At 38.1% G+C, this 144,179-nt stretch overlaps 1 protein-coding gene across 1 annotated transcript; it reads right to left on the bottom strand.

Annotated features, from left to right (window-relative positions):
- Positions 1–22,929: 22,929 nt before the first annotated feature.
- Positions 22,930–115,132, bottom strand: IL15 (interleukin 15). The gene is made up of 7 exons (XM_082390032.1): positions 114,873–115,132; positions 82,992–83,113; positions 43,343–43,440; positions 41,933–42,017; positions 36,387–36,431; positions 33,283–33,420; positions 22,930–23,348 (listed from the first exon to the last, which is right to left on the bottom strand). Exons 2-7 carry the CDS (start codon positions 83,055–83,057, stop codon positions 23,238–23,240), a joined length of 543 nt encoding a protein of 180 aa, XP_082246158.1. The 5' UTR covers positions 83,058–83,113; positions 114,873–115,132; the 3' UTR covers positions 22,930–23,237.
- Positions 115,133–144,179: the final 29,047 nt, after the last annotated feature.

The following is a 144,179-nucleotide window of genomic DNA, read 5'->3' as shown; positions in this document are numbered from 1 at the left end:
GTTGCACATTTCAAGCTGTTTGCTGAGTCTGGAAGCTTTGTGATTCAGATTAATCCCATGGTGACTGCCTCCACCCCCATTGTTTTCTTTATTAGGAAGCAAAGATTCCCATATGTTTCCATGTAAGACAGAATGACTCAGGCATTTTATGTTTAATGCACCCTTGGATAGCTGCTTTAGATTTTATATGCTGGTGCAAGAGCACAGCAATCGACTGTGACACCGTCTGTTGATGAAATATAGAGAATGGCCTGGGAGACAGAGAGTTTTATGTTCTGGTTGAAAATATGCAGAATATCTGAATCTGTTCAGTGCTATTTTTTGCCAATATCTCTCAAATGGACTCTTGCTTCCAACATTAAATCTAACCAAATGGTAGCTGTGATGAGATTGCCTTGACCAGCGTAGAGGTCAGATGCAAGATGCTTATTCCCAATACTCCTCAGCAACCAGCAACATATTTACAAGAACTCATGGTTGGCACAGAAAGGAAGAACTCTGTGAAAGGACTTCCAGTTCTCAAAATGAGGTCTGCCAACATTGCCTACTGCAATATTCTTATCCTTATGGCCTATGCCTTCAAGATCTGTAGGGAGACTTTGACATATGTAGCTTGTACAGGCCTCCTGATGGCAACCCAGGGAGTTGCAGTGAGACAAATGCATTTCCATACATGAATTTTTAAAAATGTGCTTCATTAGTGAGTTTTAGCATGGTTCACTAGACCAAAAGGTTTCATTCTTGTCAAAAACTTGAGAGTTCATTCTCCATTCATATCTTTAAAAATCCATGGTCACCAAGTCCTATAGACTCTACCCTCTAAATATAATATTTCTTACTTTGTTCTCTTCTTTGTGTAATTTCTTAATGAAGTCTCAATAGCTCTGCCCATTTATGGTAATGGATTCATAACTAATCACCTGCATAACTAATCACCTGCCCTCTTCCCCTTACCCATTACTTATAAAACCACTATCCAAACTGGTGTCAAAGTAAAAAATTGCACTGGAGAAAATTTAATAAGCAAGGAAGGCTTTATTCAAGAATATTGCAATAGGGGCGAGAGACTGAACTCAACTCCACTGAAACAAAAGCCTGGTGAGTTTTGAAGAGCTAGGGTGGGAGGAATTGTAGGACACCCTGCCTGCCGTTCAGAACTTGCTAATTGGCCTTACCCAATGGAAAAGTTAAGTTTCTCCTATCTTCATTACAGGAGGTAGTTTTGGAACAAGTAGCCCATGGAAGTTAGGTTCCTACCCTCCCTCAGAGGCTGCAAGATAGAGGAGCTATCTTCCTTGATGATTACATTCCAAACGGGTGGCTCCCAGGTCCTTGAGAAAGGCATTCCTTCCTTGGGTTGTAAAACTGGAAAGAGGCTTTTAGGAAGATTTACAGACATTTCAAAGAAACAGAGAAAGAATTTGCAATTACAAGTTTTCTAAAATAAATGCTCTAAAAAAAGGAAGTCAGGGCCCTAAAGACCAGAAGAAATCTGTCTAAAGTTTAGTCAAGCGAAAGGGAATATTAAGGCCTTCTTGGCCACTGGCAGCAGATGAATCTTTCTAAAACACAAATATGGACATATTAGTTCCCTGCTTAAGAATCTTTGATTTCTGTTCTCATGTAGGATAAAACTGAAACTCTGAACTTGTCCTATAAGAACTACTTCTCGGGCTTCCCTGGTGGCGCAGTGGTTGAGAATCTGCCTGCCAATGCAGGGGACACGGGTTCGAGCCCTGGTCTGGGAAGATCCCACATGCCGCGGAGCAACCAAGCCCGTGAGCCACAACTACTGAGCCTGCGCGTCTGGAGCCTGTGCGCCGCAACAAGAGAGGCCGCGATAGTGAGAGGCCCGCGCACCGCGATGAAGAATGGCCCCCACTTGCCGCAACTGGAGAGAGCCCTCGCGCAGAAACGAAGACCCAACACAGCCATAAATCAATCAATAAATAAATTAAATATTAAAAAAAAAAAAAAAAAAAAGAACTACTTCTCATCATCTGATACCCTAACTACTGTTCTGGGCCTCTGTGCTTCAGACATATAGGAGAATCTGCAAATCTCTAAATATAGCATATCCGTCTTGACTCTGTGCTTTCATGCCATCATACATGCTGTTCTTTCTATTGGAGACACTTTCCACTTCCTTGTTTTCCTACCAAAGTTCTTTACTCCTTCCAGGATGGCATAGCAAATTTTCTGTAACTCTGGCATGGACTTATAAGATGGCATTATCATGGGCTGCTTCTCAGTCTCTTGAGAGCTGGAGTAGGAATAGGTGGAAGTTGTGTATTTTTCATATTATATCCTTATCACCCATTTTAGTGCCAATTACCTTGAAACTACTTCTTTAATATGTTTCAGCTAAAGATTCAGTTCTTAGAAATAACACCAGGACCTACAAATGGAGCTCCTACATGTTCTCAGTGGTATCAAATTACCATCTTTTGAGAATAAATTTTTTTTTATTGAAGTATAGTTGATTTACAATGTTGTGTTAGTTTCAGGTGTACAGTAAAGTGATATATATATTCTTTTTCAAATTCTTTTCACTTATAGGTTATTACAAAATTACTATCTTTTAAGGATAGAATTTTTAAAAATAATAATCAAGTATAATTTGGAACTATATTTGAATAAAGAATATGATTAAGCCAAGCTTTAAAATCTGTAATAAGTATTTTTCATGTATTTTTACAATTAGTCCTTAAGGTTTTAATCAAAAAGTATATCATTTAAATGAGGACCTACATCCAAGGACTTACAAGGACAACTCTGAACTACATAAATGAGATTGATTTGTTGGTTAGCAAATTTGTCTCAGCACTATATTGATATTTGCAAAGCAGCTCTGGGTAGGACTATGTCCTCTGTGAGTCTTAGTAAATATATGTTGCCTAAATATTTTAGAATAACCCATTGTTTAAGGCATCATAGCAAAATAGAAATTGTCCCCTGGCTTGGAAAGTTTAACATATTTGAAACACTATAAAATCATGCTCTGTGTGATAATGAATCCATTAGTCAGGGTTCTTGTAATGCTCAGACACTTCCCTACTGTACAGCTGCTTTACACTTGCTAGTGAATGATCTTCTCGCATTAAGTATGCTTAGTTTAATTTAAAATTGGGTTCATATCTGTGAACATGAATTATTTAAATCCCTAAAATCTTTGGGGCAGGGGGAATAAGTTTTATTTATTTATTTATTTAAATGAGGTTGAACAACTATTTATTTTTCCTGCTTAAATAACCATTTATTTTGAGTGCTATCAGGCTGTGATCTACTTTGATAATGGCATAAAGCCTGATCCAAAATTAAATGCTAATATGAGACTGCTGATATTATGCTTTATTTCTCATGAAGAAAGGTGCCAGCCTTATGATTGAATTTCTTATTTTATGTCTCTCTGGATCCAAGCACCACACACCTTCTATACATTTAATATAAATGATGCTGCATTTTGGTCATATTATAGAAATCTTATGGATTTTTTTTTTAAGTGACTAATCAGTTGACCTTATTTTTTTTTTTAACATCTTTATTGGAGTATAATTGCTTTAATGTGGTGTGTTATTTTCTGCTGTATAACAAAGTGAATCAGCTATACATATACATATATACCCATATCTCCTCCTTCTTGTGTCTCCCTCCCAACCTCCATATCCCACCCCTCTAGGTGGTCACAAAGCACCGAGCTAATCTCCCTGTGCTATGTGGCTGCTTCCCACTAGCTATCTATTTTACATTTGGTAGTGTATATGTCCATGCCACTTTCTCACTTCATCCCAGCTTACCCTTCCCCCTCTCTGTGTCCTCAAAGGCCATTCTCTACATCTGTGCCTTTATTCCTGTCCTGCCCCTAGGTTCTTCAGAACCTTTTTTTTTTTTTTTTTTTTTTTAAGATTCCATATATATGTGTTAGCATATGGTATTTCTTTTTCACTTTCTGACTTACTTCACTCTGTATGACAGACTCTAGGTCCATCCACCTCACTACAAATAACTCAATTTCATTTCTTTTTATGGCTGAGTAATATTCCATTGTATATATGTGCCACATCTTCTTTATCCATTCATCTGTTGATGGACACTTAGGTTGCTTCCATGTCCTGGCTATTGTAAATAGAGCTGCAATGCACATTACGGCACATGACTCTTTTTGAATTATGGTTTTCTCAGGGTATATGCCCAGTAGTGGGATTGCTAGGTTGTATGGTAGTTCTATTTTTAGTTTCTTAAGGAACCACCATACTGTTCTCCGTAGTGGCTGTATCAGTTTACATTCCCACCAAGAGTGAAAGAGGGTTCCCTTTTCTCCACACCCACTCCAGCATTTATTGTTCGTAGAATTTTTTTTTAAATATTTATTTATTTATTTATTTTTGGCTGTGTTGGGTCTTCGTTTCTGTGTGAGGGCTTTCTCTAGTTGTGGCAAGCGGGGGCTGCTTTTCATCGCGGTGCGCGGGCCTCTCACTATCGCGGCCTCTCTTATTGTGGAGCACAGGCTCCAGACGCGCAGGCTCAGTAGTTGTGGCTCACGGGCCCAGTTGCTCCGCGGCATGTGGGATCTTCCCAGACCAGGGTTCGAACCCGTGTCCCCTGCATTGGCAGGCAGATTCTCAACCACTGCGCCACCAGGGAAGCCCCCAATGCACCCTCTTGAGGCCTACACCTGGGGCTTCTATACCTGGTCCTCGGTACACTGATTGCAAATATTCATTCCCTTGAGCACAGTTTATGTTTGTTGTTGAAGATAAAGCAAAGATGACTAAGAAATGAAATGAATCCTTAGGGACAAGTCGGCTCTGCTGAGAAAAATCATGGCCTCCTGGGAAAGCAAGTTCCTTCAAACAGGGAAATTCTAAAGCCCAATCAGATGCCTTGGTGAGTTATGATCTCATTGCGGTGATAAAGGGTTATATTTTGTCTTATCTTTTCTGGCATAGAACTCAGAAGACCTGTGAGGAGAAAGGGTTCTTATGCTTTGCAAACCTACTCAGTCTTGCTGAGTAGAAGGGAAAAATTGTAAATGGTCATTGTAGAAGGGAAAAATCCTTTCTACAATGACCATATCACCCATCAAAAAGCCATTCAACTGAAAAGCAGGAAATAGCATCATTGTGACCATTTAAATGAAGTCTGTGGCTGCTGTTAGCTTTCTGTTTCCAAGGTGAGCCGCTTTGGTGATCCCCACACTCTTAACCTGTGAAACACTGAAAAATCAGGCCCACGTGACCAGCAAAGACAATAACCACTTAAAAGAGAACTGCCTTGTGTCTGCAGTTTGAATTGAGTGCCTCTTTTATAGAAAGTGTGATATTTTTCTTATTATGCTGTGGTGTGGATAACAGGTCTGTGGTTTTCACTCTTTTTTTTTTTAATTAATTAATTTATTTATTTTTGGCTGTGTTGGGTCTTCGTTTCTGCATGAGGGCTTTCTCTAGTTGTGGCGAGTGGGGGTCACTCTTCATCGTGGTGCGCGGACCTCTCACTATCGCGGCCTCTCTTGTTGCAGAGCACAAGCTCCAGACACGCAGGCTCACTAGTTGTGGCTCATGGGCCTAGTTGCTCTGTGACATGTGGGATCTTCCCAGACCAGGGCTCGAACCCGTGTCCCCTGCATTGGCAGGCAGATTCTCAACCACTGCGCCACCAAGGAAGCCCTCACTCTTTGATAAACTCTGGGACACCAAGAGCTTACATTATATTGAAGAGTGGATTTCTTTTCCGATGAGATGTTTAAAGCAATGCTATTAATAATGCTGTGTATAACAGCTGCCTCTATTTATTCATAAATACAGCACAAACATCTTACTTGTCAAAAGGAGGGGATTTTCTTTTACTATAAAAAGATAATTAATTCAGGCTGAATAAACTTAATGGCACATTTGCCATCTGGGCAAAGCAAACAAAACACCAAAATAGAATTGTATGAAGAAAAAATAATCAAAATATGGTATAAAAATACCTGCTTAAACTCTGTTTTGATTTCCTTAACAACAAATAATTTTCCACCCCAAGTATTATGCTCATGATTCTTTGAAAGGAAATCTAAAGACAATAGGGCATAGAAAAATACACAGCTGAATGTGGACAACATTTTCAGCTGATTTCTTTGTTTCTTTTTGGTTTCTTACATACCAGAAACATAAGCAAATAGGTTCTGCCTCTCTTCATCTATACCCATGACGGATGGAAATGCTTATCAAAAAAAAATAATATAGATAAAAGTGCTTTGTGAACGTTTAAGAACCATGAAAGTGTAAGAGGACCATTATTACTTGCATCAACCTCTATGTGCCCTTAAGAGAGCAGAATCCATTGACACACTGTGGGGGGCTTTGACTTTATTAAATCAACTCAGGAAACTGAACCTGGCTGATGACCATGATCTTTAAAACCCTTGAAAAGATGGTACTTGTCACTGCACTGATGTTCTTGTCTCAACTTTAGGCTCTTAGTTGTCACTAAGATTCAGAAATGTTGTTTCTTTCTTATCATCTCCTTAAAAAAAAGTCAGCTTTTGTCTCTTCTAAGCCATTGTATAGCCTGATCCCATGGGTCCCTTATTACGTTAGTGAAATTTTGCTTTTGAAGCTTTCTCTCTCTCCACCTGGTCATGCCTATCTTGCCTCTTTCCACTTCCCGTTTTAACTGTGCCCTGTCGCACTATCATTATATCCTGGTGCTTTCCTCTACCCCATTTTTCTTAATGAGAATGAATGGCCTCCCTTTTATCAAATAGTTCTCATTAAAGAGTGATTTAGAAAGTCCTTCCCGCTGTTCACATTTGGACTACAGGTCAGTTCTGACTGTCCTCAGATCCCAATTCTGGACATATATGTTATTCCTCATGACGTTGGCCTCTCAAGTCATAGGTACTGCAAACAGGTTTCTTGTTTTTGACAGTGAACAAATAATTACTTGCTAAAGTTTATTTCTATTAGGAGTTGCAAGGAATTCATTAAATGACTGCAATCATGAGGCCCACATAAGATGATGTTATTAGAAATAATTTTATTATGCTGGCATTTAGTGGTAAGGAGATGTTGACTCCAACTCTTGTCTCAACAGCAAAAGCAATGCCACCTATATTTTTTTACACATGTCAGAATAAGAGTCCCTTTTTTTTGGAGTATAAAGAAAAATCTTTATCAGAGCCTATGAGACCAGTTGATACTTACCTTAGCAACTTCTTTCAAGGCTTTCTCCAACTTTAGACACTCTGGCTTTCCTTCTGTTCTTTGAATTTGCCATCATCCTTCCTGACTGAAGGTTTGTCAGGCTATCTCTCTGATTGACTCTTTATAATTTATAGCAGAGCTCAGATATCACTGTCTCACAGAAGCTCTCTGACATCTTAAATGCATCTGTTCTTCTCTTCAAGTGCTTGCCTGGTACCCTTCATAGAACTGAAAATACCTGAATAAGCACTCGAGTGATTAATTTGATAATATGACTTTCCTGCTGGAATGTAAACCCCATGAGGGCTGAGATTATGGCTATCTTATTCACAGCCGTAACTACAGCACCTAGCATAATGTTCACACACAGTAGGTTTTCAACAAATGGGGTTACAATATGATTGATGGAGGGAATTCCCTAATGATAATGATGATGAGGACAAGCCAGCTGGAGGGTGACCCTGGATTCTCTGATGATAACATTCTGGGAATGTTGACACAGTTTGTAAAACCTAAAGGTATAATTTTCAATTCTGCTTCTGTGTAACAATTTCCTCTTTAATTCTTCTAATAGTTAACTTACTTTGAAATCCAGGATTAAAGAAATAAAATATAGGTCAAAATCAGGACTCCTTATTAATGATTCATTAACTTCTCTTCTATGTTGCATCAGGTAGATTATACAATTAGGGGACTTTTCAATAAAGCTAAAGTTTACCTTGCATAATAAATTATTCAGTGAAGATGAACTTTAGTCATCAGACACATTCAGAAGCATTGAACCAAATCTCTATGGAAATGGGATTTCTTCTGGGCAAAATATTTATACATGATGTGCATATGTTAATCATGACTCACATATGAATGCAGAGAGCTTACACTAAGCCTGATATAACACAGATGAAAGAGAAAAAAATGCATTCTCAGTATTTGTGTGGGTGGGAGCAGGAGCGGGATCAATCACATTCCTTGATTTTTATATCATATGTCACTTTGAACTTAGGGAACATTGACTTCGATGGATAGAAACAGTAACACATCAAAACATATAAGGCCCCTCTCACAACAACAGCAACAGCAGCAAAATAAAATAATCTCATTGATTCTCTGTTCTAAGATAAAGAATGAGAGTCTATAAAACTAGGCTTGTGATTGGGTTTTAAAATCTCTGGGCTCACAAATTATGTATTGGTTCTCTTCGTATTTCCATGTCGTCTGCCTTCTTGTCCTTTTTGCTTATTGCAAGGGAGAGTGTACAAATAATAGTCTCTCATACAACTTCTTTATCAGAAATTAAGGAAAGGTAAGAATATAATTCATCAATATGACTTTGGACTGTAAACCTGATTTTTATTAGGCTTGCTTTTACTATTTGAGGTCCTAGGTCTATGAATTAGTGCTTTCTTTATTATATGTAATATAAGACAAATACCTTCAACATTTAGGGCAGGTGAGACATAAACACAGCATCCCAGTCTAGGCAAATAACACTGAGCTGGTTAATTAAGGAGAACAGTTCAAGATGGGAAAATTTTGAAACACAAATGAAAGACTAATTTGTTAAGAATACAAGCATAAAAAATAAAATTTAGATTGTTTTATGTGATTACTTTTTTTCTTAAGTTAGCTAAGAATGTTTTAAGAAGTTGCACATCTATGCCTTGAGTTTCTTAAGATCAACTGAAGTTATCCATATTAGGTAACTAATGTGGGAGGAATTCTAATTTTGAGCATTGGAAAACACCAAATTTTAAGCCCACTCTGTGCTTATATAACCAGAATAGATTACCGATCACTATAAATGGTTCTTGGTAGTGTGATAATATTGGTTATGTAATGTGATAATTATGGTTATTGATAATGTGACAATATTGGTTATATAGTGTGATAATTATGGTTCTTGGTAATGTGACAGCCATTATGGTTTTCCTTCCTCCATCCCAACAAGCACTACTTGGAGGCTAACTGTTGTCTAAGGACTGGATTGGAAACTTCCAGTTAAAAATGGTGCATTTTTCATTAGTGTATAGGAATGCAAGAGATTTCTGTGCATTAATTTTGTATCCTGCTACTTCACCAAATTCATTGCTTAGCTCTAATAGTTTTTTGGTAGCACCTTTAGGATTCTCTATGTATAGTATCATGCCATCTGCAAACAGTGACAGCTTTACTTCTTTTCCAATTTGGATTCCTTTTATTTTTTTTTCTGCTCTGTCTGCTGTGGCTAAAACTTCCAAAACTATGTTGAATAATAGCAGTGAGAGTAGACAACCTTGTCTTGTTCTTGATCTTAGAGGAAATGGTTTCAGTTTTTCACCATTGAGAACGATGTTGGCTGTGGGTTTGTCATATATGGCCTTTGTTATGTTGAGGTAAGTTCCCTCTGTGAATACTTTCTGGAGAGTTTTTATCATAAATGGGTGTTGAATTTTGTTGAAAGATTTTTGTGCATCTATTGAGATGATCATATGGTTTTTCTTCAATTTGTTAATATGGTTTATCACATTGTTTGATTTGCATATATTGAAGAATCCTTGCATTCCTGGGATAAACCCCACTTGATCATGGTGTATGATCCTTTGAATGTGCTGTTGGATTCTGTTTGCTAGTATTTTGTTGAGGATTTTTGCATCTATGTTCATCAGTGATATTAGCCTGTAGTTTTCTTTCTTTGTGACATCTTTTTCTATTCTCCATCAGTAGAAAAGCGAGGGAAAAAGATAAAATAAAAGCTTTAAAAAATTTTTTTTATTGAGAGTAGCCTCCCCCTCCCATCCAGGCAAGGGAGCTGAGATATAGCTCCACCCACTGTGGAGAGTATCTTCTGATCCCACCTGACCAGAAGAGCTGGAGACAACTCCTGGAAGTTGTGCAACCCAGTGGCACTTGAGCCAAGAGGCAGGTGGGCAGAGCTGACTTTGCAGAACAAAGCCAGTGGCCCTGCTCTGTCAGGAAACTTGGGGTGTTGGTTGGCTTGAGTTAAGACAACAAATGAAGAGCTTTACTAGCTTTAGAGCTGCTTCTCCCACTGCGTCCTGGCAAGGAATCTAATTCATGGCCTTTCAGCCTGTCCTACCAGGTAACCTAACCAGAGCATATAGGAAGGTGCAGAGCCCATTCAGTAGCCTATGTAGTGTCACTTGAACAGACAGCACAGCCATTGGCTTCCCCGATCTGCAGAGCAAAGCTAGTGGCCTCACCTGACTAGGTAATTCAGTGCACATTTTGGCCTGACTTGGGTCCCTAAACAATGAGCTATACATGCCCTGAGTCCCATCCTGCTTCCCTACTAGGGCAGTGAAGCTAATTCATAGCCCCATCAACTATTGAAAATTGTACCCATTCCTGATCATTTAGTAAGACTGACCAGAGAATTCAGGCAACTGCAGAGTCCATCCTATAGCCTCACCTGGCTAGGAAACCAGTGAGTAGTCCTATCCAACTGTTCTCAGCCAGTGGCACTTCCCATCAAGCCCCATCCTCAAAGCTCAGTTGCCTTGCCCCAAAATAGACCATAATAACAGGTCCCACCTGCTTAAGGACATTACCAGCAGACACACCCAGAAACCCAAACTGAGATGACTGGTGAAGCACTGTCTCTGTCAAAGCAACCTGTACAATCTGGAAAAGGAGCCAGATTACTCAAATGCACAGATACTAAATTAAGGAACCAAAGACCATGAAAAACAGGTAAACATGACACCTTCAAAGGAAACTACTGAAGCTCCAATAAACCCTAAAGAAATGAAGATCTATGAACTATCAGACAAAGAATTCAGAATCATTTTCTTAAGGAAGTTTAGAGACAGGCAAATAAATGAAAGTAGGAAAACAGTGCAGGAACAAAACATTTCTCGTTTAGACAAGGAAATAGTAGTGTTGGGTGGGGGGATGGGAGGGAAGTCCAAGAGGGAGGGGATATATGTATACATATACTGATTCACTTCATCGTACAGCAGAAACTAACACAACATTGTAAAGCAATTATACTCCAATAAAAAAATAATACAAACCAAAATCCTAAATTGAAAAATACAAAAACTAAACTGTGGGTTCAATATTATGTAACAACCTAAAGGGAAAAAGAATTTGAAAAGAATAGATACATGTATAAGTATAACTAAATCAATGAATTCAGTAAAGTTGAAGGGTACAAAATTAACAAATGAAAAGCACTGTTGTGCTTTAAGAAATTCTTGAGTCTCAGAAGTAAAATAATTAATAGTTGAGAGAAATAAGACTATAATATTTGGTTTGGTTGAAACAGAAAAGCACATTGGTCAACCATTCACTGGAATTCAAAGAAGATGGATAAAAATCAATTTTGCCTGTTGTCTACATTGCTGTTTCATTCTCCAGTTGCCAACACAGCATAAATTGGTACCAGAATTAGAATTTTGATATATCATTAACTATAACAATAAGTATGAAAGAGCTTGATGAACCCTAGCATAAGAAAAAATTCAGAGGGAGCTTCAAGAAGGCAGAGGAGTAAGACGTGGAGATCACCTTCCTCTCCACAAATACATCAGAAATACATCTACATGTGGAACAACTCCTACAGAACACCTGCTGAATGCTGGCAGAAGACCTCAGACTTCCCAAAAGGCAAGAAACTCCCCACGTACCTGGGTAGGGCAAAAGAAAAAAGAAAAAACAGAGACAAAAAAATAGGGACGGGACCAGCACCAGTGGGAGGGAGATGTGAAGGAGGAAAGGTTTCCACACACTAGGAAGGCCCATCATAGGCAGAGACTGTGGGTGGCGGAGGAGGGAAGCTTTGGAGCCATGGAGGAGAGTGCAGCAACAGGGGTGCAGAGGGCAAAGCGGAGAGATTCCTGCACAGAGGATCACTGCCGACCAGCACTCACCAGCCCAAGAGGCTTGTCTGCTCACCCGCTGGGGCAGGTGCGGGCTGGGAGCTGAGGTTCCGGCTTCAGAGGTCAAATCCCATGGAGAGGACTGGGGTTGGCTGTGTGAACACAGCCTGAAGGGGGCTAGTGCACCACAGCTGGCTGGGAGGGAGTCCCAGAAAAAGTCTGGAGCTGCCGAAGAGACACCAGATTTTTTCTTCCCTCTCTGTTTCCTGGTGTGCCAGGAGAGGGGATTAAGAGTGCCGCTTAAAGTAGCTACAGAGATGGGCGCAAGCCGTGGCTATCAGTGCAGACCACAGAGATGGGCATGAGATTCTAAGGCTGCTGCTGCCGCCACCAAGAAACCTGTGTGTGAGTACAGGTCACTCTCCACACCGCCCCTCCCGGGAGCCTGTGCAGCCCGCCACTGCCAAGGTCCCATGATCCAGGGACAACTTCCCCAGGAGAACACACGGCACACCTCAGGCTGTTGCAGTGTCATGCTGGCCTCTGCTGATGCAGGCTCACCCTGCATTCTGTACCACTACTTCCCCCCCGGCTTGAGGGAGCCAGAGCCCCCGAATCAGCTGCTCCTTTAACCCCGACCCGTCTGAGTGAAGAACAGACGCCCTCAGGCAACTTACACAGAGAGGCGGGGCCAAATCCAAAGCTGAATCCCAGGAACTGTGCGAACAAAGAAGAGAAAGGGAAATCTCTCCATGCAGCCTCAGGAGCAGCGGATTAAATCTCTACAGTCAACTTGATGTACCTGCATCTGTGGAATACTTGAAGAGACAACGAATCATCCCAAATTGAGGAGGTGGACTTTGGGAGCAACGATATATATATATTTTCCCCCTTTTTCTCTTTTTGTGACTGTGTATGTGTATGCTTCTGTGTGTGATTTTGTCTGTATAGATTTGCTTTAACGTTTGTCCAAGTGTTCTATCTGTCTGCTTTTTTTTTTCTTTTCTTTTCTTTTTTTTTAGTATAGTTTTTAGTGCTTGTTATCATTGGTGGATTTGTTTTCTTGGTTCGGTTGCTCTCTACTTCCTTTCATTCATTCTTTCATTTTTTTAATTTACCTTTCAAATTTTTTTAAAATAATTATTTTCTATTTTAATAACTTTTTAATTTAATTTAATTTTATTTTATTTTAACTTCTTCTTTCTTTCTTTTTTTTCCTTTTATTCTGAGCCGAGTGTATGACAGGCTTTTGGTGTTCCAGCCAGGTGTCAGGGCTGTGCCTCTGAGGTGGGAGAGCCAAGTTCAAGACACAGGTCCACAAGAGACCTCCCAGCTCCACGTAATATCACACAGTGAAAATCTCCCAGAGATCTCCATCTCAACGCCAAGACCCAGCTCCACTCAATGAACAGCAAGCTACAGTGCTGGACACCCTATACCAAACAACTAGCAAGACAGGAACACAACCCCACCCATTAGCAGAGAGGCTGCCTAAAATCATAATAAGGCCACAGACACCCCAAAACACACCACCAGACGTGGACCTGCCCACCAGAAAGACAACATCCAGCCTCATCCACCAGAACACAGGCACTAGCCCCCTCCACCAGGAAGCCTACACAACCCACTGAATCAACCTTAGCCACTGGGGACAGACACCAAAAACAATGGGAACTACGAACCTGCAGCCTGCGAAAAGGAGACCACAAACACAGTAAGTTAAGCAAAATGAGAAGACAGAGAAACACACAACAGATGAAGGAGCAAGATAAAAACCCACCAGATCAAACAAATGAAGAGGAAAGAAGCAGTCTACCTGAAAAAGAATTCAGAGTAATGATAGTAAAGATGATCCATAATCTTGGAAATAGAATGGAGAAAATACAAGAAACTTTTAACAAGGACCTAGAAGAACTAAAGAGCAAGCAAACAGTGATGAACAACACAATAAATGAAATTAAAAATTCTCTAGAAGGGATCCATAGCAGAATAACTGAGGCAGAAGAACGGATAAGTGACCTGGAAGATAAAATAGTGGAAATAACTACTGCAGAGCAGAATAAAGAAAAAGGAATGAAAAGAATTGAGGACAGTCTCAGAGACTGCTGGGACAACATTAAACACACCAACGTTCGAATTATAGGGGTCCCAGAAGAAGAAGAGAAAGAGAAAGGGACTGAGAAAATATTTGAAGAGATTATAGTTGAAAATTTCGCTAATATGGGAAAGGAAATAATTAATCAAGTCCAGGAAGCACAGAGAGTCCCATACAGGATAAATCCAAGGAGAAACACGCCAAGACACATGTTAATCAAACTATCAAAAATTAAATACAAAGAAAAAACATTAAAAGCAGCAAGGGAAAAACAACAAATAACACACAAGGGAATCCCCATAAGGTTAACAGCTGAACGTTCAGCAGAAACTCTCCAAGCCAGAAGGGAGTGGCAGGACATATTTAAAGTGATGAAGGAGAAAAACTTACAACCAAGATTACTCTACCCAGCAAGGATCTCATTCAGATTTGAGGGAGAAATTAAAACTTTTACAGACAAGCAAAAGCTGAGAGAGTTCAGCACCACCAAACCAGCTTTACAACAAATGCTAAAGGAACTTCTCTATGCAGGAAACACAAGAGAAGGAAAAGACCTACAATAACAAACCCAAAACAATTAAGAAAATGGTAATAGGAACATACATATCGATAATTACCTTAAATGTATATGGATTAAATGCTCCAACCAAAAGATAGAGATTGGCTGAATGGATAAAAAAACAAGATCCATATATATGTTGTCTACAAGAGACCCACTTCAGACCTAGGGTCACATACAGACTGAAAGTGAGGGGATGGAAAAACATATTTCATGCAAATGGAAATCGAAAGAAAGCTGGAGTAGCAATTCTCATTTCAGACAAAATAGACTTTAAAACAAAGACTATTACAAGAGACAAAAAAGGACACTACATAATGATCAAGGGATCAATCCAAGAAGAAGATATAACAATTGTAAATATTTATGCACCCAACACAGGAGCACCTCAATACATAAGGCAAATGCTAACAGCCACAATAGGGGAGGCTAAACAATACACTACTTAATAACCAAGAGATCACTGAAGAAATTAAAGAGAAAATCAAAAAATACCTAGAAACAAATGACAATGAAAACACAAATACCCAATACCTATGGGAAGCAGCAAAACCAGTTCTAAGAGGGAAGTTTATAGCAATACAATCCTACCTTAAGAAACAACAAACATCTCAAATAAACAACATAACCTTACACTTAAGCAACTAGAGAAAGAAGAACAAAAAAACCCAAAGTTATCAGACGGAAAGAAATCATAAAGATCAGATCAGAAATAAATGAAAAAGAAATGAAGAAAACAATAGCAAAGATCAATAAAACTAAAAGCTGGTTCTTTGAGAAGATAAACAAAATTGACATACCATTAGCCAGACTCATCAAGAAAAAAAGCGAGAAGACTCAAATCAATAGAATTAGAAATGAAAAAGGAGAAGCATCAACTGACATGGCAGAAATACAAAGGATCATGAGTGATTACTACAAGCAACTATATGCCAGTAAACTGGACAACCTGGAAGAAATGGACAAATTCATAGAAAAGCACAACCTTCCCAGACTGAACCAGGAAGAAATAGAAAATATAAACAGACCAATCACAAGCACTGAAATTGAAACCATGATTAAAAATGTTCCAAAAAACAAAAGCCCTGGACCAGATGGCTTCACAAGTGAATTCTATCAAACATTTAGAGGAGAGCTAACACCTATACTTCTCAAACTCTTCGAAATATAGCAGAGGGAGGAACACTCCCAAACACATTCTATGAGGCCACCATCGCCCTGATACCAAAACCAGACAAAGATGTCACAAAGAAAGAAAACTACAGGCCAATATCACTGATGAACATAGATGCAAAAATCCTCACCAAGATACCAGCAAACAGAATCCAACAGCACATTAAAAGGATCATATGCCATGATCAATTGGGGTTTATCCAAGGAATGCAAGGATTCTTCAACACATGCAAATCAATCAATGTGATACACCATATTAACAAATTGAAGGAGAAAAACCATATGATCATCTCAATAGATGCAGAAAAAGCTTTTGACAAAATTCAACACCCATTTCTGATAAAAACCCTCCAGAAAGTAGGCATAGAGGGAACTTTCCTCAACATAATAAAGGCAATATAAGACAAACCCACAGCCAACATCGTCCTCAATGGTGAAAAAGGAAATCATTTCCACTAAGATCAGGAACAAGACAAGAGTGCCCACTCTCACCACTATTATTCAACATAGCTTTGGAAGTTTTAGCCACAGCAATCAGAGAAGAAAAGGAAATAAAGGAAACCAAATGGGAAAAGGAGAAGTAAAGCTGTCACTCTTTGCAGATGACATGATATTATACATAGAGAATCCTAAGGATTCTACCAGAAAACTACTAGAGTTAATCAATGAATTTGGTGAAGTAGCAGGATAAAAAATTAATGCACAGAAATCTCTTGCATTCTTATACACTAATGATGAAAAATCTGAAAGTGAAATTAAGAAAACACTCCCATTTACCATTGCAAAAGAATAAAATATCTAGGAATAAACCTACCTAAGGAGACAAAAGACCTGTATGCAGAAAATTATAAGACACTGATGAAAGAAATTAAAGATTATACCAACAGATGGAGAGATATACCATGTTCTTGGATTGGAAGAATCAACATTGTGAAAATGACTATACTACGCAAAGCAATCTACAGATTCAATGCAATCCCTATCAAACTACCACTGGCATTTTTCACAGAAATAGAACAAAAAATTTCACAATTTGTATGGAAACACAAAAGACCCTGAATAGCCAAAGCAATCTTGAGAAAGAAAAATGGAGCTGGAGGAATCAGGCTCCCTGACTTCAGACTATAGTACAAAGCTACTTTAATCAAAACAGTATGGTGCTGGCACAAAAACAGAAATATAGAACAATGGAACAGGATAGAAAGCCCAGAGATAAACCCACGCACCTATGGTCAGCTTATCTTTGATAAAGGAGGCACGAATATACAGTGGAGACAAGACAACCTCTTCAATAAGTGGTGCTGGGAAAACTGGACAGCTACATGTAAAAGAATGAAATTAGAACACTCTGTAACACCATACACACAAAAAAACACAAAATGGATTAAAGACCTAAATGTAAGGCCAGACACTATGAAACTCTTAGAGGAAAACATAGGCAGAACACTCTATGACATAAATCACAGCAGGATCCTTTTTGACCCACCTCCTAGAGATATGGAAATAAAAACAAAAATAAACAAATGGGACCTAATGAAACTTAAAAGCTTTTGCACAGCAAAGGAAACCATAAACAAGGTGAAAAGACAACCCTCAGAATGGGAGAAAATATTTACAAATGAAGCAACTGACAAAGGATTAATCTCCAAAATTTACAAGCAGCTCATGCAGCTCAATATCAAAAAAACAAACAATCCAATCCAAAAATGGGCAGAAGATGTGAACAGACGTTTCTTCAAGAAGATATACAGATTGCCAACAAACACATGAAAGAATGCTCAACATCATTAATCATTAGAGAAATTCAAATCAAAACTACAATGAGCTATCATCTCACACCTGTCAGAATGGCCATCATCAAAAAATCTAGAAACAATAAATGCTGGGGAGGGTGTGGAGTAAAGGGAACCCTCTTGCACTGTTGGTGGCAATGTAAATTGATACAGCTACTTTGGAGAACAGTATGGAGGTTCCTTAAAAAAGTAAAAATAGAACCACTATACAATGCAGTAATCCCACTACTGTCCATATACCCTGAGAAAAACAAAATTCAAAGAGAGTCATGCACCACAATGTTCATTGCAGCTCTATTTACAATAGCCAGGACATGGAAGCAACCTAAGTGTTCATCAACAGATGAATGGATAAAGAAGATGTGGCACATATATACAATGGAATGTTACTCAGCCATAAAAAGAAACGAAATTGAGTTATTTGTAGTGAGGTGGATGGACCTAGAGTTTGTCATACAGAGTGAAGTAAGTCAGAGAGAGTAAAACAAATACCATATGCTAACACATATATATGGAATCTGAAAAACAAACCAAAAAATTGTCCTGTAGAACCTAGGGGAAGACAGGAATAAAGACGCAGACCTACTAGAGAATGAACTTGAGGGTATGGAGAGGGGAAAGTGTAAGCTGGCACAAAGTGAGAGAGTGGCATGGACATATATACACTACCAAATGTAAAATAGATAGCTAGTGGGAAGCAGCCACATAGCACAGGGAGATCAGGTTGGTGCTTTGTGACCACCTAAAGGGGTGGGATAAGGAGGACGGGAAGGAGGGAGATGCAAGAGGGAAGAGATATGGGGATATATGTACATGTATAACTGATTCATTTTATTATAAAGCAGAAACTAACACACCATTGTATACCAATTATACTCCAATAAAGATGGTAAAAAAAAAAAAGAAAAAATTGAAATAAATAGTCATCTCATATGTGTCATTTCTTGCAGGAGCTTAATATAATTTAATAAATCATATAATAAATTTCTACAAAAGACACAAGCTCACCCTTCCTTATTTTCAATGGAAAATTTCGAAGAGAAAACATTAGTTTAATATCATAAAAATGTGTTTTCACATATTTTTGGTACCATTTCTTGTCATGTTCACATCTAAATTCTACTTAGTTTTAATTTTAGGATAGTAGTTTATATATGAATTGAAACTTTTTTCTTTTTCTGTATGTAGAGAATTCTTTTTAAACTGTTTGGGAAATATAACCAATCCAGTTTATTAAGCTGAACAGCATACATTGAACTTTTAATATATCAATAAAGAATAGACTTAATAAATCAGTAGCATTTCTATACACTAAATTTCTGAAAAAGAAATAAGGAAATCAATCTCATTTACAATAGCAGCAAAAACAGTAAAACACTTAGGAATAAATACAGCTAAAGAGGTTAAAGTACTCTATAAACTATTAGACATTGATGAAAGAAATTGAAGAAAAAACAAATAATGGAAAATTATCCCATATTCATGGATTGGAAGAATAAATATTGTTAAAATGTCAATGCTACAAAAAGCCATCTATAGATTCAATACAATCCCTATCAAGATTTCAATGGCCTTTTTTACAGACGTAGAAAAAGCACTCCAGAAATTTATATGGAACCACAAAACACCCCAAACAGCCAAAGAAATCCAGAGAAAGAAGAACAAATAAGAAGGCAAGCTAAACTATAAAGCTATAGTAACCAAAATAGTATAGTACTGGCATAAAAACAGACAATAAACCAAAGAAACAGAATTGAGAGCCCAGAAATAAGACCAAGCATATATAGCCAACTAATATTTGACAAGGGAGTTGAGAATACTTAATGGAGAAAATAAGTTCTTTTCAATAAATTGTGCTGGGATAGCTGGATATTCACATGTAAAAGAATGAAACTGGACCCATATCTTAACACCACCCACAAAAATTAAATAAAATGAATTAAGGACTTAAATGTAATTTCTGAAATCATGAAACTTCTAGAAGGAAACATAGGAATAAAAATCCTTTACATAGGTCTTGATAATGATTTTTTGGACATGACATCTAATGCACAAGCAACAAAAATCAAAAATAAATAAGTGGGACTACATCTAACTAAAAAGCATCTGCACAGCAAAAGAAACCACCAGCAAACTGAGAAGGCAATCTATAGAATGGGAAAAAATATTTGCAAACTATATATCTGAAACAGGGTGGATATCCAAAATAAACAAAGAACTCACACAACTCAATTAAAAAAAAATTTAATAAATGGGCAAAGGACCTGATAAACATTTCTCCAAAGAAGATGTACAAAACCAACAGATACATGGAAAGATGCTCAACATCACTAACCATCAGGGATACGCAAATCAAAACCATGAGAAGTTATCCCACACCTATTAGAACGACTAGTGTCAAAAAGACAACAAATATCAAGTGTTGGTGAGGATATGGAGAAAAGGGGACCCTGTGCACAGATGGTGGGATTGTAAAATGGTGCAGCCACTATGGAGAACAGTATGGAAGTTCCTCAAAAAATTAAAAATAGAACTACCATATATATGATCCAGCAATTCTGCTTCTGGGAATATATACAAAGGAAACAAAAACACTAACTTGAAAATATATCTGTACCCCTAGGTTCACAGAAGCATTATTTACAACAGCCAAGATATGGAAACAACCTAAGTGTTCATCTATGGATTAATGGATAAAGAAGTTGAGGCATATATATGTATGTGTATACACACACACACACACACACACACACACACACACACACACGTATCCCGTGGAATATTATTTAGCCATAAAAAATGAGGACATTTCACCATTTGTGACCACATGGATGGAACCTAAAAGCATTATGCTAAGTGAAATAAGTCAGAGAAAGACAAATACTGTATGATCTCACTTTTATGTGAAATCTTAAAAAGAAACAACAACTCATTTTAAAAAAAGAGACGAAGATGGTCAAAAGGTACAAACTTCTAGTGACGAGATAAATAAGTGCTAGGGATGTAATGCACAACATGATGACTCTAGCTAACACTGCCCTATGATTTATAGGAAAGTTGTTGAGAGAGTAAATTCCTTTTTGAAAAAAATAAATTTATTTACTTATTTTTGGCTGCGTTGGGTCTTCATTGCTGCGTGCGGGCTTTCTCTAGTTGTGGAGAGCGGGGGCGACTTTGTTACAGTGTGCAGGCTTCTCGTGGTGGCTTCTGTTGTTGAAGAGCACAGGCTCTAGGCACGTGGGCGCGGTAGTTGTGGCATGCAGGCTCAGTATTTGTGGCTGATGGGCTCTAGAGCGCAGGCTCAGTAGTCGTGGTGCATGGGCTTAGATGCTCCGCGGCACGTGGGATTTTCCTGGACCAGGGCTCGAGCTCGTGTCCCCTGCATTGGCAGGTGGATTCTTAACCACTGTACCACCAGGGAAGTCCCAGAGAGTAAATTCTTTAAGTTCTCATCTTAAGGAGAATTTTTTTTTCCTGTTTTCTTTTTTCTTTCTTTTCTTTTTATTGTATCTATATGAGATGATGTTAGCCAAGCCTATTTTGTTAATCATTTCACAATATATGTAAATCAAACCTCATGCTCTACATCTTAAACGTATACAGTGATATATGCCAATTATTTCTCAATACTGTAAAAGACAAAAAACAAACAAAAAAGCTTCCTGGTGATTTTGATGCCATTGGTCACACTTTAAAAATACTGACCTAAGTAATATATTTATGAAAGTAGCCAACAATTGCAATTGCCTTTTTAATAGTCATATCAAACTGTCAACTTACACTGAGTTACTAGTGCATAAAAACCCTAAAATATTTTTTTGCTGAATCCAGCTGCATCTTCCTTATTCTTTACTCTTGCAGTTCATTATTGTGGCCAAGTACAGAACTCTTTGTATATCCTTGTTAATTTTCATCTTGTTACACTGGCACTTCCTTCTAGTCTGAGGGAATTGTAAATTTTCATTCTGTTACATAATTTACATATTCCATAAATTTGATAAGCACACTTTCTATCTTTATCCAAGTCACAGACCAAAATGTTGTACCACAAGAACCAAAATAAAAGAGTAGAAGCATGCTCATGACTGTGTTTTACAAATGCCATCATTCCATCTAGACTATTTTTATCTCAGAGAAATAAACTGTCATGTTTTAGACATTATTATTTGCATCTAGAAAGATTAAACTAAAAACAGAATTCCTGTAATGTATTTGGGTTTAATGCACATAGTAAAATTTTCTTGACATATTACAATAACTTGACTTCTAATTGAATAATTATCAAAAAATCTGTATTTTAATTTTTAAAATTTCTGCTTAGTACCTTCTGATACCATAAACAAAACAATTGCATTGTCAAAAAAAATCCATTTCAGATGAAATTTTAAAATGGTACAATCCCAATGGCTGCCAAATACTATTTGTCTGGACTGAGAACAGAAAACAAACTGAGAGCTAACACAGGACTCTTTGGAAGTGAAATGGAATACAGATTTCTCTAAAACTATCTTGAAAGAAAATTTTAAGCATACATTGACTAAAAGAATGAGATACATGAGCCTGGATGGGGCACTGGACTACAAAAGAATGTTTCAATAGAGAAATGGTTTGCACTGTGAAATGGAAAGAAATCCAATTCTTAGGAGATCAATTCCTGCCATTTAGTCTCTCAGTAAAGACTGCCAGAAGTGAACTGGGGGAAAGAAATTTGTGATGAAATGAGAATATTTCATTTCAGTCAGTTCCATTTGAAAAGAGTTTGAAAATTTTAGACAGCATACTAAAAAATAATAGAAACAATTATTTTATGCCAGATCATGTTGACTTTAACTCATCAGCACTTTTTTTATTATACAAACATGGCAAATACAATGTGGAAAAATAAAATACCTGTACTTGGGGAAGCATGAAATATAAACACCAGTGCAATCATCAGTTTTTGATACACAGTTCCACCTATCAGTGAAGGTTTATTATTGCCATCCCCACCTGAGATGGACTGATGCACATTCCATGGCAGGTACTTGCAAATTCTCTCTCTCATAACAAGTGCTTTATATATCAATAACGGAATTACTGGTTTCACACCTAGTTCCTCCTTTCTCATTGGTAGTCAATTCTCCCTCCAAGTGCTACACCTAAAGGAGAAGTAAAGGAAGGCTGGTAGTCAATTCCCACATTGGTTGGGGCATCCTCTTTACCTACAGCAGTGGTACCCAGCCCCAGTGGCTGTTAAATAATTTGACTATCACCCTTGAACCAAACACCCTCTATTTTCATATGACATAAAATATCACTGCAATTTCAAAAGATAAAATATGTACACAATTTTATTCAACATTTTACATTATGCTACAAATATGTACAATCTCAATAATAAATTAAAAATAAATGAATAAAATAAGTCCTCCGTTCATAGACACCATGGTACTCAATGCCATTGTTCGGCCTTCATTTCTGTGAGTTCATCTGATCAAAGATCCCGATCATCCTCTTGCCAGAAGAATTTATTTTGGCAGCACATTTGAAATGCTGAGTGTTTCGTTGTTGCCTCTAAGCAGCGGGGAGCTGTTTGTTAATAATAGAAATGCTGAAAAGGATCAGCTGCAATCAAGAAGGGTTGATGAACATTTGCACAATATGTACAAAACTCTTCAAAAATTCTTTAATACTTTTTTCCTCCAGCTCCTCACATTCTTTGCATCCCGATTCAGTTTTATACTGCAAATAAAAAGAAAGGATTAGATTGGAAAGTCTAAAATATGCCTTTCCTGCGAGTATCATATCATTTGACCCATATGGTGAAGTCTCAAGACATAAATTCGTTGGCAGATTAGGAATTATCATATTAGGAAGAACTATGGGAGATTTGATAAGGGCTGATTTTTCCTAGAGTGAATTAAGGACAATGAAAAAAAAATTGAAAAAAAAAAATCTATTGAACCATGAACTTCTGCTTAGAGTCCTTCAGTAGTTTCTGGTCATCTACCCCAGCAGGAAGTCCATGCTTCCCTGCCTGGCATTCAGGCCCTCCTTGAGCGGTTCCTTACCTATTTCTTTCACGTTTTCCACAGCTCAAAGATATGCCCTAGGAACACTGGGCTCATGCCTTTAGCTCCCATATATACATCAGGCTGTTAGGTGCCTTGCTGTCTTTGCTTTTCTCTCTGCCTGTTCCACACTTCTATTTTAGCTACCACCACTCACACTTAAGATCACTCAGGCGCTGTTTCCATTAGGAAGGCTTTTCTGAACCTCTGAGCTCCTGGGGCTGCACTAAATGTCCCCTTCTCTACATTCTCAGAACCCCTTGTTTAGACTCTCTCTCATATCACATCATGTATTATATTGATATTATGGAGCTTTATGCTTTGCATACCGCTATTCTCTAGGCTTTTTCAGGACAGGCAAGGCTATGTATTTTTGCTCCCATAGCATTTAGCATAGGGCCTGGCACATAATAGTCACCCAATTATTATTGGTTGAATTCAACTATTTTGAAGAATACCACAAATTATAGTAATTTAAACAGTTTCAGAGAGACCTTCAAGATGGCGGAAAAATAAGACGTGGAGATCACCTTCCTCTCCACAAATACATCAGAAATACATCTACATGTGGAACAGCTCCTACAGAACACCTACTGAAAGCTGGCAGAACACCTCAGACTTCCCAAAAGGCAAGAAACTCCCCACGTACCTGGGTAGGGCAAAAGAAAAAAGAAAAAACAGAGACAAAAGAATAGGGATGGGACCTGCACCTCTGGGAAGGAGCTGTAAAGGAGGAAAAGTTTCCAAACACTAGGAAGTCCCTTCACTGGTGGAAATGGGGGGGTGACGGGGGGAAGCATCGGAGCCACAGAGGAGAGCACAGCAAAAGGGGTGCAGAGGGCAAAGCGGAGAGATTCCCGCACAAAGGATCAGTGCCAACCAGCACTCACCAGCCCGAGAGGCTTGTCTGCTCTCCCGCCAGGGCAGGTGGGGGCTGGGAGCTGAGGCTCGGGCTTTGGAGGTCAGACCCCAGGGAGAGGACTGGGGTTGGCTGCGTGAACACAGCCTGAAGGGGGCTAGTGCGCCACAGCTAGCAGGGAGGGAGTCTGGGAAAAAGTCTGGAACTGCCTGAGAGGCAAGGGACCATTGTTTCAAGGTGCGCAAGAAGATGGGATTCAGAGCACTGCCTAAATGAGCTCCAGAGATGGGTGCGAGCCGGGGCTATCAGCGTGGACACCAGAGACGGGCATGAGACATTAAGGCTGCTGCTGCAGCCACCAAGAAGCCTGTGTGCATGCACAGGTCACTCTCCACACCTCCCCTGCCGGGAGCTTGTGCAGCCCACCACTGCCAGGGTCCTGTGATCCAGGGACAACTTCCCCGGGAGAACACACGGCATGCCACAGGCTGGTGCAATGTCACGCTGGCCTCTGCCGCCGCAGGCTCGCCCCGCATCCATACCCCTCCCTCCCCCCGGCCTGAGTGAGCCAGAGCCCCCTAATCAGCTGCTCCTTTAACCTCGTCCTGTCTGAGCAAAGAACAGACGCCCTCAGGCGACCTACACACAGACGCAGGTCCAAATCCAAAGCTGAACCCCAGGAGCTGTGCGAACAAAGAAGAGAAAGGGAAATTTCTCCCAGCAGCCTCAGAAGCAGCAGATTAAGTCTTCACAATCACCCTGATGTATGCTGCATCTCTGGAATACCTGAATAGACAACGAATCATCCCAAAATTGAGGCGGTGGACGTTGGGAGCAACTGTAGACTTGAGGTTTGCTTTCTGCATCTAATTTGTTTCTGGTTTTACATTTATCTTAGTTTAGTATTTAGAGTTTATTATCATTGGTAGATTTCTTTATTGATTTGGTTGCTCTCTTCCTTTTTTTTTAATAGATATATATTTTTTCGTTTTTCTCTTTTTGTGAGTGTGTATGTGTATGTTTCTTTGTGTGATTTTGTCTGTATACTTTTGCTTTTACCATTTGTCTTAGGGTTCTGTCTCTGGTTTTTTTGGTTTTTGGTTTATTTTAGTATAATTTTTAGTGCTTGTTATCATTGGTGGGTTTGTTTTTTGGTTTGGTACCTCCTTTCTTTCTTTTTTAAATTACTTTTCAATTTTTTATTTTTAATAATTTATTTTATTTTTTATTTTAATAACTTTATATTTTATTTTATTTATTTTTCTTTCTTTCTTTTTTTCTCCCTCTTCTTCTGAGACATGTGGCTGACAGGGTCTTCGTGCTCCAGCCAGTGATCAGGCCTGTGCCTCTGAGGTGGGAGGGCCAAGTTCAGGACACTGGTCCACCAAAGACCTCCCAACTCCATGTAATATCAAACAGCAAAAGCTCTCCAAGAGATCTCCATCTCAACAGTAAGACCCAGCTCCACTCAATGACCAGCAAGCTACAGTGCTGGACACCCTGTGCCAAACAAGTAGCAAGACAGGAACAGAACCCCACCCATTAGCAGAGAGGCTGCCTAAAATAATAATAAGGTCACAAACACCCCAAAACACACCACCAGGTGCTGTCCTGCCCACCAGAAAGACAAGATACAGCCTCATCCACCAGAACACAGGTAGCAGTCCCCTCCACCAGGAAGCCTACAAAACCCACTGAATCAACCTTATGCACTGGGGGCAGACACCAAAAACCACGGGAACTACAAACCTGGAGGCTGCAAAAAGGAGACCACAAACACAGTAAGTTAAGCAAAATGAGAAGACAGAGAAACACATAACAGATGAAGGAGCAAGATAAACACCCACCAGACCAAACAAATAAAGCGGAAAGAAGCAGTCTACCTGAAAAAGAATTCAGAGTAATGATAGTAAAGATGATTCAAAATCTTGGAAATAGAATGGAGAAAATACAAGAAACGTTTAACAAGGACCTAGAAGAACTAAAGAGCAAACAATGATGAACAACACAATAAATGAAATTAAAAATTCTCTGGAAGGAATCAATAGCAGAATAACTGAGGCAGAAGAACAGCTAAGTGACCTGGAAGATAAAATAGTGGAAACAACTATCGCAGAGCAGAATAAAGAAAAAAGAATGAAACGAACTGAGGACAGTCTCAGAGACCTCTGGGACAACATTAAACGCACCAACATTCGAATTATAGGGGTCCCAGAAGAAGAAGAGAAAAATAAAGGGACTGAGAAAATATTTGAAGAGATTGTAGCTGAAAACTACCCTAATATGGGAAAGGAAATAGTTAATCAAGTCCAAGAAGCACAGAGAGTCCCATACAGGATAAATCCAAGGAGAAACACGTCAAGACACATATTAATCAAACTATCAAGAGTTAAATACAAAGAAAAAATATGAAAAGCAGCAAGGGAAAAACAGCAAATAACATACAAGGGAATCCCAATAAGGTTAACAGCTGATCTTTCAGCAGAAACTCTGCAAGCCAGAAGGGAATAGCAGGACATATTTAAAGTGATGAAAGGGAAAAATTTACAACCAAGATTAATCTACGCAGCAAGGATCTCATTCAGATTCGATGGAGAAATTAAAACCTTTACAGACAAGCAAAAGCTAAGAGAATTCAGCACCACCAACCAGCTTTACAACAAATGCTAAAGGAACTTCTCTAGGCAGGAAACACAAGAGGAGGAAAAGACCTACAATAACAAACCCAAAACAATTAAGAAAATGGTAATAGGAACATACATATCGATAACTACCTTAAATGTAAATGGATTAAATGCTCCAACCAAAAGACACAGACTGGCTGAATGAATACAAAAGCAAGACCCGTATATAGGCTGTCTACAAGAGACCCACTTCAGACCTAGGGACACATACAGACTGAAAGTGAGAGAATGGAAAAAGACATTCCATGCAAATGGAAATCAAAAGAAAGAGGGAGTAGCAATTCTCATATCAGACAAAATGGACTTTAAAATAAAGACTATGAAAAGAGACAAAGAAGGACACTACATAATGATCAAGGGATCAATCCAAGAAGAAGATATAACAATTGTAAATATTTATGCACCCAACACAGGAGCACCTCAATACATAAGGCAAATGCTAACAGCCATAAAAGGGGAAATTGATAGTAACACAATCATAGTAGGAGGCCTTAACACCCCACTTTCACCAATGGACAGATCATCCAAAATGAAAATAAATAAGGAAACACAAGCTTTAAATGATACATTAAACAAGATGGACTTAATTGATATTTATAGGACGTTCCATCCAAAACAACAGAATACACTTTCTTCTCAAGTGCTCATCGAACATTCTCCAGGATAGATCATATCTTGGGTCATAAATCAAGCCTTGGTAAATTTAAGAAAATGGAAATTGTATCAAGTATGTTTTCCAAACACAATGCTGTGAGTCTTGATTTCAATTACAGGAAAAAATCTGTAAAACATACAAACAAATGGTGGCTAAACAGTACACTACTAAATAACCAAAAGATCACTGTAGAACTCAAAGAGGAAATCAAAAAATACCTAGAAAGAAATTGCAATGAAAACACGATGACCCAAAACTGATGGGATGCAGCAAAAGCAGCTCTAAGAGGGAAGTTTAGAGCAATACAATCCTACCTCAAGGAACAAGAAAAATCTCAAATAAACAAGCTAATCTTACACCTAAAGCAATTAGAAAGAAGAACAAAAAAACCCAAAGTTAGCAGAAGGAAAGAAATCATAAAGATCAGATCACAAATAAATGAAAAAGAAATGAAGGAAATGATAGCAAAGATCAATAAAACTAAAAGCTGGTTCTTCGAGAAGATAAACAAAATTGATAAATCATTAGCCAGACTCATCAAGAAAGAAAAGGATAAGACTCAAACCAATAGAATTAGAAATGAAAAAGGAGAAATAACAGCTGACACTGCAGAAATACAAAGGGTCATGAGAGATTACTACTAGCAACTATGTGCCAACAAAATGGACAATCTGGAAGAAATGGACAAATTCTTAGAAAAGCACAACCTTCTGAGACTGAACCAGGAAGAAATAGAAAATATAAACTGACCAATTCCAAGCACTGAAATTGAGACTGTGATTAAAAATCTTCCAACAAACAAAAGCCCAGGACCAGATGGCTTCACAGGCAAATTCTATCAAACATTTAGAGAAGAGTTAACACCTATCCTTATCAAACTCTTCCAAAATATAGCAGAGGGAGGAACACTCCCAAACTCAATCTATGAGGCCACCACCACCCTGATACCAAAACCAGACAAAGATGTCACAAAGAAAGAGACCTACAGGCTAATATCACTGATGAACATAGATCCAAAAATCCTCAACAAAATACTAGCAAACAAAATCCAGTAGCACATTAAAAGTATCATACACCATGATCCATTGGGGTTTATCCCAGGAATGCAAGGATTCTTCAATATACGCAAATCAATCAATGTGATATGCCATATTAACAAACTGAAGAATAAAAACCATATGATCATCTCATAGATGCAGAAAAAGCTTTAGACAAAATTCAACACCCATTTATGATAAAAACCCTGCAGAAAGTAGTCATAGAGAGAACTTACCTCAACATAATGAAGGCCATATATGACAAACCCACAGCCAACATTGTTCTTAATGGTGAAAAACTGAAACCATTTCCTCTCAGATCAGGAACAAGACAAGGTTGTCCACTCTGACCACTATTATTCAACATAGTTTTGGAAGTTTTAGCCACAGCAATCACAGAAGAAAAAGAAATAAAAGGAGTCCAAATCAGAAAAGAAGAAGTAAAGCTGTCACTTTTTGCAGATGGCATGATACTATACATAGAGAATCCTAAAGATGCTACCAGAAAACTACTAGAGCTAATCAATGAATCTGGTAAAGTAGCAGGATACAAAATTAATGCACAGAAATCTCTTTCATTCCTATACAGTAATGGTGAAAAATCTGAAAGAGAAATTAAGAAAACGTGCCTATTTATCATTGCAACAAAAAGAATAAAATACCTAGGAATAAACCTACCTAAGGAGACAAAAGACCTGTATCCAGAAAACTATGAGGAAAGAAATTAAAGATGATACAAACAGATGGAGAGTTATACCATGCTCTTGGATGGTAAGAATCAACATTGTGAAAATGACTATACTACCCAAAGCAATCTACAGATTCAATGCCATCCCTATGAAACTACCAATGGAATTTTTCACAGAACTAGAACAAAAAATTTCACAATTTTTTGGAAACACAAAAGACCCCGAATAGCCAAAGCAATCTAGAGAAAGAAAAACAGAGGTGGAGGAATCAGGCTCCAGACTTCGGACTATACTACAAAGGTACAGTAATCAAGACAGTATGGTACTGACACAAAAACAGAAATATAGATCAATGGAACAGGATAGAAACCCCAGAGATAAACCCACGCACATATGGTAACCCTATTTTTGATAAAGGAGGCAAGAATATACAATGGAGAAAAGAAAGTATCTTCAATAAGTGGTGCTGGGAAAACTGGACAGCTAGAGCAAAGCATAGGCATAACACTCTATGACATAAATCACAGCAAGATCCTTTTTGACTCACTTTCAAGAGAAATGTAAATAAAAACAAAAATAAACAAATGGGACCTAATGAAACTTAAAAGCTTTTGCACAGCAATGGAAAACATAAACAAGATGAAAAGACAATCCTCAGAACGGGAAAAAATGTTTGCAAATGAAACAACTGACAAAGGATTAATCTCCAAAATTTACAAGCAGCTGATGCCTTTCAATATCAAAAAAACAATCAATCTAATCCAAAAATGGGCAGAAGACCTAAATAGACGTTTCTCCAAAGAAAATATACAGATTGCCAACAAACACCTGAAAGGATTCTCAATATCACTAATCATTAGAGAAATGCAAATCAAAACTGCAATGAGGTGTCACCTCACACCAGTCATTATTGCCATCATCAAAAAATCTACAAACAATAAATGCTGGAGAGGGTGTGGTTAAACGGAACCCTCTTGCACTGTTGGTGGGGATGTAAATTGATACAGCCACTATGGAGAACAGTATGGAGGTTCCTTAAAAATCAGAACTACCATATGACCCAGCAATCCCACTACTGGGCATATACCCTGAGAAAATCATAATTCAAAAGGAGTCATGTACCACAATGTTCATTGCAGCACTATTTACAATAACCAGGACATGGAAGCAACCTAAGTGTCCATCGAAAGATGAATGAATAAAGAAGATGTGGCCCATATATACAATGGAATATTACTCAGCCATGAAAAGAAACGAAATTGAGTTATTTGCAGTGAGGTAGATGGACCTAGAGTCTGTCATACAGAGTGAAGTGAGTAAGAAAGAGAAAAACAAATACCATATGCTAACATATATACATGGAATCTAAAAAAAAAAAAAATTGGTTCTGAAGAACCTAGGGGCAGGGCAGGAATAAAGACACAGATGTAGAGAATGGACTTGAGGACACAGGGAGTGGGAAGGGTAAGCTGGGACGAAGTGAGAGAGTGGCATGGACATATATACACTACCAAATGTAAAATAGATAGCTAGTGGGAAGCAGCCGCATAGCACAGGGAGATCAGCTCGGTGCTTTGTGACCACCTAGAGCGGTGGGATAGGGAGAGTGGGAGGGAGATGCAAGAGGGAGGGGATATGGGGATATATGGTTATGTATAGCTGATTCACTTTGTTATAAAGCAGAAACTAACACACCATTGTAAAGCAATTATACTCCAATAAAGATGTTAAAAAAAATAACAAAAAAATAAACAGAGTTTCATGAATAGCTAGAATATTGCAAATGTAGCGATTAAAATTAAACTTTTCAGGGATCATCTGAACCATGAAAGCTTCACCAGCAAAATTCAAAATTAGATTTTCCATCCATTAAGCATTTAAAATTCAGATTCACCAATGTTTATCAAGCACATACTCTACGCTAGGCGCTATCATATTCCATATTGTGCTGTCCTATTTGATCCTGAAAATAATTATATCAGCTGGGAAGGCAGAGATATTAAATGACTCATCTCATTTGACATAATCAATGAAATGCTCTGCGTCCAGGTCTTCTGACTGTGCAGTCCGACCACACTATGTCATGATGAGGGTGACTATAAAAATGCACATTAAAGTGTTCCCCATTGACATTGCTGTGAGTTGTCTGTTGCATGGGTCAGTCTTTCCACCAATAACAGAGAAATAACATATCACAAGAGTATTTTAAACATTAATATATTCATGTCAGAAATAGATCGAGAATCTAGTACATGCCAAGCATTGTTCTGGGAGTTGGGATACAGCACGAACACAAACAAACAAACAAAAAACCCTCCCCTTCTGAAGCTGCCATTCTAGTAGGAAAAAACAGACAATATCCATCAAGTAAGATATGTAGTATTTAAGACAGAGGGACATACAGAGAAGGGGGTGGGGCGTGCTGAGGTGGGGGAGTGGCTGTGGTTATAAAGAGGTAACGTCACTGACACAGTGACATTGAAGCACCTGGCACTTTTAGGGAAAATCCAAGGTGTCCAGCCACACTAGCTCGGGGTGTCTGCTCTTTCAGTTGCCTCTGCGTGAACATACTTTCTCCGGCATCCTTAAAGCTCTTTCCCTCTCACGTCTTTGCCAAATGTCAGCTGAGTAGGTAAACCTTCTCTAAAGTAGATTCCCAGTCGCCTTACCTGCCTCTTTTTTCTTTGCCCTTCCACTTAATAAACACCTGACTTATTATTCATTTGCTTATTGGTTGATTTCTGTATGCTTCTTCCTTCCATAAGAGCAGGAACTATGTGTGTTTTTTCACCTCTGTTATCTTGAGGGCCTACAATGGGGCCCAAAAAGTATTTGTGAAATGAATGAATTATGATTATGCCTTTTTGGTTTATAAAACTTTTTCTATTCACTTTGCTTTGGTCACTAGTGTTTTGCCCTGAAAGCCATAATCCTTTGTAGGGCCTTTGCATAGCCAATGCCCCAGGGGGTCCCTGGTATTTGCTCTCCTGGAGGCCTATATTGCTCCTGTTGCCTGGAATGGTTCAAATTATACTCCAGTTATTAATATTTTTATTATTATCCTTTTGCAGCATTTATTCTTTGAGTAGATAAGAAGGCAGACTCTGGAGTGAAACTGCTCAGGGACTCCTGGCTCCCCATTTTACTAGCTGTGTGAATTGGAGGAAGAGATTCAAGCCCCCAGAGCCCCAATTCCTTCAACCTTAAACAGAAACAGTGACAACTATCTCACAGATTGATTGCGAGAATTCAACGAATTACCATCTAACCCTTGAAGAACAGTATCTGGCACAGAGTAATAACCCAAGTAAATGTGGATTACTACTATGGATGCTCAACAATTATGTAATTAGATTAACGTCTATCCACTGCACCTAGTGATCGACACCTTGAGGTCAGTGACCTGACTGTCTGGTTCACCCTTGTCATTCCAGCACTGAAGCACACGGCCTAGAGCATGCGGTCAATGTTTGTTGAATGAATAAATCAATGAACAGTTCAGGAGTGTGTGCACACTAGTGACGGTGCTGCTTCTGGACGCCACTCCACTGGAATTAACTCACTTTCCCAAGTGCCCCTTCAGAGGGTCTCCTTGTCCATTACATCCCAACCAGCTAATGATTTCTCCCAATCAAGCCAAGAACATCCGATGTAGCGCTGCATAACTATTGGATAACTCACCTCAGTGGAAGATAAACTGCTGTTTGCTAGGATGATAAGGTTTTCTACCGTATCGTTAATGTCTGAATTTCTGGACTCATGCATAATGACATGTAACTCCAGGAGAAAGCATTTCATCGCTGTTACTTTGCAACTGGGCTAAAAGAGATACAAAGAACCATTTTGAAAAAGAAGAAAAAAGACAATTATTTCCCCATCATTCAGTTTCACACAGATGTAATTTTGATGTTTTAAAAAGTCAATCCAGCTATTTTATAAAGAAACACAATACCCCTAAAAAGTTTTACATAGGAAGCAGCTTGCTTTTTTTTTCTTCTCTTTTGGCTTTGAAATCAAAACCAAAGCAAACTGAGAACAAAACAGGAAGGATGGTGATACTGTTTAGAAGAAAGAACCTAAAACTAGAAAACGTGGAAATAATAGGCCACTTTTTCCTCACTAAGCACACTTCCTCTGTGTAAAGGGCAGATAATACTGACCTGAGACTCTCAGAACATTAATAGAGATGGTGCATATGGAAGAATTTCTTAGAATCAGATCATATTGTTAACATTTTAAACAGTGGTGGTTGCTAATCATACTATTTCTGCAAGTTCCAAAGTTCCAGAGGCAGACGTGATTCCAAGAAATTTCTTAGAAAAATCAAAGCAGGAGTATGGTCTATTCACAGGCTGGCCATATCAGAACGGTACCTTTCAGGTCCCACAAAAATACATTTCCCAAGAGGATTACTTTAACAAAAACTTAAGCTTCAAACAAAAGAAGCATTTAATGAGCATGTGGGAATTTGACCATGACGTGTCTGATTTCCTGTTTTCAGTGCCATGCATAGTGCCTGGGACTCTGCAGGCACTTAACAGGTGCTTACGGAAGGAAGAAGGAAGGAAGGAAGAAGGAAGGAAGGAAGGAAGGAAGGAAGAAGGAAGGAAGGAAGAAGGAAGGAAGGAAGAAGGAAGGAAGGAAGGAAGGAAGGAAGAAGGAAGGAAGGAAGAAGGAAGGAAGGAAGGAAGAAGGAAGGAAGGAAGAAGGAAGGAAGAAGGAAGGAAGGAAGAAGGAAGGAAGGAAGGAAGAAGGAAGGAAGGAAGAAGGAAGGAAGGAAGAAGGAAGGAAGGAAGAAGGAAGGAAGGAAGGAAGAAGGAAGGAAGGAAGAAGGAAGGAAGGAAGAAGGAAGGAAGGAAGAAGGAAGGAAGGAAGGAAGAAGGAAGGAAGGAAGAAGGAAGGAAGAAGGAAGGAAGGAAGGAAGAAGGAAGGAAGGAAGAAGGAAGGAAGGAAGAAGGAAGGAAGGAAGGAAGGAAGAAGGAAGGAAGGAAGAAGGAAGGAAGGAAGAAGGAAGGAAGGAAGAAGGAAGGAAGGAAGGAAGGAAGAAGGAAGGAAGGAAGGAAGAAGGAAGGAAGGAAGGAAGAAGGAAGGAAGGAAGAAGGAAGGAAGGAAGAAGGAAGGAAGGAAGAAGGAAGGAAGGAAGAAGGAAGGAAGGAAGAAGGAAGGAAGGAAGGAAGGAAGGAAGGAAGGAAGGAAGAAGGAAGGAAGGAAGGAAGAAGGAAGGAAGGAAGGAAGGAAGAAGGAAGGAAGGAAGGAAGAAGGAAGGAAGGAAGGAAGGAAGGAAGGAAGAAGGAAGGAAGGAAGGAAGAAGGAAGGAAGGAAGGAAGGAAGGAAGAAGGAAGGAAGGAAGGAAGGAAGAAGGAAGGAAGGAAGGAAGGAAGGAAGGAAGGAAGAAGGAAGGAAGGAAGGAAGGAAGGAAGGAAGGAAGGAAGGAAGGAAGGAAGGAAGAAGGAAGGAAGGAAGAAGGAAGGAAGGAAGGAAGAAGGAAGGAAGGAAGAAGGAAGGAAGGAAGGAAGAAGGAAGGAAGGAAGGAAGGAAGGAAGGAAGAAGGAAGGAAGGAAGGATGACAGCCACGTGCCTGGGACTGGCAATATTCCTTACTCCCCCACAGCAGCTTCTCCGGATTGAAAGGGGAAATGCTGTCACCATGTCGATAATAAACTAAATAATAAATAAAATAAAATAAATAATAAAACTGAGGTTCAGAAATATTTAGTGTCTTCCAAGGTAACAAAGCTTGGAAGTGGCTGAGTCAGGGTTTAAATCTAAATTTCAATCTCAACTACTTTCTACAAGTAGAAAGCGAGGTTATCTTCTTACAAAAAAAGCCATCTCAGGATTCGGAGTGCTGGTGGTTAACTGACTGCTTTCTACTTTGAAGAAAATGCAAAGAAAGGTGGAAAACATGCTGAAGCTAAAAGAGGGAAACAATTTCTAGCGCAGCAGCACTATCCAAGTGAATGATGGGTAGCTGTTCTTTCTAGTTTCTGGCTGTGGCTTCTTTCCAATGCTTAGAAAGTCTTGATAGGGCAAAACCTTCTATTGCAGAGAAATTCTACTTAAGGAATAACAGAGGACTCACAGTTCTGAATGCAAACAACACAGTTTGTTTTTCACGAAGTGAAGATGTCAGGGATTTGTTTCTTGGTTTTTTGTAGCCAATTCAGAGGGAAAGGACTAGCAACTCAACTGAAATCCTATATGCCTAAGGCAACATCAGCAGTTAATGAAACAAGTTCGAGATCCGTTTTGAATTCTGATAGACTTTGTGGGTTGTGTTTGTTTTCTTTCTCACATAGAGAGTAAGCAGTCAGAATCCCTTTTTGACAACTGTAGAGATTCGGGCAAAATGTAGAGCATGAATGTATTTAAACAATTTGTAAAAAATATGATTAAAAGTGATAATATGCTACAGCACTGGAAACAACTGATATATTGGATACTTTTAAATTGCCTGAGTTAACTTGATTCTTGCATTTAATTGCATCATGATTTAATTGCATCACAGAAATATATACTATATTTTGTTTGACATTGATGGGAAAAGCTTTTTTATGTTTTGATTCGTCAATGATGTTACAATGAAAACAGCATCTATGTAGCTCTTTCTCCCCAAGTCCTATAAACTCAACAATTACATATAAAATTCATTGACCATATGTCATAAGAACATGCCAAAAGTTAGATTTTTAAACTATACACAGTTCAGTAAATTTATGAAAATATACTTCTTAGACCTTTGAAAATTGCAAAATATAGCAATATTGAAAACAAACTATACTCACATGAGCATTGCTTTCAGTATATAAAGTGGCATCCATATGTATAGACTGAAAGGAAACAAAATTAGGTAATATGAAAAACTATTCCCGCTTTAGATACAATGAGAACAACCTACTGAAAACACTAAAACTTTTTTCAGTGAAATTCTTTATTTTGAGATAATCTTAGATTCATATGAAATTGTAAGAGAAAATACAGGCAAATCCTGTGTGTGCCTACACCGTTTCCTCCGTGTTGAGATCCTGCATAACACAGTACAATAGCACAACCAGGAAATTGACATGGATGCAATCCACCCACTTTGTTCAGATTTTACCAGTTTTATGTGCACTAGTGTGTGTGTGTGCGTGTGTGTGTAGTTCCATGCCGTTTTATCAGATGTGTAAATTCATGTAACCACTACCACAGTTAAGATACAGAATCCTCCTGCTACTCTTGTATAGCCAAAATCAACTTCCTCCAGATATGCTCCTCCCACCCCCTACCATCCGTCTAATCCCTGGCAACCACTTCTCTGCTCTCCATTCCTATGATATCATTTCAAGAATGTTATACAAATGGAATTATATACCTTTTGAAATAGGCTGATTGAAAAAATCAATAGACTTTATTTTTTAAGCAGTCGTAGGTTTACAGAACATGAGCAGAAAGTACAGAAAGTTCCCATACGGCCCCTTGGCCCCCTCCCAAGTTTCCCCTATTATTAACATCTCGCATTAGCTTGGTACATCTATTACAACTGATGAGTCAATATTGATACATTTTCAACTAAAGTCCACAGATTCCATTAGGGTTCACTCTTGGTGTTGTACACCTATAGTTTTTGACAAATGTATAATGACATGCGTTGATCATTACAGTATCATACAAAATAGTTCTACTGCCCTAAATATCACTTGTGCTCCACCTTTTTATCCTTCCCTTTCCCTTCTCCCCTGTTGTATTGTATCCAACCTTTTCCAGAATGTCAGATAGTTGGAATCATATAGTATCATATCATATAGTATGTAGCCTGTTTTGATTGGCTTCTTTCACTTAGCAATATGCTTTTAAGGTTCTTCCATACCTTTTCATGGCTAAACAGCTTACTTCTTTTTATCACTGAGTAATATTCCATTGTACGGATGAACTACAGTTTGTTTACCCCACTGGCTTTTTTTCACACAGCATAATACTCTGGAGATCCACACAACTTGTTGTATCAGTAATTTGTTCCTTATTATTGCTCACTATTATTGTTTGATATAATGTACCAAAGCTTAACTGTTGACCTGTTGAAGGACATTTGGGTTCTTTCCAGTTTTTAGCTATTATAAATAAAGTTCTATTAACATTCATATGCATGTTTTTGTGTGAATGCAAATTTTCATGTCTCTGATATAAATGTTTGAGTGTAACTGTTGGATCATATGGCAAATGCATGTTTTGTTTTATAAGAAACAGCCAAACTATTTTAGAGTGGCTGTACAATTTTACATTCTCACCAGCAATATATAAATGATTCAGTTTCTCCACATCCTTGCCAGCATTTGGTATTATCAATATTTTTTTATTTTTAATATTCATATAGGTGATATGTCATTGAGGCTTTAATTTGCATTCCCTAAATAAAGTACAGCCATTTATTGGTACTTTCTCTCCAAAAAAGACTTAGGGTGATTTATAATTTCTTCCTTTCTAATATTCATACTTATTATTTATTTTTCTTGCCTTAGCCTTTTATTTCTTTTTTCCTTGCCTTGCCAATTGAGCTACAGTTTCAATACTATGTTGAATAAGAGTGGTAAGAAAAGACATCCTTGCCTTGTTCCCAATTTTAGGGGAAAAGCAATCAGTCCCCATTAAGTCTAATGTCAGTTCTAGGTTTTCTGTACATGCTCTGTAACAAACTGAAGGAGCTTCTCCTTTATCCCTTGTTTGCTGAGAAATGTTTATCATGTTTATCATTGAAGAGGTCCTGCATTTTTAAAATGTCTGTTCTGCATCAATTGATATGATCATATGATTTCCTACTTTAGTCTACTCGTATAGTGGATTACATTGATTGATTTTCAGATACTGAACAGGTCTTGCATTTGTTACATTTTGGTAGTTTGTGGCTTTTAAGGAAATTGTCCATTTCCTCCAAATTATCAAATTTACGAGAATAAAGTTGTTCATAGTTTTTCTTTAGTATCCTTTTAATGGTTGTAGGTTCTGTAGTAAGAGCCCAATTTCAGTCCTGAGACTAATGGTATGTGCCATCTCTTTTATCTTTGTCAGGCTTTCTAAAGGTTTATCGACTTTATTGATTTTTTTCCCAAAGAGCTTTATGTTTTGTTGATTTTTGTCTATTGTTTTCCTGATTTCAATTTCCTTCTTTCCTTCCTTTTTATTACTTCCTTCCTTCTGCACGTGTTGGGCTTATTTTGCTCTTTTCCCAGTTTCTTGAGACAGTAATTTAGATTGGTGAACTGAGATCTTTCCTCTTGTCTAAGGTAATGTTTTATCAATTTCCCACTAAGTAAAGCTTTAGCTAAATCCCACAAAACTTCCATGTTGCCTATTTGTCTCCATTCAGTTCTATATTTTTAAATATCCTTTGAGACCTGCTCTTTGACCCATGGAATGTTTATAAGTGTCTCATTTAATTTCCAAGTGTTTGGAGATTTTCCTGTTGTACTTATGTAATTGACTTCTACTTGATTCCACTGGGGCTGGATAACATATTCTGCATGATTTCAGTTCTGATAAATGTGCTAAAGTTTGTTTTATGGCCCAGGATATGTTCAGTCTTGGTGAGTGGTGCCTGAAAAAAACGTTTATTCACTGTTGTGGGATGAAGTGTTTTTCTATGGAAATTAGACATTGTTGGTTGACTGTGTCATCCAGTTCTTTTATATCCTTTCTGATTTGCAGTCTAGTAGTTCTATTTGTCACTGAGGAGGTACTAAAGTCAACTATTAATATATTTATGGATTCGTCTGCTTCACCTTTCGGTTCTATTATTAGTTTTTGCTTCTTACATTTTGAGGCTCTGCTGTTTGGTAGGTACACATTTAAGATCATTATGTTTTCCTGGTGGACTCATCTTTTACCATGAAGTAATGTCTCTCGTGACTCTAGTAATTTTATTTGCTGTGAAGTCTACATTATCTGATATGAATATAGCCACTTCTGATTTTTAAACTTATTGCGTGAATTATTATGTGCATGTGCCTCAGTTTCCTAGAGCTGCTGTAGCAAGGTATCACAAAGTAAGTGTCTTCAAACGATTCATTCACTTACAGTTCAAAGCCAAGGAGTCAGTTGGGCCTGTTCCCTCTGAAGGCTCTAGAGAACTGTCCTTCCTTATGGCTCCCAAAACCTTTGCAGCTCCAGGCGATCCTTGGCCTTCCTTGGCTAGTGGCTGTATCATTCCAATCTCCTTTGGCTTTTAGCTGTCTCGGTTTTCGTACGGCCTTCTTCCCTGTGTCTATGTGTCCTGTCCTCTTCTTATAAGGAAACTAGTCATTAGATTTGGGACCACCCCACTCCACTGTAACCTCACCTTAACTAATTATATTTGCAAAGACCCCATTTCCAAATAAGGATACATTCTGAGGTTCTAGGTGGACATGAATTTTGGAGGGACACTATTCAACCCACTACAGCATGGGTTTCTCTTCTTTTAATTTCAACCTACCTATGTCATTATATATATATATACATATTATATATGTATATATTTGTATATATATTACATATATACATATTATATATGTATATATTTGTGTATATATTATGTATACATATTATATATGTATATATTTGTATATATTATATATACATATTATATATGTATATATTTGTATATATTATATATACATATTATATATGTATATATTTGTATATATAATATATACATATTATATATGTATATATTTGTATATATAATATATACATATTATATATGTATATATTTGTATATATTATATGCATATTATATATGCATATATTATATATACACACATTATATATGCATATATTATATATACACATTATATATGCATATATTATATATGCATATATTATATATACATATTATATATGTATATATTTGTATATATATTACATATATACATATTATATATGTATATATTTGTGTATATATTATGTATGCATATTATATATGTATATATTTGTATATATATTATATACATATTATATATGCATATATTATATATACACATTATATATGCATATATTATATATACATATTATATATGCATATATTATATATATACACATTATATATGCATATATTATATATACATATTATATATGTATATATTTGTATATACATATTATATATGTATATATTTTTGTATATACATGTATATTTGAAGTGAATTCCTTGTAGACAGCATAAAGTTGGTTTGTCTTTTGTTGTCAGTTTGGCCAATCTCTGTCTTTTGTTTGTATTCTTTTTCTCCTCTCCTTCTAGGATGATAATGCTAGAAATGCTGGATCTTTTATTGCCCCAAAGATCCCTGAGGCTTTATTTGCTTTTTTTTCAGTCTATTTTGTTTCTATTATTCTATCCTCAAGTTGACTGTCTTTCCTCTGTCATATTCATTCTGCTAATGAGCCTCTCCAGTTTGTTTCATATTCTACTTGTTGTATTTCTTAGTTCCGTAATTTCCATTTGGTGCGTTTTACATATTGTATTTCTTTGCTAAGACTTTCTGTTTTTTGCGGGTTTTTTTTCAGTTGTTTCAAGGATATTCATAATTGCTTGCTGGCACATCTTCACGATACCTGCTTTAAAATCCTTGTCAAATAATTCCAACATCTAATCCATCTCAGTTTCAGAGTCTGTTTCTGAATCTCTTCTCATTCAAGTTGTGATTTTTCCTGCTTCTTGGTATGAAAAGTGATTTTTCAATTGTATTCTGGTATTTGGGCTATTATGTCAGGAGACCCTGGTCCTATTTAAATCTTCTGTTTTAACATGCAGCCACCCTGTGTAGGCTTAGCATAGAGGTTCTGACCTATGTTTGCATGCTGTGATTCCAATGACGGTTCAGTTTTCAGAATCTTTGTGGTGCTAATTTGGAAGGTTTGGTACACCTGCTGACCCGGGACTCTCACTGCTCCCTGTTGTATCGCCCACACAATAGTACAGCCCATATTTCTCCCCTCTACAGGTTCTGCCAGGTCAACTGGTGTCTCCAGGTGGGAGAAGGGTTCTCTAGCCCATGGAACAGACAGTCCTTCCCTGAGTCAGGCCATTCCCCCCACAAGGGCCACAAAGCCGCCTGGCTTCTTGGGTAGGAAAAGGGAGTCTCTTTGGCCTGTGGTGACAGAGAGCTCTTCATGCTGGGCCACTCATAAATTGAGTTTTAAAGATAATTAGGGTCTGAAAATTCTAAATAAAAGAGTTGATTTGAGGTGCTAAGAGGCTCACCAATTCTACAGAAACATTATTGTTTCAAGTGAGATTTCACTAAGATTGACGGCAAAACACAAGGAATAACATACTCCATAGCAATTATACCAGATATTTTATGGAAAAATGAGTACTCACTTGAATAAGATCTTCAATTCTTTTCAAATCACTTATTACATGCTGCCAGTTTGCTTCTGTTTTAGGAAGACCTGCACTGATACAACTGAAAGCAAAACCAAAGAGCAAAGCATTTTGAATGAATATAATATTGTCTTGATGAATACTATAGGCAAAAGAGCAATGAAGACTTTTTTTAATCCAACAAGTGAAAAGATGAGTGCTATTCTTGCCTTTGTGTATTCGACAGCCTTGTAGATGAATATAAAAACTGAACATATAGTACAACTCTGAAGCTTTAGGCTAGCCTGATGACCAACTTGCATTAAGAAAAGCCTAATTTGAAGGGATGACTTATAAATAACCTGGTGCAATTTATCACAATGAAATAAAAACAGTGCTTGATGTGTGGCAGTGCTCAGTAATGTTTTTGAATGAATTATTACTTTTCTTTAAGTAGAGGTCCCATCAGACTTTTACGTCTAATAAATGGGTAAAATTCTTAAGATAAGCAATCATCTTTTTCATGTAATGATCTTGACAGTAAATATTCTTTACAGTAGGTTAAACATTCCCCTTGCACGCTCCTTGTAGCAGCTTTCTCCATAAACGTTATGGACTTGAGCCTAATCTAGTCATAAAACTAGATCATATAGCTTACTTATTGCTTGTAAAACAGTAATTTAATATCAGGACAAAAGACACATACCCTGACCAAGTAACTGTAGAATAATTCTTAGAGCTTCAGGAATAATAGTCTCTCTTTGATGGATCCTGTACAGAAGCATGAGAGCCAATACTATTTTTTTCTTTTGAGAGGAGGATTTACCTGCACAAATCTATGGTTCCCCACAGCATGAAGGCATTATAGAGTAAAACTGAACTGAGAGATTACATAACTATAGGTTGGGTGAGTGCAGTGTATTAGTTGCATCTAACAGAGAAGAAAAAAGTTAATAGGCATGGAAAAATATGAATGTTTATTAGGAAGAAAAACAAAAGGCCTCAATAAAGAAAGAAATGTTTTAAACTGAACTAACATAAGGCTCAAAGGATAGGAGAAGTCAGTGCCAGGGACAGATAAAAAAGTAATGTGGGTGAGCCCTCAATATCTAATTTTTTTACTGGTGTGAAAATCACACAGGATATTAATAAAGAGTGTACTTCCAATTTTAGTTAGATACCAAGAAGTCCAATTTATTTGCAGGATATAATACTCATTTGGAATATTACAAGAATATAGAAATGCTCTGTAGGATGTTTACCAAACCTCCTCTGAACCTCCCATAATCTGTCCTCTATCATACCCCAAATACTGAGTACCTAAGGATTTAAGCAAACTGAACATAAACCAGTTTTAATAGAGAAGATATTGAAGAACAATGATCATGGTTATTAACATGATGAATTTATGCTGAAAGATAAAATTACCCTAAAATGAAGACATGAATGCCAGCCTCAGTTAAAAAATGACTGTTCAGAAGTAAACACAAGTAGCACTGGATGGAAGTACTTCTCAAATATGGTTTCTGAAAAATATAATCATAGACAAAGTGGTTAAATTTTTTAGTTAAAAAATTTTTAGTTAAAATTTTTTTAGTTAAAAAGGAACGAAATTGGGTCATTTGTAGAGACGTGGATGGATCTAGAGACTGTCATAAGAGTGAAGTAAGTCAGAAAGAGAAAAACAAATATCGTATATTAACGCATATATGTGGAATCTAGAAAAATGGTACAGATGAACTGGTTTGCAGGGCAGAAATAGAGACACAGATGAAGAGAACAAACGTATGGACACCAAGGGGGGAAAGTGGCAGGGGGGTGGTGGTGGTAGTGTGATGAATTGGGAGATTGGGATTGACATGGATACACTAATATGTATAAAATGGATAACTAATAATAACCTGCTGTATAAAAAAATTAATAAGATTGAAAAAAATGAGATTTAAAATAATTTAAAAATTATCATATTTTTAGGTTCCAAAATGTAAATATATCAAGATTTCAGAATTCCTTACCAGAATTAATGAAATTAGAATTTACTTTTTTTGCTTTCCTCTCTACCTTCGGCTCTGTCTCCTATGTGCAAAATTCTTCAATACATATTTTTCCAGATGCATTTCAATGACAATAATTTAAAGAAAATATACATATTTACTAATTTACATGTATGCTAATATCACCGCTTAATTTGTTTCTATTATCCTTAACCTCCTTTTCATCCTTCTTTCCTAATATGTCCAACATATTTCATACAACACAAATTAGTAACATGAATTACTAATATAGGTGTACTAGTTATATATTAATTTCATGTGATGATGAAATTAAAAATTAATATCATTTGGAGAAAAATTGGATAGAAATGGAACCAACCAAAGATACTCTATGCCACCCTGAGAGTCAGTATATAATCATTTTTCTGGGTGATTTAGGAAAATCACTTACCTTAGAACTTCTCAGAGTTTCAATACCTCTGCCTGCCTCTTTAAATTTGTCAAAACCTTTATAGTTTCAGACAGCAGTATTGACTTAACCACTTAACCTCTAAGAATCTGTGCTTCATGTAGTCTACACTGAAGGGATGAATAACACCCAGACCTGTTAAAAACTACACAACTTACTGAGTACATAGACACTTAAAGAACAAAACAGGGTGACATAAGTGAAATAATACATTTACAACATGAAGGGCACATCAGGGTGTTAACAGACTTTAAGAACCTGTTTTACTTACTTTCAAAACAACAATAATCCATATGTGAACGTACCTCTGTGACTTCCCAAAATCTTTAGAGAAGAGCCATATAACTTATTATGAAGTATCTGAGATACAAGTGACCTTTTAAGAAAAGTCCATATACTATCTTCATCTAATTTTTCTTACCAAAATTCTCATTACTCAATGCCAGAGTAAATCCTTAAGTATTGAAGAAGAGCTGGCTAAGGCATTGGGTTTCCAGCAGCCATCCATCCAGAATACTTCCTACAACACAACCCAGAGTAAAGATGATCCATTAAAAACACAAGTGGACAAATGGGGGGAAAGGAAGGGAAGAGAATTAATATTTACTGAGCACCTACTTTTCCACGGGCACTCTATTAGTCACTTGATATGTGTATCACATTTAATCCTCAGAACAATCCTATGGTGTAGGTTTAGCAGCATTTGAGTGAGCTGCCCAGGTCCCACAGCAAGTACAAGACTGCCAGGATTTGAGACCAGGTCTGTCTGATTACAGAGCCCAAGGCCTTTCCACTATATTATGTTCCTGAATTGGTTAAATTCCAAAACCATATTAATGAAAAGCAGAAGCAGCCAAATATCTTATGTATATAAGCTACTGACTGTTAATGTAATTTATAACAGAAGTAGCTACTTCTACAGACATGGAATAGATGTCTTCAGTCTTTAAATCCCTGTTAATTGAAACATCATTTGAGAATTTCATAAGTAACAAAATTTGTTTTCTTTAATTCAAAGTGGTGAAGAATGTGAAGATTACACATTCCCATATTCAATTCCATTTTATTAAAGAAAAATTTAAAACCAAAATATATAAAATATAAACAATTATTTTTGCCACCCTTCTAAAACAGTATGTATTTGTTGACCTCCCCTTCAAAACTCAAAATCCACCATGTCTCTTGACATGAGCTTTCACTGAAATTAAATTCTGTAGACTAAAATTATTTTATTATTCAGATTTTTTAAAATATAAAAATGATTATAATATACGATGTATAACTCTTTAAAAGAAAAACTAGGATTTAACTAGGTATTAAAGATACTGTAAGAATATATCCAATAAAAATGCCCTTTTTCCCACAACTAAATACTAAGTCTAATCCTCCTGTTACATACAATCTAAACCATCCATTAATCAGTTTAATTAAAGCAACCTCTCTTTGTTACTCTCATCTTATAATCATTCCCCTTTGTCTATGTTATCTCAGTGCTCCAAATTTTTTGCTAAACTTTAAAATTATCTTTGTAATTTCACCCAAAGTCTCTTAAATTCCCTACCTCCTTTTTAGTTGCAGGATCCCCCCCCCAACTCCACATTGTTCAAAAAACAAGATTTACTGACTTGGGACCAAGCAGTACAAAGGGTGATATAATTGTTAATAAGGCCTCATGAAGCTGCTTGTGTAAACAATAAGGATTTCAATCCTGGGCTTTTACATCAGTGAGTCTCCACACACGCAAGATGTTAAAATCTTACCAATGAGACTTTCACTGCCCCGTCCAACTACAATCAGTCAAGGACAACTAAGAGCTTTCGCCAGAATGCTCCATGCCAAGCATGGTGGAATTAGTAGGAAATGGCCTCAAAGACTTCTAACAAATAACAATAATGGAAACCAGTGTTAACAGAAAGGAAATTTTTACAGCTTTGATTGTTATTTGGCAAAAAAACTGATGTGGTTTTCTGGGCTGACAGCAGAGACTGATTTTTCATAACAGCTTTGGAAGCTTTCAACCTTCTACACTTACTGTATGTAGTTCTGTGGATCAAAAACTTTACTAGGAATGTGTGTGTGTGTAATCCACGTGCGTGAAGAAGACCTGAAAAGGTAAAATACTCTATAACTTTCTCTTTGACCAGGACTCAGTGTTAACATTTAATATAATATCATTAATGATGGCAATATTAATTAGAATAAGTATTGTTTACCGAGTGCTTTTAGGTTTACAAAATTATCTCACATACATTACCACATTCCATCCTGGCAATACCTTTATGTGAGAGATATTACTCTTATTTTACAGTGAAGAAATTGAGGTTCTGGGACATTAAGTGACTTGCTTCAGGTAAATGTCATACGTGTCGCTATCAGAATTCTACCTCAAAATCCAGGTTGCACAGGTGGAGGAGAGATGCAAGAAATATTACAAACTCTATGGTTGAGACGTGGAGGCCCCTTTTACTATAGGAAACATCTGACCTATCCCATGTGAATCATAAAAAGCCACTGCTCTCTGATAGTTTAAAAACAGGTCTTTCACTTGTGGTTGCCAAGGGGAAGGGGAGCTAGGGGAGGGATGGGCTGGGAGTTTGGGGTTAGTAGATGCAAAATAGTATACACAGAATGGATAAACAACAAGGTCCTACTGTATAGCACAGGGAACTATATTCAATATCCTGAGATAAACCATAATGGAAAGGAATATAAAAACGAATGTATATATATATATATATATATAAATATATATATATATATATATATATATATATATGTATGTATAACTGAGTTACTTTGCTGTGCAGCAGAAATTAACCTGATGTTGTAAATTAACTATACTTCAATTTAAAAAAAAACAGGTGTTTCAAACTGTTCTGACGTGAAACAGATCTTGAGTCCTTTCACATATGTCATCTCATTTGACTCCCACAAAACACCTGTTAGAGACAAGTGGCTGAAACCAGGTTAATTACTTTCTGACAAGTGTAGGAATGAAATAAATTGTCCACTTCCTTTTATGTCATATTTTTGAAGAATTATGGAAGCAGTGTTTAACCCTGCCATACAATTTGCATATGGTCATGAAAGGCCCTCACCATCAGTATCTTTGGTTTTGTCCTTCATTCACCCGGTACCTAGATCCAGGAATAAAAAAGACCAAGTCCCAACCTTACCCTCAAGGAGCTCTCAGAGTTTAAGCAGGACTTTTTTTGACTCCTGTGACTGGGTCTCACTGCAGGGTACCCACTGATCTTGTGGCAGTACTGCTATCTTAGCCTGATGTCACTGCCCAAGAGTAAGACACATTGAAGAGAGGACAATCCACACAGTGCGGTGGCAGCTTTAATTCTGGAATGACTTGTGAAAATAAGTGTAAACGTTATATTCTATACCAATAGTAGAGTTTTTCCCAGTGAGGAAATACAATCTAGCACACCGCTGTTTTGTTTTATTTATTCTGTCTAATTATTTACTTGCCTAGTCACACATTTAAAATAAACTTAAATAGACTTAGCAAGGAAAGAAGAGTTATAAGTGTTGGTTTATTTGGGAAACATATGTATCTAGTCACTCAAAAAAACTAAAATTGAGGGCAAGCCAAGGTTGATTGCTTATGTGGAATATAAAGAATGTAAGATAGCATGGCTGTCCTTGAGCTAATATATTTATTGAGTACTCACTATGTGCTAAGCATTTCTGTATGACCTTGGAGTACATCAGTGAATGTAGGAGACAAAGAACCTTGGTTTCCGGGGTAAAGACAGACCATATATAGTATACATAAATAAACTGATAATATATTTCATTAGAAAGTGGTTAAATGATATAGGAAAAAGCAAACAGAATAAAGTAAAAAGGATGAGCTTGCAACTTTAAGAAGGGTAGTCAGGGTAGGGTTCAGTGAAGATGAAATTAGATCAAAGACTTAAAAGCAGAGAGGGCATGAGCTTCAAGGATATCTGAACGAAGAACATTCGAAGCAGAGGATGCAGCTGGAGCAAAGCCCCAAAGGCAGCTGCACACTTATGAGTTTGAGGATCAGAAAAGACACCAGTGGAGTGAGCAAGGCAGAGAGCAGTCTGAGGTGAGGTCAGAAAGGTACAGGGAAATGGGGATAAGGTCAGGCCCTTGCAGGCACTGTAAGAATCTAAAGTGAGAAACCACTGCAGCATTTTGAGCAGATAATTGATGTCATCTAAGTGACCCTTGTGAGAATCCTTCTTGGCTCCTGTGTAAGGATAGGATGTAGGGGTGGGCAAGGATGGAAGCAGGGAATCATGCGGCTCTAAGAATTTAAGTGAGAGATGGTGATGTTGAACAAGGCGGGTGGCAGTGGAGAGGGTCATATGGTTAGAATATGGAAACATTTTTATGACAGAACCAAAAGGATTTCCTGACGGACTGGTTGTGGGTGAAACGAGAAAGAATTACTCAAGTCTTTTACCCTGAGCACCTGAGAAATGGAGCTGCCATCAACTGAAACAGGGCAGGCTATGAGTGGAGCAGATATTTTGAAGGGAGGGGAACGATCAGGAGTTTCAGCGTTGGATATGTTGAGTTTGAGAGGTCCACTAGATACACACACGGAAATGTCAAATAGGCAGTAGGAGACGTAAATCTTGAGTTCAGGAAAGTGGTTGGGCCTGAAATAGGTACGGAATTCATGACACTGGTTGGGATGACCAAGAGAAAGTTAGAGAAGAGGCAGAGAAAAGGACCAAAGACTGAGTCAGGGTAATTAGTCAGGGAGAACAAAAAAAGAGACAGTCATAAAGAAAAACCCAAATGACAGACAAGTGAGAAAAGGAGAAATGAAAGTGTGATGTTCTAGAAGTCAAGTGAGAAAAGTATATCCAGGAAAAGGAAATGATGATCATGTCAGATGCGCTGACGGGTCAGGGAAGACACAGACTGAATGCTGACCAGTGGGCTTAGCAACGTGGAGGTCATGGGGGACTCTGAAAAGAACACTTAGAGGGCGGTAATGGAGGCAGAAGCCTACCTGAAATGGGTAGCAGAGAAAGTGAGAGGAAAGGATTGTAAATTGCTAGTGCCGACAATGTTTCGAAGAATACCACTCCAAAAGGTGATAATAGATGGTAGAAAGTGAGGGAAATAACATCACATTTGTATGCTAAGGGAAAAACTGAAGAGAGAAGAACAATTGTCAGAGTGATGTTCTTGGATAGGCAAGTTGAGGATGATATCTGTGATATTGTGATTTATAATAAAATATATATTTGGTTTTCGTCCTCATTTCTGGCCCATAGCTCCTAAAACCCTAGGAATTTCCTAGTGATACGAGTGATCAAGAGTTTTTGAGAGTGATGAAAGTCTTTTATTATGATAATAAGGTAACTTTTGGACTCCACCCAAGGATGTGGGCTGGTTGTTGGGAAAACCAACTGTGTGATTACAGGGTTGGAACTTTCAGGCCTATTTCTGTCCCCCACCTTGGGAGCGGAGAGAGGAACTGGAGATTGAGTTCAATCACCAATGATCAATGATTTAATCAATCATGTCTATGTAATGAAACCTCCATAAAACCCCAAAAGTTCAGGGTTCAGAGAGCTTCCGGGTTTGGGGACCACGTGGAGGTGTTGGGAGACTGGCACACTTGGAGAAGGCATGGAGCTCATGGTGCCCTTCCCCCATACCTTGCCCTATGCAGCTCTTCCCTCTGCCTATTCCTGAGTCATATCCTTCAATAATAAACCAGTAAACTGAGGGTCTTGGGAAGCTCTGATTTATAGCCAGTTGGTCAGAAGCATAGATAACAACCTGGACTTTCAATAGGCAACTGAAGGCAGGTGGTGGGAGGCCGGTGGGGTGGGAGGGCAGTCTGGAGGACTGAGCCCTCAACCTGTGCAATCTGACTCTTTATCTGGGGAAAAAGTGTCTGAACTGAGTTGAATTCTTGGACACCCTGCTGGTATCTGAAAACTGCTTGTTGGTAGTAGGGCAAATCCACCCTCCTCACATTGAAATTGAGTGCTCAGAACACCAAAAGAGTATTTCGTATGCAAGGGGGTGAAAAATCGTCATCTATTATCTCGGCAAGTAAGGCTGAGTGTAAGGAAGGCTGAGATGTATGGGCTGAGAGGAAGGTAGATGCGATGGTGAAAGTTCTCAACATTGCTTTGATTTTCTCAATTAGGACAAAAAGTCATCAGCAGAGAGTGAGACTGGGGAAGTGTTATGGGTTGAGGACAGGAGAATTTATGAAATAGCTATCAAGGTATGAAGGACAGTGAATTTGTTGCAGGAAGGGGGACCCCTTCCAAGGCCCGAGAGTGGGCTCTTGTCTAACACTCGGCAATGAATTGTGCGAGGAGACACACATGCCGACAAAGCAAGAGACTTTATTGGGAAGGGGCGCCCGGGCAGAGAGCAGCAGGGTAAGGGAACCTAAGAGAACTTCTCTGCCACATGGCTCGCAGTCTCGGGTTTTATGGTGATGGGATTAGTTTCCAGGTTGTCTCTGGCCAATCATTCTGACTCACAGTCCTTCCTGGTGGTGTGCATCTCTCAGCCAGATGGATTCGAGTGAGAGGATTCTGGGAGGTTGGTAGGACATATGGACTGACTGTTAAGTATTTTATAAGAGCCTAGCCTATTGGTCATGAATGGTCAGAAAGTAAGATTAGTCAGTATGCTTGTGTGTGTTTTCTACAGCCACATTACTATATACAAAGAATAGCTAGGCCTGGGATAGGTAGAGAACTGGATTTAATTACAATTGTGTATGCCAAGCAAGTACAACCAAGAGAAAGGCAAGGGATTTTAGAGTATATGTAAGGGAGTGTAAGGGAAATATGTCTAGGTAATAGAGGTTTCTTTTTTTAATTATAGGGCTTCATAAAGGAAGTGTTATTGGAATCATACCTTGAAGAATGGATAGATTTTAGATATGAGTAAAAGGAAAGAAACAACATTCTAGATGGAGGAAAGAGCCTGAACAAGGACATATACAAACAAGGGTTGTGTATATTTAGAGAAAAGAGTCATTTGATAACAGTGTGAAAGTAGTGGTAGGTAACATGGACAAAACTGCCACCATTGTATAAAGCAGGAATTGGTAAACATTCTCTGTTAGAGGCCAGATATAAATGTCAGGCTTTGTAAATCTTGTAGTCTCTGTTACAACTACTTAACTCTGCGATTATAATGTGAAAACAGCCATAGACAAGGCATGAATGAATGGGTATGGCTATATTCCAATACAACTTTACTTATCAAAATAGACCGTTGGTGGATCTGACCCATAAGCCAGCCTCTGACACCTAAGGTTCCAATCGCGGAGCCTTGTAGAATTAAGGTGCATTACCCTTCTGGCACATCGATATATGGTTACCAACCAGGAAGCTTAATAGAGATTTAGAGTCCTGAGTTTTTGCTCTGATTTTATTAAGTAGATAATTGATTAAACGATTGGCTACACTCAGTGCCTCCTTGTCTGGACTGTGGCTTCCATGTGAGGGGTACACCCTGGGGAACATGCCAGACACCCCACTGGGCCGTGGGAAAGAACATCAGAACATCGAGTTATATCTATATCGATTTTTCATTTGTTTGGTAGGTTTTACAGTGTACAGAAGACATTAGTGTAGAAGTACATGCATAGACATATAATAGGGTGATATGCTCAGACATTTTTAACCATAAGCTCTAAATCAGATGGAGAGCAGTGTTTTAGAGACTGAGGAGGTAACGTCTCTCCAGGCTAAAATCCTACATTTGGTTCCTTCTAACAGACTGTGATGTATTCCCCTCTCTTGACAGATTTACCCCAATACATATTTGTTTTGTTTTAATGAGGCCCTCAGACCTTGGGAATAATATCACGTTTTGTACTGATCTCTTAGTGTTCAATGTTAATTCTCTAACATTTAGTAATCAGTCCCAATTTGAGTATAGTTGAGAAAGTGATATCTTTAATGTCTTAAATTGTCCTGTCATTAAGTGGACTGGCATTTTTTCACTAGTTGCTTTCAAACTGTTTTCAATTGACACCCATATTATGAAATTTCCAAATAAGAAATTTCATTAAACACAATCTGTGTTCAATATTAAGGCTAAAAAAATCCAATATGAACTATATTACCATGGGTTACTACTGAGATTTTTAAAAACTACTTCATATAAAAATATGATTTGATGTTGGTATTTAATTCTCTCATAAGACCATACAACATGTTATTAGGGCCTATAAATCTCAACAGTTTATCAAAACAACAAAAATAAATGATTAAGTAAGATGTTTCTTAGTATTTAAAAAATACCTTTCATACCAGACCTTAGAAAATTTAAGATCCATAGAATGTCTGTGAAATAATGATGTGAAAATGCATTCCAGGAAAATAAAAAAGTTATCCAAGAAAAAGAAAGATGTGGATATAAGAAATTATGGAGAATAAAACATATAATATTTATACTTGGGTATATATAACAAATGGCAATATTTCTTAAAAGTCCAATTTTTTAATCTGATTCATTCATTTATTTTGCAAAAATGTGAGATTCTTGTGGTTAGAAACCTTGTTTATCTTGTTCATTACTGTACCTCCAAAATATAAAAGCATACTAGGTACAAAACAAGCACATATTACATGTTTGTTGGATTTTTTCATTTCTTTACAACTACATTGCCCTCATTCTCACACTATCAGCCTCTTACCTGCACTTGCCTCCCTGTCCAGCAGGTGTCCCAGTTGGCCACTGTAATACCATCCTAAATAGCACCTACATTTCCTCCACATTTCATCTTTCTGCTACTTTTAGTTGGCCCATTTCCAATTCCAAGCTACAAAGTATTGCTGAAAAAAAATGTGTCATTATAATTTTTTGAGATGCAGCCTTTAATGGCCCTTCTCGACATCTTGCTAATGATTTCTGGTTATTTCTGACATTCTCCACTATGCTTTTAAAATCAATTTTATTGAGGTATAACTTGAAGGTAATAAAGTACATCCATTTTAGGTATATGATATGCAGGTTTTGACAACTGTATACACCCATGAAATCACCCCTACAACAATGATAGAAAACAAATCTATAATCACAAAAATTTCTCTCATGCACCTTTACAGTCACTCCATTCCCAACCTCAACACCAGGCAACTCCTGACCTAATATGTACTTTTCCAAATGGCAATGTGGAAGGAAAATCACAGATTAGCTCCATGTGGTAAATATTGTGAGAAAAGACGAAAAGGAAGTAAACTCATGCTAAGATTATTATCTTATTTGGTGAACATGCAACACATTCATGATGATTAATTGCACAAATCAAGAGAAAAGTTCAATACAGGAAAAAAAAAAAACCCTAGATGTATCATAATTTTAAGCCAAAAAATAAAATGAAATAAAATAAGGCAAAGAAAACTTAAGCAATCTAACAGAAGGCAGTGGTAGGCATAAAAGGAGAAAATTAAACAAAGAAATCACAGTAAAAAGTTCATATATAAAAAGTAATGGAGCAGAAGTAAATCTAAACATACAAGTACAGTCACCCACACATGAAAAGATGTGATAAAAACTACATTTGCTTACTAAAAGACACTTACATTGGGTTTAAAAAAATAGAGACAGAAAGATAGATAAAATTTTAAATATGCTATTTATAAGAAATGGAACAAAAATAAATTGTTACCAAAAGCTTGAAAACAAAAAGTACAAAAAAAGATATGCTAAGCAAATATGAGTACAGTAATAATAATAATACCAGAAAATTAGAATTCAAGAGAGAAGTTCAATGAGAATTCTAAGCAATAATGCACATGGATAAAAGTTACAACCTACAAAAGGATATAGCAACCATGAACCTTTATGCTTCTAATAATATAGCTTCAAATTATATAGAGGAAAATCTAATAGAAAAACAAGGAGTTATTAAAAAATATTAAACACTGTTCAGAAATTTAAACATAAACAAAAATGAGTAGGGCTATTGTCTGGGTATGCAAGTTAGTTGGCTCTCAGAAAACAACAAGAACAACATTAACAACAACAACACTGCCTTGTAGCATTTGCCAATTTCTGTTGTGTAACACCCCACCCTACTGATTTCAAGCCACAGTGTTTTAACAACTGGTTCACAAAATTCCTGCATATTTAACCACTGGCTCTCGCAAGCCAACTAGAACTGTCTCCAGCACATCACTGCCTGTGGTAAATTTTAAAACACAATGAGCAATGTTTTATGTAGTATATATGTATATTAGGTTAACTATAGTTAGATGAAAACATTCTACCTTACAGAAATAGCACATAGAAAATAAACACATAGAACATTCATCAAAGGTTGTTTATGACATAGACCTAAAACGTTATGTGCTAAATCTAAAGTAACATCTCAAAAAAATTACAAAAATCTGAAATCACACCTGCCACATTTTGTAATCACAAATCAATAATAGCAATAATATTGGATGATTGGGACTTCCCTGGTGGTCCAGTGGTAAAGAATCCACCTCACAATGCAGGGGACGTGGGTTCGATCCCTGGTCAGGGAACTAAGATCCCACATGCCGCGGGGCAACTAAGCCCGTGCGCCACAACTACTGAGCTTGCGCGCCTCAACTAGAGCCTGCGTGCCGCAAACTACAGAGCCCATGGGCCCTGGAACCCGCACGCCTCAACTACAGAGCCCACGCACCCTGGAGCCTGCGTGCCACAACTAGAGAAGAGAAAACCTGCACGCCACAACGAGAGAGAAGCCCGCGTGCTGCAATGAAAGATCCCACATGCCTCAACAAAGATCCCACGTACCACAGCTAAGACCTGACACAGCCAAATATAAATGAAATAAATAAATAAATAATAAATAAATCTTAAAAAAACCTGGATGATTGAATTGATAATATTTAATTAAAATATCAATAATATTGAATTAAAAATCAATAATAAAAAATAGAAAAATTTTAAAAATCTATCCACTTGTAAATTATCCTTTTAAATAATGCTGGTATAAAAGAGAAAATCAATTTGAAAATAACACTTCATTAAAAAAAAGTATTATGGCAAAAGCATAACATAGAGAATTGTACAGACTTTCATAGAAAATAATTAGTTTGAAATATTTTATTATGCATTAATCTCAAGAATCCATAAAAATAATTTTAAAAAGAGAGTTAAGTGTTACTAAAGATAAAAACAGAAGTTAATGAAGTAGAAGAAGGTAGTTAGTAAGACTAAGAGATGGATCTTTGAAAAGCAAATCTGGTTAAAACTAAAAAGGAAAGAAAGTGTCAAATTATACACATATATATTAAAATGCAAAAGAGGCCATTATTAGTATAATTTTTATAAATTATATGTTCATGCAAATCAATTTGAACATTGACTTTCTAAGAAATATCAAAATGGACTCACAAAGATAAGGAAAACTTAAAGATTAGTCAAAATATATGTAATAAAAAGATTCTGATTTCTTTATGAAGGTTTTTGCCAAACATTCAAGGAATTTACAAATCCTTAAGGTAATATAGGATTATTCTAATTCATGGGCACCAAAATCTGATATCAAAACTATGTAATGATATCCCAGGAAAGAAAATTATATAGCAATCTCTTATATGAACATAGATGCTAATAACTAAAATAAAATATTAACAAAATTCACCAGTGTTAACAGAATAAAATTAAATAAGCAGGTTTATTCTTGAAAAGATGGTCAACATCAGGAAGTTTATTAGTGTATTCACTACATTAACAGCTTAAAAGAGAAAAGTCATACAGTTGCCTTTGTAGATGGAAAAATATTTGACAAAATTCAGCATAAATTCTTAAAACAAACAAAAAAATCGAAACATTCTCCAACTGATAAAGAGTGTCTACTACAAACGTGCAAGATTCCTATCTGGGGTCATTTTCACTAAGTACAGGCACAGAATGACGAGACACACACTCACAGCTGCCAGTCAACACCGATGTGTTCACACTGTACGGGTTCTAATCCTGACACTCATTTACTCTCTAGGTGATACCAAAACATGCATATACATTAGTTCTTTCTTTTCCCCCCAAATCAGCAAAATGAAGATGATCATAGAACATACCTCCTATGATTACTGTGAAGATTATGGTAAAGATTAAATTTTATATTGTGCATGAGGCATGGTAAGAACTCACAACATCATCTTTTAATATTACATGGGCAACTCATCAACAATCCTTGAGAAAAATATGGCAGTCGTCATTATTATCAGCCTCATTTCACAAATGAAGAGAGAGTAAAACTCAGAGAAGTTAAGTAATTTGCCCAATGTTACACATGATAAGAAGGAACATGATTGGAGTTTAGTCCTGCTTCTTTCATTCACTAATTCATCAAATATTTATTGAGCCCTTACTATGTGTCAGTCATTCTTCTAAGGACACAGCACTGAAAACAAAACAAAACAAAACAGGAAGTCAGGAAACAAGTAAAGGAGCAACTATAAAGCATGACTGTTAGTGAACTCAATTACCGTGGAGAGCAATAAATACAGTACTTGTGAAGTTAACCTCTTTTTTACAAAGATGGGCAAGAAAGACCTCACCAATAAGGTGATATTAAATGGAAGCAGAGATATGGGGATATATGTATATGTATAACTGATTCACTTTGTTATAAAGCAGAAACTAACACACCATTGTAAAGCAATTATATTCCAATAAAGATGTTTAAAATAAAATAAAATACAATAAATAAATGGAAGCAGAGAACTAAAGGAAGAGAATAAGAAAACGGTGTCTGAGGAAACAGTTTTCCAGGCAGAGGCAACAAGGAATACAAAGACTTTGTGGGACAAGCATGCTGGGAACAGCAAGGAGGCTCTAATTCAGCCAGAAATTTGGGAGGCGAGGTGAGAGGAGAATAGGGGACAGTGGCAGGAGGTATGCCAGCAGGTAAGGACTTAGGCTTTCACTGGAAAACCCATCTGGAGCATAATGAGCACAGACAGTGTGTAAACTGACTTCAATATATATATATTTTTTGTGGGATCTTAGTTCCCCAACCAGGGATTGAACCTGTGCCCCCTGCAATGGAAGCTCGGAGTCTTAACCGCTGGACCACCAGGGAAGTCCCATGGCTTCAATTTTTAAAGCCACACTCTGGCTACCATATTGAGAAAGACTGCATGGGCAAGTGTGGGTGTAGGGAGATGAGTGGGAAGTTGCTACAATAATCCAGGATAATGGTAATGGAGATGGAGAAAAGTGTATGTTTTGAAGATACAGGATTTTCTGATGAATTGGATGTTAGGTATGAAAGAAAGAGAAGTGTCAAGGATGATGTTGAAGGTTTTGGCCCGAAATGGTGAGAGCCGGGTTACTGTTTATTAAAATGAGGGAGACTGGGAGAGGAGATGATCTGAGGAAAAAGTCAGGCGTTCAGTTTTGAAAAGATAAAATTTTATGATTATTAGATACCCAATTTTATCAAGATGTTGAGAAGAGAGCTGAATTTCAAGATAGAGATCCTAGAAATAATTATGGGAATGTTGATAATATACCAAATGAGCAATAAGTAAGTAAATGCAAAGGGAACCAGAGACCTATTGTCTTCACTCTCCAGCTCTGTTCACCAGACATTTACTGAGCATCCTGTGTGTGCCTGGCACTAGAGTTACAAAGGTGAATAAGCCGTCCCTGTCCTAGAAGAAATTATAGAAACGCACACATACTTTCATTATAATACTGTAAATGCTAAACCAGTTTGGGTACCACAGATTTGTAGGTAGAGAAAGCATCCCAGAGGAGATGACAAAAATTGATTACCTTAGAGAATAATTAAAGTTAGCCAATCTAAGAAAGGAGAAAAGGGCTTTCCAGGCAGAGGGAAAATAATGGGCGAAGGTATGGAGGCATGAAACACTATGAAGCATTCAGGTAGACTCCAGGCACTTCAATTTTATCAGCCTATCAAGTTGGAGAAAGGGAGTGAAAGTAGTATGGTCAATGATAAATGGGTTGTCATGGAGAGCCTTGCTTGCAAGGAGAATTTGCTGTTCATTGTGTTCATGAGTGCAATGCACAATCAAATTTGCATTTGATTTAGATCATCTTGATCACCCTGCAGAGAATATACATAAAGGAAGCAAGACCGGAGGTAGGAAAACAAATCAAACATTATTATAGTCCATAGTTCACATAAGGCTCTACACTGAAGAAGTAGTAATAGGAATTGAGAAGTAGTAATAGTATTACTTATTGGAGTAATATTTTCCAGCAAAATTGGCAGGTCTTGTTGGCTGTCTGGGTATGTAGAGTGGGGCGGGGTGAAGGGGGGGAAGAGTCCAGAATAACTCACAGGTTTTGGGTTTCGAATAACAGGGTAGTGGGGCCACTAATTGAGCCTGGACACAAGACAGGGCTGATCTGTGGGGAAGATGACTCACCCAGTGTTTGACATGTTAAGTTTGGGAGGCTGGTGGGATATCAAAGAAAATGGTCTGACAGATGAATATGCAAATTAGAAGCTCAAGACATGGCAGGGCTGAAGATATAACGCATGGGCTTAAAACCATAAGTTCAGACAAGATCAAGCTAGGAGAGCATGTAAAGAGAAAACCGCAGTGAGAAAAGGGAAGAACAACAATCTTTAACCTTTCTTCAGATAATGGCTTTGGTGAAAGGCTTCTAATTGCTTGGGGTTATTGGTCACAGCTAACATGATCATACAGCAAGCAATTACAGCCCCCTCGTGGATTCAGCACAATTTCCTTGAATGTACAAAACACATTTTTTCAATTTGCACATTTCTGAAATAGGGTCGCATCTTATAAATGATCTCTATCCTCATCTCCAGAAAAGCTATTAGTAAAAAGGTTGTGCTTCTTAAAGAAAATGATGGTGTTTCAAGGTAAGTTCTCTGGGAAGGAGACCCTGAGACAGATTTATGTGCAGGATGTATATTGGGAAGTGTCTTCAAGATCACTCCCTGTGGGGGAAGGAAGGAGAAGTAAGGCCATTCATTATGCAGTCAATCTCTGGGCTCTGTGGAGCTCTGAAGCTGGGATGGCCCTTGCTGTTGTCCAAGTTGGAGAAAAGAGGGCCTTGGTAACACTCGGCTCCCTGAAAAGAACTCTGGATGCACACCGCCCTGGGAGTGGGTGTGACCTTGGACAAGGAGAGGTTCTCCCAGAGAGGATTGTCAGATGAAGACCCTAGCAAGTAGCACTCCGAGCCGTCGGGGTAGCAAATTCATCATTCCTGAAGGAGAATATGGCCACATCATGGCATCCACTGCAAATGATATTTATGAATGAAGGAAATACAGCACTTTTATCTCAATATGATTTGATCTTAATATGGTCACGGAGTATTAAACATAAATATTCCCTGGAACAACCCGTTTCAAAATCTGTTTTAGTAAAAGCTTAGGTCATCTGGAATCCTACCCTGTTTGGCATAAAGTGGAGAAGGAGAATTACTCTGGAAAATTTTAAAAATTATATAAGACCAAAAAAGACATTCACTGCAAAAATTCCTAAGGATTTACTGAAAAATTATTTGACAGTGAGAGACTAAATAATAATGGTTAAGTGCTAACATACTGAGCACTGAGAATGAGTCAGATTTACCAAGAAATTAGTGGTGCTTAAGCTCCAATGCTTCTATCCTACATCGCCTTTAGTGAGGAAGCAACAGCTGCAGCCCTGTAGTGGGGGCATGGAGGGGGGCCCCAGCCTGGTAGTCACGTCCTACCTTCTAGTTGTCATCCGGGGTTTGCAGCGGGTCCTATCAGCAGACAGGCTGCCAGCGCTCCCCTCAATCTATCTGGACTCCAATGACAATCTAACCCCAGCAGACCTCATGGAGAATCTGGACCTTATCTGTCACTCTAAGGACATGAATACCAAGCCTGACGCCTTGACGCTTCAAGGCCACTATGTCTCAGGCTCTCAGCTACTTTACATAGATACTTTATTTAGATATGTGCTGATGAGCGTTTTCCCTCCTCTCACGGTTGGATCTGCCCACAAGGGTGGGAATGGGGAGTCAAGAGGAGCAGTGAGGGAGTGGCCAGGCTGGACCAACTGCAGAGGCACTGGCCCATGTGAGATCAGGCCAAGTGAAACCCCAAAGCTGGACTTCTCTGAGGCTTCCCTCCAAACAAGAGGGACTGCCTGAGCATGACGCCCTGGAGGAAGTTAGAAAAGTGGTACTTCCGGTAATGTGTTCTGAAGGTAAATGAATACTTCCTAAAGCAACAATAATAAAAAACAAATTTCAATCTACTTTGCTAGAGAGATGAATAACTTTTCCTTCTATTCTCTCTATAGAAAATATTAAAAATCATTACCATATGAAAGAGGAAATCTGAGTGTATGCAGACGAAAACCCAGCTTAGAATATTGTTGTTCTTCTATGGCTCTTGTTCTTTAGTTGGGAGCTTGTTTTATACAAACTGAAAACATAAGCTCTTTAACATTTTTTTTTTTAATGATCAGTGACACCTTTAACATCTAAAAGCTATGCACTATCTCCTCAGGAAAATGCACATAAACACATATCCAAAAATTTAGATGAAATCATCTGAAGCTAAAACATTAAATCCTCTAGAGGTCTCAGGATCCCTTTCTTCTAGATTGTTGGCTCCATAAAATGATTTTTTTACTGCATACCCATAACACATACAGAAAATACATTTGTTTATCTCCTATAGTGCCTAACATTGCAATAAACACGATAGAAGTTTAATAAATGTTCACTGATTTGAATTACCCAAGAACTAGGTAGTAGCCAACAGGAGACACAGAACCATCCTCATAATTTTTTGCCTGGTCATGTCTTACACTATTTCATGCTTTCCTTTTTTTAAAAAAAGACATAATTATTGCCATTGTGGGTTTAGTTTTATAGTGGAGGTAAAATAAACATTAAACTACAAACTCAGTATAACTACTTGCATATGACTATACGTGCAATAAAAATGCACATTTAGGAGAGGAGAGCACCTGTAACATAGAGAGTACTCAATAAATATTTGTGGAGTGATTGTGAATACATGAATAAATGAATAATAAATAAGAATGGATAAAGGCTGCTGCAAATGGAGAAGGCTTTTGGATGGCATGGCAATTGAGATTAGTTCTGAAGAGTGAATATAACTGAAATAGGAAGAAGGAGGCTATTCCAGCTAATATAGACCCAGCATAAATTATACCATCCAAGGATGAGAAAACTTAAGAGGAGCCACCAACTGGAAAGTATTGAAGGAAGTCACAGAAAATACATTTAAATAGGCAGGTTGGAGCTGCACTGCATTTAACCTTCAAAGGCAAGGTAAAGAATCAGATATTTTTTCTGGGTGGTGGAATACAACTTTAGATTCTTAGAGAGTGATGTTACCTAACAATTGTCCTTGACAGGAATTAGTTACTAATTAAATCCATAACTGAAGAGAAACAAATCACACATCATTTTTTAACAACAGCTAGTATGACACTCAGCCAGTTGTTTACCTATCAGATAAAATGTTACCCTAACCTGAGAGACAGCCTTTCTACTTTAATAAATGAGTTTTTGTTTCCTGGTCATCAACAGACATTCTTTTTTTTTTTTTTTAACATTTTTATTGGAGTATAATTGCTTTACAATGGTGTGTTAGTTTCTGCTTTATAACAAAGTGAATCAGTTATACATATACATATATCCTCATATCGCTTCCCTCTTGCGTCTCCCTCCCTCCCACCCTCCCTATCCCACCCATCTAACTGGTCACAAAGCACCGAGCTGATCTCCCTGTGCTATGCGACTGCTTCCCACTAGCTATCTATTTTACATTTGGTAGTGTGTATATGTCCATGCCACTCTCTCACTTCGTCCCAGCTTACCCTTCCCCTTCCCCATGTCCTCAAGTCCATTCTCTAGTAGGTCTGCATCTTTATTCCCATCTTGCCCCTAGGTTCTTCATGACCATTTTTTTTTTTTTAGATTCCATATATATGTGTTAGCATACAGTATTTGTTTTTCTCTTTCTGACTTACTTCACTCTGTATGACAGACTCTAGGTCCATCCACCTCACTACAAATAACTCAATTTCGTTTTTTTATGGCTGAGTAATATTCCATTGTATATATGTGCCACATCTTCTTTATCCATTCATCTGTCGATGGACACTTAGGTTGCTTCCATGTCCTGGCTATTGTAAATAGAGCTGCAATGAACATTACGGCACATGACTCTTTTTGAACTATGGTTTTCTCAGTGTATATGCCCAGTAGTGGGATTGCTGGGTCATATTGTAGTTCTATTTTTAGTTTTTTAAGGAACCTCCATACTGTTCTCCATAGTGGCTGTATCAATTTACATTCCCACCAACAGTGTATGAGGGTTCCCTTTTCTCCACACCCTCTCCAGCATTTGTTGTTTGTAGATTTTTTGATGATGGCCATCCTGACCGGTGTGAGGTGATACCTCATTGCAGTTTTGATTTGCATTTCTCTAATGATTAGTGATGTTAAGCATCCTTTCATGTGTTTGTTGGCAATCTGTATATCTTCTTTGGAGAAATGTCTATTTCGATCTTCTGCCCATTTTTGGATTGGTTTTTTTTTTGTTTGTTTTTTTGATATTGAGCTGCATGAGCCGCTTGTAAATTTTGGAGCTTAATCCTTTGTCAGTTGCTTCATTTGCAAATATTTTCTCCCATTCTGAGGGTTGTCTTTTCGTAACAGTCATTCTTTTTACAGGAAAGGAGAGACTGTTGATTCTTCAAGAGTGAGAATTTGTAGTTGATTGCATGCTGAACCCACATGTTAATTATTAGATGGCTAAGCAGAGGATTGGGTCATAATTAGTTGAGATCCCAGCATAAAATTTCCCAGCCTCCCCAGAACATATGCCCAATAAGAGCTTCCATCTGGGTTGTGGCCACTTTGTTACTGTTGCTTCCTTAAATATATATATATTATTACATATATATTTATATATATATTATATATGTTTATATATATTATATATATTATTATATAAATATATAATTTGCTTTATCTAATATTCATGGTATTTCTGTATTTTGACTGGCCTACTAAAGCTGGTCTTCACTCAATCTCTCTACAAATCCATTCACAGTATGTTTGGGTTATAGCGTCTTTAGAACTCTAACTATTGATAAAAGTGAAAAGTGAGCAATGCTTTTTTTTCCAGAAAATTTGTACCACCCCCCTCTCCAGCCTAAAGCCTATTCTCCCCCTTCAGCATCACCTCCTCCACCTGCAAACAACTATTATTCCAATGACTGAATGTGAAAGTCAACTTGGGAATATTGTCCTAATATATAGATAAGATAAAAGAGAGCCAGAAGTTATCAAACAATTTGTGCCAGGTTCCCACACTGCTTCTATTACATCACAGTGTCTCTCACCATTCCCTAACTGCCCAGGGAATTTCCCAATGTTGGCTTTCCATTGTGGGTGTGTTTGTGTGTGTGTATGTAGACATGCAGAGATAAATAGTGCTGACTTTTTTTGGCGGGGGGGGGGGACTGCACCACGTGGCATGTGGGGACCTTAGTTCCCCGACCAGGGATAGAACCTGTGCCTCTTGCAATGGAAGTGGGGAGTCTTAACCACTGGACCACCCAGGAAGTCCCAGTACTGACTTTCTGAAAGAAAATTCTAGCTAGTATCTTATAACTTAAATAGTTTTGACCAAAAGTTTGATGGGGAAAAATTTGTAACTAGATAAAATTAAAATTTTTGTGGAATTCAATTATCAATATTTTCCAAGGTTAGACTTGAGAGAGAAAATTCAGTCGTTATTAAGTAAAGTTTTTCTAGTTGTTCACATTTTCTTATGGATCTGAATTTAAGAAGAAGGTATTCATAAGGAGAACAAAGCTAGATATTACTGTGTTAGTCACTCATATAGAAAGATAATATCTATATTATTGAACTTGTTGTCTTTGTTGTTAACATTTACAGGTGTTCAGAAAAAACTCACAGTATGGCAAAAACTATTTCTGAAGGAAGAAAAGTACACTAAAAGAACAGAGTCTTACATTAATAAACCCTAGAGTATACCCATTCAAATGTATCAAACATATCTAATGTCGACTCTTAATTAAAAAATTTGAACAACTGTCTAGAAAAATCACTCTTCAGCAGAAATTACTTCAACATGAGCTATAAATTTGTGAATTCAATTGAAATACACAATCTGTATGATGCCAAAAGAAAATGATGATTCTTTGCCTCAGAAACAACAAAATGGATCACTTAATATTGGGGAGTTATATAAAACCAATGGAGGGAATAAGCTCTCTGAACTAACAATCTCATATCAAGCAATTAATGACTTAACTTAAGCACCTGAAGAGTCTGTGGGTTATTATCTGAAAAGAAGGAAAGCCCCATAACAGGGTAAAAGGCCATGCAGAGTAATGGCCTTTGGGGAAAAAAAAGTTTTCTCAGTTTCCAACAGAAATACATAAAACTTAAATTATACGGGAATGAAAAATATGATAAGAATCTTGTTATTTCCCTTTGATTACTTCGGGCACCCATTATCGTGCTAGAACTGAATATTTACATCAAAGAAACACCAGTAGCAGAAAAGAAGATGAAAGAAAATTCTTTTCCCACTTAGAGCATTTCAACATCTGGGCTATCATGTGTCATTAAGGCACAAGGAAATAGACTGCCTGGACTGCCACCTACCCTTTCTATTTTTAAAGGAAAAGTCAAGAACTATCTGTATTGTTTAGATTCCCTTTGGATGCTGGGCAACCTGTTTCCAGGCAAAGCAAAAGATTACTATGACTTTTATTACCCTTTTAAAAAACAATCTTCTTCTTTTTGCTTGGGTTAATTAGACATGCCAACTCATAAGAAAATAAAGGAAGGAAAGATATCGTGTTTCACAGTGCGTCTCACCTAAGAGTTCAGAATAAGAATCAAAAGGTGTTCTGGGGAAAGCAGGAAAATGTACAATGATGGAACCAGGCGCTCTCTCAGGCTCTGCTTAATTAAGGCAAAACAGGAGCGCTTATAGTCACAGAATTACAGGGAGAATATGGGTGTGCGTTGGCTAAGCTGAGTATCAGAGAGGTCAGCCAGTAAGGATACAAAGCCAGGTGACATAACCACAAAATGTAAGTGGAGGATGAGAAGTTTTAATAAGGGAAAACTGGCGTTAAATTATGCTCATTTCCATTTTAAAAAATCTCCCCAAAATGTTCAACTGATAGTCATGAGGATTCCCTGGCGTGAAACACTTCTTAGGAGCTATGCGTAGAGTAATAAAAGAGGTGAATTACTGAACATAAATGATGTTTGGTCCTTGACAATGCAAATAGCCAAGGCAAACACCCCAAAAGCTCGGTTCCAATGTACAGCAAGGATGAGCTGAACGAGACTATTGAGGCCCGAAGAAAGGCTGGTGGGACATATGTTCTGTAGGAAGAAAGTGGTAAGATGACAGATGCATCCAAATACACTGGGCAAACACAGCTCTGAGTTAAAACTAACTCTCAAGTTCTGAGCTTTTTAATAGCACACAGGGCAGCAACTCATAAAGACAATTTATGATCAACTTTTACAGGACTCTCCTTTATAGCCAAGATATAAAGCCATCTCCATGCAGGAAGCTTTACGACAAAACTTTCCATCAACTGTTCGACAGAAACAGAACCATCTGACAAGTCTCCGATAGTCAAACAACAACAACAAAAAATAAAAGCAGTGATACAATACTCATTCAGTAGAGTGAAGCACATAAAAAACAGGAGATAGCTCACTTCTGGACATGGTATTGGTGGCATTAGGCTTCCTGCCTCTAACACATGTAGTCACAAGCTCTCTCCAGCTACAATAAAATATTGTTATCCAGCCAGAAAATCAACACATTCACTTGCAAAGCACATGGACTCGGTAGTTTTCCTGTCAGAATCCTACAGCTTTATGAAGCCATGCACTGACAGAATGGCAGTGTAAAAAGAAAATAAAACCAAAAGTAAAAGAGATAAACAGCTGCTTCCCCTTGCACTAAGGCATCACTGCAAACATATAGTAGTAAAGGTTCTTGCCTAGTGAAAACTCTTTTTGTTCCCTACATACTGAATGGCAGCTTGAATAGTTTTGTTCTGTTTGGATTGCTATTTTACAAACTTTATTACCAGAAAAATCATTCCCTAGGTGCATGTAGCTCATAATATCCTCCCTTCTAGGGAGAGAAGTTATAGCTCAGACCCCATTTTTAGTTTAACCATTCACTTAATTTTCTTTAACAGTTTAAAACATCCTATGGATGCTTTGACTTGTCACAACTGGACCATCAATTTGGGGCAGAACCCATCAGAATGACAACACTGGTGTTTCATACAACATATTTCACAAAGAAAAGCAAAAATGACTTTGCTAAGACAATGTGTAAGAACCACTCTGGCCGTGGTCTGCTATCATGATGCTTGTGTTTTAATATTTTGGTAATTTCTCTTAGATAGCAGAAATATGAACGTCTCATCAAAGTAAAAACAATCATGTCTAGATTGTGACCAAATAACAATCAAAATAAAAGAGATTTCTGGTGAAATGAGACAAAAAGCAAAAAAAGAAAAGAAAAAAGAAAGAAAACGAAACACTTGAGAAGAGCAGAGTGTGCAAAATTGGAAGCCAAGAAAGAGTTTCATTGTGTGAAGAAAGAAACACAATCCTGTAACTCGATTAAGTATGGCAAGCCCCACGCACATTCCAATCAATTTTATTATACTAGTCACACACATTCACCTGTAATTTTTTTTCATATGTTTTTTGAGATCTAACAAACAAATTTCTAGGTAGTAAAACCAAAATAAGTTAAAAATCTCTAGCAACTTGGAAACTGGCCAAAGTATGTCACAAATGTGTTTAAAAGAAAAAAAAAATTTGGAACTGCTTATTTTATAGTTGGGGGCAATGAGGTTCAGAGATGTCTAGTGACTTGTTCCTAATTACTTAATTATTGAGTAAACCAGGGTTGGACTCTGTTTCACCCATAAACTACATTGTTCGTAATACAGCTGAGCTGGTCATAGTCTGTGAGGCTCTGTCTGACCTATAAATCATGGGGGGGAAAAACAGATTCTCTCATTGTCTTAATGGGGGAAAAAAAGAAGATTCAAAAGCTGTCAACAAAGGACTCAATAGTTCTCTCAGAAAAAGTTACACTCAACATCCTAAGGGCTATATACCATATATTCGCTTATGTTATTTAAAATCACCAAAATAACACTATCTGGCATGTGTGTGTGTGTGTGTGTGTGTGTGTGTGTGTGTGTACCAGATCAAATATTCTACTTCATAAAATTCCATGTGGTTTCTAGTTAATGGTAGCTTGGTATGCTCGAGAATGGGATTTTTCTTGATTGACTTTATGGTTTTTGCAGTTCCCTTAGCACATTGCTATAGGAATTATAGTCACTCAACTCAATTACCTCTGAAAAGAGTATGAATACAGGAGAAGAATTACAATTTCACTCAAATTTCAGAAAGAAACTGAAATGAACTTGACACTTAGTTAACCAAGTCCTTAAAGTATGCTCATAAGATAAGCAGAGGGGAGACAAGGTACAAGCAGAAACCAAAGATTGAGATAAGATAGGGTGGACTAAACCGATGTTAAGTGCAAATCACAGAAATATGCAGAGCATAACAAAACATAATTTACGTGATTCTTGACCATCTGGATCTCCTATTTTACAGGACCAGCGTACATGTAAAGCTTGTACTGCCACCCTCTAACGCAGTACTTTTCACAGCAGTATGTAGTACCAACACAGTCTGGCTATGTAGCAATAAGGCTCATTTCCATAATGTCCATGTATAAAATCAGGCCCTCTGATGAATGTGGTATAGGGACAAAGTTCTGTAGTTCAACCAAACCCAGGCTTGAGCTCCAACTCAGTCAATTACTATTTTGAGCAATAGGGCATGGCAAGCAAAATTAGATGCCTCACCACCCCCCCCCCCAAATCCCACCTTAAATGCACAGATGATGAGATATCACCACTGTGGATATGTGATGTTATACAGCACAGTTGACCTTAACAGGGAGATTATATTGGGGGTTGGGGGAGGCGGGAAGAATGACTAATCTAGTCATGTGAGCCCTTAAAATCAGAGAACTTTTTCTGGCTGGTGGCACAAAGGGAAGCCAAAGAGACTCAAGTCATGAGAAGGACTACACATGCCTTTGCTGGTCTCCCACAATTAAGGGAGCCATGTAAGAAGGAATACTGGTAGCTTCTAGGAGTGGTGTGTAGCCCCTGTTGACAACTATCAAGGAAATAAGGACCTCACTTGTACAACCACAAGGAACTAAATTATGCTCACAATGAATTATGCTGAATTATGCTTGGCAATGGATTTTTTTCAGAGCCTCCACATAAAAGCCCAGCCTGGCAAACACTTTGATTTCTACCTTGTGAGACCCTGAGTAAAATACCCAGTTAAGCTTGTCTGGACTTCTGATCTACATAACTGTGATATAATTAATGGGCGTTATTTTAAGCCACTAAGTTTGTAATGATTTGTTACACAGCATAGGAAACTAATACATAGGGCAATTTATTTAACTTCCGAAGCTTGTAAAAAACAAAGATGATAACATAAATCATAAGAAGTTGTAATTAGGAGTAAGGAGATGATGCATGCAATGTGCCTAGCACAGTATTTAGCATGCAGTAAGAATTTAAGAGGCAATCAGTGTACTTTTAAATACTTTATTTTATGAAACTTCAAAGATATCTGACACATTTTGTAAGTCAGCCTTTCTGAAATCCTCTGCAAAATTGTTTGGATATTACTTCTGCCTAGGTCCCCTACACCTTGAACAGACTTAACAGGCCTGTGAAATTAAAATGAACTTTCATATGAGATCACATAATAAAATAATCAGATGATTCACAAAATATATTTGAAAATCATTTTGGTTAATTTGTATTTTCATCTTACACATGCTCCATTTCAGTTGAGCATAAAAAATAATAATAATTAAAAAACCAAACTAGATATCCTTAAACAGGATTAGAATGCTGATAAATAAAAGTCAGAAGTGCTCTAGGTTGTAGTTCTCTATTACAATAAAGAACAGCTGAAGAATTACCTAAACCTGTGCAAATTTAATAACAACTTCAGCAAAACTCTCTAAATTTTAGGATCCAAACAGGAAAGATTAAGTACTTTGTGAATGTTCAATTTGCTTACATTGTCTGGTCAAAATAATGCAGAGCTATGAAAGTGGAAATGTGGATTGAGAGAAAAGGGCAGAAAATTAATTATGTTGAAATATTAGGAATGGGGATAAGAAACTAGAGTACTTTGAAAGAGGATAAACCATATAATAAAATTGAAAAGAGAGTGAATCTATGAGACTGCTGTCAGGATGACAGCAAAATATTTTATATACATGAGCTAAATGGACTTGAGTTAAGGAAAGGTCATTACATAATGATAAAGGGGCCAATCAAACAAGAGGATACAACATTTGTAAATATTTATGCACCCAACATAGGAGCACCTAAATATATAAAGCAAATATTAATATACCTAAGGGGAGAAAAGGAAAGAAATACAGTAACAGTAGAGAACTTTAACACCCCAGTTATATCAATGGATAGATCATCCAGACAGAAAATCAATAAGGAAACACTTGACTTAAACTACATGCTAGGTCAGCCATCTGACCTAACAGACATATATAAAACATTCTATCCAAAAGCAGCAGAATATTTAAAGGCCCGAAGATAAGAAATTGTATTGCATTTTCAAGAAAATGAAAGACTTTCCCTATAATGAGAGACTATAATCGACATATATAATTGCCTATAAACTGGAATATTTTTACTTTGTTATCACTGCTTTTATGTGTGTTATTTTTTTAAAACTGGGCAGCACCAAACCAGAAATGGTTAGGAGCGCTCCTGCTTTTACATACTGAGTCTTTTGTTCAATCTGTATCCTGTTAATACTTTTCAGAAAAATTATTGCCACTTCCAAATGTTTGAAATCCTTGTTTTTAGCAAAATGGAGAAATTTGTTTCTGTTTTGTCATACCTACCCTCAAGATGAGGTATATAAATTATAAAGTCACTGAGACTATAAAACAACAAAGATAGATGAATGCAATAAAATAATATTTTGTTATGTCATTTAAAAAGTAAGGAGACTAACCAGTTAGAAATGACATTGAAACTACTAGATTAAAACGAAAAAATAAAACAAAATTCCTCCCCATCACCACTCTGTGCTCTCTAAGCCTCGGCTATGCACTGAAATAAAAGAAAAATTGAATTAAAATATATTTATCTTTTTGTCATGAAGGAAAGATATATTTATCTTTTTGTCACTTACTAGTGACAGCTAGTAAGAGGCAAGATTTACTTCCATTGCTGAACCACTGAAGATCAACTAATGAGACTTCAAAACTCTCAAATCAGTAGATTTTTTCCTCATAGATACAGACAGAACCTTTACTCATAATGCATCAGTTAGAAGATGCTGCAATATTTCCTTTATCTTACTTCATATTATTATTTGCTAGTAATGATCACTGAAATACAAAGAAAAACTGCAACTGCCAGCCATTGTATAAAGACTTACATTTTACCAAATGTGAAATGAAAACTCACCACTTTGCAAAGATGGCCAAAACAATCCCTCCATCCCTGTGCCCTTGTACAGTATGACATCACCACTCCTTCCATAGAAAGGTGAAGTCTATTTTCCATCCCATTAACCTGGGCTGGCCCTGTCCCTATAACTTGCTGTGACTGAGAGGATGTGAAAAAATAAAATGCAACTTCTAATGCTAGGTTGTAAGAGGTCTTGCCTCTCTGTTTTCTCCATCTTTTGAATACTTCTGCTGTCTTGAAAGAAAATCCAGCTAGACTGCTAAATGAAAAAACTACATAGAGAGAAAAACTCAGACCACAGCCAGCCCCAAGGCCCCAGACACGTGAGTAAGGAATCTTGAATAAGCCCAGACAAGACCAGCAGAGAAACTGACCAGTCAACAAACAGAATCATGAGAAATAATAAAGCACTGTAGCTTTAAGTCAGTACAGTTTGGATGGTTTGTTACCCAGCAATAGATAACTGATTCACCATATATAAATTTCTAAAGCACAAGATTTAGAAAATATGAGTTAGTAATCTCTTGCCAATATATCCCTCAGTCTATAATATGAAATCATCTAACTTTCTATAGCACTTTGCAGTACTTTTCACAACCTCATTTTTTCCCTAACCATAACTTTATGAGCTAGTTATTACTATTATCCAGACTTATAGAGAAGAAAACCAAGGCTGATTAGTTTACCTAGCTAATAACTGCACACAAAACTGTGAGTATCCTCATTAGTCTGTGAGCTACTTTGTGGGGGGGATGTCTTACTCATCTTTGTATCTTAAGTGCATGCAAGATGACAAACAGAAAGTCAATTTTGAAAAGGTTGGATGGATGGACGGATGGGTGGGTGGATGGATGGATAAATGGATGGACGAATCAACCTGTTGTTTCCTCTATTACTTTAAATATTTAAGAAAACTGATACACATGTAGCCCGCCCCCATGCCCAGCCCCTCCAAAGTCTTTCTTTTCGATGCTAGTTGTTTTGGCTATTTTTCACTTAAGTTAGTACATAGATAGTTTATATTCCTGGTTGTCTTCTAAGTAAAACCTAACGCATCAATGTTTTTCTCAAAATTTAGTACCTAAAACTAAACACAATATTGAATTTAAAACTACTTTTTGTAATCTGAACTCTGCATCTTTAAGAAAGTAATACTCTTCGTAGATATCAAAAGTTTATCTGAAATAAGGTATCATCTTAAAAAAACAAATAAAATAATGTCTTGGTTCTAATGGGGAAAGATTAAATCTCTCTAGAAATCTGTTGTAAGAAGCAAAATGCCTCGGCTAAACTTAAGATCAATAAAATTCAGTCAGGAAAATATAATTACTCTCCAGTGATCTACTTGAATTGAGGGAAATAAATGGACTCATTAATTTTAGCTAGTTTAAGAGGCTTCTTTAAATTATGCCATTGATTTTGGTTAATTTGGATAGAATTAAAGAACTCAAGTTGTTTTACTAAATTCTTTCTATAATGCATTTATTTAGGTCAGTTTTAAAAGAATATAACACCCTCTAATCCCATAGTTAAAACATAAATAATCCCTATTCCTTGATGCCAAGTGCAGTTGGCTACAATTATGTGCTGTTTTGTTCTATCATTTATCATGATGCTCTCATAAAAAAAAAAAGTAGCACTTTTTGTCTCTGTGACACCCAGTAAGTGAAACTTTATTTGCATAAATTTCCTTAGAATTATGAAATTAGGAATTTTCAGAAACTATTATGTTAAATTCTAACCAATATTTTAAAAACCTTTTCTATATTAATTTTATTGAAATTACTTTTGTATTTAGTCGCTAGAAGTCCTTAGAAAGTAACTTTACAGGGCTCACGAGAAGTAGGATATGATTTTATAAAATCTGTTTCTGGGAGAAAAACTTTTAATTTAAATATTTATATCATTTTATTTTCACCATACAATTTGATTTTAATTAGAATACTACATATAGTATCCATATTCAGCAATGACTTTTCAAAACATATATATGTTAAAGATTAAGAATTCTAGATCTCTAGCCCAGACATCTCTGCCATGGTTCTGTTCTTTGACAATAAATTCTAGCAGGGGTTTGCAAACTGTGGCTTGATGGGGCAAATCAGGTTGCAGCTTTTGTTCTTCATTTTTACTTAAAAAAATTAAAATTCGTAAAAGAAGAAATATTTTAAAAAATATGTAACAGAGACCATATCTAGCCCACAAAGACTAAAATATTTACTATCTGACCTTTTACACAAAAAAGTTTGCCCATCCCTGATCAATGGATATTTCCACCTGAATAGCCTATCACTATCTCAAACTTAATTAATCTAAAATCAAAGTTTTTCTGCCCAGACAACACCCTCTTCTAACTCTCCATTTCTCTTAAATTCAACTGAATTAAACCATGACCCTTAGGTCAGAAATAACCATGGCCAGATTCTCTGTCTGAGCCCTGATAACCATTTCTATGTTTTTCTGTGTCACCACTGCCATTTGCCACAATTTAATCTAGGTTTGCATCATCTTAAGGCTGAATTCCCGTAACTACAATCTCTATTTAACTCTTTGATTCTGTCTGTGCTCCTCATGGGTTAATTTAAAACAACAACTTTATTTTCATCATAAATCACTTAAATTTTATCAAGTTTTCCTATTGCTTACTATTGTATGTCTAAATTATATGGCATTTTCAAAGTCCTACTTAATCAGGCACATGCATTTCCAACTTTATTTTCCATTTAAATGGTTGCCAATAAGAAGTTATTTATCTCCCTGCAGCTAGACCCATCACTTTATTGTATTCTACTTACGTTCTACATCTTCAAATATATAAAAGAAGGATTTTTTTTACTATTACTAATAATCATAATAGAAGAATAATTACTAACAAATATCAAGTACTGACTACTTAGTTACTGTTCTGAGCTATTTGCATAGTATTAACCAATTTTTTGTTACAACAACTTTATAAGGAAGGGACTGTTACTATCATTATTCTAAATATGAGAAATCTGATGAACAGAGATTTTTGGCCCAAAGTTATACAGCTACTAAGTGGCAACACCAGGGCAGGAAACCAGGCAGCCTGGCTTATTGCCGTGTTTTTAGCACTGTACTATACTCTTCTCAGAATTAAACCAGTGTGACCTCCTGTTTGGAAAATTCCTACTGCCTGGCTTTCCTGAGGCTCCTTGAAAATGAAAGTTGGTCTACAGTTTCTTCTACAGTAGAGAGTGCAAACACTACCTGTCTATGAAGGGTAGGCAACAGGTTGCCCTCAGGATCAGAAAGATGTGAGGTAAGTAAATGTTTCAGCCAGGAGGGTGGGAAAGCTAAGAGAAACAGGTAGAAGAAGACAGGTGTGCAACAAATTCTCCATTGAGGGGTCGGTGCCCTTGGCGGAATGGGTTGAGAGTGCGTTTGGCGGCAAGGCTTAGTCCTGTGCCCCAACTTTGGAATTCCTGATGGATACTGACAAGAAGGGTAGCCCCACTCCACAGGCAGCCAAATGTGAGAGAAAAATAAAGGTGAGGATGAATTCGGCAGAGAAGGATTGACTTAACACACCCAAGCCTCCTCACTGGAAGGAACCCAGAAGTTTCTGCCAAAATCCACAAGAGAACATAGAGGATGGCTAAGGAGAGCCAGACCTTCAGGGGAGAGGTAGTGGTGAGGTGGCATAAAGGAAGATGATCCAAGTACAGCAGAGATAGCTTACAAGCATGGCCTGGAAAGGTAGACTGAGGCTCAGAGGATCTGCAGTATCTATCTTTCAAAACGTCCTCCACTCTAAAGAAAATACCTCTTAACAAGGATGTGCATATATTTTTCTGGCATATTTAGCACTAAGCATCATCTCCGTTACAAAATCAATCATTTAACAAGTTTTAATAAAACCACAAAGTGGTTTAATATGTATTAAAAGGTATACATCCCTTCTGCATATTTTTTTAATGCACAAATTATAGTTCTGTAGCATGAGCTTTACATAACAGTGACAGAGAAAGCTCAATTGTCCCATAAAAATGTGAACAATGTAAGGTTAGGTTTCCACAGAAAATTAAAATAACTTACTGTGTCAGAAAATTAAAATTAAGATAAGATAGAGGATTAAATAAGTAAGCTTACTGATGGTAGGTGATGCTAATGAGGTTCATGCTTATATGCATCGTGACTAGCCCTCAGTATATATGTGCATATGACTAACCAATCAAAGTATGTTGACAACTTTTTGAATATTATGCGCATCAGGACACCAAGACAAAAATAAACATGCTCCACATTATCACCTACTATGAGAACTAAAAAAAAATTTTTTTAAATTAGTACTTAACTCAACTCCACCCTTCCTTCCTGAATAAACAGAGCCTTGAAAAGCAGAAGACAAACTTGTTCCTTAATCATGCTGACTGGACGAAGCAAATACATTTTTTTTTTGAAGGTGCATGACATACTGACAGTGGCACACTGAAAAAAAAAATAGGGTGTGAATTAAACCAGTGGTGCTCCAACACCTGCTGTCTCCATTTTACAAATGACGAAACTGAGAGCTTCAGTCGCTAGCCTGAGTTTAATACAATGTTCCTAAGTGGTAGAGCTGGGCTTCAAATTCCAGCCAGCCCAATCTCTCAAACACTGCACCAACAGTGCCCCACAATGCATTTCACAAAATTCAGCATCCATTCTCTAAAAACAAAAAATTCTTAATAAAAGGAATAGAATAATTATTTCTTAACATAATCAAATCTTCTTTAAACTAATACCAACTTCAAACCTACTAATAAATCACTGTAAGTGTCCCTGTTGTATTCAGGAGAAAGATTAAGATACCCTGGTGGCTTTTCTTTGGAACTTTCCTGGAATTTCTGATTAATAACATAAAGCAAAAAAATAAGAAACTCTAGTTATAACCGTTCAAAACGATAAGCGATTACTTATAAACTGTACAACTGTTTAACAAAGCTAAACATAGTACCTAAGACATCATAAGAACTGAAATGGTAAGTTCTTTGAGACAGTTTGGAACAAAATAAATGATAAATAAAAGTTAAATAACCAATAATTTTCATATTCATCATTCTATATCTTAGCAATATGTAAAGGAAATTATCTAACTCACTTAGGAATAAATATGATAAGGAATATACTAGAGCTATATGAAAATCAATAAAACTAAATTAAAAAGCAAAAAAAGTCTACTTCTCAAATAATTTGAGAAGTAGACTTTATTCCTGGATAGAAGCACTATGTATTACAGAGATATCATTTTTTCCAAATTATTTTATAAGAAATGAAATCAGAGGTGAAATTGACATTATGATCTTTAAGTTCATCTGGGAAAATCCACTGGTGAAAATAGTGAGAATAATTTTGAAATAGAAAAGTAATAAAGAGGAACTAGACCTAGTGGATGTTAAAATTTATCACAAAATGAAAATAAGTTTCTCACTGAAATACTGATAGCTTACTCAATGAAATATCATAACACTGAATCTTAAAGCAGCAGGTGAGGGAAGAGCTATTATTTAACAAAGTTTCTATGAAGCCATTGGTTAGTGATTTAGGAGAAAAATTATATTCTCATCTCACCATATGACAAATTCATATGGTGAAAAAAAAAAGACATCTGAAAAAAATTTATAAGTAAGAATCTGATTTCTGGATAGGCTTTAAAGCAATTTAAAAAAAAAAATCAACAAAATAAATTGACAAATTTGACAAAATAAAAATTAATATGTTCTATAAGTTAAAGTATAATAAAATGATAGGGTGAACAGAGTGAAAAAAGTGAAATAAATATGTTAAAATGTACTTGTTCCTTATATATGAAAGGATTATAACATTTAGTTAAGAAAAACAAAAATATATCTAAATATGAATAACAAACAAATAATTTCAGTGAAAATGCAAACAGATGAACACTTTAAGGAATCCAATACCTACAGTAATCAAGAAAGCAAATTAAAATGAAATGCATTTTTCACTTTTCAAATTGGGGAAAAAATTACATTTTATTGACTTTTAGGGGTGATCTCTACGTATACAGATGTCAAATTATAACGTTGTACAGCTGAAACATATAATTAAAAAATAGTTTATTATATTTTTTTGTAAAGGTAATGTATTTACACGTTTGAAAAACAAAACAATAGGAAAAGGTATTCATTTAGAAATTGTACCCTGATTCTTATCCCTGTTAACCTATTTTTCCCTCAACCTCCTCTCTTGATTTAGGCAACCATTTTTAGTTCTTGCGAATGCTTGGAAGTTTCCTTATGAAATGCAAGCAAATTTAGAAATATATAATTATATTCCCACATTCCTTAAATAAAATTAAATAACAACTAGCATTTTACATGAGGTTAAATATTTTTTATGAATCAAAATATTATTTGTATTTTCTTATGCAAACTGTTCATTCGTCTTTGCCCACTGTTCTGTTGCTCTGCATTTCTCCACACTCCCACAATTCCTAAAATATATTTAGAGAGAAAACTCCTGGTGATTTGAGAGGCAGATATTTTTTTCCCAGCTTATTATTCTCCTTTAGAATTTCCCCAGAGTTTTTGTTTTGGTTTGGTTTGGTTTTTGCCAGCAAAAGGATTTTTTTTTTTTAATGAGTCAGATTTATCTTTTTATCTCTCTCTTTCTCTTTTAGATGGTGGAATTGAGTAATAGAAAATTTTCAGCTAGATTCTTTTGGATTTTCTATGTATTTTGTCATTTACAAATAACAGTTTTACTTCCACCTTTCTAAGTTTCATACCTCAAATTTCTTTCTCTCGTCTGGTTTTATTAACTAACAACACTGGTACAGCATCACCAGCAGGGGTGAGAGGTGGACACATTTATCTTGTTTGTACTTCGAGCAGAAGTGCCTCTAGCATTTGGTCATTACTTACAATGCTATCACTGGGCTGAGTTTGCGCGTGAGTCCGTGTGAACACACGGTCTGTCAGTCTGTCATGCTTATAAAATGTTTAACTCTTTCTTTATTGAGCTGTCTCTCTTTTTTGAAACGTCCAGAATGGCTGTTGAATTTTTGTCAAATGAGTAGAAATTAACATGTGATTTTTTTTTCCCTTAGATCAACTATTATGATGAATTATTTTAATAGAGTTCACAATCTTTCATCCCTGGAACGAACCCTACTTCATCATGATATATAACCCCTTTAATGAGCTGCTGCTAATAATTTTCTGGAGAGTTTTTCATTGATATTCTTAAATAAAACTGGGAATAGTTTTCTTTTGAAATTTGGACCAAGTTTAGGTGCCAATGATAGTCTCCCTTCATTAAAATAATTTGAGTTTGTATTCCTCTGGAAGGGTTTAAATCACACTGAAATAATCTCTTCTTGAAAAAAAAATCATTGGATAGGATGTAACTTGCAAATGATGCATACTGTAATATCTAGGTAACAACTAATCTTGAGTTGTAATCTTGAGTTACAACTTTAAAAGATACAAAAGATATTACAATGTAATATTTAAGGTAACAAATACAAAGAGTAAAATAATATTAATTAATGAATTAGTAGAGGAAACAGGGATAGTAAAAAGTCGATTAATCCGAATTAAGGCAAGAAAGGAAGAACAAAACTACGAAAAGAGATGGGTCAAATGGAAACAAAGAGTAGACTGGTAGATATAAACACAGCTATATGAGTAATTATATTAAATGAAAATGGATTAAATGCTCTATGTAACAGACTACGATTGCCAGATTAAATTAAAAACAAAAATGTAAAATCTGTGGTTTTACAAGGCACACTTGTAACATAAGGACCAAGACAGGCTGAAAGTAAATGGAAGGACCAAAAAGCAAGTCATTACAGTTAAAGGACTAAAATTATTCAGTGTTTATTATGTGACAGAATTCTGGCTGTGAAATCAATACCAAAAAATTAATTCTTAATTTATTTTCTCAATTCTCAATTGTGTGAAATTCTCAATTGTGTGAAGAATAAATGATACACTTTTTGAACAACTCAGGAATCAGAGAAGAAATTCCAATGGAATTCAGGCATCAATAAAGATATGACATCATCATTAGGCACAGAAAAAGGATTCTATTAAATAGTGAAATTCCGGGAAGGCAAGAGAGGTAAAAATGGGAAGGCAGCAGGAAAGGGGTGAGGCCAATAGAAGAACGTGTCGTGGGGCTTGCCATTCCTACGTGTGCAGAGCTACAGAACAGTCACCCCCAGACAGAGGAAGGGGCGAGAATGTGTTGCTAATTCCTGCATCCCATTGGTCAAAGATTAGCCAGACAGCCCGTTAACTTGTCCACATTTCCATGTCAGGAGGAAATCCCGGGCAGGAGACTCAGGATGTGAGCAAGTGCACCCATCCCGCCTGTCAGGATGTACCCTGTGGAGTCCATCAGAGCTTACAAGAAGCTGCTACGCACCAGTTCTGACCTTTTCCAGCTTTGTCACTGGAAGCTACCACTGAGGGACACAGCCCCTTCCTACCAATGCATTTCCCTCCTTTTTGAAAGATGGGCTTTCTGAGATCTTCCACCCATGGGCACAAAGAATTTTTCTCTATTTCTCCCAGCAATGAATCCCTGTTCAACCTCAGTCCCCACTCAGAACTGGGCTCTTTCCTTCTTGTTGGTGATTGTTGACAGCTGTCATCACTGGGCCCCCTCCATACTTCCATTCCTCTCCGTTCCTCCAGTGGAACTTCCTGTGCAAATTCTCTAGCCTCAGTTGCTTTTGCCTATACTCCACAGGGTTTGGATTTTAAAGCTTTTCACTGTCTCTGAGTTTTGCTTTGGTCTTAGTTTGTGGCTCTTTCCACAATCCCATTCTACATGATTTCCGAGAGAATTACATTTGGTCCAATCCACTGCTCATTATGGAACCAGGAAGGATTGTTTTGTCCATCGCCAGATGGATGGATAAAGAAGATGTGGCACATATATACAATGGAATATTACTCAGCCATAAAAAGAAATGAAATTGAGTTATTTGTAGTGAGATGGATGGACCTAGAGACTGTCATACAGAGTGAAGTAAGTCAGAAAGAGAAAAACAAATACCATATGCTAACACATATACATGGAATCTAAAAAAAGAAAAAAATATGGTTCTGAAGAACCGAGGGGCAGGGCAGGAATAAAGATGCAGATGTAGAGAATGGACTTGAGGACACGTGGAGGGGGAAGGGTAAGCTGGGACGAAGTGAGAGAGTGGCATGGACATATATACACTACCAAATGTAAAATAGATAGCTAGTGGGAAGCAGCCGCCTAGCACAGGGAGATCAGCTCGGTGCTTTGTGACCACCTAGAGGGGTGGGATAGGAAGAGTGGGAGGGAGACTCAAGAGGGAGGAGGTACGGGGATATATGTATATGTATAGCTGATTCACTTTGTTATACAGCAGAAACTAACACACCATTGTAAAGCAATTATACTCCAATAAAGATGTTAAAAAAACAAAAGCTGTTAATGTCAGCACTAATGAGGATGCAATGTCACCAAGACTCACAAAGGGATGACAAAGATATAAATTTGTACATATTTTCTGGAGTATGTCTTGAGCACCATTAAAATATTTATAACTTTAAACATTTTAATTCTCCTCCTAGAAAATTTTCCTAATAAGATTTTCAGCAATCTGGTCAGGGATTTATTCAAAAATATATTTACTGAAATATTATTTTAATAACCACAAATTAATGAGATTATAATAGGTTGTGATATATTTTAAATTGGAGTATTATATACACATTAAAAATAATGTTAACTTGTGTAATATCACAGGGAAATGTCACAGTTTATTGTTAAATAGACAAAAGTACAAAGCGAATTTTCAATAATTTTTATATCAACCATGTAGAAAAAATAGCCCTGGAAAGAATCATGTAATAAACTGCCTCTTAGTTATTGCATTACTGGTGATGTTTTTCCCACTTTACACTTTTCTGTAGTTTTCACTCGTACTATAGTGAGCACATGTTACTTTGATAATCAGAAAGATAATAAGAAATAAAACAAAAAACTAAAAGTAAAATCTTGAGACCCTTCCTCACACCAGATAAGAACAGCTATCACAGGCCTCCACAAATAATCACAACATAATATGATTATTTAAGTACCCCAAAGGGAGCTTCTGTTTTTAAGTACCCCAAAGGAAACTGCTCTGAATTTTTATTAAGAATCCCTAAACTCGGGCTTCCCTGGTGGCGCAGTGGTTGAGAGTCTGCCTGCTAATGCAGGGCAGACGAGTTCGGGCCCTGGTCTGGGAGGATCCCACATGCCACAGAGCAGCTGGGCCCGTGAGCCACAATTACTGAGCCTGCGCGTCTGGAGCCTGTGCTCCGCAACAAGAGAGGCCGCGACAGTGAGAGGCCCGCGCACCGCGATGAAGAGTGGCCCCCGCTTGCCACAACTAGAGAAAGCCCTCGCACAGAAACGAAGACCCAACACAGCCATAAATAAATAAATAAATAAATAAATAAATAAATAAATAAATAAATAAAATATAGGGGGAAAACATTACCTTCATTGCTTCATAAACTTCATAATAAAAATTATAAAAATCCCCATAGGGGAAAGTTATAAAAAAAAAAAAAAAAAAAGAATCCCTAAACTCAAGAAACAACCTACTCAAAAACTAGGTATCAAGGAGAATTCTGAAAAAGAGAAAGCACTTTTTTTATGACTTCAAAACAACTGAGGGGAGATTCCTGTTTAATTTCTTCCATATTTCAAGTATGATTTCACTTAAAGAAAATTCCCCTGGTTTTTGCCCCAGAATTGATCATAATGGAATTTTTAAAAATAATATGTTTATTTATTTTCATAAACAGTGACAAGACAATTTAGAGCTATGTTGCTATTACAAAAATGTCCCAGTTCTACTCCTCAACATCCAAAATGCCCTCCTGCTTCTTCTTTGAGCCATCAGTGGTAGCAATACATAAAATGTGTTTAACCCTAAGACTGTCAGTAAGTAAGTTGTTTCTCGAGTTTAGGGGATTCCCTATAAAGAATCTAGGAAACAGACCAATTTCAAAGAAGCACATGAAGTTAGAGGATATGTTTTACTTTGTAGGCAATTATAAGCAGAGGACATTTTCTTCACACTTTTTCTTCCAGTTTATATTTACTTCATTATTTTCTGATGCCAGAAATGATTGCACAAGAGAGGAATTACTTTTTTCCTCTTAGGACTCTTAAAAGAGTTTCACTTTTCATAAACCCCTGTATTTACTCTACTGCTTATCCTGATCTATACAAATGATTCAGAAATTTTTCTAAAGGAGTTAAATATTATAACTGAAAGTAAAAATTAAATGCATGTGTTCGCTTTGTCAAGAAGAAGTCAGTTCCTTGGATTTCCATTTCTGCAGCTTTATTTTGTTTAGTTCTTGAGACTGTACTTGATTTTACATCATTCTCAAACATTTTTCAAAAGTTTCAAATAGTCATTCAAGAACTCTAATCTACATTATTCTCTAATTTCCTTACACTTGTAAAATCATTCAGAAATTTAATAGTTGCATTGCATTCATTATTTAATTTTAAGCACCCCAGTTCCTTTAAAATTAACTTAATAATAGCAAAAAGTGAGATGCAGAATTTCTTCGTCTAATAAGCCAAGGATTGGCAAACTACGACCCACAGGCCAAACTTCACCGGCCATTTGTTTTTGTAAATAAAGTTTTGTTGGGACAAATCCATGCCCATCCATGTCTACAGCTGATTTCCAGCAATAAGGGCAGAGTTTGGTAGTTGCAACAGAGATCATTTGGCTGGCAAAGCCTGTCTGGTTTTTTTCAGAAAAAATTTGCCCACCTCTGTTATGTGCGGTGTTCTCTGTCCTCAGAAAATGCTTTCAACATTCTATAACAAATGGCATTTTCTTTTTTAACTAAGATGCTCATTTTTTAAAATTCTGGATATATATATAACATCCCCGGTTTGCCAGATCTTCATTATTATTAATTATACGTTATTACACAAACGGGTCTATACTGTATGATGTAATTCTTAAAACCTTTACTTACATGACCTCCTGTACGTTTGCTATCTTCTAACACTGACTTCTTTGCTTCCTGTGACGTCACCAACATAGCACATGATGGGACATTGTTTTATAGAACCACATGACCATATGTAGGAATGGATTCTGTAGGAATCAAAGGTAGGATAAAAAGATTAAAAATTATGTATTGAATAATCTTCCCTTCCTTGAATTTATGATTACTTCTGCATCTGATGATGCTAGAAAAGACAGGGAGACTCATATGGAGAAAGCTTCAGAAGTCAATAGAAAGTTTGTAAAATTAATTGTTCCTAAAATCTTCAGTCTTCCTCAGAATTTAACTCACATCCATGTTGACTATAGCTGCTTCATTTGGGAAAAGAAAGAATCAGACATCATTTAAAATAAAGATTTTTTTTACTCTTGCCCTGGAACTGGTGACCAGAACCAAATGTTGGGGATAAAGCAGCATTAAGTTTCCCACATTCTAAAAAGAATTTTGTAGCTAGGTCCAGACACCTGCTCCAGGGAGAACTCAGAGGTAGGCAAACCCTTACTATTTCTACTATCTCCAAACCATCAACTCCACCCCAAGACCCCATTCCCAGTCCATATACAGAAGACTAAAATACCAGTATGGGAAGGGAAAGGAAATGATTGGAATCACCAGTGAGGAACATGATGGAAAGTGCTATGGGATTATACACAAGAGACTGTGCTATAAACTGAATTGTGTCTCCCCAAAATTCTTATGTTGAAGCCCTAACCCCCATTGTGATGGTATTTGGAGACGGGGCTTTGGGAGGTAATTAGGTTTAAATGAGGTTATAAGGGTGGAGCCCTCATGATGGGATTAGTGCCTTTATGATAAGTGACATCAGAGAGCTTGCTTCCTTCCTCTCTCTCTCCACCATGTGAGGACACAGTGAGAAGGCAGCCATCTGCAAGCCAGGAAGGGAGTCCTCACCAGAGAACTCAATCAGCTGGCATCTTGATCTTGTACCTTCCAGCCTCCAGAAGCCCAGGTGTGCTATTTTGTTATGGCAGCCTGAGCTGAATAATACAGACTGGCATCGCATCCCCTGACTAGATATCATATCAGCTCATGAGATGGTTGATTTGTTCTTAAACCTACATGACTAAAGAAAAAATAATGAAGAAAAGTATCAAATTTTGTTTCCAGGGTTTGATCCAGCAAAGCTGTGTGAGTTTCCCATGGATCAAGACTGGCCTCCTTGCAAGGGGACTCAAAATCAGACCTGGTGGGCTGTACCACCAGGGGAAACTGATGAGAGGGTAGGAAGAGGTTAAGCCTAATCACCTACAGAGGGCTGGTGTGGAGGCCACTAGAGGTGTGTGGAAGAACTCACACACATGGCCCACAGGAGAGCCCAACTTTGGAACCTCCTACACAGAAGCTTTCAATGATTCATTCTTGTTATCCAGGAAGAGAAGCAACAACCAACAGAGGATAGCCTAGTTCAGTCAGGAGCCGTTTGGCCCGTCTGCCCTATGCCACCCTCTCAGTCCCCAACTTCCTGCAGTTAAAACCAGAAGGAGGTTAGAAAGCATGAAGACGTGGACCACACCCTCTTCCCCCAACTGGTCCCACAGGCCCAACTTGAGCTGAGGGAATATATGGAGATGAGACTGGAATTTTAAATGGACTAGACAATTCAGTAATTGGAAGTGACCAAAATGCTATAGGATCTGACACTTTTGCAAACGGATAATTACAAATGGATTATGAGGGAAGTCGTTCCAGAAACATTGAAGAGTTAGCATAAATAAGTCTTTGATACCACCTGTTACGGAGGAAAAGGGAAGAGGCAATGATTGTTCAGAAAAGAGTAACTCATTTTGGATCAATTTAAGGCAAATTCCTATTCCATCATTTCTCCACTCTCTAGCAATGACTTTTCTAGTTCATTCCCTTTCAAACTCTCTTTTTAACAATCTCTCACCTCATTCATTACTATTATATAATAATGAAAAGAATAATAAGAATCCTTATGAAGCTTTTTGTTGAAAGAAAAAAAGATTAAGGTTTTTGAGAAAAATGTTTATTCAATTTAAAAGTTGATCTTAGACACAGCCATCAATCTTAGCTTTTTATTTTTCTTTTTTTGCTTTCTTCTCTGCATCACGTTCACATAACAGCCAACTCCTTAGTCCTGGTTTTACTTCCCACTTCTATTATCTCATAAGAACTTTTTCTTTGAGATTTTTTCTTGGATATTTTTCTATCCTCTCTACAAACTTTCATCAACTCTATCAGGCACACCTAAGAGAGACCTCTTCCTTGGACATTTTTCCTCTTCAACCAAGTAATAAGCTTCCTGGATAGCCACCACAACTGATAAATTCTGCAGGAGGCATGAGTATGAAATTAGCAAATACCCTGAAAGGCACAGGATGGGCACTTAGACCCATCTGATTCTCAAATGGAAAGACCCTGAGAACTGCTATGGCTTTTTGGCTACACCTGTTTACCCTGAGCTTCAAAAGAGAGGATGAATACCAGCACCTAAGTCTGTGGTTTAAAGCTAGATGGACTCCTGCCTTCCATACCCTATGTAGTTTCATCTTTCAATTATTAGCAATAAGGGCTAATGTTTCTAGGAAGATAGCAGGCTAGCTTCTTCAGGAAACACCTAACAAGGGGTAACCAAAATATTTAAAAAACAAAAAACTTCAACTCAGCTCTGCTGCCATTTTGCCCTAATAATCTGCCTCAAGTTAAGTGACATATTCTTGAAAGCGCTATAACCATGCTCGTTCTCCATCACTGCACAGCCATGATAACCGATTAAGGCTGACCTAATCAGATTGTTGGCCTCTATGTGGCCAACCACATGTTTGGGAAAATTTGTCTCTTATCTTGGACTTCAATTAGTACATATTAAATGGAATTAGAAACAAAGAATGTTAGATACTCCAAAGAACATCCAGCCAGGCATCCATATTTCATAGAGAAAAAAAAAAAAAAAGGTCCCAAAGAGACCAAATGCCCTTTCTCTGGCCAGCAAGGGTATCTAAGAATTGATATACAATTTCATAAAAGATGCAAGGATGCTATTCAGAGTTGTAGTGAACACTGAGGCACTCATTACCCCAGCTCAGAGCTCAGAGCTGAGCCTCTCCACAGAAATGCCCTCAGTGGAAGACAGCTGCCCAGCACAAGGTCACAACCCCTCCCTGGGGGCCTGGCCTCCTTCCCTGGAGTTGGAATAACCCTGAAGGGTCATCACAGCTTCACAGCACTCCCCGTGAGACTGACTGGCTGAGGCTTCTGCTGCAACTGCATCCTAGCTCAACTTCTCCCTCTACCCACTTACTTCCATTCCCCCTCACTTCCGTCAAGTGTTGTTCCTGAGAACATGCCCCTTTGAGTCTCCTGCATGTCCATTTCTATCTCAGAGTCTGCTTCCCAGGGAACCCAACCTACAAAAAGAGTAGATGCTCTTTCTTGAGAAAATGTATGGTTGAGAAACACTTGGATTAATCGGACATAGATTATGGCGGGACCCCCTTTAATTTGACAATGTGCACTGTGAACCTCCAATGAATACACAGAGTCACCGGAAGTTATTTAGCCCCAGAAGCCTCTTTTCATATTGAGCATCTTCTGAGACTTGTGTTCTCTGGAATGTGTTCTGGGAAACATGAATGCAGTTCACTGTAGCTCACATGAGAATATAATTGCTAAAGTTACTCATGTCAGTATTTCCTGTAATGGCAAAAGAATGGAAATAACAATGGAGGAACAATAAACAATACAAAACAATAAAGGAAACAAAAATAACAATAGAGGAATGTTTAAATTATGATATGTCCGTTTAATGAAATATTATGCATCCATAGAACGAAAATGAGAAATTCTTTAAGTACTAGAATGAAAAAATATCCAAGGTATATTTTTTAAGTCCAAACAGCAAGGTTAGGCAGTAGTATGTACGTGTTTTTAAAAAGGGGAAGGATTAAATATATGTGTACATTTTCTTGTGTGTGCACAAAATATTTGTAAAGACACACACTAGAAAATGATAGCGCTAGTTGTTTCTACAGGAGGATATTAAAAGCACTTTGACCTTTGAATTTTAAACGATAGAAATAGATGACCTCTTCAAAAAATTAACATATTAAAAATTAAAAGCAAAACACTGTAAAGTAATAAATAGCAGACATTTAAATATTTTGTATAATCATATATGAAGAAACTCTGGAAAAAAACGTATAACATCCTCTACAAAGTTACTTAGACTGTGAACTCCTTCAAGATGGGAACCATATCTTATTCATTTACTCATAAGGCCTGAAGCCTAGCAATATGCCTGAACCAGAGGAGCCAATCATTTGTTTGCTTTTTAATTGAATCCTATTGCTTCTAAACAGCAATAGATTTAAAACAGCCCTTCCTCCCTTCCTTCCTCCCTCCCTTCTTTCCTTCTTTCCTTCCTTCCTTCCTTCTTTCCTTCCTTCCTTTCCTTCTAAAAACAACATTTTTTTAAAATGTGGGATCCAGGGAAGCTCTAGAAATGGAGAAAGAACTGCACGTTCTCTTAATGTATTTTCCTGGTTTGGTTTTCCCCTTATTAGCCTATAGCCAGAAACATTTAAAAAGTATCTGAAGCTGTGCTGTCCAATACAATAGCCACTAGCCAAATGTGGCTGTTTTAAAATAAACATAAATTAAAATAAAACAAAACTAGAAATTGACATCCTCAGTTGAGCCGGCCACATTTCAAGTGCCCAAATGTCACACGTGGTTAGTGGCTACCATGCTGGACACGGCAGACAGAGAACATTTTCATCACTGCAGAAACTTCTGGATAGCACTGACCTAGGTATAGTACAGAAATTGGTTTCAGACATATCTGGGTTGAATTCCAACTTAGACACTTACTAACGGTAAGGTTTAGGGAAAGTTAATCTCTCAGAGCCTCAGTTTCCTCATCTGGAGAATAGGGAAAATAAGAATACCTACCTCACTGGGTCATTGTGAGGTTCAAGTGAGCTCCTTCATGCAGACTACATAGGACACAGTGAACACGTAAAATGTTACCTCTCAGCCATCATCACTACTGTGAATGTAGCACCTCACCAAGAACCAGTCATCTCGTTCCTCACAATCAGGCTCTTCCACCCCTCCCAGAGGACTGGAAAGAGACACAGTGGCCTTTAACATCCTCACAGTCTAGTTCAGTGTTATTCAAGTGTCAGGTTACAATGAAGAAAGCTTGCCCTGGGAATTCCCTAGTGGTCCAGGGGTTACCACTCGGCGTTCTCACTGCCGGGGCCCCAGGTTCAATCCCACCAGCTGTGCAATGTGGCCAAAAAAAAAAAAAAAAAAAATTAAATTAAAAAAAAAAAAAGCTTGCACTAATTCCTTCTTCAGAAAAGTCTTACTAGGAAAAAAGAAATGTCGGATGAACTAAACATGTGCTAGTGATGTGGTGAATTTACATTCTGGGGCAAGCTCTTTATTGGGTCAAATTCTGGGAACAAACATTTTCATACGTTAGATTGCAATGGTCTAGTTGGGGACACATAAACCCCCTGATAGGATTTTTAAATTCTCACAGAGAAGTCTGTTAAACTTTTCCATGAGTAGGGCAAAATCTAAGACAACAGAATTGAAGGGGAAGAGACAGCTGGGTCAGTCCAGATGAGGTTTTTATAGTGAGTATACTTGAGCTCAGTTTTGAAGAACAGAAAAATCATGATGAGGAAATAAAGAGAAGTGGAGAAGAATAACAAAAGAATAATAATACCAAGAGAAAGGAAAGAGAAAGATGGGAGAGAAGACTTGCAGCTTTAGCCTTTCAAGAACAAAGCAATATTTTCCTTGTATCCCATAAGCCAAGACATTCCCTTGTTAACTTGTGGCTTCCGAAAGAAAAAACCAGATAGACTTGAATTTAGTAGTGGCCAGCTTGGGCCTTTTTAGTCCTACTATGCAGTATCTTCATATAACTGGAATATGAAATATATATAATTTTTTTAAAATAAATTTATTTATTTATTTATTTATTTATTTATTTTTGGCTGCGTTGGGTCTTCGTCTCTGTGCAAGGGCTTTCTCTAGTTGTGGCGAGTGGGGGCCACTCTTCATCGCGGTGCGCGGGCCTCTCACTATCGCGGCCTCTCTTGTTGCGGAGCACAGGCTCCAGACGCGCAGGCTCAGTAGTTGTGGCTCACGGGCCCAGCCGCTCCGCGGCATGTGGGATCTTCCTGGACCGGGGCTCGAACCCGTGTCCCCGGCATTGGCAGGCGGATTCTCAACCACTGCGCCACCAGGGAAGCCCCTATAATTTTAAACTCTAAAATTATACATGGAAAGCTATTTTGGTGACTTTCTGACCCTTCAAATATTTGCAGCTAAAGATAAATGAGCCCCAAACCAAAAAGTTCCTAAGTATGTGTCTAAAATGAATGTTCTGCTTTTGCCTTCTTCAGGTATTTGTATAAAAAGATCTATATAAAAATTATTCTTCATCATAAAAATAAGCCAATCATTACTAAACAATTTTCCAGTTCTGCCACTATAGATAATTGTCTAACTATTAAAGTGTATGTTGTGATTTATAACCGCCATAGCGGCACCAATCTCTACATGATTGCTTGGTGCTGCCACGGAACACACACCTCAGCTGTTGTAGCATGAAATGCGCCATATGACAATTTATAATGATGCACAATTTTTTATTACCCACTGATAATAACCTATCAGTGAAAACAACAGCTTAATTATATAGCACATCTCCCGCTGGCAAATAACTGGATTCAAACATCTCTCTTGCTTCTCACCAATCCCTAACAGAAGCAAAGAGGTATGATTACCACAATCCTCAGAAACAACACTTACAATTAAGTAAAAAAAAAAAAAAAAAAGCTAAGGCAAAGCTGCTCTTTTATTAAATACAGATGTACTTTAGACCAATAATTCCTCAGTACCCTGTTTCCAGGTCACTAGAGCTGGTTACCATTCTCCTATTGTTTTATTTTTCTTGCTGATTAGGCCTCTGGTATTTCCCAGTCCAAATATTTGGCTCTTTATGAAATGGATCAAATGATTTACCCTGAACTTTGAAACCCTGAATTAACATTGTGGCCACAGATTTGCTATAGTAATCCCAAATGTCTTGTTTCTACGGCACTGCTGGTGGGCTCCTTCCTGAGAAGCAGACTAAACTTCTCAAGTCTACAGAGCAAAGCAGTAGGGCTTACAAAACTCCTAGGAAGCTGGCTGTCTCTATTAATAAAATTTATTTAAAAATTGGCAGACGGACTTCCCTGGAGGTCCAGTGGTTAAGACTCCGGGCTTCTACTGCAGGAGGCCCAGGTTTGATCCCTGGTGGGGGAACTAAGATCTCACATGCCACGCATGGTGTGGACAAAAACATAAAATAAAATAAATTTAAAATCATGTAATTGTGTCTCCTTTATAAAAAAAAATTGACAGAGTGCTTACACTCCTGAGTTCTAGTGTGGTCCATGTGGCTGCTGGCCTTCTTTTCCCTGGACTGGACAGTAGAACTTGTCTACCTTTTCAGCACTGCTGGTTCTTTCTTCTCCACCAGGGCTGTGTCCTTACCTGGGACACAGCTAACAGAATGGCTACCCCCAGATGGGGAGACTTAATCAGTTTTAGTTCTTTACCTTTTCTTTCATTGGTCTCCTTAAATATTCTTATTTAAATACTAGTTACTAAAACTACCACTATGAATAGATTGCCATTCCTTTATTCTTTCTAATCTTTGCTTTCCAGTTTTCTCTGCTTTCTACCTCTTCCATGCCCCTCAGCTTTTGTGCCAAGAAAACGGGCTATACAGACATCATCAAATATTCAGTGTGCCTCTACGGGATTGAAATACTCAATTCTTTCTACGGGATTACATATTTTTTATAGTCTTTTAAGATTCTGACCCATTTTGCTGGGTGTACTTGTACAGGATGCCCAAGATGACTGCATTTTTGTAAAGTGTTAGATTTCTTTTGAGGGCTTTTTTGTTTGTTTTCAGAGGGGGTTATGAAGAGGTAAATGTGGGTAGCTGCTTCTTGCACCAGAGCCATCCCTAAATAACAGAGGCTGCACTATTAACTTAAATGACCAAATTACTCACAAGAAGATACTTTGACAAACATGGAATGAGAACAAAGGAAACTGTAAAGTCTTGCAGAATGTATCTACAACATAAAAAATTATCGCCAGGGAAATCCCTGGCGGTCTAGTGGTTAGGACTCTGCGTTTCCACTGCAGGGCCATGGGTACGATTCCTGGTCCGGGAACTAAGATCCCGGAAGCCATGTACGGCGTGGCCAAAAAAAAAGAAAGAAAATTATCTCCATTAGGCTATAGGACATAGCCTTCTAAACAATTAGCATTAAATGTGTCACTACCATGTGCTGGGACCACAACATTAATTTTTATAGAAACAGAATCTGTCTCTTTGGACTCGTGTAAACAATGGCGGTGGTCACCATTTTTCTTTTACTAGACTCCATGCACACTACCATCTTTCCCTTCTGTTCATCATTAGAACGTTATGATGTTCACGTAATATTGAGATTGAAGGCTCCTTGATGAAATCTGGAGCCTCTCTAACCTTATCAACCATGGAACGGAGTGGAAGCCTACAGACACAGCCCTGGTCTTGGTTCTGTCTGTAGACAGCTATGTGACCAGAGCAAGGTAGTTCATGTTTCTTAACCTTCGTTTCTTTATCTTTAAAATAGGGAGGTGTAATTGGATGGTGTCTAAAGTCCCTTCCAGTGCCTAAGTACACCTTAATAAAGGTCACAAGTCAGTTACCAGCATATTGTCAAATTCATCCATGTTATATTAATCCTCAATACCATCTGATTTGAACCTGAAGGAATTCCTCTGGTCTAAACATCTTCATTTTCCAGAAGAGAAAAAAAAGTGAAGAGAAACTGAATGTCTTGTCCAGTGTTACACAAGTAGGTAAAACTGGGGTCTACCATGTGTCTTGGAGGCCCAGTTTAATCCTTCACCAGCAGTTCATTCAGCCAATAGGGGGCACAAGGCATGTGCTCTACACTGTGCTGCTTCAACATATTCGCTTCAATTACAAACCAGGTCTACGCATCCCTAAAATCTAGAGTTACCATACGCTTGGGGCTTTCAACCCCATATGTAGTGATGAAAACTAAAGGGAAGTATTGGTAGATTTTGAATCGTTTTAATTTCACACCTTAGATCTAACAATCCTGTACCAGCAGCACCACTGGCAAAATGCTGCTGCAATGCCACTTACTTCACCCCACTTATTTCCAAATAACTACTTTCTGAGTCAGAACAACTCAGGTAAACATGCCACCCATAACTGCTCTGAATAAACTCTGCTTCATTCTAACTCATTGTCACCCAATGAACAGTTTTCTACCTTTGAGGAATGGGGAAGATGGAAATTTCACAATCTCCTTTACACTGTGGCCACGACACCACGCTCTGGCTTTTATACTGGGACCTCTGGGATCTTGGTCCAACGTGGCTTCATGATAATAATGGCAAATATTATTATATATTTACACATTTACTGTTTCTTGAATAAATCAGTTGCGGGGAAGGAGAATGATTAATCTTGGGCAGTTCCTAGTTAGATTAAGAAACAGCAAGGGCAGCTGGCTCCCTCTTTGGAAATCTGCCTCATGGGTTCTGGAGAAATCAGATAGTTTTTAGAATGCCAAGGCATGCTCAGGAACTAATGCCACATCTGTGAAAATCCCTTGAGAGAGAGAAGGAAATTGGATCTCAGTTTGGCAGCCCAAAGCTAGACAGAGTCGGGGACCAGAAGTGGAGGATGGGATGAGGAGGGAGGTTCTAGTTGCTGTATCCTGTTCCCTCCCTCATCTTCCCTGAAAGACAGGATTAGGAGATGCCTGCTTCACTTGACTGACACTTGCTGGCTGGGCCTGGACTGTGCGGCACTCAGAAAACTGTCAACATAATTGCATAAGCCCATACCCTGAGTCCAAGTAATTGCTCTTTCCATCACTACTACCAGACAGTGGGGCACCAACAGCAAGAGACTGGGAAGGATCCTTGGGAAACAAGGTATCAGAAGAGTGGAGAGTTGTGGAGCTGTTAAATCCAGAAAGCAACAGTAAAGGGTCTTCAACCTGAAGGGTGCCCCAAACAACACATTTGGAGAACCACAGCTACAGCCAAGGGCTTTGTCTTTTGGCTGATAATACTAGGCTAACAATAATCTCAATTGAAGAAAGATAAACTTATAGGGAAGAATATATAGTGGGAACTCCATAAAAGAGTGACAAAGACTGGAAATAAGTATGCCAGATGGGGAAAGCCTACTGGAACAGATAAGAATTTAAACCAGAATTTAAAAAAATAATAAATTCCTTGTAGAACACTAAGAAGTACTTTGGAAACATGAATCAGGAGGAAGAAATTATGAAGAAATAACTGGGTATAATAAATATTTTAAAAATAAGTGATAAAGTAAGGAATTAAGTAAATAGCTTGAATGCCAGAATGAATACTGCTGGACAGTGAAAGAATGAGCTACACGGTTAGATCAGGCACTGTCCTCAAAGGCTTCAGGGACGAACGGTTAGAAGGGGAAAATGAAGGAAGACTCAAGTGACATAGAGGATGAAAGCAGAAATTTCAACTTCTGTCCACTTGTGGTCTGGCAAAAAAAGGGGGGGGGGGGGCATAAATGAGAAAATAATCATCAAAATTTTTCTAAAATTGCAAATATAAAACCTCAAAATAAAGAAGACAATAGAGTGGCAAAGAACATAAATTAAAAACAAACCCAAACTCAGTCAGGAATATTTTAGTGGCATTCAAGAACAGTCAAGCCAAGCAGAAACTTCAGAAATATTCATTAGCGTGAAAGTGGACAAATATCAGACAGACATCAGGTTCTTGAAAGAAACAACAGACGCAAGAAGACAATGGAGTAGAGACCCTACAATGTTGAAGAAAAATAATCTTGTACCTAGAATTAAATATCCAGGGAAACCATTATTTAAATGTGCAGATAAAATTAATATAGCCACAGGCATATGATATCTCTGAAGAATTCACCCTTCATTGATCCTGTTTGAAATAATTTTTGGAGGAAGCAGAAAGATATAGGAAGCAAAGATAAGTAAAGAACTTAGAGTCTACTACTGTTTAAATAAGCAAAACAAATCAAGCACTTAGAATACTGCTTAGCATGTAGTAAGTACTCAGTGAAAATGAGCTGTTACTCTTATCTCTGTCTTCAGTACTCTCTTAAATAGTTGCATAGAAACCAATATCCTCACCGTTTCTCAAGACGAAAGAAAATGCTGTTTAAAGTTCTATGTTAAGGGGAAGGTCTTCAAGATGGTGGAGGAGTAAGACATGGAGATCACCTTCCTCCCCACAAATACATCAAAAATATATCTACATGTGGAACAACTCCTACAGAACACCTACTGAACGCTGGCAGAAGACCTCAGACCCCCTCAAAGGCAAGAAACTCCCCACGTACCTGGGTAGGGCAAAAGAAAAAACAGAGACAAAAGAATAGGGACGGGCCCTGCACCAGTGGGAGGGAGCTGTGAAGGAGGAAAGGTTTCCACACACTAGGAAGCCCCTTCACTGGCAGAGACAGGGGGTGGCCGGGGGGAAGCTTCGGAGCCACGGAAGAGAGAGCAGCCATGGGGGTGCGGAGGGCAACGCGGAGAGATTCCCACACGGAGGGTCGGTGCCGACCAGCACTCACCAGCCCGAGAGACTTGTCTGCTCACCCGCCGGGGAGGGCAGGGCTGGGAGCTGAGGCTCGGGCTTCGGAGTTCAGATCCGAGGGAGAGGACTGGGGCTGGCTGCGTGAACACAGCCTGAAGGGGCTAGTGCGCCACAGCTAGCCGGGAAGGAGTCTGGGAAAAAGTCTGGACCTGCTTAAGAGTTAAGAGACCATTGTTTTGGGGTGCACGAGGAGAGGGAATTCAGAGCACAGCCTAAATGAGCTCCAGAGAAGGGCGCAGGCTGCGGCTATCAGCGCGGACACCAGAGACGGGCATGAGATGCTAAGGCTGCTGCTGCCGCCACCAAGAAGCCTGTGTGCAAGCACAGGTCACTCTCCACACCTCCCCTCCCGGGAGCCTGAGCAGCCCGCCACTGTCAGAGTCCCGTGATCCAGGGACAACTGGCCCAGGAGAACACAAAATGCATCTCAGGTTGGTGCAATGTCACACCAGCCTCTGCCACTGCAGGCTCACCCCACATTCTGTACCCCTCCTTCCCCCTGGCCTGAATTAGCCAGAGGCCCCTAATCAGCCGCTCCTTTAACCCCCTCCTGTCTGGGCAAAGAACAGACACCAGAGGGTGACCTACATGCAGAGGCGGGGCCAAATCCAAAGCTGAACCCTGGGAACTGTGCGAACAAAGAAGAGAAAGGGAAATCTATCCATGCAGCCTCAGGAGCAGTGGATTAAATCTCTACAATCAACTTGATGTACCCTGCATCTGTGGAATACCTGAATAGACAACGAATCATCCCAAAACTGAGGCAGTGGACTTTGGGAGCAACTGTAGACTTGGGGTTTGCTGTATGAGACTGAAAAGTTTCTGAATTTTATGTTTATCTTAGTATAGTTTTTACTGTTTGTTATCATTGGTGGATTTGTTTATTGGTTTGGTTGTTCTCTTTTTTTTAATTACTTTAAAATTTTTTTATTTTAATTTTTTTTATTTTAATAGCTTTATTTAGTTTATTAATTTATTAATTTACTTCTCCATTTTCTTCAGAGCCATGTGGCTGACAGGGTATTGGTGCTCCAGCTGGGTGTCAGGCCTGAGCCTCTGAGGTGGGAAAGCCGAGTTCAGGACATTGGAACATGAGAGAACACCTGGCCCCACATAATATCAATCAGTGAGAGATCTCCCAGAGATCTCCATCTCAATGCAAAGACCCAGCTCCAATCAACAACCATCAAGCTCCAGTGCTGGACACCCCACGCCAAACAACTAGCAAGACAGGAACACAACCCCACGCATTAGCAGAGAGACTGCCTAAAATCATAATAACATCATAGACACCCCAAAACACACCACCGGACGTGGTCCTGTACACCAGAAAGACAAGATGCAGCCACATCCACCAGAACACAGGCACCAGTCCCCTCCACCAGGAAGCCTACACAACCCACTAAATCAACCTTACCCACTGGGGGCAGACAGCAAAAACAATGGGAACTAAAAACCAGCAGACTGCAAAAAGGAGATCCCAAACACAGTAAGTTAAGCAAAATGAGAAGACAGAGAAATACACAACAGATGAAGGAGCAAGGTAAAAACACACCAGACCAAACAAATGAAGAGGAAATACGTGGTCTACCTGAAAAAGAATTCAGAGTAATGATAGTAAAGATGATCCAAAATCTTGGAAATAGAATGGAGAAAATAAAAGAAACATTTAACCACGACCTAGAAGAACTAAACAGCAAACAAACAATGATGAACAAAATAAGTGAAATTAAAAATCCTCTAGAAGGGACCCATAGCAGAATAACTGAGGCAGAAGAACGGATAAGTGAACTGGAAGATAAAATACTAGAAATAACTGCTGCAGAGCAGAATAAAGAGAAAAGAATGAAAAGAATTGAGGAGAGTCTCAGAGACCTCTGTGACAGCAATGCATCAACATTCAAATTATAGGGGTAAGAGAAGAGGAAGAGAAAAAGAAAGGGACTGAGAAAATATTTGAAGAGATTATACTTGAAAACTTCCCTAATGTGTGAAACGATATACTCAATCAAGTCCAGGAAATGCAGACAGACCCATACAGGATAATCCAAGGAGAAACACGCCAACACACATATTAATCAAACTGCCAAAAATTAAATACAAAGAAAAAATATTAAAAGCAGCAAGGGAAAAGCAACAAATAACATACAACAGAATCCCCATAAGGTTAACAGCTGATCTTTCAGCAGAAACTCTCCAAGCCAGAAGGGAGTGGCAGGACATATTTAAAGTGATGAGAGAGAAAAACCTACAACCAAGATTTCTCTACGCAGCAAGGATCTCATTGAGATTTGACAGAGAAATTAAAACCTTTACAGACAAGAAAATGTTAAGAGAATTCAGCACCACCAAACCAGCTTTGCAACAAATGCTAAAGGAGCTTCTCTAGGTGGGAAAAACAAGAGAAGGAAAGGACCTACAAAAACAAATCCAAAACAATTAAGAAAATGGTCATAGGAACATACATATAGATGATGACCATAAATGTAAATGGATTAAATGCTCCAACCAAAAGACACAGACTGGCTGAATGGATGTAAAAACAAGACCCATATATATGCTGTCTACAAGAGACCCACTTCAGACCTAGGGACACATACAGACTGAAAGTGAGGGGATGGAGAAAGATATTCCATGCAAATGGAAATCAAAAGAAAGCTGGAGTAGCAATTCGCATATCAGACAAAATAGACTTTAAAATAAAAACTATTACAAGAGACAAAAAAGGACACTACATAATGCTCAAGAGATCAATCCAAGAAGATATAACAATTATAAATATTTATGCACCCAATATACGAGAACCTCAATACATAAGGCAAATGCTAACAGCCATAAAAGAGGAAATCGACAGTAACACAATCATAGTAGGGGACTTTAACACCCCACTTTCACCAAGCGACAGATCATCCAAAATGAAAATCAATAAGGAAACACGAGCTGTAAATGACACATTAAACAAGAAGGACTTAATTGATATTTACAGGACAATCCATCCAAAAACAACAGGATACACTTTCTTCTCAAGTGCTCATGGAACATTCTCCAGGAGAGATCATATCTTGGGTCACAAATTAAGCCTTGGTAAATTTAAAAAGATTGAAATTGGGGGCTTCCCTGGTGGCACAGTGTTTGAGAATCTGGCTGCCAATGCAGGGGACACGGGTTCGAGCCCTGGTCTGGGAAGACCCCACATGCCGCGGAGCAACTAGGCCCGTGAGCCAAAACTACTGAGCCTGCGTGTCTGGAGCCTGTGCTCTGCAACAAGAGAGGCCGTGACACTGAGAGGCCCACGCACTGTGATAAAGAGTGGCCCCTGCTCGCCGCAACTAGAGAAAGCCCTCGCACAGAAACGAAGACCCAACACACCCAAAAATAAATAAATAAATAAATAAATAAATAAATTGGGGAAAAAAAAAACTTCTTCCTTTAAAAAAAAATTGAAATCATATCAAGCTTCTTTTCCTACCACAATACTATGAGACTGTGTATTAATTACAGGAAAAAGACTAAAAAATACAAACATATGGAGGCTAAACAATGCACTACTAAATAACCAAGAGATCACTGAAGAAATCAATGAGGAAATCAAAAAATACCTAGAAACAAATGACAATGAAAACACGATGACCCAAAACCTATGGGATGAAGCAAAAGCAGTTCTAAGAGGGAAGTTTATAGCAATACAATCCTACCACAAGAAACAAGAAACAACTCAAATAAACAACCTAACCTTACACCTAAAGCAATTAGAGAAAGAAGAACAAAAAACCCCAAAAGTTAGCAGAAGGAAAGAAATCATAAAGTTCAGATCGGAAATAAATGAAAAAGAAATGAAGGAAACAATAACAAAGATCAATAAAACTAAAAGCTGGTTCTTTGAGAAAATAAAAAAACTGATAAACCATTAGCCAGAATCATCGAGGAAAACAAGTGAAAAGACTCATAGCGACAGAATTAGAAATGAAAAAGGAGAAGTAACAACTGACACTGCAGATATACAAAGGATCCTGAGAGATTATGACAAGCAACTATATGCCAGTAAAATGTACCACCTGGAAGAAATGGACAAATTCTTAGAAAAGCACAACCTTCAGAGACTGAACCAGGAAGAAAAAGAAAATATAAACAGACCAATCACAAGCACTGAAATTGAAACTGTGACTAAAAATCTTCCAACAAACAAAAGCCCAGGACCAGATGGCTTCACAGGTGAATTCTATCAAACATTTAGAGAAGCGCTAACACCTATCCTTCTCAAACTCTTGCAAAATATAGCAGAGGGAGGAACACTCCCAAACTCATTCTACGAGGTCACCATCCCCCGATACCAAAAACAGACAAAGATGTCACAAAAAAAGAAAATTAAAGGCCAATATCACTGATGAACATAGATGCAAAAATCCTCAACAAAATAGCAGCAAACACAATCCAACAGCACATTAAAAGGATCATACAGCATTATCAAGTGGGGTTTATCCCAGGAATGCAAGGATTCTTGAATATATGCAAATCAATCAATGTGATACACCATATTAACAAACTAAAGGATAAAAACCATGTGATAATCTCAATAGATGTAGAAAAAGCTTTAGACAAAATTCAACACCCATTTATGATAAAAACTCTCCAGAAAGTGGGCACAGAGGGAACCTACCTCAACATAATAAAGGCCATATACAACAAACCCACAGCCAACATTGTTCTCAATGGTTAAAAAACCACTTCCACTAAGATCAGGAACAAGACAAGGTTGACCATTCTCACCACTATTATTCAACATAGTTTTGGATGTTTTAGCCACAACAGTCAAGAAGAAAAGGAAATAAAAGGAATCCAAATCAGAAAAGAAGAAGTAAAGCTTTCACTGCTTGCAGATGACATGATACTATACATAGAGAATCCTAAAGACGCTACCAGAATACTACGAGAGCTAATCAATGAATCTGGTAAAGTAGCAGGATACAAAATTAATGCACAGAAATCTCTTGCATTCCTATACGCTAATGAAAAAAAATCTGAAGGAGAAATTAAAGAAACACGCCCATTTACCATTGCAACTAAAATAATAAAATACCTAGGAATAAACCTACCCAAGGAGACAAAAGACCTGTATGCAGAAAGCTATAAGACACTGATGAAAGAAATTAAAGATGATACAAATAGATGGAGAGACATACCATGTTCTTGGATTGGAAGAATCAACATTGTGAAAATGACTCTACTACCCAAAGCAATCTACAGATTCAATGCAATCCCTATCAAACTACCACTGGCATTTTTCACAGAACTAGAACAAAAAATTGCATAATTTGTATGGAAACACAAAAGACCCCAAATAGCCAAAGCAATCTTGCGAAAGAAAAACGGAACTGGAAGAATCAGGCTCCCTGACTTCAGACTATACTACAAAGGTACAGTAATGAAGACAGTATGGTACTGGCACAGAAATAGAAATATAGATCAATGGAACAGGATAGAAAGCCCAGAGGTAAACCCACGCACATATGGTCACCTTATCTTTGATAAAGGAGGCAAGAATATACAATGGAGAAAAGACAACCTCTTCAATAAGTGGTGCTGGGAAAACTGGACAGCTACATGTAAAAGAATGAAAGTAGAACACTCCGTAACACCATACACAAAAATACACTCAAATTGGATTTAAGACCTAAATGTAAGGTCAGACACTATAAAACTGTTAGAGGAAAACATAGGCAGAACACTCTATGAAATAAATCACAGCAAGATCCTTTTTGACCCACCTCCTAGAGAAATGGAAATAAAAACAAAAATAAGCAAATGGGACCTAAGGAAACTTAAAAGCTTTTGCACAGCAAAGGAAACCATAAACAAGACGGAAAGCAGCTCTCAGAATGGGAGAAAATATTTGCAAATGAAGCAACTGACAAAAGATTAATCTCCAAAATATACAAGCAACTCATGCAGCTAAATATCAAAAAAAACAAACAACCCAATCCAAAAATGGGAAGAAGACCTAAACAGACATTTCTCCCAAGAAGATATACAGATTGCCAACAAACACATGAAAGGATGCTTAACATCACTAATTATTAGAGAAATACAAATCAAAACTACAATGAGGTATCACTTCACCCCAGTCAGGATGGCCATCATCAAAACATCTACAAACAATAAATGCTGGAGAGGGTGTGGAGAAAAGGGAACCCTCTTACACCGTTGGTGGGAATGTGAATTGATACAGCCACTATGGAGAACAGTGGAGGTTCCTTAATAAACTAAAAAAAGAACTACCATATGACCCAGCAATCCCACTACTGGGCATATACCCTGAGAAAACCATAATTCAAAAAGAGTCATGTACCACAATGTTCACTGCAGCACTATTTACAATAGCTAGGACATGGAAGCAACCTAAGCGTCCATCAACAGATGAATGGATATAGAAGATGTGGCACATTTATACAATGGAATATTACTCAGCCAAAAAAAGAAATGAAATTGAGTTATTTGTAGTGTGGTGGATGGACTTAGAGACTGTCATACAGAGTGAAGTAAGTCACAAAGAGAAAAACAAATACCATATGCTAACACATATATATGGAATCTAAAAAAAAAAAAAAGGTTCTGAAGAACCTAGGGGCAGGACAGGAATAAAGAGGCATACGCAGACATAGAGAATGGACTTGAGGACACGGGGAGGGGCTGGGGTAAGCTGGGACGAAGTGAGAGAGTGGCATTGACATATATACACTACCAAATGTAAAATAGATAGTGGGAAGCAGCCGCATAACACAGGGAGATCAGCTCCGTGTTTTGTGACCACCTAGAGGGGTGGGATAGGGAGGGTGGGAGGGAGACACAAGAGGGAGGGTATATGGGGATATATGTATACTTGTAGCTGATTCACTTTGTTATACAGCAGAAACTAACACAACATTGTAAAGTAATTATACCCCAATAAAGATGCTAAAAAAAAAAAAAAAAGAAATAGAGGGATTGGGTTTCTCAGTCAGAAGTGAATCATGTTTGCAAGTGACGGTGAAATTAAATGAGTGATTGAAAATGTACGAACGCTAGATAGAGGCAAATGAAGTGATACTTAATGGAGCATGGTTCCAGAGGAGATGAGAAAGTTTGTAATTAAAAGCACATGTGTTTGACATATACACACTACTATATATATAATAGATAACTAATAATGACCTACTGTAGAGCACTGGGAACTCTTCTCAATACTCTGTAATGACCTATATGGGAAAAGAATCTAAAAAAGTTGGATATATGTATACGTATATCCAATTCACTTTGCTGTACAGCAGAAACTAACAAAACACTGTAAATCAACTATACTCTAAGAAAAATGTTTAAAAAAAAGAAAAAGTTGTATGTTAAGTATGATGTTTACCAGAGATTTTTTAGTAGGAATCATTCATTCATTCATTTATTCATGTATTTATTTGGATGATCCCATCTAATCTTATCAAGCTCTTATTTAAGAGCTTGATAATAACTTTTTCTGCATGCCTTAAGATCATATTGATAGATTTTCTAATATTGGGCCATCCAAACAAGCTTTAAGTAAACTCTGTTTGATTGTGGTAAGAGTGTCTTCCTGCTGTGCTGAGTACTTTACTGTTGTGTTATGTTAGCTAACATTTTATTTAGTGTTGAAAAATGCTATTCATTTTTTGTTACTCTTCTGCCTGCCTGGCCATCTTGCTGAACTCGCTTACTAGTCTTGGTAGTTTGTTAATATTCACAGCTTTCATTTATAAACAATGGTAATTTTTATCTCCTCCCTTTTAATCTTTATGCCTCTTATTAGTTTTTCCAGTGAGGCAGCACCCGCTAGGTGAAGAGTGCAGGCTCTGCAGAGAGACCTGGGTTCAAACTCTAATTCCACCTCACCGTGGAGACTGGCCAAGGCACGTAAACTCTTGCTGCTTCAGTTTCGTCACCTGAAAAGTGGTGAGGAAAACATCTCACAGAGCTTGGGAGGGTTACACAAGTGAAAGTGCTTGGCACGTGGCTGACAATAAATGCGAACCACAGTCCTTTTTCTGTATCCACCAGGTTCAAGGACCCTAACGGATACCAGCGTCTGCAGATGCTCAAGTCCCTTATAGGAAATGATATAGTATTTGCATATGACCTACACTCATCCTCCGATATACTTTGAACCATCTATAGTTTACTTACAATACCTAACACAATGTAAATGTTATGTAAATAGTTGCCAGTGAGTAGCAAATTCAAGTTTTGCTTTATGGAACTTTCTAGAATTTTTTTTCCCCCGAATATTTTCAATCTGCAGTCTGTTGATCCCGAGGATGCAGAACCCGTGGATACAGTAGGCCAACTGTATTGAAATACTTACTAAATGAAATTAAGAATGGGAGATACCTAACCCAATCTTGGAGGCTTAGGGGAAATATTCCCAGAGAAAACAATATCAAAATGACACCTCTGGATCAGGTAAGTGAGTCAGGAGAAAGAGCTAGGAAAAGACACTGGATGAAATAGTCCCAATGAGGGACGTTCACGTCCGTACGTTTAGCGATGAAAGAAAGCATGGTCTCTTTAGAGCATGGACAGTTGTATACTGGGTACCTCAGCTCTTCATGCACAGATATTCACTGCTCCACTATATAATAAGTCCCTAAAAGGAATCATGTTTGGTGCATGTTTTTTGTCCCTCACAGCACTTGGCAGAGAGCCACGTACAGAGAAAGTGCTCAATAAATCATAAATATCTGCCATCGTCTGGGAGAGCTTCCGGTCTGTCGTTAGCCTACCTGATTCAAAACCATCCCTAGAAGCCAATGCTTTATGAACTGCAGAAGCTGAGAAATGTGCCTTAGAGGTCAAAACGCAGAAGAGACATACCTCAATATCAAATCTAACAAGCCATCATAAAACCACATGTCTGAAGTTTGAGAAGTCCTGCACGAAGCAATGAAAAGGAGGATCTTGCTTTCTAGGGGTAGAGTCGAAAGATATGAAATATAGATTTTTTTTTTTAATTTGACATTTGGAATTACTGCAAATTTTAAAGTGACAATGTTGTTATGACTGCATATTCGTTCTCTTGGATTCTCAGGAAAAAATCCACCAAATAAATTAAATATTAACAATACTACAATTTTTACAAAATTCCTCTCATCTTTTTTGTACTTTCGAATTTTTTTTTTCAAAATACTTAGCAAATACTGTTGAAGTAGGAAGACGAAAGGATTTCTACTTGAAGGAATTTAGAAAATAGGGTGTGGCTTGCTTCTACTTCCTTTCTTTAATTGAAGCATTTACTTTGCAATTTATAAAATTCTCCTTTCAAATAATAAAACTGGCAAAAAAAAAAACTATTAACCTATTTCTTTTCTCAGTTCTAAAAACCTCATATTAATCTAAGAAGCTCATCTGTATCATCTAAAAATGAGTGTAAGGATTCTATCTGTAGCCTGGCCCAAATGAGACTCTCAGGAAATTCTATTTCCCTTCCTGATCCTGACAATAAAGCATATGCTGGGACATTCCAACAGCTATGTGATCACCAGTGACTTATTTCCAGTCAAACTCCTTTTCTCAGAACTTGATATTACTTGACCCCTCAGCAATATGTGATAGATTACTGACAACAAAAATAACATTATTAAAGCTCTACTGTGTACCAAGCAAGTGCTTAGCACACAAGGACACAGTGTTTCCCAAACTTCAGCCCCTCCAACTCCATCACAATTCTTGTCATCCTTTGTACCACCTGTATCATTTACTTGAGGAGAGGGGCAATGTGAACACGAGTCAATATAGAAAATACTGCAAATACTTAGAGAAGTATCCATCAGTGGGGACAGAACAGAGGAGGGGTGTGATCAATATTTCCAGGTGGCTAGAGAGGAGGTAAAGTTGAGGTTTTGCCGAGAGAACTTCATGGAGAAAGGGACTCATAGAGGGAACACATGGGTGGTTGGTTGCCAGAGGTGGGGGGAAAAATGCATGCAGCAGGTCAAAAGGTACAAACTTGTAGTTATAATACAAATAAGTCATGGGGATGTAATGTACAGCACGATGACTCTGGGTAACAATACTACAGTGCATACCTGAAAGTTGCTAAGAGAATAAATTTTAAAAGTTCTCAGCATAAGAAAAAAATTATAACTATCTATGGTGACACACATTAACTAAACTTATGGTGGTGATCATTTTGTCATATACACGAATGTTGAATCATTATGTTGTACACCTGAAACTCACATGACGTTATATGTCAATTATACCTCAATTAAAAAAAGAAAAGAAAAGATGTGGGTGTAAGAATAGGCATATGGCGAATATAAAATCCATCACGAGAGGAGCAGACAGAGTGGGTAGGACAGGCAAGCAAGGGCTAGAACGTGTGAAAAGCCTAACATTCTCTTTTGAAGACCTGGAAACTGGCCAACGCTTTCCTGAAGACATTGCCTGAACATTTCCTCTTCCAGAGTGCGCAGCTCAGTAACAGACCCTCTGGTCTTCATATATGACCCCAAACCTTCTCTACATACATTTGCCTCCTGGGGAAACATTCCGACAGTCAATGGCTTCAGTCAATAATTCTTGACTATTAACCCATAAACTAAAATCTCTTGTACTAATAGCTCACGCGATCTTCAGTGCAGTACTTCTAATGACTTACAGGACATTTTCGGCTTTATGTTCCACTTTTATCTCAATCTTGAGCTTTCCACAATGAAGCTCATCCATTTCCCTGCCTCACGCCCATGTTTTAGCTAGGACCCATATCAGTTCCTGCAATGTTTACTTTTCCTCACTCCCACTCAGTCTTCAGGATCCTCCCTGTACCACCTCTCACTGAATGAAGGCCAGTCAAGGGCTTAGAAGAGTGCCTGGCCCATACTAGGCACTCAAAATTATTTTAAATCAATTCAATGAATAAATAAAATGTATAAATAAATTAGGTCTTCTTTGAAATAGCTCTTCTTTTATTCCCCATTACTTTTAACATATTCTACCCTTTAGCATCCATTCAGCAAATACTTTTTGAGAGACTATCATTTGCCAGGCACTGACGATTGATGGGGATACAGCAATGAATGAAATAACAAAACTACATGCTCTCCTGTAGCTCATGTGCAAATGGAGACAGGTGAGAATTAACAAACAAATAATTAAATAAAACATATATAAGTCCATTGTTCCTTATCTGAAAATCTTAAATCAAAAGGGCTCTAAGAACTGAACGTTTTGCTTAATTTACTGGTTAACAAAACATGAACCGGCATAAGACTACTTATAGTCTGTACTTATTTCACTTTTGAGGAGGTACCTGGATAAGCTTACTATATACCATAGTTGTCACACAGTGTATAGCAAAGGCATTATGTCACTATCTTAGTCTGCTCTGCTAGGGCTGCTGTAACAGAACACCAGAGAGTGGGTGACTCACGCATCAGAAATTTATTTTCTCACATTCTGGAGGCTGGAAGTACAAGAGCAAAGTGCTGGAAGGGTTGGTAAGGTCTTTCAACCTGGCCTGCAGATAGCCACTTTCTCACTATGTCTGCACATGGCCTTTCCTCTGTACATGTCGACTCCTGGAATCTATTCCTCTTCTAATAAAGACAGCAGTCCTACTGGATTAGGGCCCCACTCTTAAGACCTCGTATACCTGAATTACCTCCTGAGAGTCCCGTCTCCAAATACAGTCACACTGGGGGTTGAGCTTCAATATACGGATTTGGTGGGGAGAGGGAGAGACACAACTCAGTCTGTAGAAATGACCTGTCCAAAAACTGAAAAAAATCTTAATTCCAAACACATCTGACCCTAAGAGTTTTGGATAGGGTAGTGTAAACCTGGCAGTATGGCAGGTAGATGTGGGCGTCTGGAGGAGAGTTTGAGCCGAGAATGCTGGTGGGAATGCAACACGAAGTACACCAGTCAGGGAAAGCCTCCCTGCAAAGGGGGTATTTGAGCCAGGCCTCCCATGAAGTAAGGGACTGGGCCACATCTGAGAGAAAACATTCTAAGCAGGGGGAACAGCAAGTTCAAAGACACGGAGACAAGAACAGAGCAGTATGGGTGACGAATAGAAAGGCTGTCGGTGTGACTGAAGCCCTGAGCTAAGGGAGGAGGAACAGATGAGGCAGCAGAGGTATGAATCACTGAGGGCCTTACTGACCACTGTAATGGAACTTGGCTTTTATTGAAGTAAAATGAGATGGCAATAGAGGGTTTTGAATAGAAGAGTGGCGTAACTGGATCAATGCTTTAACAGGATCACAACGTGTGACAGATAATCTTCAAGATGGTGGCCACCAGTCAATGCCTTCCTTCCATGAACAAGCACAACATACTACTCAGCAAGAGGTTGAGTCTACGTCCTCTCCTCTTGAATCTGAGATGGCCTCCTGACTTGCTTTTCGCAATAAAATGAGACAAACGTGACAGTCTGGGAATTCCAGGCCCAGACCTTCAGAGCATCTGCAGTTCCTGCTTCCCTTTTATAGAAGCTGGATACTCTGTAAGGAGTCTGACAGCCCTGAGACCACCATGCTGTGAGGAAGCCCAATCTAGCCATGTGGAAAAGCCAAGTGGAGAAGCATGAGGGAACCCAGCCAACAGCCAGAACTGAGGCCCCATATATGACCCAATTTCTTAAACAATCTCAGGCAGTCCTTTGGAGTCATACCAGCTGAGACCACAGACATTCTGGCATAGAGACAAGTCATTGCCACTGGGTCCTGTCCAAACTTCTAATCTTGGAACTTTAAACAAATAAAATAATTTTTATTTTACACTACTAAATGTGGGGGTAGTTATTTACACAGCAATTAGTAATTGACACTGAAATTGATATGAGATCAGGTGATAGGTAGACACCTGGGGAGTACATAGCAAGGACACTCACTGTGAGTGAGGCTAGGAAGGCAGTGATGAAAATATTATTAGAGGCTGGAGAGAGGGCAACTCATGTTGCATAGTTGCCTGCAATAATATGGAAGAAAGAAAACGTATCTAATAAACTTGTGGACCTGGCTAAGAAAATTTCTGAATGTGATAACTGGCTTCATTTTGCGGCCTAGGATTAATTGCAGGAAGAGAAAGAGGAACTGAAACATTCAAGCCGAATTTAGAAGAAACATTCAACCCAGGACTTGCTAGGTTGGAAAATTAAACTTACTGTCATTCTTATCTCTCGAGACAACACAAGATTCTCAAAGAAAGAAGTAGTCTTAGGGTAAAGATCAAACCCAGGGTCTATTAGTACAACGTACTCTCAGGTTAAAGATCAAATCAAGTATGTGGCTGGAAGATGCCTCATTAAGATCTAGAAAGGATTTAAAGTGGCACCTCATCGACCCTATCAGTGAGACAAAGGTGTTTCTAAAGACCTCGAAGGCTTTTCCTACAGCATTCTGACTCACAGCCAAAGTAAACTGGAGCCTGTCTCAAGAGTTTTCTGGGTATGTCTTTTCCAATGGAGTGAACCTCAATAAAGTTTACAGGAAGCCCCCAAGGTTTATAAGAAAATTGTACCCCCCCCAAAAAAAAGCACCACCAGCTAAACAAAAAAGAAGGACACAAAAAAAAGTCTCTAGATCCCTAACTCACCATAAGCAGGAAGCACCCTGCTCAACTGCTAGCAAGAGCTATTTCTTATGGAAAAGGAAGAATCAAAGGAGAAGCCTTTAACTTCTCAGCCAGCCCAGCTGATGTGCCAGATGCACAAATGAAGAAACCTTCTTGGGTGTTTCATTCCCAGCAGCCTTAGAGGAACCGACCAGCTGCATGTAGCCCAGACTGCAGAATCATGACAAATAACAAATTTTTGTCTTTTAAGCCACTGCATTCTGGAGTGGTTTTTGTTTGTTTGTTTTGTGGTTTTGTTTGTTTGCTTAATGCAGATAAGTAAAAACAGATAACTGAAATCTTCTTGGGGTGGGGGTGGGGGGAGGGACAAGTATAGCAACAGAGAGACCACCTCTTGCCACTATACCATGAGACGTGATTAACGGTGGCCTGGGCCCATGTGGCAGCAGTGAAGATGGTAAGCAGGTCAGATGTGGGATCTATCTTGGAGGCACAGCTGAATGATTTAGCAGATTAAATGTGGGGTGTGAGGAAACAAGAAGTAAGGACACCTCCACGGCTAACTGATTGGTTATCTATGCAGCTACAAGAATGGATTTGCCATCGAGGGAGATGAAGAAGACAGTGGGAGAAGCAGTTTTGGGGGTTAAGTCAGGAATCCAGTGAAGTACTAGATATCCAATCAGAGATGGTGAAGAGGCGTCTATGTATGAGTCTGGAGTTCAGAGAAAGCTCATGACTCCAGACATACATTTATGAATCACCACTTAGGAAGGTGCCGAAAGCCATGAGACTGAGATCACCAAGGGACTGAGCACAGAGAAAAGGTCATGAGCTGAGCCCACAGATGCCTACATTTAGAGGTTAAGAAAGTAAGGAACTGGCAAAAGAGACTGCAATAGGTGCTGGTGAGGAAAAAGGACAATAAGGAGAGGGGATGGCCTGGAAGCCAAATGAAGAACTTTCTAGTTCTGCTGACAGGTCACCTAGGAAGAGAACCCAGCACTAATCACTGGATTTAACAAGGGTTCTTGGTGCCTTTGAGAAGTGCATTTTTCATGCAATAGTGGGGATGACCGCCTGGCTGGGTCAAGAGAGGATGAGAAGAGAGACCCTGGAGACAGCATAGAGTTGACTTTGAAAGTTGTCCTATAAAATGGGGACAGAAAAACCACGTGGTAGCTGGAGAGAAACATGAGGTCAACAGAGACTTTTTGTTTTTTGTGTCTAATGGGAGAAATTATAGCATGTCTGCATGGTGATGGGAAAGACTTGTTAGAGAGGGAAGAAAATTGATGATGAATTTAAAAAAAAACAAAAAAGAATTACTAGAGATATGTCCTTGAGCAGATAATAGGAATGAGACTACATCCCTGAATAAGTGCAATAGATTTCTGGCTGGTTTCCTCAGCTCCAATTTGTTCTTTTCTTCAATAAATCCTACCCCAGACTTATTTTCCTAAAATAGTGTTTTTATTATAACGTTCCAGCAATGTGTTTTGCTATGTTACTTATGTTTCCTACCTGTTTTTGCATGCCTCTGCTTAGCTGTCAAATTGTTCAGTGATCACTGAGGTCAATACAAGTCAACTATGTGTCCAACCCCTGGCTGGGGACGCGGGACACACTGCCCTGTCTTTATTCAAAACGTAAGTGTAGAGACAGACACATAATAAGATGAATTTACAGAGAGAAAAGCTATTATAGGGGCTGTAGACAGCACCAAATAAATTCATATCAGGGAGAGAATAATTCTGCCTGGGCAGTAGAAAGGGGCAGCAAAAGTTAGAGACGGTGGGCTTTGTGAGTAGGACATTCAAAGGCTGATAAGGAATACAGCAAATGTGTCTAGAGCGCAGAGCAGGTATGATGGAGATGAGGAGGCAAAGGCTGTCCAAGCCCGACTGGAGCCCACTCCTCACTCCTTTCAGTGGGAAGCCTCTACTGCAGCCACACTCCCTTCTTTACTGCCCCCACCAGGCGTGAACACACATACTTTCTTTTAAGCACCGTGAGCCATGGCAGTCCAGAAACCACGGGTAGGGGATGGGGATGAGGCTGAACTAGATCAGAGCTCTTCGAAGTGAGGGACGGGCACTCCTGGGGAACCCCCATGACTTTCCAAGGTCTGCATGACCACAGGGAGCTCTAAAGAAATGAATTTCCAGACCCACTACTTCCTTGGGTGCCCCTTTATGTAAGTGATATGCCTGTAATGTGCCTGAGGCAAAGCAGATTTCTAGCAAGTTCTCTTTTCCCGCTTCCTCTTTCATAATGATGCTTCTCCAATTTTACGAAAGAAAGGTGGACCTCTCCCCCATCCAGAATCCTACCATGCGCCTTGCCTGTCCAAGGTGCCAAATACAGGGCCAAGTGGAAAAACTGATATTAGAGGTACCTTCTTTAGTCAAAGCAGTGATATCCACACTACCCACCTCTACTCTGATATACATTTCCAATGTAGTTTAGTTTTACGCTAATAAGTACTTATCAAAAGTGAATGCGGGGGTCTCCCTGGTGGCGCAATGGTTAAGAATCCGCCTGCCAATGCAGGAGACACGGGTTCGATCCCTGGTCCGAGAAAATCCCACATGCCGCGGAGCAACTAAGCCTGCTTACCACAACTACTGAGCCTGCGCTCTAGAGCCCTTGAGCCACAACTACTGAGCCCGTGTGCCACAGCTACTGAAGCCCACGCACCTAGAGCCCGTGCTCCGCAACAAGAGAAGCCACCGCAATGAGAAGCCCGCGCACCACAATGAAAAGTAGCGCCCGCTCGCCGCAACTACAGAAAGCCTGCGCACAGCAACAAAGACCCAACGCAGCCAAAAAAAAAAAAAAAAAAAGTGAATGGGATATTTTGGTTAATTGTGTACTAATAATATTTAAAATAACATAACGAATAATTTTAACAATATAGTTATGTATTTTAGAAAATGAAATCTCACTGTATATGCTTATTTTTGGTGCTGAGGAGTAAGGAGAGCAAAAAAGTTGGGAAAATATATTGTAAAATATCTAAGACGTGCAATTAAAAAATAATTATTTGAAAATGTTAGCAGTCAGGGCTAACAGTTTGCCAAGGGTACAGCTAACCCTTGGACAACAGCAGGGTCAGGGGCGCCAACACTGCAATCAGTGGAAAATCCGCTGTAATTTTCAGCAGGCCCTGGGTACCGCAGTTGTTCCGTATCCGTGGTTCTGCATCACAGGATTCAACCAACCACGGATCCTGTAGCACCATAGCATTTACTGTCCAAAAAAAGCCTTGTATAAGTGGACCTCGCAGTTCAAACTCCTGCTGTTCAAGGGTCAACATAGTTCCTGCCCCAAATTTTTATCCAAAGGCATATGAGCAGAAGGGCCAGTAAGGAGGCTTCAGTGATACAGCGATCACTGACTATGTCACTGGGCTCGTGTGTCACGACCTTAGAGTCTCCCCACCCCCAACCTCACAGCCCTAATATTTTCCTCTTCTGGGATCATTTTCGGTTTCAATTCCTTTACTTGGCAAAATACTTTCTTGTCACTCTCCTTCAGCATCCGGAAAAGAAACAACTTAGAATATGATCACCTACTATAGGCATTCAGACTTTTTTTACTCCTTCTCATGTGGTCTATATATAGTCCTCTGCTTCTAAAAATGACCTGCCAGGCACCACTAGATTTGCAGCGGGATAAAACACTGGAAAATATATGTGTATACATACTCTGCCTCCAGATATAAATTGTGTACAAATACTAGCGTTGAAATGAACTGAGATCAAAGAGCCTCTTGTTTCCTATTTCTGATTCCAGCACTGAATAACTTTTTAAAAACAACGTGTAACATTCCCTGACATACAGCAAGTTAATAATCATAAATATATATGAAATTGATTATAGTTAGTAACATTACCATTAAATAGTTAGGAGTAAACACTATGAGCAAAACCCACAAATGTTCTCTCAACTTTCCTATGGGATTTTTCCATCCAATCCATAAAATAGGATAGCAGCCAGCACATAAGCAATGCTCAGCCTCAACAGTCTCATGCAGTTATCTGTAATCACTGGGTAAATAAATCGAAGAGGTAATACTGAGTTAAAGAAAGAAGTTGGCTTCTTGCCAACCCGCAGACCATAAAATCTTCTGAAAAGGGGACTTCCCAAATAGTTGACTACATCACTTCCACTGTGATATGTGAGTCTCCTGATCGCTCCCTGAATCCCAGCCTTTTACTCGGATGGATGGATATATAGGTAGATAGATAGATAGATAGATAGATACAGACATATCGATCAATCCACATTTGCCTATTTGTCAAGCTCTATCAGCAAAAACTATGTAAACTGGACAAATGTTTTCATTCAGGAACCATAAAAAAGTTTTTCTCCAAGGAACCAAACACATATAGACGCTCATGTGAATATCATTTGCTCATAAAGATAATCTTTAAATATATAATTAATAATGTCAATTATGCAAGTACCATATAAGCATTAATTTAAAACCAATGTTCCATCATTATATCACTCTGCATTGAAATGAAATAGTGGTTGATTGTCACTGTCAAACTGTGGGAAATATTTCTATGGAAATAATATCGTCCTTCATAAATACCGGTGCCCTTAAATCTGTCTGGGTTCAAACCCCAGCTCTACCACTTTCTCACTCTGTGACTTTGGGAAAGTTATTTAATTACTACTCTATGCTCCAATTTCTTCAGTTATAAAATACAGTCCCTACACCACGTAAGTTTATTATGATAATTTTTTAAAAATAAACACATACTTGGAACAACATCCAGTACATAGTAAGAATTCAGCAAGTGTTAGCTATGATTCATATTATTTCCCATAGTTCAAGCTGTGGACCTAAGACAGTACTCTCTGTATTATCATTAACTATAACTAACCTTCAAAAGAATAGTTACATAATGAATACAACTTAACAGTAAACTCTAAGTGAGATAGGAAGAAAGGGCAGTTTTCTAAGTTTTAAAATGTTTTAAAAACTGTTTAGGGTTCAAGACTCATTTAAAAAGCTCATTAGAGTTATGGCTATTTTCCTCAGAAAAATCCCCTTTACACAACATTTCAGAGCTTCATTCACCGCCTTCCTGAAATCCACCCAGAGCCAGCAAACCTGAGATGGAGAACCTTCTAGGATTTAAAATTCTTCAATTATCAAACTCTATTTCAATAAACTTTAGACCACTGCTTTCTCCCATCCTTCAAGGAAGTTTATAAACATGTATTGCATTGACAAACATTATGTCCTGTGATACAGCTGTTGACATTTACATATTAATTTCATGGATTAAAATGGAAAGCATCGAATTGTTTTTCTTAAACCCACTGGTAACCTGTAGGAAAATCCTAATTCCAGAAACTGTAGCTTCAAATCAGGCTCTGGAGTTGCCACTCCAAGTTAGCAGAGAACAGTGAACCCAAAAGTATGGGAACACTGCCTACCAGAAGTCCAGCGGCCAACCTAACCCCTCTGTCACTCTGCCATAGAGCAGATGATACTGCTGGAAAGGCTGTTCTGAGTATAACCAAAACTTTGACAGGAGAAAACAGAGGAAGAAATACAAGGATGTGCCATTAAAACACAACCAGAACAAACCTTCAGAACTTTCTAAACTTCTTAACTTTATTAAGTAAAACTTTAAATTTTTCATCACTTTTTAAATCTAAAATGGCTATTGCTTGGTCTTCAGTCCTTTCCTTTCTATATCCTTGTGTTCTTCCCTTTGTATCTCCTCCCTCTGTCTATCATGCCCACCACACTGCTTTTTAATAAAAATGACAGGAGTTTAATGTATATTGTACCCTGATGCTTTCCATAGAACAGTCCACCTCTGCACAGCAGGATGCTGTAACCACCTGGATCTAATCTGTTTATTCAATCAAGTCAAAGAAGCCTCTATTCAATTAAGTCAAAGAAGCCTCTTGAAGGCCACTGACAAGATAAGAATGCCTATCAGTTACAAGGACATACCATTACCAGTGTCATAACATTAGACCGTAGCTTTTAAAAACATAATGGAGATAGCTAGTGACAACCACTTCACTTCCAGTTTCTAAACTTCTGACTCACCCTATTTAAGAATCTGTTATAAGCATCACTGAAGAATTAACCTTGCCTTACATATACTTCGAAGATAACAAAATTTTAAATGCATAGAAATTCAAGTTAAATTCAATATATTATAAGGTAAATTCAAACACATTGTATATGCTTGCAACAATCTCAATAACACTTGACAAAATTAACTGGATTTTCCTTTAAAGCCACTTTGAATAAGGATTTCACGGCAGTACAAGTCTCCTGCATTTCTTCCAAGTTTCTAGCACTGATTCTCTGGAAATAATATAAACGGAAGCCTGACTGTCAAACGGTAACCATTCCTGTAGAGTCCTCTCCCAAGGAAGGTTAAGTGTCCTGATCAAAGCAGAGGAGGGTAATTTGATTGACAAAGAGAGAGTCAGACGTGCGGGCTCACACTCAAGCTGGCACCAGCCGGCGGGGAGTTTGGGAGGGGGCAGGGAAGAAGCGGGGAGCTGCGGTACCTTTCTTGAACTTTCTGAGCTCGATGAGGTGCAGAACTCAAGCGCTCTGTGCCGCCGGACCTCGCTTTCTCCGAACCCCGCAGCTGGGCTGGGCTGGCCAGGCGCGCGTCCCTCGCCCTCCGCCGGCCGGCGCGGAGTCGGTGGGTAGCGGAGGGCGGAGCCGAGCGGGGACCCGCTAGCGGACGAGCAATCTGTGCTCGGCTGGAAGCGGAGGATGGCGAGGAGAGCCCGCGACGGCAATAAAGGGTCAGAAGGGGAAATACCTCCGCGCGGAGCGCCACCGAAAACCGAAGTCGCGGTCAAGAGGGCGGGGCGGCCCGGCCGGTAGCCCGTCGCGGGGGGGGAGACGGGTGTGTCCGGCCAGAGCTGGGAGGAGTCCGAGGCGAAGGCTTTCGGGGAGAGTTCCCTCGCCCTTTCAGCCACCAGCACCTCCCCTGCCACAGTGGAGAAGCCAAGCTCTGTACCTCCATCGAGTCCGGGCTACAGAGTCGGGGGCGGCGGGCAGCGCGGCGGGGTGGGCGCGGTCGTCCGGCTCCCTTCCCGGGCGTCGGGCCCCTGCGGCCGAGAACGAATCAGCTGGGGTTCCCCTGGACGCCTGGAACCCAGGGAGTCCCAACTCCCAACGAAAAGAAAAGTGAAAGAGAAAAGAGGAGAGGCGAAGGTAAACAGCCCCAGCGGAGGCTGAGGGAGGGGCGGGTGGCGGCAGCCCTTGGCCGACTGCCCCAGGTGGCTTGGCTCCCCGCCCCCAGGGAGGTGGCCGCCACTGCCGAGCCCGGGGTCTCAGAGCCTGCAGGGCCCCCGCCTCGCAGGGACGCTGGCCCGGGGCTTGGCCTAGCCCTCCTGCTGCACCTGCAGGCAAGGCGCGAGAAGGTGGCCCGGAGTCCGCCTGCCGCATCCACGGGCGCCGGGCACGGCACGCGAGGCTGCCCGAGCTGAGACTGAGACCTGGGAGCAGCGCGTGTCCAAGTTGGCCAGAGGAAAGGGAAAACTGCGTTGGAATGGGCGGCTACTCCAGACCTTGACCCTCCCCACAGCCTAGAAGAAGGAAGGCCCTGAAGTCCTGCTAGAGAAAACGTGGGAGGAAGACACCCGGGCGACTACTTTGTCCAAGGTGGTTGGCACGGAGGGTGAATGAGCATGAACGAATGTGCCTATCTGTGGACCACTTTCCCAGCCTAGCGCGTCGTCCGGTGTAAAACATTACAATGGGACCACGTGAAATGCTGTTATTGTAGGATTTTACAGTTAAAAGAAGGAACTGAGTTCTTTGAGGCTAAGTGATCCTCGTGCCTCAGAGCCTGCAGAAATGGTTTCAGTTTTGGGAAGCACGTTGGAGAACCTTGCACACGTGTGAATCACTGAAAATCCCTAACGGAAGGGTGCTTCCCCAAATTTTTCAGAGTCATGTCACGGAAATAATGATAAGGCTCCCTGGAGCTTGGTAAAACATTTAACTAACTTTTCTTTGTATTACGTACATGTTAAAATAAAATTTAAAAATATTTGAAGAGATTTAAATATTAAATGTAAAGTTCCACATAAAATCATTTTTCATTTTTATGAAAAAGTTGAGCTCTAGATAGTCACGATCAATAAAATAAGTGAGATGAAAATGTAAAGACTTTTTTACAGCCATTCAAATCTTTACCATAGTTGGAAATTATATTTAAAGAAATGAAGCGATCAGTCCTTTCTGTCCAAGACAATGTAATGTTGAATTTTCTTGTGATAATGCCAATGATTTCAAATCCAATCAGACTTTTTCATAGCAATACACTGAAGCTCTGATTTGCAGAATGAGGATGCATCCTGAGTGAGATTGGGCTTGCAGCTGGATTGGATTCTGTTGCAACAGATGTAGCAGCCCCGAAGGTAAACTATGTGTATATGTGAATATCGAAATTAATGACGTCCGCTGTCAAGCACGTCCGCTTGAACTGGTCCAGTCCTTCTTGGCTCCCGCAAGATGAGCTCCCATACCTCCTTCAGCCCCCTTACATATGCTGCGTGCTCTGCAGCTGGTGGCTGAAGTAGTTGTCCAGATAGTAAGGCCCACCCGTCACTGGCCTCACTTAGCACCAACTAGCAGAGGCAAATATCTCTGCCACCAGAGGTCACATCATCACCTCCCAGATACTGCTGCACTTGGGCTGCCTAAGAGCACTAGAAAAAGCTGTTCTTAGCTGGGGCTCACTAGCCTGGGGGCTCCAGCTGTCCCCGGGGCTGAGAGACATCAATGTCTGACAGCACACTTTTAACAAGTGGCCACCATGAATTTTCTGAGCTATTGGAGAAGTTTTCACAACGCTATGAAACTGATGGGAATTTTCTTCATAGAGCCGAGCTTTAAAGTACATTCTGAAGACAAAAAAATAAAATTGGTCTACAGATATTGATCGAGCTTCTAATATATGTAAGTTCTGGAACAAGATGGGCTGAATGATATATAAAGCATTCAGTCAGATTGGGGAGATAAAATACCATAAATGACAAGAAAGTGAAATTGAAACTGCTGATGGCCATAAGAGAGACTTTGCTCAACTACCTGCCTCCCAAGTATGTAGGCCAAATTTGTTTTCTCAATTACCACCAAAAAAAAAAAAGTATTTTTGAATTAGTTATATAAATGCCTGCAATTTAATGACGTTGGGTGTTCAGCATAATGTTTTTGTTGCACTGCCTCAAACAGAGAAATCTAATGTATGCCACTTGTATTTTCAGTTGCCACAGGCTGTTTGACAATATATTGAAAATTGCTCACACCAATGAACAAGTAAATTCCACCGTATAAATTAAAAACAAAGACCAAGATTGATGAAATAATTTGAAACTGCCTAAAGGTAACTAATAAAATTACCATGTGGAAAGAAGTAAAAATTAAGTAAACCTCACAGAACTGGCAATAATAATTTTTCTTTGAATTAAAAAAATTAACAATAAAATCATAGTTGAATACATTTTTAACATCTGATTTTTCATTCCATAGACAATGTTAGCCAATTGGCTAGTTGTCTTTAAAATAAATGACTAATAAATGTCTTCTGTAGCTTTGGAGACTATGTGGAAGTAGGTGAAAGTTAGCTCATCTGACTTAGTGTTCAAAGTCCATGACAGTGACCTTATTTATAGTTCTCCTAAGGAACAAATCACAGGCCAAGAACAAGCTGATCTTCTGGTCTTTGAAAAACATAGCCCGGGACCCCTGACTTTACCATTTTGGTTAAAGCCTTACCTCAGTGTGCTCCTCCCCTCTGTCTTTTTGGTGGTCTTGACAATAGAGGAATACTCTTCCTCTTAACAGATTTCTTGAGTTTTCAAGAGCTTCTTAAGTTACTGCTTTCCCAGAGGTGCAGCAATACTAGCTACTACTTCTATAGTTCCTACAGGGTGTGCCCAGATGCCCACTAAGACAAATATTAGCTTACTAAATCCTCACAACAATGCTATGATATATGAACAACTATTATCTGCATTTTACTGATGGAGAAACTAAGACCTAGAGAAATTTCCCAACTTGCCTGCAATTCACATGCAACTGAGCGGCCCCACCGCAAGGCTCTGACCTCAGGTGGTCTAGCTTGAGTCCTCACCCCTGTACTCTGCCACCTCTAAATTGACAACCACCCTCCACAGCTTCTAAAACAAAGAATTCCTGAGAAAAGAAGCCTTTGACTCTCAGGCTCCCTTCACCTAAATGTTAGGACAAATACCATGTTCATTAACTGGAAGATGACAAAGTTGCTAAGGTTGTTAATTCTCCAGATTCCAAGCAATCCCAGAAGGCTTTCTTATACAACTTGATGAGCAGATTCTAACATTGATATGCAAATACAGAGGACCTAGAAGAGGCAAAACACTTTTGAAAAAGAACAGTGTTGGAGGATCTATACTACCAGATATCAACACTTAATATAAACTTATAAAGACCAAAGCAATGTGCTAATGGTGTAAAGATAGACAAATCAAAGGAACAGAATAAAGAGTACAGAAAACGTTTACACATGCATGGCCAATTGGTTTTGACAATTATGCCAAGGTAAGAGAGTGAAAGGGTAATCTTTTCGACCAGTGATATAGGAACAACTGGGCTTTTTAGTGGAAAAAAATATTTTTATTTCCCTAATAAACATCATTCGTAAAAATTAACACAAATGGTTCATAGACCAAAGTGTAAAAGTAAAAAGTATAAACCTTCCAGAGGAAAGCATAGGAGAAAATGCTTTGCAATCTTGAGGTAGGTAAAGATTCCTTAGCACACAAAAAAGTACTAACTATGAAAGAAAATAAGTGAAATAATTGGATTTCATCAAATTATAAACTCTCTTTCTCTCTTTAAGGTCCAAAATGACTACCAATATACTAAAAGTTCTAGAGAATCCTGCAATAAAATATCCTGTTTAATATTGTTTGGCTTATTTCTCAAATTTATTGGTCAAAGAACCATTTTGCAGTAGAATACTAGTTAATCTTTAACAGACCTTGTATTCCAGAAATCGCACTTGCAAAGTGCTATTGAAGACACGTTACTTTCTTCTGGAATAAAGTCCATTAATTGAGGGAGAGGAGCCATAACAGCCAAATAATTATTTTTGCCGCGGAATATGCTCTGTGTTTGATTCACTGACATTTTAGTACGATGCTTTTAATGTTTGGGAGTTATAAACATTCCTCTATGGCAATAAACATTATTTTAAAATGATGTTTTATGAAATAATTGTACAACTTAATTAACTATTCACCTACTAATAGTCATTTACAACTTGATTTATTTTTTATTAAAATTAAAAAGTCCTCATATAAAATATTACTGGAGAATCTGAAATGTAAACTTAAGTTTCACTCACTCTGGTTAAAAGAGCCTAAAAAACATTATTGCCAGGAGTGGCTTTAGACATACAAAATCGTACAAAGGGAATTTCCTGGTAGTCCACTGGTTAGGACTCCACACTTTCACCACCAGGGGCCTGGGTTCGATCCCTGGTCTGGGAACTAAGATCCCACAAGCCGGATTGGCTCGAAGATGGCGGAAGAGTAAGGCACGGAGATCACCTTCCTCCCCACAGATACATCAGAAATACATCTACACGTGGAACTGCTCCTATAGAACACCCACTGAACGCTGGCAGAAGACCTCAGACCTCCCAAAAGGCAAGGAACTCCCCACGTACCTGGGTAGGGCAAAAGAAAAAAGAAATAACAGAGACAAAAGAATAGGGACAGGACCTGCACCAGTGGGAGGGAGCTGTGAAGGAGGAAAGGTGTCCACACACTAGGAGCCCCTTCGCGGGCGGAGACTGCGGGTGGCGGAGGGGGGAAGCTTTGGGGCCACGGAGGAGAGCGCAGCCACAGGGGTGCGGAGGGCAAAGCGGAGAGATTCCCGCACGGAGGCTCGGCGCCGAGCAGCACTCACCAGCCCGAGAGGCTTGTCTGCTCACCCGCCGGGGTGGGCGGGGCTGGGAGCTGAGGCTCAGGCTTCCGTCGGATCACAGGGAGAGGACTGGGGTTGGCGGTGTGTACACAGCCTGAAGGGCCTAGTGTGCCACAGCTAGCCAGGAGGGACTCCGGAAACAAGTCTGGAGCTGCCGAAGAGGCAAGAGACTTTTTCTTGCCTCTTTGTTTCCTGGTGCGCGAGGAGGGGGGATTAAGAGCGCCGCTTAAATGAGCTCCAGAGACGGGCGTGAGCCGCGGTTATCAGCGCGGACCCCAGAGATGGGCATGAGACGCTAAGGCTGCTGCTGCCGCCACCAAGAAGCCTGTGTGCGAGCACAGGTCACTCTCCACACCGCCCCTCCCGGGAGCCTGTGCAGCCCGCCACTGCCAGGGTCCCGTGATCCGGGGACAACTTCCCCGGGAGAACGCACGGTGCGCCTCAGGCTGCTGCAACGTCACGCCGGCCTCTGCCGCCGCAGGCTCGCCCCGCGTCCGTACCCCTCCCTCCCCCCGGCCTGAGTGAGCCAGAGCCCCCGAAGCAGCTGCTCCTTTAACCCTGTTCTGTCTGGGCGGGGAACAGACACCCTCTGGCGACCTACACGCAGAGGCGGGTCCAAATCCAAAGCTGAACCCCAGGAACTGTGGGAACAAAGAAGAGAAAGGAAAATCTCTCCCAGCAGCCTCAGGGGCAGAGGATTAAAGCTCCACAAACAACTTGATGTACCTGCATCTGTGGAGTACCTGAATAGACAACAAATCATCCCAAATTGAGGAGGTAGACTTTGGGCCCAAGATATATTATTTTTTCCACTTTTCCTCCTTTTGTGAGTGTGTATGTGTATGCTTCTGGGTGAGATTTTGTCTGTGTAGCTTTGCTTTCACCATTTGTCCTAGGGTTCTGCCCATCCAGTATTTTTTTTCTTTTTCTTTTTCTTTTTTTTTTACTTTTTAAAATTTTGTTCTTAATAATTATTTTTTATTTTTTATTTAAATAACTTTATTTTATCTTACTTTATTTTATTTTATTTTATCCTCTTTCTTTTTATTTTTTCTCCCTTTTATTCTGAGCCATGTGGATGAAAGGCTCTTGGTGCTCCAACCAGGCGTCAGGGCTGTGCCTCTGAGGTGGGAGAGCCAACTTCAGCACACAGGTCCACAAGAGACCTCCCAACTCCACGTAATATCAAACGGCGAAAATCTCCCAGAGATCTCCATCTCAACACCAAGACCTAGCTTCACTCAATGACCAGCAAGCTACAGTGCTGGACACCCTATGCCAAACAACTAGCAAGACAGGAACACAGCCCCATCCATTAGCAGAGAGGCTGCCTAAAATCATAATAAGGCCACAGACACCCCAAAACACACCACCAGACGTGGACCTGCCCACCACAAAGACAAGATCCAGCCTCATCCACCAGAACAGAGGCACTAGTCCCCTCCACCAAGAAGCCTACACAACCCACTGAACCAACTTTAGCCACTGGGACAGATACCAAAAACAACGGGAACTACGAACCTGCAGCCTGTGAAAAGGAGACCCCAAACACAGTAAGATAAGCAAAATGAGAAGACAAAAAAACACACAGCAGGTGAAGGAGCAGGGTCAAAACACACCAGACCTAACAAATGAAGAGGAAATAGGCAGTCTACCTGAAAAAGAATTCAGAATAATAATAGTAAAGAGGATCCAAAATCTTGGAAACAGAATAGAGAAAATGCAAGAAACATTTAACAAGGACCTAGAAGAACTAAAGAGGAACCAAGCAATGATGAACAACACAATAAATGAAATTAAAAATATTCTAGAAGGGATCAATAGCAGAATAACTGAGGCAGAAGAATGGATACGTGACCTGGAAGATAAAATAGTGGAAATAACTACTGCAGAGCAGAATAAAGAAAAAAAAATGAAAAGAACTGAGGACAGTCTCAGAGACCTCTGGGACAACATTAAACACACCAACATTCGAATTATAGGGGTCCCAGAAGAAGAAGAGAAAAAGAAAGGGACTGAGAAAATATTTGAAGAGATTATAGTTGAAAACTTCCCTAATATGGGAAAAGAAATAGGTAATCAAGTCCAGGAAGCACAGAGAGTCTGATACAGGATAAATCCAAGGAGAAACACGCCAAGACACATATTACTCAAACTATCAAAAATTAAATACAAAGAAAACATGTTAAAAGCAGCAAGAGAAAAGCAACAACTAACACACAAGGGAATCCCCATAAGGTTAACAGCTGATCTTTCAACAGAAACTCTGCAAGCCAGAAGGCAGGACATATTTAAAGTGATGAAGGAGAAAAACCTACAACCAAGATTACTCTACCCAGCAAGGATCTCATACAGATTTGATGGAGAAATTAAAACCTTTACAGACAAGCAAAAGCTGAGAGAGTTCAGCACCACCAAACCAGCTTTACAACAAATGCTAAAGGAACTTCTGTAGGCAAGAAACACAAGAAGGAAAAGACCTACAATAACAAACCCAAAACAATTAAGAATATGGGAATCGGAAAATACATGTCGATAATTACCTTAAAGGTAAATGGATTAAATGCTCCCACCAAAAGACACAGACTAGCTGAATGGATACAAAAACAAGACCCATATATATGCTGTCTACAAGAGACCCAATTCAGACCTAGGGACATATACAGACTGAAAGTGAGGCGATGGAAAAAGATATTCCATGCAAATGGGAAGCAAAAGAAAGCTAGAGTAGCAATTCTCATATCAGACAAAATAGACTTTAAAATAAAGACTATGAAAAGAGACAAAGAAGGACACTACATAATGATCAACAGATCAATCCAAGAAGAAGATATAACACTGGAAAATATTTATGCACCCAACATAGGAGCACCTCAAAACGTAAGGCAAATACTAACAGCCATAAAAGGGGAAATCGACAGTAACACAATCATAGTAGGGGACTTTAACACCCCACTTTCACCAATGGACAGATCATCCAAAATGAAAATAAATAAGGAAACACAAGCTTTAAATGATACATTAAACAAGATGGACTTAATGGATATTTATAGGACATTCCATCCAAAAAAAACAGAATACACATTTTTCTCAAGTGCTCATGGAACATTCTCCAGGATACATCATATCTTGGGTCACAAATCAAGCCTTGGTAAATTTAAGAAAATTGAAATCGTATCAAGTATCTTTTCTGACAACAACGCTATGAGACTAGATATCAATAACAGGAAAAGATCTATAAAAAATACAAACACATGGAGGCTAAACAATACACTACTTAATAACCAAGTGATCACTGAAGAAATCAAAGAGGAAATCAAAAAATACCTAGAAACAAATGACAATGGAGACATCATGACCCAAAACCTATGGGATGCAGCAAAAGCAGTGCTAAGAGGGAAGTTTCTAGCAATACAGTCCTACCTTAAGAAACAGGAAACATCTCAAATAAACAACCTAAACTTGCACCTAAAGCATTAGAGAAAGAACAAAAAAAACCCCAAAGTTAGCAGAAGGAAAGAAATCATAAAGATTAGATCATAAATAAATGAAAAAGAAATGAAGGAAACGATAGCAAAGATCAATAAAACTAAAAGCTGTTTCTTTGAGAAGATAAACAAAATTGATAAACCATTAGCCAGACTCATCAAGAAAAAAAGCTAGAAGACTCAAATCTATAGAATTAGAAATGAAAAAGGAGAAGTAACAACTGACACTGCAGAAATACAAAGGATCATGAGAGATTACTACAAGCAACTCTATGTCAATAAAATGGACAACCTGGAAGAAATGGACGAATTCTTAGAAATGCACAACCTGCCGAGACTGAACCAGGAAGAAATAGAAAATATAAACAGACCAATCACAAGCCCTGAAATTGAAACTGTGATTAAAAATCTTCCAACAAACAAAAGCCCGGGACCAGATGGCTTCACAGGCAAATTCTATCAAACATTTAGAGAAGAGCTAACACCTATCCTTCTCAAACCCTTCCAAAATATAGCAGAGGAAGGAACACTCCCAAACTCATTCTATGAGGCCACCATCACCCTGATACCAACACCAGACAAAGATGTCACAAAAAAAGAAAACTACAGGCCAATATCACTGATGAACATAGATGCAAAAATCCTCAACAAAATACTAGCAAACAGAATCCAACAGCACATTAAAAGGATCATACACCACGATCAAGTGGGGTCTATCCCAGGGATGCAAGGATTCTTCCAGATACGCAAGTCAATCAACGTGATACACCATATTAACAAATTGAAGGAGAAAAACCATATGATCATCTCAATAGATGCAGAAAAAGCTTTCGACAAAATTCAACACCGATTTATGATAAAAACCCTCCAGAAAGTAGGCATAGAGGGAACTTTCCTCAACATAATAAAGGCAACATAAGACAAACCCACAGCCAACATCATCCTCAATGGTGAAAAACTGAAACCATTTCCACCAAGATCAGGAACAAGACAAGGCTGCCCACTCTCACCACTATTATTCAACATAGTTTTGGAAGTGTTAGCCACAGCAATCAGAGAAGAAAAAGAAATAAAGGAATCCAAATCGGGAAAGAAGAAGTAAAGCTGTCACTGTTTGCAGATGACATGATACTATACATAGAGAATCCTAAAGATGCTACCAGAAAACTACTAGAGCTAATCAATGAATTTGGTAAAGTAGCAGGATACAAAATTAATGCATAGAAATCTCTGGCATTCCTATACACTAATGATGAAAAATCTGAAAGTGAAATTAAGGAAACACTCCCATTTACCATTGCAACAAAAAGAATAAAATACCTAGGAATAAACCTACCTAAGGAGACAAAAGACCTGTATGCAGAAAATTATAAGACACTGATGAAAGAAATTAAAGATGATACAAATAGATGGAGAGATATACCATGTTCCTGGATTGGAAGAATCAACATTATGAAAATGACTCTACTACCCAAAGCAATCTACAGATTGAATGCAATCCCTATCAAACTACCACTGGCATTTTTCACAGAACTAGAACAAAAAATTTCACAATTTGTATGGAAACACAAAAGACCCCAAAGAGTCAAAGCAATCTTGAGAAAGAAAAATGGAGCTGGAGGAATCAGGCTCCCTGACTTCAGACTATAGTACAAAGCTACAGTAATCAAGACAGTATGGTACTGGCACAAAAACAGAAATATAGATCAATGGAACAGGATAGAAAGCCCAGAGATAAACCCACGCACATATGGTCATCTTATCTTTGATAAAGGAGGCAAGAATATACAGTGGAGAAAAGACAGCTTCTTCAATAAGTGGTGCTGGGAAAATTGGACAGCTACATGTAAAAGAATGACAGTAGAACACTCCCTAACACCATACACAAAAATAAACTCAAAATGGATTAAAGACCTAAATGTAAGGCCAGACACTTTCAAACTCTTAGAGGAAAACATAGGCAGAACACTCTATGACATAAATCACAGGAAGATCCCTTTTGACCCACCTCCTAGAGAATGGAAATAAAAACAAAAATAAACAAATGGGACCGAATGAAACTTAAAAGCTTTTGCACAGCAAAGGAAACCATAAAGAAGATGAAAAGACAACTCTCAGAATGGGAGAAAATATTTGCAAATGAAGCAACTGGCAAAGGATTAATCTCCAAAATTTACAAGCAGCTCATGCAGCTCAATAACAAAACAAACAAACAACCCAATCCAAAAACGGGCAGAAGACCTAAATAGACATTTCTCCAAAGAAGATATACAGATTGCCAACAAACACATGAAAGAATGCTCAACATCATTAATCATTAGAGAAATGCAAATCAAAACTACAATGAGATATTATCTCACACCGGTCAGAATGGCCATCATCAAAAAATCTAGAAACAGTAAATGCTGGAGAGGGTGTCGAGAAAAGGGAACCCTCTTGCACTGTTGGTGGGAATGTAAATTGATACAGCCACTATGGAGAACAGTATGGTGGTTCCTTAAAAAACTAGAGATAGAACTACCATACAACCCAGCAATCCCACTACTGGGCATATACCCTGAGAAAACCATAATTCAAAAAGAGTCATGTACCAAAATTTTCATTGCAGCTCTATTTACAGTAGCCAGGACATGGAAGCAACCTAAGTGTCCATCAACAGATGAATGTATAAAGAAGATATGGCACATATATACAATGGAATATTACTCAGCCATAAAAAGAAACAAAATTGAGTTATTTGTAGTGAGGTGGATGGACCTAGAGTCTGTCATACAGAGTGAAGTAACTCAGAAAGAGAAAAACAAATACCTTATGCTAACACATATATATGGAATCTAAGAAGAAAAAAAAAAAAAAAGGTCATGAAGAACCTAGGGGTAAGACGGGAATAAAGACACAGACCTACTAGAGAATGGACTTGAGGATATGGGGAGGGGGAAGGGTAAGCTGTGACAAAGTGAGAGAGTGGCATGGACATATATACACTACCAAATGTAAAATAGATAACTAGTGGGAAGCAGCCACATAACACAGGGAGATCAGCTTGGTGGTTTGTGACCACCTAGAGGGGTGGGATAGGGAAGGTGGGAGGGAGGGAGACGCAAGAGGGAAGAGATATGGGAACATATGTATATGTATAACTGATTCACTTCGTTATAAAGCAGAAACTAACACACCATTGTAAAGCAATTATACTCCAATAAAGATGTTAAAAAAAAAAAAAAAAGACACATGCACCCCAATGTTCATTGCAGCACTATTTACAATAGCCAGGTCATGGAAGCAACCTAAATGCCCATTGACAGATGAATGGATAAAGAAGTTGTGGTACATACACACAATGGAATATTACTCAGCCATAAAAAGGAACAAAATTGGGTCATTTGTAGAGATGTGGATGAATCTAGAGACTGTTATACAGAATGAAGTAAGTCAGAAAGAGAAAAACAAATATCATGTACTAACGCATATATGTGGAACCAAAAAAATGGTACAGATGAACAGGTTTGCAGGGCAGAAATTGAGACACAGATGTAGAGAACAAACATATGGACACCAAGGGGGGATAGCAGTGGCAGGTGGGGGTTGTGGTGGGATGAATTGGCAGATTGGGATTGACATGTATACACTGATGGGTATAAAACAGATGACTAATAAGAACCTGCTGTATAAAATAAATTAAATTAAATTTAAAAAAAATGTGTTCTGGAAAACCAAAAAAAAAAAAAAAATACTGTGGTAAAATATACATAAAATAAAATAAATAAATAAATAAAAATATAAAGGACTTCCCTGGCAGTCCAGTGGTTAAGACTCCACGCTTTCACTGCAGGGGGTATGGACAAAAAATTAAAAGCTGTCCTTAAAAAATAATAATAATAATAAACTTTTGCTTCCTCCCCACCCTCCTGTTCTTTATCTGCCTTTCATTACACGTGGGTTTCAGCCAAGAACCTAGAAGGGTAGAGGGAAAATTATTTTTCCTCCCCTACATGCCTTAAGAAGTGTTAAGGCTATCGCTAAAATTCCTCACCTGTAGATCTTAAATCAAAAGAGATAGTAATGATTACATTCCAAAATATCCCCAAGAAAGACTCATTAAAAACCGGGACTGGTCCAGTGTAAGAAATAATTGTCGATAAACACTGTATTAATTAAACAAACCACAGAAGTAAACCCTCTCATGTAGTTGAAATAGCAAAGTAAAATTTCAGTAGGTGTAATATAATACCTATTTGGATTCTTGTCCAATGTAGCACACAGAAAATGTGCTATATTTCAAGAAAGCATGTCATAGTTTAATACTGAGTGCAGAAACTCACAAAAACATTGAATGGGCATTTCCTTGAAAAATGGCTTTCAAAAAGGAAGGTTTGGCGTTTTTGTTCTTTTTGAAACATGAATAAGAAATGACGTTCTAGTGCAGGCAAAGGAAAATCTTATGTTTGCAAAATCGACTTTTATGCTCAAACACAGTGAAAATAGAAGTGTTGGAAAGTGTTATGCATGGTATTTGAAGGTACTTTCATCTCTACATGAATAAATAATTGTGGTATGTAAATTGTGTTAGAAGTCTTGCTGTTTCATTTGCTTGTTTTACCCCGCAGATACAAATTTTCCCTTTAAAATCTACATTTGTTTGCATTTATAACTAAGTTGAGTTCGGGAAATCTAAGATCTGAGGATTCAAAATCAGGTTTGACAGAGCTAAAACTAATGTTATCAAATCATTCTTTCACTATCATTTATTTATTGCTAACTCTACACTCAGAATGTACTACATGCCACAGATTATACAGATATAGTATAAGGAATAGTTCCTCCGTTCCAAAGGGAAAATAGATGATAAAATTGCTACCATTGAGAAGTTTACAATGTGTTGTGGTTAATTTTTGTAGGTTAATAAAACTGCAAATAGTGGCTTGCAGGTAACCCTATCTGTTCAAATTTTCTATCACAATTACGTTGAGGTAATATCACAATGTCATTTTAATTGACTAGCTTTTTTACCCTATGATTCTTTAGTGGGAATTTTCATGCCAGATGTGTGCTAATTCTTGTGCGCTCAAAAAGTGAGAGAAGGGCTTCCCTGGTGGCGCAGTGGTTGAGAATCTGCCTGCTAATGCAGGGGACACGGGTTCGAGCCCTGGTCTGGGAAGATCCCACATGCCGCGGAGCAACTAGGTCCGTGAGCCACAACTACTGAGCCTGCGCGTCTGGAGCCTGTGCTCCGCAACAAGAGAGGCCGCGGTGGTGAGAGGCCCGCGCACCGCGATGAAGAGTGGCCCCCGCTTGCCGCAACTAGAGAAAGCCCTTGCACAGAAACGAAGACCTAGCACAGCCAAAAATAAATATAAAAATAAATAAAAGATTACTATTTTAAAAAAATTATAAAAAAAAATAAAAAAAATTTATCTCACAGATGTACACTCACTGAGATTAGATATTGTGATGTCAGCATGATATAATGTGGAAAATATTAAATTGTTAAGCACTCTAACGTGAGCCTAGTTTTAATCCGTCTGGCCAAAGTGGGCACTTTATTCATTTAGAAACTTCTCTAACATATTGAAAGCCAGTTGAGAAGTGGCCCATAAATGGTTAACAATCGCTATGTTACTCACGACCTACCCTATGGTAAGTATACCCTTGCAGCTTAATATGCATCATTTTTAATCCTAAAACTAAACTCCAATTTACATACGGTGAAACTAGGGTTCAAAGAGATTAAGTAATGTGCCAAAGGACATATAGCTAAAGAAATACATAAAGTGCCATTTCCTTAATTCCACCTATGTTTCAATAAAACACATACAGATTTACATATACTTACTTGGAGACTGAATCCAAAACAACCATAGGGGGAAAAGAAAACTAGCCAATTAAAATGATCTTGTGATATTACTTCAAAGTAACTGTGAAATGAACATTATTTTCTGGGAACCTATGGAGCTTTCAGCTTTGTCACTAAGCCATCTGATTTTTTGTGTGGTCTGAATTCAATAATCTTTAACATGTGGAGGAAAAAAATCACATCTGCACCTAAAGTTTCAATGAAAAAGTCTCAAAATGAGCAAAAAAACATTGATTTTTATTGGGTAATGTTTTGAATTAGTATAGAGAGAAACATGATAAAGTGCTATTTTGACTTGCAAAGGAAAAGAAAATATCAAACACCAATTTTACATATGGGACAGCAATCAGAGCTGAACCTTAAGGTAATTGCCTGTAAAGTCAGATACTAACTCCTTAGGCCGTTATTTTTAAAAGCCTCCCATTAACTGATCTACTGAGTTTCATTTCCCTTTATAATCTTGTATAGTTATATTTACCCGAAAGAACACATCGTTTTGCTGTTTCCTACTCCTGTCCCTTCAGGTGTGCTTCTCTAGCTCCTTTTCTGGTTAATATTTGACAGATTAAGCCAAACCCTCTCTCAAAGCCTGTCTCAAGAGAGTTCCCATTCAAGGAGCTTTCCATATAAACTTCAAGTCACATTAAATAATTCCTTTGCGCTTGAGCACACTTGTTTGTGGATAGCATGTGTTTGTTCTCAAAACAATTTGAGAACACTTAGATGGTGGTGTCAGCTTTGCGATGGCTAACCTCCCAAAAATCAGATAAATAAATGTCTTAGAGCTAGGACAGACTAAAGAGAACACAGGGTGTTGTTTGTTTGTCTTTTTAATAATCCCTACCTTGTGGTGCTAGTTTTAGGATCAGAGGTGAGTGGCTACCATGTGCCTGGCAGTAAGTATGCACTAGGGAACATGGGCTTTTGGAGAGAGAGAGAAAGAGAGAGAGAGAGGGAGGGATGGAGAGAGGGAGAGAGAGACCTGGGTTCAAATACCAGATTCACCATTTCATTTCTGTATGATCCTGCACAAGTCCATTTTTATCTGCAGTTTCCATATTTACAAAATGATGACAAGCATATCGTACTTTCCAAGTGCTGTTAGAATTAACTTCAGATAATTTACATGATAAAGTTTTCATTGGCGTCAACAAGTTGAGGTCAGGCTGTCCCTAGGAGAGGCCAGCTGTTTTGTTGTCAGGAGCCCCACCATACTAAATTCAGGAAATTTAATATGGCCCAGGCTTTTGTTATATAATTTGATGTTTAATAGCTTTTGGATCTTAGGATCATATAATATCACGTGCCCTGCTTCTCAATAGCTCAATCAAATAACCATGCTATCTTATCAAGACGCTTTTCCCTAGAGAGTGCATGAACTGACAGCACCAACAGGTCCTCCCTTCTCTCTGCTTCTGCCACCCAGCAACCTTCCTTCGTTCACCCTTTATTCCTTTCTGATGGTATGATTGTAATCAAGTATAATTCTGGTCTGGGAAGTGATTCATTCTTCTCTCTCTCCTCCCTTCCCCTCCCCTCCCCATTTCTCTGTTTCTCTCTCTCTCTCCTCTCTCCACCCCCATCCTATCTCCCATTTGAACTGAATACAGAAATACATAATACATACATACATAATACTTAAAGAAGGACATAAAAATCACCTGTAATCTTAGCATTAAAAGCTAATAAATGGGACTTCCCTGGTGGTCCAGTGGTTAAGACTCTGCACCTCCACTGCAGGGGGCACGGGTTCAACCCCTGGTTGAGGATGTGCAAGCTGCGTGGGGTGGTCAAATAAAAGAAAAGCTAATAAATGTTAAGTTTAGCACCAGTCTTTTCTTCTGTAGTGATCACAACGTATATAGAGGGTCTTTTAAAATTTTATTTCCAAATTATATTTTTCAGAGTATAAAAATAATATATACATTTTGCACCTAACATGTTAACATTCTATGCCATTTGTCATCTTTCAGAATCCAAATTTAATGACTATATAGTTGACCATTTTAATTAAACATTCTTCTTTAGTTGGATTCTTAGAAATATTACAATTTTGCAATACTAGACAATTAACATCATCGTAATCATCTTTAAACATACATATTTTGCACATATCTAGCTATTTTTAGGATAAAATTCTAGTAGCTAACAATCACAAGTCTCTTAGTTTAAATTACTAATTTTCTTTTCAGAAATGCCCCTCCCCATGAGCACACATGGCCTATGATGGCCCATTTCCCTGCACCATGCAAATATTAAGAAATACAAAACATTCCAATTAGTTGAATTAGAAGGGAGAAGTGTTTTTTCTTTTTGTGCAATTAGTAATCCTACCATCTGTATGTAATCATAAATCTGTATGCTATCCAAAAATGTATTTCTTAACACTTAATACTTATTTAATTGGCTACAACTACAGAATAATTTAAAATAGATCTGGGCATCTTGCTTCTTGATTTTATTGGAACGATTTTAGCATTTTAACCTTAAATGTAATTAGGCTGTTGGTTGGTTAGAAAAATATTCTTTATTATGTAAAAGAAGTAAGTACATTCTCATTTAATAAATCATTGTATTAGACTTTTTAAGGTTGTTAAATGCTTTTAGGGTACAACTGAGATTACCTTGTAATTGAATTTCTGTGGTTTATATAAATGATATGTTACAATGCATTTTCTCCTTTGACATATTTAAATAACATGTTATATATATTCTAAGATTAAACTATGCATGTGGCTTTTATTCTTTTGCAATTCTGATGAATTCAATAGCTGTTGATTTGATTTTAGAGATATGCATTCACACTCAGATTATATTGGTGTCCTTACTCATTTTCTCCTTTGATCTATAAGATATATTTGTATTCATGTATATTTAATTTTTCTATGCTGTATTATTTGGAATATAAAGTTTTAATACTATTTTAGCCCACTGACTTTTTAATTATTTTTTACTGAAGTATAATTGATTTACAATGTTGTGTTAATTTCTGCTGTACAGCAAAGTGATTCAGTTATATATACATTTTTTAAAATATTCTTTTCCATTATGGTTTATCACAGGATATTGAATATAGCTCCCTGTGCTATACAGAAGGACCTGGTTGTTTTTCCATTCTATTTATAATAGTTTGCATCTGCTAATCCCAAACTCCATACTCCATCCCTCCCCCATGTCCCCTCCCCCTTGGCAACCACAGGTCTGTTCTCTATGTTTTAGCCTCACTGATATTTTATCTGTTATGAATTTAAAAATGCCTCTTCTCAAAGTAAGTTAACCTGAATTTTAAGTTTCTTGATAATACTGGAAAAAATAAACTATTCAAACATTTGAATGAGAAAAACCCGGGTTCAAATTCCAAGCGTGTGATTTTTAGCACGCAGCTTCTTTGAAGCCCAGTCTCCTCTTCTGTGATTGGGGAGATAAGGATAAATTCAGATGTTGGCATCCAGGAAGGGATCTGACATGTGCCTGTTAGCCCAGGGCCTAGGACAGGAAGAGCCCATCAAGCCTGCTTTCCTACTATCTGCTTTCCTCCTCAGCACTATCTACACTTTTTCAGCTGTATCCTTGTTCTGTTTTTCATGTTTATTGGCCTTTCATCACCTCCTTCCCCTTATTTTATCCCTTATTCTAAGAGAACTTTGAGATTTTCCTTCTGCACACAGATGCAATTTTCTGCAGCAGTGTTTTAGCAGGGTCCGTTCTGTTATTTCTATTGGATTAGTCATCTTTCCATCCACCTCCCTTTTATTCCCAGCTTCTTATTTTCACACAGCATGCAGTTATCTCCTCCTCAGCCTGTTCCTTACATATGCCTGATACCCATATTTCTTAGGGGCGACAACTAGACAACTGCTTGAGTCTTTTTGCGGAAGCCAAACAGTTGTCTAAAAGTTTCTTTTGCTTCCTCTCATAAATCATTTTTCCAGAGATTTGATTTCCCTGGATTTTCAGGATAATATGTTCCTCTTTCCTTATGCTACTATATTTCTTTTTCCTAGAGGGACCATATGGGGTTTTTCATCAATTTTTAACACTATGAAACACTTAGTACATAAAAGGATATATGTAACATATATATTTATAATATAGAGTAAGTAACAATATAATGAAATAGGATGTTACTGGGATTGTTGAAGCTTCCTGGAAACCCTCTCCAATTACCTCCCTTTGTGCCCCATTTTTAAATACACCTCAGACCTTTTCTCTAGCATCTTTTCCATTCTTCTTGAAGTCTACCCTTCAGATGTTATTTCAGGGAGAAGCTATTGTGGTAAAGTGCTTACTACATGAAAATGTCTTTAATTTGGCTTTCTTTGAAAGATATCTTTGCTGCATATGATGCTAGGTTGAAAGAAGCTTTCAACATTTTGAAGATGTTATTCTAGTGCCTTCTGGCTCCTGTTGAGAAGTCAAATATTAATCTAGTTACCATTCCTTTGTTCATAATCCATCTCTTCTCTCTGCTTTTCTAAAGATCTGCTATTTTATTTGGTGCTCTGCAGTTTTTCTAATTTTGTACCTACATGTGATAATTTATTCTATTTGGGGTTTGTCAGTTTTCCTCAGAATGAGTTCATTAGTACTCATGAAATTCCTAGCCATTATCCATTTAAACATTGCTTTTGTTTACTCTAGTATTTTTCCAGAACTTTGATTAGATATATGTTGGACTAGTTCATTCTATCTTCCATGTCTCTTAATCTCTCTTTTGTACTTTTCCATCACTTTGTCCCTGTGGGTACCAGTTATATGATTTCTTAACTTATATCTTCTGGCTTCATTAATTCTCTTCTTAAAGTGTTATTCTGTAAACTTAGCTTTAATTTCACTGACTGTATTTTTCATTTCTAAGTGTTCAATTTTGCTTTTTTTCAGGTATGCCTGCTCATCTTTGATAGATGCAGAGTCATGCCATTATTTTTGCTTCTGTGTTGTCCCATGGTAGAAGTGGGGAGAGAAGGAGGGAAAAATCTCCCTTTAGAGGACCATTCAGAAAGCAGAGGTAGAGGAAAATGCACAGAAAATATGTAAATTCTTCAAGATTTTAGAAAGAGCTAGATTCCTCTTGGGATACTGTTGCTTTTCCTTTGGGTGTGCAGTTGTTTTCTTTTTCTGGGCTCTCATTCCAATGATCTCATGCCAAGAATATTAGTTTATTCCGGTCCATTGCTATTGTTTTCCACTTTCCTGTGTTTAAGTGTGCAGATGGCTTTCATTCAGTCCTACAAGTGTCTTCTGTCTCCTCTATTTGAGGTGATCCCTTCACTACAATTGCACAGTCCCTGCCCCACCAGGATGAACAGAAGCTGCTACTGGGCAGTTGACTGGCTCTGGTCCAGCACTTTGTTGTCTCCCTTTAGATCCTATGAAGTCAGAGTTCACAGGAACAGTTCTGCTCAATGAATAGCATGTGCTTGAGGCCTGTAGTAAGTATATATCTCACAGCCACAAAGATAATCAAACATAATTAATAACTCTACTCTTTCAGTCAGATCTGAAACTTATCTAGCAGTTATGATTTGACTGAAAGATTTTTTTAAGTTACTATTTAAACTCTTAAACTCTCAGCTCTTCAACCAGAGCACAACTACCACAAATGATTTGCAAACTGATAAAAATGAGAAAAGCCAGTATAACAAGTTTTCTCTTTTACCCCTGAATACGTATCTGTAATATTGGTGTAGGTTGATTCTTTCTCTCTCCCTCTCTCTCTCCTTTTCTCTCTCTCATTCTCCCCCTCCCTTTCCAGGTTCTTCTCTGCTTTCAGAAAGGAAGATAAAAAATGCTTTACTTTCAAGAATTTTTCAGAACTTCCTTGAACTTGTAGTGTTGCTTGAAACCAATGACCTTATGGGAAGATCTTAACACTGGCAGTGTGTTCACCATTGCTCAGGCTGAAAGAAATGCCTGACTGGCTCTGTTTAGTTCCACCTTGGTCAAGAGTAGAGTTTTCCTTTTCATGCCTTCATCCCCACCTAAGACATTTCTACACCCAGACTGGTATAAAAAAGTCTAAGACTGCTGCAAAGTGAGTGGAACACAGACAATCGATTACAGGGAGGGTCTGCACTGATTGACTGCTCAGTGTTGAGTCTCTATCTGATGATACTGTCCTTTCTACCTCTTACCTTTTGGCCAGGTCCTTCCTTTTAGTTCTGTCTGCCTTCTTCCCTCAGCCCCAGTCATATTAGTTTCTACAAGCAAGAATAAAAATACTCTGCCTTAGTTTTCAATATCTATTTTGCTCATATTGAGAAAAAAATTGTTTGACAGGCACAGGGTGGAAAGCTTCAGAAACTGGCAATAAGCTTAACTGGGGAAAAAAAGAAAGATTCAGGAGATTCTATCTTTTATCCTTTATATTGATGAATGAAAAGCTGTATTAAACATGAATTTTTATCATTAAATAAATTTTTATTATGAAACCATGCAATTAATTTGGTAATATGGATTTTAAAAATTATCAAAAACAAGTCACTAATGCTATTTATAATTTCTTAGGACCTCGCCATCTTTCAATTCTCTGGACAACCTGAAAAACAGAATAAATATAGTTTTGGGGTTATACTTTCATGAAATAAGTAGAGATTTATGCATACTTAATTTTTACAAGTTGGTAAGCTCTTAAACAAGATAGAATGTACTCAGAAAAATGATTAATAATTTTTAAGCTAGTTCATAAAGCTTTATCTTTTAATCTCCTAATTACATTTAGTGACATACTTGACATTATAGGCTACTTGATTTGTTTATGAAAAACTCATCATCTTAAAAAAATTTCTTCAGACTCAAATAGTGGTAAAAATTCTCATTTTAACACTTACTGACATTTATTGAGCACATACAAGGCATGAGACATTTGGTTGAGAGCTTTACATGCATTATCTCATTTAATCATCACAATGCTGCAATGAGGTATGTAGAATATTATCTTAATTTTACACTTGAAGAAACTGAGGCTTAGAGAATTCAAATGACCGGCTGGTCCCCAGATAGTAAGTAGTGGATGCAGGATACAAATCCATAGGTGCCTGGCTTGAAATCACTTAGTCTTCTATGAGCTGCATTTCAATATTTTTCATTATGGTGTCTTTAAATTTGCTTGCTTTATAGACAGAATATCATCTTCTTATGTAAGAATCTTCTCCCAATATAGAATTATAGCATTTTACCATTGGAAAAGCCCTGCAAACCATGAGGTCCTGTAGTTCCCATGTTGGGGGCCAGTGTGCCCTGGTCTATTGCAGCAAACTCACAAACTCAAAAGGTTAGTAGGGAGGACCTTCAAAATTTTCATTGTAAACACATTATTTTCCAAGTACTGTCAGATGCAGTTTGAATTACTAGCTCAAGGCATTTCTGTTTCAACTTTAGATAATGTTAAATTCCTTTGAGCGACAAGATACCTTTTGAAACTGTTGAGTTTCCTGGGTTGAGATGATAAGAAGTACTGCAGTATAACCTACGTGAAACAGGAGAAGAGGGTGGCAGTCTCCAGTCTGGTTTCAAGGTTTGAGAAGTGCAGTGCTCAACACATCCCAGGAATAACTAATTGTGCTTATTTAAGAATTAAAATTTTGACATTTTTTTCTAATGATTTTTATTATTTTTAAAAAATGGATATTAAGTTGTGAGGGTATAAATATTTATTAAATTTTTTGGACCTAGTGACTTAAAAAAGGATCTGTAAGTTACTTCTTTTGGTCCAGGGGTGACATGGAAAAATTACTGGGACACTAAGAACACCATAACTGAAAAAAATTTGGGAACATCTGATCTAGTCCAATATACCATTCAGTGCCTGAGGTAGACTCTCTGAACGTATTCAGAGACTTATAGATGAGATAGATCTATAACAAAGAGAGAAATAAACTAAAACATGTAGAAAAGAAAATGATGTATTGACTGAAGTACTCCCAAACTGTGATTTTGATTAAAAATTATCAAGCATGGCACGCATCAAAGACTTCATGGCTTCTTAAATTTACCCTGCCTGTATTTCTTCAACTCAGGGCTAGGCCATTTTACTTTTCTGTTCACATCGAGAAAAATCTCTTATTTGTTTTGATCTCCTATTTGGTTCCAAAGTCTGTAACAAACAAGTTTTGGGAAATCCATAGAGATGGGAAATACATACAAAGAATATTGTAGGGATTTCCCTGGTGGTCTGGTGGTTAAAAATTCGCCTTCCAGTGCAGGGGACACAGGTTCGATCCCTGGTGGGGGAACTAAGATCCCACATGCCACGGGACAACTAAGCCTGCACACCGCAACTACTGAGCACACGGGCCATAACTAGGGACCCCGCGTGCCGCGACTACAGAGCCCATGTGCTCTGGAGCCTGCATGCCGCAATGAGGAGCCTGTGCACCCCAGTGGAGGATCCTACATGCCACAAACGAAGATCCCGCGTGCCACAGCTACGACAATGCAGCCAAAAATAAAAAGAAATAAATAAATGTTTAAAAAAAAAAAGAAAAAATATTGTAAATTTCCTTTTATATGCTAGTTACTAACAGTGCATATTGTTGCTGTCGTTGTTGTGCATGTAGTCTCTAAATCCTAAGAGCTTATTAATTCATTCAACAACTTTTTCTTGAGTGCACACCAGAGGAGCATTATATAAAGCTATTGTTAAGTGTTCCATAATGACATAGTTTTTATTAAGCATGGATGATAATCATATTGAATCTTGTTCTTAAAAAAAAACCACATTTTATGTGAATTGAGAAATAAAATTTTATTTTTCTTTACTTAACTCATGGGTCAAGATGTCTTTAACAATTAGATGACTGGTAGTTTACAGATTAAATTAGAATGATATTTTGTTGAATATTTAATAAATGAATATTTGGCTATAAATATACTCAAACTATAGATAAATATTGAATAACATGTATAAGTCCCATTTAATAAACTTCCTCACCTTTTAACAACCAAATCCCATTTTCTTCCTCAGAAGTTACCCTTGTCCACATTGCGGGGTATATCTTTCCATTATTCTAGGCATTTAAATACACACAGAGTGGTGGGATCATATTATAATATATATAATTCTACTGTCACTTGCTTATTTCTGCTCATTTATGAATTCTGAAGCATTTTATGAAAATATATCAATACATATATAACTTCTTTATTTTCCCAAGTTTTATTGAGATATAATTGACATAAACATTGTATTAATTTAAGATGCACAACATAATTATTTGATATAGGTATATATCATGAAATGATCACCACAATAAATTGTTATTCATCACCTCACATAGTTACAAGTTTATATATATATATATATATATATATACACACACAGATACACACACATCTTTTCAATGAGTTCAGCATTTTCCATGGTATGGATTTACCATAATTTAGCCAATCTCCTAATTGTGATTTTTTTTATACTGTTTCCAGTTTTTTGATATTACAGTGATGTCTTATACAGCGTCTTCATTCAAATATTCTTGCGCACATACGTGAGTGATTTTGTTGAGTATATTCCTAGAAGCAAAGTCCTTTGGGACAAAATATATAAATGCTTTAAATCTTGATAGATATGGCCGAATTGCCTTCCAAAGTGGTTATAACTTATCCGTTCTTCTGCCTCAGTTATTCTGCTATTGATTCCTTCTAGTGTAGTTTTCATTTTAGTTATTGTATTGTCCATATCTGTTTGTTTGTTCTTTAATTCTTCTAGGTCTTTGTTAAACATTTCTTGCATCTTCTCGATCTTTGCCTCCATTCTTTTTCCAAGGTCCTGGATCATCTTCACTATCATTATTCTGAATTCTTTTTATGGAAGGTTGCCTATCTCCACTTCATTTAGTTGTTTTTCTGGGGTTTTATCTTGTTCCTTCATCTGGTACATAGCCCTCTGCCTTTTCATCTTTCTTATCTTTCTGTGAATGTGGTTTTTGTTCCACAGGCTGCAGGATTGTAGTTCTTCTTGCTTCTGCTGTCTGCCCTCTGGTGGATGAGGCTATCTCTAATATCCAATATTATTAACAGAATTAGCCAGATCACACATATTGATACATTTCACCCCCATTAACAGTGAATTTTTGAGAGAACTTTAAGGATGATGCAACTATGATTATACCTTTGTGAGGTACTTCTTAAATTTCTAACAGTTTTTCTTTTACTTTCAAGCTACGATATTAGCTTTAAATGATTCATAAGATATAACCTGCTGGTAGGTTGTACCTTTATAACAATATATAAGACTGTCACATTAAATGTCTTTTGTCTGACTGGGAATATTTGTTTCCTGATAGTACCATAAGGAATTCATTTTACTTAGTTATGTTTATCCATTCTTTAGCCATAAAACTTTTGATTTCATATTGCTTTATGGGTACCTCTTAGCAAAGCCCTAATGACTAGAATTTTAACACTTGTTTTTCAGATTTATTTTATGTCACTTAATCTGGAAACTTTCGTCTTTTGAAAGGAATTAGTTGTTATTATTGATATATTTTGACTTATCTATTTTATGCTTTTTATTTACACATGCTCTATTTTCTTCTTCATTTGTTCCTTTATGTTATATTGTTGGCTTGAATTAGTTTGGTTTGCAAATTTCCATATCACATTTTTATTCATCTACTGGTTATATTTAATTTTTTGTTATTTACTAAGGTATAATTTATATATGTTAGGTACAAAGACCTTGCATGTACAGTTTGATCAGCTTTGAAAATACACTTATTTTTGGAATGCCAGTTTGTCCCTTTCTAAAAAAATTATATTAGAAAAGGCAAATTCAGACAAGGAAATGTATGGATGACACAAATCTTGACTGCTGAATATGTATTCCTATCAAGATCTCCCTCACCTAAGAAATTTCCCTCTTATATTATCCCAATCAATCTCTGCCACTCAGAAACAAGCACTGTTCTCATTTCTATAACCATAAACTAGTTATGCTAATTCCAGAATTTCATGTAAATGGAAGTATACAGCATGTGCTGTTTCACGTCTGCCTTATTTTAGTCAGCATATGTGGGAACTTTTTATCCAAGTTATTGTGCGTATCAGCAATTCATTCTTTTATTTTGCTAAGTAGTATTCTATTGTACAAAATACCAGAACTTGTTTATCCATTCACCTGTTGTTGGATATTTTGTTCATTTCCAAATGTGTGTTAATAATGAATTAAACTATAATAAACATTTTTGTGTAAGTCTTTCTTGCTGGATGTACATGCCAAGAACTAAAAAGAGTCTGGGATTTTACCTTTTTGCAAGCTAAAAAGTTTGCTTGGCACAGTTTCATGGATTCTGGCATAACACTAGAGACTACTGAGTCAAAGACAAAAGACTTTGTTCCTCAGGGCAGTAAGCGCTTGAGTATCAGTATATTTGCATCAGTTCCCCTTGCCTCCGAGTCTCATGAGATGATATGGTGACGCCCAAGTGGGTGTTATGCATGCAGTGGGTTTGTGACAATACCAAATGCTGACAACACCAAATGCTGATAAAGACGTGGAGCAGCACAGGTTCTCACCCATTGCTGGTGGGGATGCTTAATGGTCCAGCCATTTTGGAAGACAGCTTGACTGTTTCTTAACAAAACTAAACATCCTCTTACCATATGATCCAGCAATTGCACTCCTAGGTATTTATTCAAATGAATTGAAAACTTATGTCCACACAAAAACCTACACATGAATGTTTATAGCAATTGTATTCATAACTGCCAACACTTGGAAAGCAACCAAGATGTCTTTCAACAGGTGAACGATTAAACAAATCATTGTACCTTCATACAATGGAATATCATTCCATGATGAAAAGAAACGTGCTACCAAGACTTGATTAGATATGGTGAAACATCAAATGTGTATTGCTAAAGAAATCAATGTGGAAAGCTTATGTGCTGTATGATTCCAAATATATGACATTCTGGAAAAGGCAAAACTATAGGGAAAGCAAAAGGAAGAGTGGTTGCCAGAGGTTCAGTGGGAAACAGAGAGGGATAAATAGGTGGAACACAGGGCATTTTTAAGGCAGTGAAATCATTCTCTATGTTACTGGAATGGTGGATATGTGACATTAGGCATTTGTCTAAACCCATAAAATTTTACAATATAAAGAGTGAACCCTAATGTAAGCTAAGGACTTTAACTGTTTTTTTAAATATTTATTTTATCTATTTTCTTTATTCTTTTGGCTGCATCAGGTCTTTGTTGAGGTGTGCGGGCTTCTCTCTAGTTGCCACACGTGGGTTTTCTCTCTCTGTGGCACTTGGGCTCCAGAGCGCGTGGGCTCTGTAGTTTGCAGCACACGGGCTCTCTGAGGTGTGCAAGCTCAACAGTTGTGGCGCTCGGGCTTAGTTGCCCAGCGGCATGTGGGATCCTAGTTCCCCAACCAGGGATCAAACCTGCATCCGCTGCGTTGGAAGGCGGATTCTTTATCGCTGGACCACCAGGGAAGTCCCTTAATTAGTTAATAGTAATGAATCAGTTCATCAATTGTAGCAACACACTACACTAATGCAAAATGTTAATAAAAGAGGAAATTGTGTGTGGTGAGACAGTGGTAGAGGGTGGTAGGCAGTATATGGAACTTTCTATACTTGCTGTGAAATTTTTCCATAACCCTAGAACTATTCAAAAAATAAAGTCTATTTAAAATAAAACAAAACACACAAACCTACAGTCAATTTATCTTTGACAAAGGAGGCAAGAATATAAAATGGTGAAAAGACAGTCTCTTCAGCAAGTAATGTTGGGAAAGCTGGACAGCTGCACGTAAGTCAGTGAAGTTAGAACACACCCTCACACCATACACAAAAATAAACACAAAACGGCTTCAAGACTTAAATATAAGACATGACACCATAAAAATCTTAGAACATAGGCAAAACATTCTCTGACATAAATTGTACCCATGTTTTCTTAGGGCAGTGTCCCAAGGCAATAGAAATAAAAGTGAAAATTTTAAAATGGGACCTAATCAAACTTATAAGTTTTGCACAGCAATGGAAACCGTAAACAAAACAAAAAGACAACCTATGGACTGGGAGAAAATATTTGCAAATGATGTGACCAACAAGGGCTTAATTTCCGAAATATATTGCAAACAGCTCATACAATTCAATAACAAAAAAAACAAACAACCCAATCGAAAAATAGGCAGAAGACCTAAATAGACATTTCTCCAAGAAGACATACAGATGGCTAACAGGTACATGAAAAGATGCTCAGAATCACTAATTATTAGAGAAATGCAAATCAAAGCGACAATGAGGTACTACCTCACACCAGTCAGAATGACCATCATTAAAAAGTCTACAAATAATAAATGCTGGAGAGGGTGTGGAGAAAAGGGTAGGAGTGTAAATTGGTGCAGCCACTACGGAGAACAGTGTGGAGGTTCCTCAAAAAACTAAAACTAATAAAAAACAAAAAACAAAAAACTAAAACTAAATGGAAAAGAATATGAAAAAAGAGTGTATATATATATATATATATATATATATTTATATATGCATAAATGCATAACTGAATCACTTTGCTGTATAGTAGAAATTAACAACATTGTAAATCAACTATACTTCAATAAAATAAATTTAAAAAAACAAAACAAAACAGAACAAATAAACAAATCCCTTAAAACGATAGTTTGGAAATAAGACTGTCAGTGTCTCTGGTCACATAGCACACATAAACACCCAACCTATAGGGAATTATCCCCAACCATATGGGCTCCTGCTTTTTATGCCATACTGACTTCTGGTAAATTTCCCTATGAGTATGACACCCTGTTTGTTACTCTGATTAATCTGACTAACAGAGGTTAGAACTAAATATATTTATTTGTCTTGTACAACATTTAATAAGGTTACTGTCAGCAGGGCTCCAAACACCAGAATAAGTTCAGCCTACAATACTGAACTCTACCATGCTCTCCCTCCTGTGGTTTCCGCCAAGCTAGCTGAACAAAAGCCATAAACCATCAGGGTATACCTTGAAAACCCAGGGGCTTTTTACATTTCTGTATTGGCCTTTCCACTTGGCCCAGGTGTGGCTTGACATATTAGAGATTACACAGACTCTGTCTTGGCCTGCAAGGAAGAGGTGTAGGGCAATTCCATCATCCATAATAACCCTGGCCAGTGAGTTGAGGCAAACTTGAATCCCTTCCAGATCTGAAGTGGTGCCACTGATTACTTCAGCTAAAATCAAGGACAAACATCATACAAGTTGGAATCGAATGAGTCTCATCATAGGGATAAATAACTAGACAGCTTTCCCTTGAGGAAACTCTCCCAAATAACTAAAGATAGGCTCATTTCGGAGAGGTCTCTGCAGCCATCTGAGAGATACATGATCTACTTGTAGTGTTTCCTTAAATACATGAATATAAGCATCCTAAGGTAGAAGTTTTTAAGAGGGAGGCAAGTTAATGTCTGGCTTCCACACACGAAGTACAATTTCAGAGGCACATATGCTACCTAGAAAGAAAATGTTGCTTTCAAATTTGAGGGCCCTCCCAGTGGGACCTACATGAGTCAAGGAGTTTGAC

This window comes from Balaenoptera borealis (genome assembly GCF_965194805.1).
Source record: "Balaenoptera borealis genome assembly, chromosome: 4".
NCBI lineage: Eukaryota > Metazoa > Chordata > Mammalia > Artiodactyla > Balaenopteridae > Balaenoptera > Balaenoptera borealis.
The sequence above is the reverse complement of the archived record's forward strand: the minus strand, read 5'-3'. Positions and strand labels throughout refer to the sequence as shown.

Excerpts from the sequence above, each read along its gene's own strand:
- IL15 (XM_082390032.1), bottom strand. The coding sequence starts at position 83,057 with ATGTTGGTGACGTCACAGGAAGCAAAGAAGTCAGTGTTAGAAGATAGC. Across the intron at positions 42,018-43,342 it reads ATTCATGTCTTCATTTTAGG|TTGTATCAGTGCAGGTCTTC; the intron begins GTAATTTTATCT and ends TTTTGCTTTCAG. Across the intron at positions 36,432-41,932 it reads GAATTGAAGATCTTATTCAA|TCTATACATATGGATGCCAC; the intron begins GTGAGTACTCAT and ends GTTTCCTTTCAG.